The following is a 144179-nucleotide window of genomic DNA, read 5'->3' on the forward strand; positions in this document are numbered from 1 at the left end:
AGAATCAAGCACGTACTAACATTATTTACGATTTGAATTTCAATATATATTCATTTATCTAATTTTTAGCTCCTGGATACCCACACTATATTTTATGGTGTACCATTTTTATGTTTTATATGTTTTGGTGAACTCTCCCCCCCCCCCCCCCCCCCGTTTTAGAGCTTACTCATTTACTTATTTATTTTATCTATTGATTTATTGATTGATTGTATTTATTCTTTCTTATTCCCTCTCTCTGTAATATTCATTCTTGTGAATATCAGAACTGTGCAGCCTATATCAGATTGGCTGAGATCATCAAAACGGATTTCCGTAAACTCTCACTGCGACTAAATTGCTTTCTGCAACAATTTAAATATTTGTATAGCAAATCATACCTTTTATCCTGTGAATATCCCCCATAAAACTGCAGACATTCTAATTCCACTTAAATGATGTTTTAGGAAGGACTTTAGTTCTTTATTGTTTCATAATCACAATGGGCAGAGTGAAATCCCACTGCTACTAAAAGATACGATGCACCCCAATTCAATATACTCAGCACTGTGGGTATCTGCGAGAATTATTTGAGTGGGGAGCAGTTGTGTGTGCAGCTCCATTTTGTAGACTTTTACTTATATGCCAGTGGCACAGGATGCAAATCTCAAAACAGAGAGAGAGGGAAAAAAACTCATTGGATATACATTTTACTTTATGTCTCAAATAAAGCGATTTTTACTGCACATTTTAATCTATGGGTTTCCCAGCAGACAAAAACCATCGCTTTGAAAAAAAATAATATATATCACACCTCACATGAATGACAGTGCTTTGAGGGAGTATACAAAAATAGTTTGCACGTTTTTCCCAGGGCAAGCAAAATGTGAACACAATTATAGGCCAACACCTTCAAATTACAGTTTATAAAACCTTTACACCTGTAATTTCCCTTTGAAGGCACATGTAGGATACAGACTTTTGGAGAAGGGTTACGATTGGTTTTCCAAATTGAGCACTTTGTTTACAAACATTCGGATTTATTTTTTAATCAAGGACTTGGACTACAATTCCCATCATTCATCTTGCATAGACACCTGCAGGCTGCCTGCATATTTCTGAGTGCACTTAAAACACAAACTGTCAAATTAAAGCATATTTCTTACATTTTGTCCAATTGAGAGACATCCATTTGAATAAAATCCGGTAATGACTGGGGGTCAAGCAAAATTAGTAGCAGTAAACTACTTTGGTGAATTTATTATGGTGAAAAAGATTGACACTAAAGAGATAAAAAAAATTCCAGTCCCCATATTCTCTGGCCAAGGATCCTTTAAAAAAAAAAATTAAAATCAGTGAGACATGGAACGCTGAATAGTTTTAGATAAAGCACACATTTAAATAGTGCGTTGTAAGCCCAGTAATCACTACAGTGTGCTGCAGTAGTTATGGTGCCAGGAGTCCGTAGGTGCAGTCGGACTGTAATCCAACAAACTGTTTATGAACTTTGTCAGGCGCCTGTGATCCCTCTAGTCGCCACTATCAACTGATGAATACTATGATTTGGCATGATAAGGTTAGTATAAACTGATTTATGACAGCAACGATCACTGGCAGGGCGTTGGGCGCCTGACACAGCAAGGTGAGTTTCGAACCATTTCTAAATGATAAGAGAGAGTCCAGGGAATCACAGCACCATAACCACTACAGTGTGCTTAAAGCGCCCTTTTACTTTATTGCAAGCAAATAAATCCTTTGTGTTTTTTGTTTTTTTTTAACACACAAAAGTTTTTCGACCTTGGACTTTTCCCGTTTCCTGCTGTAATAATCGCGTCTCGCAGAACACGGGCTGGAAACCCCGGCTATTTACTTTTTCTATAGCTGGACTCTGGTCAAAAGGAAACTGTACAATGCCTTCCGACCCCATAACCCGTCAACGCCCTCCACAGGTTCTACGTTACTCGAGTGTTGGAAGGAATTTCGCCTTCTTAAAAATCCCCCAAACCCATCACGTTTCATGTTAACCCTTGGTAGGGTATGATTCAAAATTGGGTCAAAAAAATGTGAAAACAAGGTGAACGTAACTGTATTAACGAGGTGCGCATCAATTAGTTACAGAATTTGGTAGATTATAATTGAAAATCAAGCAAAGAACGTTCTTCGGCACAACAGCAAATACAAGAATCTGATTTATTTTCGTTCACAGAATGTCGAGTAGTTGTTACAGTAAACAGATTCAAGACCAAGGGTTTTTTTTTTTTTTTTATAAACATATTAAAAAATGACTTCAATAGAGATTTTACTGCAGGTCAGATTAGGGGCTGTCAATGTGCAGATCTAAAACTAATTACAAACTCTAAGTCTCACTATCCTGGATTGCTGGTGTTGTAGTCGATATGTGCGTATTCACTTTACAGAATGGACAGTTTGAGAGTATGTAGGTATAAAACTGTATAATACAAGTAAAATATTATAAAATAGAGGCAGCACTAAAATTAAAAGGAGCAGATTATGAATGCTGCATTTAATATATTATTTTTTATCACAGCAGAACACTTGTCTTTTGATTACACTCTCAGGGTGTAAGAGGCGTAAAACACTATCTTATTAGCATAATGCTCGTTAAATCACTAGAACCACTTACTAACAAAGTGCAACTTAAACAACTTGTGATTTTAGGGAAGGGAAGTCTAGTTTTGTCCTGACACGAGGAATAGGATGTGGGTACGAAGACTACTTACAGGAAGGCAGAGACACCTAGAGGCAGTAAATGGTAATACATATTGGCAAACCGTGATAGCACTAGTGGGAGCATCGCATATTACACAGAACAAGACCGAGTAGTTTTTTTTTACTACATAGCGAATTCTCAGGAATGCAAAGTGAGTTTCAGATTTTAGTTATAACAGTGCAAGAGAAAACATAGCTGAAATCCCCGATAAATTCTTCACAATTTCTGCCCTAGTGAATACACTCCTTCAGTCTGCGGCCGTGGACTGGTCTGTGGAGCTAACCAGAGAGACCCTCTCCCCCCAGATCACTGTAAGACTACTGTAAGCGGTCAGATTACACCGACACGCAGCTCAGTGGATGAAAACATGTGCAGTGCAGGTGTTAAAACAGCTGCTCTCATCATTTTCTGTCCACAGTTTATGTACACGCAATCTTACATTGATTAACCCCTTAAGGACCAAACTTCTGGAATAAAATGGAATCATGACATGTCACACATGTCATGTGTCCTTAAGGGGTTAAAGGGAGTTAGCACAGGGACTGTTTCAGCCTCGGGACCCTGTACTTGTAATGGTTATAATCTCAAAACCTAGCATTAAAAGGACACACCAAACACATCATGATTATTATTATTATTATTATTGCCATTTATATAGCGCCAACAGATTCCGTAGCGCTTTACAATATTATATGATTACAGATTATTTTAGCAGTTCTGATGCTAGGAGGCTGTGGATGCGGTCCCGCTGGCTTTTGTCAAACAGTTTTTAAAGATTTTGGGAAAGAAAAACAAAAAAATTGAGGATTCCCTGCCCTCTTGTCCTATTGAGGAAATCTTGCATCTCCATTAACAAAATGTTTGCACAACCCCTAGCACAGTATGTGCTTACACCAAGCAACGAGTCTTAGACCTCACAGCAGCGCAAGATTTGGGTGAAAACCAGGATTCTTTAAAAATCAAAACTGAATTGGTTTGATGTACTGTATTCTGTACAATAAGCTGTAGCAGTTATTGGCCTTGTAACGTTACTTTAAATAGATTTGCTATAAATAAAGCTACAAACTGCGGTCGCCCTCTGCTGGCTACTTATGTAAACAGTTGGTCCCAGCTAACAAGGCACAGGGATAAGGTGAATAAACCGAAACAAAAAGATTATAAAGCACGTTTTCGATTCTGTGTATAAACACTGTATTTACATTATATTCCAATTAAAACATTCTTCTGAATGTTAACTTCCAGAGAGTCCCACTGATGTTAGTTCATAAAATATTAAACAATACTAAAATAGGAAGATGTCATCACGTTTCCCGTTATGTAATATGACAAATATGTTATTTAAAATAGTCCACGATAAAAGTTATTGTAAAAGCTAATAGAACAGTCCAGCGTAATTCAGTGTCAACCGATTCACAGTCGCCGCTGGCTGTGGTTTCAAGTCTAAGAAGATGGCGTGCAATCAGACGCTCAGAGAATTCTGGGAATCAGTATGTGGCCTCATCCATATTGTCATCGCTGTCACCGCCAAACTCCTCGCCATTGTCGAAGTAAGACATGATGTAATCGGTCTCCTGGGAACAAACAGACATTTTAGATGATTATTTCTCTTCAGTATATATAAAGGAGGAACCTATGACAAGAGATATGAAAATTGTTGCTGCAAAACACTTGCAGAAACATTGTAACAAGATGACTTAAGACAAGGTGCAGCAACAACTAAAGAAAGTTAATATAAACAGAGCCCCAGGGCCTGATGGTATACACAATTCAGGTGACTTGTAGAGATTGGAGGTCCACTTTCCTTTGACATTTTTTTCACCAATTTGCCATTTGTGATTTGACATTAGTGGTGGCAGCTTAGCCCTACCAGTGGCTTCCATGATCACAAACTCTAGGAACCTCTGGGACATCTATCTATGGGTGGCCATTTGTACTCCCCAAAAATGGATTTCTCACCTCCTCGTGTTCCTCTTCATCATATTCTTCCTCCTCTTCCTCTTTTTCTTCTTCCTCTTCTTTATTCTCCTCTTCCTCGGAGGAGCTTACCTCTTCTTCTTTCTTTTCAAGATTCTGTGGATTACGCAACAGACAGATTAGCTTTAATGAACGTATTCTACAAGGAATAGAAACAACACAGGAGGTGGAATCCACGTCCTCACGGAGACCGTAAACAGACATACATTCATCAACTGCACACAGACACTACAGTAGTGGTACCATGACCACCTCAAAACACTGATTAGGGGGCTCCCTAGAACACGATACTGGTGGAAGCTGAGGCAGAAAATTATTTCTGAGATCTGCAGGGAGTGAAATAAAGATTGCATGACAGTATACTCAAAAAACACCTGACAACAAGGCGGAGATGTAATATTCCCACAATAGTCCATCACAAAAGTAGTAGCGGCATTGAAAGTCCCACTCCCTTGTAAATGCCAACAGTGACGATGGTGGTGGGAAGAATTCTTAGTGTTTTGTGAAAGACATGTGTTCATCTTTTACCAGAAATACCTATAGAAGATGATGATTAAATGATTTGAGATTATTCACAGGTTCTGAATAATTAGCACACAATGGGAAACGGCTTTAGAATAAACCGAAGGTGTGAGTTTAGAAGTACGCTTATAAGCAGATTTAGGAATTTGTGATTAATCTGCGGGTATATTTGGGAGAATGTAAAGAGGTTTTACTTGCACAGCAGACATTTTTGCAAAAACTAGGCATCTGTACATACCCCAAACAAATCTTACATATGCAGGGCTGGCAAGGAAACATGTTAAACCAACAACACAGTTGTATATTATAATCATAATCGAGAATCTAAAGACGAAATTAGTAGCCAACAGAAGAAAAAAGCCAAGGTGCATTGTGAGAATTAACTTCTAAGCAATGGATACAGTTGTGTAAGGGCAGCAAAATATTGTAGGAAATCTAACAGTGAAACTAAAGACATGTTTAATAGAGTGTATTTTACTTTTATGTTTAGATTATAAATTGATTCTGTTCAAATTTATCGTATTCAATAAACAAGGGGAGCAGGGAAAATACTAAAAATGTAAATAACAATAAAACCCCCAACTCCCAAATAGGTAATGTAAAAGATATTACTATTATTAAGGTAAGACTCGCTGTACCAGCTATATATTCTTGGTCTCGGGTTGTCTGGCAGCTGCTAGTAGGGAATATGATGAGATGTAAAGGTATTGTGTGATGACAAGACGTAACGCCTAATGATATAGTAATCATAGCTGCCAGGAGGAGGTGTGGGGGAAGTGACAGCGAAAGAGAATGCAGAATGTTTATTGTCGGATTACGCTTCTGATGTGCTGCTGGGGTTACAGCGTGCGCACACAGACATTCAGATACTTACACGTGTGAAATGGATACAAACACACTGCAATGGGCACATCTGCATATGGATTATATACAGGATCGAGAAGGGGAATCTGTGCATTATGGGAAAATATTGTCACTGGGGGAGACATTGTGATCAAAGCACAATTGTGTCTCAAGAGATGCTTTACCTTTAAAAAAAACGCATCAATGTTATTTCCTTTATGTTACAATTTTAAAAAGGTTTATGTAATTATTCAAATATAAAAAAACCCAAAAAAAAACCACGTAATTTATTAAATAAATTTTCGGATGGTTTGTGGGCCTTTACGGTACCCATCCCCACTGCATTTTAGCAAATCACATTTTGAACAGGTTAGCATGAATAGGTGATAATGGTCACCTGCAGTCCGGCCCCCACTGGAGGTGTGGCTAAAGCAGAGATTACACACTTCTTTGTAGCCTTACCAACAATGGGAGCTGTGATAGGCTGAAAAAAGTCCACTGACATTCTCAGCCAATCACAGCTGCCCACTGCTGCCTATGCTAATGCTTCCTTTTTTAGCTCAAGCAGCAGAGAGGATGATGGGCTGCTGGGAACTCTCTTTTTACATCCAAACATTAAAACCGCTAAAATAGAAGGTGAGTGCCAGGGGACTCCACACACTCCAACCACTATAATGAGATGTAGTTATGGTGCCTACAATGTACCTTTAAATATTCTTTCACAAAGTCTGTCAGACGTCTTGTGATGAATGGAAATTGTTCTGATATTTAAATCTCCTGGCTGCCATGGCAACAGACTGGGTGCTCTACACCCCCCTCCATGAGATCTAATATCAGAGGAGAGGGGAGCGTAGAGGCAGCTCTGGTAGGTTTGTTTTATTTATCTATTTAAACTCTGGCTGCAGGAGCCGGGTACGTTAAAAGCCCCTACCTGTATCTGTGATTAGTGCGGCACTAGAGCTCTGAGCTATACAGCAGATACTGGTCTCCTGAGTGTGTTTAGAACTCTGGAGGGTAACTCTCGTCAGTATTACCCAGGCGTGACGGTGCATTGCTGCGATGTAGATACACTTGGCTAATAATGATGGGAGTGAAGCACTCATCTCATATAATATCATATAATATCCCCCCTGTAGTGCACAAAGGCAAAGAGGACATTATTTCCCAGAGAGTGACTGGGTGCAGGGTTAGGCCGCCATAAGGAACGTTGCAGGTTGCAGAAATCATGTTTAACCCTGAAATAAGACATTCTCCAGGCACTCAAGGTGTTCAAGCCGCAGGCAGCTTTAATAGGAGCGGCAACGTTTCGACCTGCTAGGAGGTCTTTGTCAAGCTTCAGTACCTTTATTCAGGGGATATATATTTTTTTATTCAAGACCCTCCAAGGAGAACTTATTGCCTTAGAGAGAGCCGATGCTTTGTGGCCCACCTGGAGGTCTAAGACGGCCACTCTCTAGGCCCGACCACCTCTAGAGTCTGAAATATCCCTCCCTTGGGTTTTCTCCAAGGACTGGCAAGGGTTAACCCAGCCCAAGCCAACCTACTCATGGAGACCGTTTCATCGAGATGGAACAGAATCTAAGATGGACCACCCCTTTCCGCATCCTCCACACGGACTAAACCAGACAGACTATTCTAGCTTTCAGTTGTTGTATCGTCATTTCACTCGGATCCTGATGAAGCTGAAAGACGTGTTCATTGTAGTAAGTTAGAATGCTCAATATCTGTCCAGGAACGAAGATACTCACCGCTATGCATGGATGGCTAGGAGAATATAAGCATCCTATAGAAAGCATGCAGGCAGCCCAAAAAGCTACATGGACTACATGGCTAGCAACATAACCAGAATTACAGATTGCAGGAAGGCAGAGCCAATGGTCACCAGGTACCATAACGGAGCAGCATTGCGGTTGTGTAGCCTTGGGTTCCTTGAACCTTTGACCTTTCCTTTATCATTAGTGCCTAGTGGGCAATGTTTTTTTTATTTAGTTTTTTAAGTGAAGAAGGCAGAGTCTGCTAATTGGTGTTTAGGCCCCTGAGTGTGACACTGGCCCTTGAGGGTCCAGACTGGTTTGTAAGTGAGATCCCAACAATACAGAGGAAATCAGAGAAAGAGGAATACCATGGATGGCTACGGTGGCATGCCAGTTAGACTGCGTATCAGCAAGCATGGCTATCAGACAACAGACTCACCTCCAACTTCTTAATAATCTCCTCTTTATCCAAAGGAACTCTCTGCTTGTGTTTAGGGAGAATGACCGAGGCCTCTACAGGACATTAAGGGAAAAGTGAAAGATTACAACACTAGAGCTTCACATTTTAAACCTAAATTTCTCTTACTGAGGTCACAGGTACAGGTTAACATGATGCCTGGAAACTTCTAAGGACCAATGACAAGCCAGGCATGTTCTGATATAATACAGCTATATGGATTACGTCTAGCAATTACATCACATTTCTGCAGGTAGAAACCGCGTGGCACTGCTCCCCAGCAGAGGAGGTACACTCTGAGACCGTAGCAAACAGAGCACAAAAATAGGGATAGATAGTGTAGAAAGAGATTGTAAAATACAAAAATAAAAAGATGGTAGGGAAAAATACACTGCTCTATAGCAGCATTTAATATGTACAGCAAACCTCACCTCCCTTTGTGACATTGAGGGGAGAGAGGGGGAAGCAGGACATTTTGTGAGTCAGCAAGGTCCGCTCATCAGAACTTGCTATCTCCCAGAATCATAAATCCTAATGTTCCATCATTGAAATAGAATTCTGAACACAGAAAGGGATCCTGCTGATTCATGTCTCGGAAGATTTCTTTTGTTAAGGACTGTCAGTAAAAAGATGCATGTATTACGCCAATGTGACAGCTCCTTGATGGGAATTACCAGCACTTATAGAAATCTAGAGCCGTAATCATAAGTTTTTTTTTTGGTGGGGTTATAAATAAGTCCGTATTACCAGTGTGTATTGCCTTCATGGTGCCACTAGGTGGCGATCTAGCCAAGCATTCAAGGTGCTAATGTCCAATACATCCACAAGGTCTTGGGACAGGGCTGCAATACAGTTATCCTGTATCTAGTGTTAAACTACAACTCCCAGTATGCACAAACAGCCAATGGTTTATAGCAAAGAAACAAGAACCCAGGGTCAAAATCAAGCTCAGCAGCTAAACAAACTTCCCAATCATTAGTTACACCCAAGGCTCAGTGAATTATGAGATTAAAGGGACACTATAGTCACCTGAGCAACTTTAGCTTAATGAAGCAGTTTTGGTGTATAGAACATGCCCCTGCAGCCTCACTGCTCAGTCCTCTGCCATTTAGGAGTTAAATCCCTTTGTTTATGAACCCTAGTCACGCCTCCCTGCATGTGACTTGCACAGCCTTCCATAAACACTTCCTGTAAAGAGAGCCCTATTTAGGATTTCTTTATTGCAAGTTCTGTTTAATTAAGATTTTCTTATCCCCTGCTATGTTAATAGCTCTCTAGACCCTGCAAGAGCCTCCTCTATGTGATTAAAGTTCAATTTAGAGATTGAGATACAATTATTTAAGGTAAATTACATCTGTTTGAAAGTGAAACCAGTTTTTTTTTTCATGCAGGCTCTGTCAATCATAGCCAGGGGAGGTGTGGCTAGGGCTGCATAAACAGAAACAAAGTGATTTAACTCCTAAATGACAGGGAATTGAGCAGTGAAATTGGAGGGGAATGATCTATACACTAAAACTGCTTTATTTAGCTAAAGTAATTTAGGGGACTATAGTGTTCCTTTAACCCTTTCTCGCAGGGCGCTTAATGGATTATAAATTTCACTCATTCATGATGACGAGGAGCACATGAAAAGCACTTCCCAGCAAAATGCAGAATTAATGAACTACCAGATATGTCAATGATTAAAGGGACACTCCAGACCCCTATAACACTTTAGCTTGCAGAGATGCTTTATATGTGATGAGTTTGTCTTCCTTTTTTCATTTTACAAAAGGTTCAGCTTTCAATGGAAATTGATACCTTGATAAATTAACCTGGATACACCCCCACAGCTCTCGATAAGCCCGTTATTTACTGCTTTTTTTTTTAACTCAGTGGAGATAAACTCAAGAGACAAACAACCTGCCTTGCCAAGACTTCTCATTGAGATGCATTGGGAAGTCTGTGATTGGACAGTCACAGAAAGTCTGGGCGGGGTTAGAAGGGGAGGGTTTGCAAAGGCTGCAGACAAAAAAAACTGCAGCTTTTGCAAGCTATTTTTAGATATAACTTCAATGAAAAAAAAAATGCTTAATTAAATTAATGGGAGTGTCATTTTTGATAATTAGAATTCTATTTGACAGCATGTAAATGCTACATACTGCACGGCAGCAATGTGTGATGTCCATCAATATATATGAGTGAAATGTGTCCAGGGTTTGTTATGTCATCTACATCACCAAATCTAACATTGTATAATGCAATCATTTCCCAGAATTCTTACTATTAAACTCCGTGCTTCCACAAAAACAGCGAGCCTGCACCCAATGATAGACTATTTACTCAGCTGTAACCCCAACTCCTGGACCCCTTTATTAAAGGGTTATAGCAAAAAGTCTGTCAGTAAATGACAGCTGCGTGAGCCAATCAGAAGGCTTCATTTTTGAATATTTTAAGACTCCTGTTAACATGGACGGCGCACATTGGAAAGGCTCATTCTGATTGGTCAGGTCCATGTCAGGGAGGAGCAGGGCAGACCTAGATCTCAATGGTGTCAGAAAATAGTAAGACACGAGGAACATGTCAGGTTCACCCTTCCCAATATGGAGAATAGTCACCGGGCCAGACACTTACTCTCTTTCTTGATCTTCCTTACTTTGATCTTCAATTCACGAGGAAGGAGTTTCCAGTCTGGAAGAGAAATATTAATGTGAAGTAGTGTCTTTAGGTAGGATGAAAAGCAGGGCTCCTCATTGTAGTGGGTCTCTCTCCTTCCAATACCTTCCGTTAATCCATTTAACTATGTATCTATCCATTACAAAAGGGATTACTCCCAAGCTTCCGGACACTTTATAGATACAAGTGACCTTTCTAGACCTCACGAGATAACGAACGCGGCGTTATACAATACATGTTTTCTGAGACGCCGCCTAAATGTTTCTATTGCTTCCCTGGTAAGACAGGTATCTTCTTAAAGCACAGCTGTCAAACTTGTCAATAATTGTTTTATGTGAAACGCGTCAGGTATGGTCTAATATTCTCCTGTCTGCTTAGCAAAAATTTATTTTTTTATTAAATTTCCTGGTAATTGTAAATTTTGTACACTTTACTAAAAAAAAAAAAAAATATGTAAAAAATGTGCAATCTGGAAAAAAGTATCGAGAAACCTTTTTCTTCAATATAAAGAAATGGCAAATTAATGACTTATTTTCCTAGCAATAAGGTGATGGCATGTCAAAGTAATTCCTTTCAAATTCTGGTGCTAGGACGTAAGGATGAGTTACGCTTGACTCTTCAATCATCCCTTCAGGAAAACTCAGCAGGACTTGCTGTTAATTTGCATGAGATAACATTGCTGGTTTGATCTACATAACCCGAGACATTTATTGTGTTCTGGTGAATAGAGGGGGCCTTAGAACAGAACGGAGTCTTTGAAAGACGCACAGAGTGCTCAGATCTGTATAGCACAAAAAAAATAAAAAAAATGGGCCTAGATGCAAGACAGCTTACCGGGATGCCAGTCGATTGCGTTGTCCACAGGTCCAGACGTCTGATATTTATCAGAGTACCGCTCCACATCTGAGTGAAAAAGAGGATAAAAATAGAAGTTGCTGCGTGCGTCACCAAGAGGCGAGATCAATATAGCACGGAGAGCGAAGGTAGCAGCTAGCAAGCAGGGAACAGTCAACACTTATAGCAACAGTCACTGGTGAAATGTGTCACAGATTGAGTGCGTAAGGAAATTTTCACAGCTCGGCAAAAACACACACACACACCTTCATACCCCCAGCTGATTTCATCATAAAATAAAACGCTATCTCTAGGGATTAAAGGGATGGAAAGCAGCTTTGCAAAGATAACGATTTATTCACATGAATTCAGAGTAATCTGATACAGACAAGAACAGTCTGGGTTGTTTTTTTAAGTGTGCAAATAGACAAACATTTTTAATTTGGATGCACTTTTTTGATCAGTTGAAGAGCACGTTATAGCTAATGACACAGCCCTTTTTAAAGCAACAGAATCAAAGACTGACTTCCAAGTTCCCATGGTGCACGCATGGTACCCCCATAGCCCCCTCCCCTCGCCAGCAAAACGAAAATATCTTTATGAAAAATTCATATTGATTGTGTTGGAATTTCAGATTAGAGGGGTGGGCCCTATAAAAGTGTGAAATAAATCTGAGGGACAGATGAGGGGATAACCCTAAGTAAATGAGTACAGAGAAATAGGAGAGCAGTTCTGTCCCTATATAATATCGGAGAAAATCTCAGAAATTGGTAAATAAAATTGATCCTTTATTAGTTAAATACTAAACACACGCACTGAAAATAACACAATCAGTGGTCATCGCTGCCTCAGTGCTGGATAACTGAGGTAGAAACAAATGACTCAAACTTCACAGTACTAAGTGAGGAATATGTACAAACGGGGAGTGAGGGAGACAAAGGGTATATATACATAAGACAAAAAACTAGGGCACAAGTCACCAAAAATGGCGAAGTGGAGGGGTCCCTAAACCAGTTTACAAAGTGTACTGGACTGGTAAGTCTAAACCTGAAAGTAATAGAGTAGCTAGTGGTCAGTCACTCATATTGCTTATAGTCTAAACCTCTTGGTCTAAATACATTTAGTACACCTTGTGATGCCGAAAGCTCAAATACTAGCTAGAGTGGCTAATATGTATACATAGTATCTACGCCTTCTGGTTTAGTCAGTGGCACACCCGAGCGTCAGGACAATGATTTGCACTGTATAGATTGCTCTGATCGCAAAAGTCTGCAGGATGTTGATACTGTTTAAGGTATCAAGGTACGTCCCTAAGCAAGGGTGCTGTGTACACTGTATGCTGTGTGTGAACCAGAAAGTGACACAGTAACTTAACGTCAGAGCAATCTATACAGTGCAAATCATTGTCCTGACGCTCGGGTGTGCCACTGACTAAACCAGAAGGCGTAGATACTATGTATACATATTAGCCACTCTAGCTAGTATTTGAGCTTTCGGCATCACAAGGTGTACTAAATGTATTTAGACCAAGAGGTTTAGACTATAAGAAATATGAGTGACTGACCACTAGCTACTCTATTACTTTCAGGTTTAGACTTACCAGTCCAGTACACTTTGTAAACTGGTTTAGGGACCCCTCCACTTCGCCATTTTTGGTGACTTGTGCCCTAGTTTTTTGTCTTATGTATATATACCCTTTGTCTCCCTCACTCCCCGTTTGTACATATTCCTCACTTAGTACTGTGAAGTTTGAGTCATTTGTTTCTACCTCAGTTATCCAGCACTGAGGCAGCGATGACCACTGATTGTGTTATTTTCAGTGCGTGTGTTTAGTATTTAACTAATAAAGGATCAATTTTATTTACCAATTTCTGAGATTTTCTCCGATATTATATAGGGACAGAACTGCTCTCCTATTTCTGTGTTGGAATTTCAGTCAAAAGATTTACTGAGACAAAGCAGGGACTATTTTGTTGCAGTATTTTTCTTACGCCTGACAATTTTAGATACTGGGCGGAGCTATCCATCTAGAAGTGTCAATCTCCCAGTGACAGCTGCAGAGATATTAGATGTATCTATGGATGATCCCACGGTCTTTAGAGATCCTCTATAGCAGGGTGGGCAAACTGCGGCCCTCCAGATGTTTTGGACTACATCTCCCATAATGCTCTTAGGGCCATAATGCTAGCAAAGCATCAAGGGAGATGCATCTGGAGGGCCGCAGATTGCCCACCCCTGCTCTATAGAGAGAGTACAGCAGTGATGTTGGCTCCTGGTGCTGAAGGACCAGGAGCTGAAGAGGACTGGCTTAAAGAAAATGGCTGCACCAGCAAGGAGCATGTTCAGGTAAGTAAATCTCACCTTTGCCTTCTCCTCCCCCCGGCCACTGGACCACCCGTGGTGATGTCACCATCGGGGGTCTTGGCAAATTATGCAAAGACCCCACATGGTGACAGTGATGCTTTAAAGAGAGATTGGAGATTTTAATATTGATTGGCTGAATCCTAAAAATAATAGTTCTTGCACGCTGTTTAAGACTTTGCAGCTAACGCAATGAATCTCCTCCCCAACTCGCATAAACATTAAAAGCCATAACCATACCCTGCTCGATTGGATTCTCTCCACTTCTCCCGATAGAATCCAGGAGGTGTTCTCCCAAACAGTTTCAGTGATTACTGCTTAGTGTACTGCGTGCACAAAATAAAGGCTACTAAATCCTCTCCCAAGGTTAAAATCACCAGGTCCTTCAAAAAATGTAATCCTGAATCCTTTCTAAATGACATCAAGAACCTCCCATGGCACAGATTAAACATCATCCCAGATCTAGAATGTGCTGTTCAATTCTGTTCAATTCTTTCAGTCTGAACTCCTTTGCATGCCCCGCTGGGTAAGAGGAGAGTAAAAGGGGCACATATGAACTGGATCACAGCTGGCCTCATCCAAATGTACCAGTTTAGGGATTCATTGTGGTCAAAGTTTAAGCGTACTGGCTCTATGAATAATCACTGTGCGCATAGACAATGGCGAAATATATGGACAAAACAAACAAAATTGGCCAAGGCCCAATATTTCTGTGAAAATCTGAATAACATATCAAACCCTAGAAACTTTTGGAAAGTCATAAATAAATTACAAACTCCCCCAATCCACTCCCAGCCCTCCACTGTCAAAGTGGATAACCAAACCCTGCAACTCCACTTAGATGTAGAAAATGCCTTTAACAATTATTTTGTCGGATGCTCTACTGCCCTCATTGCCAAGCTAATAAATGACACGCATCCTGAAACAACAAATGTAAATCAGGCCCCACTACATTTGCAGAGACCCAATATAGACAAGTTAAATTTTAGACCTGTACCTATTAGTGGCATTAAGTAACACCTTAATAATCTAAAAATGAAAAAACAGTCTGGACCTGACCAAATCCCAGCAATGCTGTTGAAGCTTAGTGCGCTGGCAATTGCTAAACCTGTCACAACCCTAATTAACGAATCCTCGGTGTCTGGATACATACCCAAACTTTGGAAGACTGCAAGAGTAGTGCTTATCCATAAAAGTAGTGACACTACTTTGGTTTCTAACTATCGCCCAATATCATTGCTCCCGGTATTGTAAAAAAATCTTAGAAAAATGTGTCCATACGCAACTATGTGAGTATTACCAACAATCAAACTATCTGACCCCTGATCAATCGGGCTTTCGCCAGAATCACTCCACTACAACTGCCCTCTTAAAAGTTTGCAATGACATCCAAACTGGCATGGAACAAGGAGACCTAACTGGAGCTATTTTCCTTGATTTTGCTAAGGCCTTTGACACAGTAGACGACAACATTCTACTGCACAAACTCAAAAACGTAGGTATTGGTGATTATCTGCTAACCTGGTTTCGATCATATGTATCGGATCGCTCGCAATATGTGTCCATTTCTGACAGCGACTCCCTCCCTCTTCCAGTGATATGTGTTCCCCATTCTCGGCCCACTACTATTCACATTTTTTATAAATTATCTGCCTAATGTCTGCAAATCCTCAAATGTACACAAGACCAGTTTACAGAGGTAGAAAAGTGGATCGCCAAAAACAAACTCTTCCTAAACACTGACAAAACTGTCACAATGATCTTTGGAACAGTACCTAAAGTACCTAAAGTACACAAATTACACAATTCCCACCTATCAATCAAAACAAAATCAAATGGCACACTGACCGCAGTCCACTCTTTCAAATACCTGGGTATGATGTTAGACCCCAATCTATCTTTTGGCCTCCACATAGAAAAGCTTGCATCTAAACTTTATCCAAAACTAGGTGCCCTGTACAGAAACAAATCCTGCCTAAGCCTAAAGGAAAAGATTGTACAGCAAATTCTGCTGCCAATCATTGATTATGGGGATGTAGTATACGCACCTGCACCGCAAACCCACCTTAATAAACTGAACACATTGTATAACTCATTCTGCCGATTTGTGCTACAATGTAATTACAGGACCCACCATTGTGACATGCTAAAAGAACTAAACTGGCTGTCACTGGAATCCATCATCTTTCCAGCCATGTGTTTAAGAGTTTTTCTGGGAAGGTCCCACCCTACCTGAGCAGAATGCTCTCCTCGGCTGTTCCCACCTCCTATAACCTCCGATCCAGTACCAGCACTTTATTTAGTCTACCTCAATACAAAAAGAAAGCATCTCGATCCTCCTTCTCCTACAGAGCGCCGCAATTATGGAACGACCTCCCGCACAATTTCAAATCTTCACAAGCCTAAAGTTCTTTCAGAGATCCCTCTCTACATACCTCAAAACAGAATGTACCTGTCATGGTTGATTATATATTTCCTACCTGCTCTGTGTTAAATTTGTATATATTGTGTATTAATATTGGTTTTGTATTTTATTGTACCCTAATGTATCAATGCAATGTTTTGTGGACCCAGGACATACTTGAAAACGAGAGAAATCTCAATGTATCCATCCTGGCAAAATATTTTATAAATAAATAAAGGGACACTATGGCCACCGGTAAAACTTTAATGCATTTGAACGTCTTGATTAATGTGCTGTGAATATTTACATTTGATAAGAAAGACTTTCAGGAGTGATGGGGCATGGCTAAGGAGACAGGCTCATGGTGCTGCATTCTACAAATATTTTGTGCTAAAACTATAAAGATTTAAGCAATGCAACAATGACACCATGTTAATGAGGCCAAAATCAAATGCATTCATGTTGTACTGGCGCCCAGTGTCCCCAAGTTAAAAAGATAAAAATGAATAAGAATTACATATATTCAGTCAAAGTGACTCCATTTTCAGTATTTCAAAAAGCAATAATAATCTTTAAGAAATACTGATACTGACTGCATAGGAAATTCATTGAAATCCCAACGCAACCCAAAGATTTCAGAAGACCAGCCCCAGCACTCACAAGTGATGGCTGTGGGATTCAGGCATGATCTCAATCACTGCGAGACGTGATCTGTGGAGGCTCCCGCTGTCTCGCGGGATCCTCCATAACATCGTGTGCATGCGTGAGAATACAGCACTGAGGAGGCACATGACAAATTAACCTCCAGGCGCAAAGTAGAAGGTGGCAGCAACTGAAAGGGGCAGCTTGGGGTTAGTAAATCTACCTTTCACTGCACCCACGGTCTCCAGAACCTAAACAGTCCCAGGACCACCAACCTGAGCGCTATTTGGAGGGTAGATCAAGGAGGTGATGAGGCGACCAGTGACACCAGGGACTTGAAGGAGTGGAGCTCTGAGAAGCCATTAATGGAGACTGGGACTTAGTAACAAACAGTCTGTAACTCTGCGTCGATTTGGAGGATGGTTGCAGCCCGGTTACATTTTAAATCAGTGAATACTCGGGTTAGACACCTCCAATACGAGCGTTTTTTAACAACTTGCTCCCAAGTATGGTAAAACCCACAACATTACACAATCTTACTACAATATTTAGCAGAGATTGGCAGTTAAATGGCTACATAATAAATGTGAAAAAACCCGTAGGTAAATAGCCTGCAATGTCTACTTTATATAAAAATATACTTTTGTGCAGCAATTTTGTTTTCTGTGACGGATATTAAGCTTACAAGACAAACCCCAAATTCTAAATTCGCTCCAAGTTAAAAGTTGATTTTACTGTTTGCATTTAGTGACCTTTGGCTACCAAAAATAAACTGAAATCCGAGACATATGATGCACTCTGTAAATCAGGGCTAATTAATTCATTTATTTTGAATTACTTTTCTTAAGTTGCACTAATTATGAGCACATTCTTATTGCCGAAGCTGTGAAAACATTTCTGGGATTTATTTGTTGCATTTCTGTGCATTTATTTACAATAAATAAGAATTTATATATGTCATATGAAATTGGTACAATAAATAAGAAAAATGTAAATTGCAGTTGAACACACACAGCGCAAACATTGGTTGTGTCCTTACAGGGACACTATGGTCACCAGAACAGCTAAAACGTAATGTAATTGTTCTGGTGTCTATAACCTGTCCCTGCAGGCCTTTTAATGTAAACACTGCCTTGTATTGTACGCTCAATAGCCCCACACTGCTTTCCTATGGGAAAACATTGGATTGGCTGAGACCATTTAATTTGACGATCTCAGCAACGGAGGTGAAGCGGGGCTAGCCACAACAAGAGTGGTGCCGCATGGGGGAAAAAAAAAAAAAAAGGTAAGACACATTTTCAAAAGGAGGCAAGGGGGGCCTAGACAGTTATTTTAACACAATCACGTTAGGAATACATGTTTGTGTTCCTAACACTATAGTGTATTTCTAAGTGAAAAACCAACAAATGATGCTTGGTCCTAGAGGGGTTATTGAGTAATATTAAGAGTAGTTGTCTGTATAAATAAGCAAAGCAAAATACATTGAGTCGAATGTTCTCCTTCCTGCAGTCCTTTTATTTCAGTATAGTTTGTTAGCACATCAGTTCAATGATTGAATTACAATTGAAGGTGTGTAAATAATAAATACATACCTTTCTTTGGCGCAGCCGGTTTGATGAAATAAGGGAGATTTTTCATTGCACCCCGTAGCTCCTGTTTCAGCGCCAGCATATACTCTACTTCTTCTCCTGTCTGTAGCGGGATGGGCTTGTAATCTAAGGACTGGGCAAGAGAACAGAAACAGAGAGATTCCTGATGGACAGGTATTTACATCCGAGGTTTCAAACTGGAAACTTGAGAGAATGTAATCATTTTAATACTATTAAACATGGCGTGGAATAATTTGATCACGTAGGTGTGACTCATTACACCTACACAAAATTATCTGCAACCCTCCTGAAAACCATACAACATTGCGTGCTCCTCACCTGGCATAGACTTCCACTCCTGCTGGCTTTGTCATTGGACGAGAGGTTTTGGGCAGGTGGATACGATCCTTAAGTTATCCTTATGGCCCTACAAGTGGGGAGTTGAAATACCACTGCAAGCCGTTTTACCGAGAGCTGGTTATAGCTCTGAAAAACGTGAGTTGGCAATTTTTAGTTCTATGTTGTCTATAGTCCATAGACTTACAATACTGCACTATTGGTCACCTGTTTTCTCTTTTGCATATGCCACTGAGGTGTGATACCACTCTGGAGACATCTTAATCAACATTTGAATACTTTTAAAACCTCACAAGGACATTTTTAATCTTTTACTTGGTACCACAATATTGCATTTATTTTGGCCCCACCTGTATCCTTTGTTCTGTTTGTTCAATTTATCCTTGAAGGTTTTGAGGGTTACCTTCCTATTCAGGTGTGCAGCCCCCTTCTGATCAGTTATTGTAGCGCTGTTCCACCCTTGCTGTTTTGTGTTCTATACCATAACATTATAGATGCAGTTATAATACACTCTGTGCAGGGAGACAGGAGACCTCCTTACACCATAACCTTATAGCTGCAGTTATAATACACTCTGTGCAGGGAGACAGGGGACCTCCTTACACCATAACTGTGGCAAACCTAGCCACTTCTGGACTATAATGTAGAAAGGTTGTCTGTAGGCTGTATTGTGTGCTGTGTAAATTCTGCTGTGTGTATACTGTACTATGGTGGTTCGCATGCTGGCAGCCGTAAGCTACCAGCATGCAGAACACTTCGTTCGACGGACAGCGGCTATCCGGGCTGTTCGTTAAACGAATCCGGACTCCCCTGATAGACCACACTCTTAGAGGCGTGTGGCGCTTGTTAACCGATTGCAACAATGTTGCAATCGGTAATTAGAGGCCCTCCTAGGTGGCCGTCGTTCGACTACCGACCATGCGGCATTCGGCCATCTTGGATTCGCCATTCTTCAGCGGTGTTTGGTCATCGAGCGCCTGGAACTGAAATCGGCTACTCGACGGCACGAACACCGCTGGCCTTCCAGGCCGTTCGGGAGTCCGGTGTCCAGTAAGAACGTTCCCCTAAGTACAATCGACAGATTGAGGGGAACTTCCATATATAACTTTATTTGGTGCGGCGTTCGGTTATTTCAGCTGGGAGCTGAGCGGTATTCTCTCAAAAGATGCGCTCAGATCCCAGCTATCTACCGATCGTTCGGTCAGGTCAAAATACTGAATAAAACACAAAAACTGTATTTTATTGTAAATTGTCGGTTTTGCTGCACGAGGGGATAACCCACTTAATCGTCCATTTTAGTGGGAGTATCCCTCTCGTGCAGCAAGGCCTGTTGGAAGAATTATATGGCATGCTGGGATAAAACCCCTGGAACCTCTGTAAGAAAACCCCTTGCATGGGGAACTGTATAAATATGCAGCTTGTGAATAAAGCCAGTCAGTTGACTCCCATACTGTGTTTCGTCCGGTTATTGGGAGGATTGGGGATATTGCCGTGCTTCCTGACGCTGACTGTGGATCTACTCTTAATACCAGCGAAGATCGTGGATTTTACTATTGCACTCCGCTACAATAACCTTATAGCTGCAGTTATAATACACTGTGTGCGGGGAGACAGGGGACCTCCTTACACCATATCCTTATAGCTGCAGTTATAATACACTGTGTGCGGGGAGACAGGGGATCTCCTTACACCATAACCTTATAGCTGCAGTTATAATACACTGTGTGCAGGGAGACAGGGGATCTCCTTACACCATAACCTTATAGCTGCAGTTATAATACACTGTGTGCGGGGAGACAGGGGATCTCCTTACACTATATCCTTATGGCTGCAGTTATAATACACTGTGTGTGGGGAGACAGGGGACCTCATTACACCATAACCTTGTAGCAGTTATAAAACAATGTGTGCAGGGAGACAGAATACCTCCTTACACAATAACCGTATAGCTGCAGTTCTAATATGTAGCTGCAGTTATAATACACTGTGTGCGTGGAGACAGGAGACCTCCTTACACCATAACCTTATAGCTGCAGTTATAATACACTGTGTGCGGGGAGACAGGGGACCTCCTTACACCATAACCTTGTAGCAGTTATAAAACAATGTGTGCAGGGAGACAGGATACCTCCTTACACAATAACCGTATAGCTGCAGTTCTAATATGGCATTGGGCTGTGCTAAAAATTGCATTTATTCCTATGTGATCGGTTGAATTTTAACATGTGTATGTGAAGTGTATGCAGCATTCGCCTGATTGTTCGGTAAAATCACTCCATTATGCGATTGAAACTACCGAACAATCAGACCACCCCAGGAGTAAGTGTGCCTCCAATTACCATTCACAACAATGTTGCAAGCGGTTAATTGGCAGTTCGTGTAGTGGATTTTTTGTTCTCTGGGTGGCCGCCATTCGGGAGATGAACACGTGGCGGCGGCCATTTTAAACTCCCGAACAGCAGTGTTTTGCTGTCAAGTGCCTGGAACCCAAATCGGACACTCGGTTAGGCAAACACCGCTGAGACCTCCATACTGCCGCCAATTCGTGTACAAACTAACAAGGGGATTTACCCGAAACCTCCCCAGCACTCCTAACATAAGCCATTCATGTGTTTCATTCCCTTTTCTGTGACCGACCGCAGGGCCAAAATATATGGAACACTTTTCGGCTGTTAAACCCAGCGCGGTCGGTCTTTTTAGTACATAAATTTCCCAAACCCTTGGTCCAATCTGGGTGATTTTTGGATATCTGTCTCACCCAGATCAGGGCTACCAGGCGATGTAACATTTAAAGGGGTACCCCTATACCTGCCTGAAAGCAATTGTCAGGTTTATGCACAATACTCATGGCTGTTTTCTTTGGCTTCTTTTACTTAGAGTAAATAGTACTTGCCATCATATGGACCATATCTTTGACATTAAAAGAGCACTTAAAGCACAATAAACATTACTGCCCACTGTAGTGGTTATGGAGTGGCATGCTTCTGGTGCCATCCCCCAGTCTGTGCCAAACTGTTTTCGAGTGGTATCATGTGGATGTGACATTACTGCGTTAAATGTATCATAACCATCTACCGTATATACTCGAGTACAAGCCGACCCGAATATACCCTAATTTTTATTTATTTTTTTTAAATTCTTTATTTATTATAAGGTTACAATATCACATGCATCAGTAACATTTTCCGACATAAACCATCAGGAGTACATCAAGGCAGGCATAAGAAGGTATAGGTTGCTTATAAGTACAGTAGTAATAAAACACAACCTGTTGCGCTAGGTATGATAGGTTGCGCTACCGCCCCGACGTACCACTCAGGTTCAGGGTGCTCCACCTTAATTTTTTAATAAATGTAAAATAAGAAAAAAGGAAAGAAAGAGACTTGATTGGTCCCATCACTTGATACGAGTTAGCCAGGATAACATGATGACGGCATCTGTTGGGCCTTGTGGTACTCAAATATACTTCCCCACTCCGACCTTGAGTATAAGGCAGCCTCAATAAGGGTGCGGTCTAACCATATTAATCCCCGGCAGTAGTAGCTCTCTGGAGGCAGGGTGAGGAATGTGCCGTCAGATAGTAGGGGGTAGAGGGACCATGCAGAGTCAATAGTGAAAAAATAGTGATAGAAAGTAGAAGAGAAAAAGATTGAGATGGTGAGAGGGCGAATATACCCTAATTTTACCCCAAAAAACTGGGAAAACTTATTGACTCTAGTATAAGACTAGGGTGGGAAATGCAGCAGCTACTGGTACATTTATAAATAAAATTAGATCCTAAAAAAATTACATTAATTGAATATTTATTTACAGTGTGTGTATAATGAATGCAGTGTGTGTATGAATGCAGAGTGTGTGTATGAGTGCAGTGTGTGTATGAGTGCAGTGTGTGTGTATGAATGCAGAGAGTGTGTGTATGAGTGCAGTGTGTGTATGAGTGCAGTGCGTGTGTGTGTATGAATCGTGTGTGTGTGTGTGTGTGTATGAATGCAGTGTGTGTGTGAATGGGATGCAGAGTGTGATGCAGAGCCTTGGTGGGGTGTGGGCATTTTTATTATTATTTTTTAATTATTATAATTGTATTCATTTTTTTTGTTATATTAATATTTTTTTATTTTATTATTTTTTTTTTATTATTATTAATGTTTTATTATTTAAATTTTTTTTTTTTTTGTCCCCCCTCCCTGCTCTCAGGTGGTTTGGTGGTCCAGTGGTGTGCACTGTGTAGGAGGGGGGCTGGCAGGAAGCTGTTACTTACCTTTCCTGCAGCTCCTGTCAGCTCCCTTCTCCTCCGGTCCGGTCTGGTCAGCTCCCCTGTCAGCTCCCAGTGTAAGACTTGCGAGAGCCGCCCTATGACCCCGCGGCTCTCGCGAGACTTACACTGGGAGCTGACCGGACCGGCGCGGAGGAGAAGGGAGCTGACAGGAGCTGCAGGAGAGGTAAGTAAACGCTTCCTGCGAGCCCCCAGTCTGTATTATGGCAATGTAAATTGCCATTATACAGACAGTGACTCGAGTATAAGTCGAGTTGGGGTTTTTCAGCACAAAAAATGTGCTGAAAAACTCGACTTATACTCGAGTATATACGGTATATTTGGGCACAGCTAATGCAGAGGTCGGAGAGTGTGCCCGCTCACACCATAGCGACTACAATGGACCTAATTGGTTATAGTGCTTAATGTTTCCTAAAAACATGAAATGAGAAACAAAGTGTCTACTTACTGGGAATAAAAGAGGAGGCTGCAGGGTTGGTGGAGGCAAGGACTCCCCTCGGGTGATCCCTATGGCCTCCACATTAAATGTCATCTGGCCCCGACCACCACCTCCACCTCTGCCCCTTCCAGACATTTTTTACAGGATCTGGGACACTGCACAAAACCTACTCCCTAGAGGAATAAAAAGAAAGAAAGTTATAGAATTATCAATTCAGAACCAACACAGGCAAAGATGTCTATAAATAGTATAACGTTACCTACCAACTGGACATTCTATTTACTCTATACCTGAGATTACCAATACGGACAATATAAGTGGACATTCTATTTACTCTATACCTGAGATTACCAATACGGACAATATAAGTGGACATTCTATTTACTCTATACCTGAGATTACCAATACGGACAATATAAGTGGACATTCTATTTACTCTATACCTGAGATTACCAATACGGACAATATAACTGGACATTCTATTTACTCTATACCTGAGATTACCAATACGGACAATATAACTGGACATTCTATTTACTCTATACCTGAGATTACCAATATGGACAATATAAGTGGACATTCTATTTACTCTATACCTGAGATTACCAATACGGACAATATAAGTGGACATTCTATTTACTCTATACCTGAGATTACCAATCCGGACAATATAACTGGACATTCTATTTACTCTATACCTGAGATTACCAATACGGACAATATAAGTGGACATTCTATTTACTCTATACCTGAGATTACCAATACGGACAATATAAGTGGACATTCTATTTACTCTATACCTGAGATTACCAATACGGACAATATAAGTGGACATTCTATTTACTCTATACCTGAGATTACCAATACGGACAATATAAGTGGACATTCTATTTACTCTATACCTGAGATTACCAATACGGACAATATAAGTGGACATTCTATTTACTCTATACCTGAGATTACCAATACGGACAATATAAGTGGACATTCTATTTACTCTATACCTGAGATTACCAATACGGACAATATAAGTGGACATTCTATTTACTCTATACCTGAGATTACCAATACGGACAATATAAGTGGACATTCTATTTACTCTATACCTGAGATTACCAATACGGACAATATAAGTGGACATTCTATTTACTCTATACCTGAGATTACCAATACGGACAATATAAGTGGACATTCTATTTACTCTATACCTGAGATTTACCAATACGGACAATATAAGTGGACATTCTATTTACTCTATACCTGAGATTACCAATACGGACAATATAAGTGGACATTCTATTTACTCTATACCTGAGATTACCAATACGGATAATATAAGTGGACATTCTATTTACTCTATACCTGAGATTACCAATACGGACAATATAAGTGGACATTCTATTTACTCTATACCTGAGATTACCAATACGGACAATATAAGTGGACATTCTATTTACTCTATCCCTGAGATTACCAATACGGACAATATAAGTGGACATTCTATTTACTCTATCCCTGAGATTACCAATACGGACAATATAAGTGGACATTCTATTTACTCTATACCTGAGATTACCAATACGGACAATATAAGTGGACATTCTATTTACTCTATACCTGAGATTACCAATACGGACAATATAAGTGGACATTCTATTTACTCTATACCTGAGATTACCAATACGGACAATATAACTGGACATTCTATTTACTCTATACCTGAGATTACCAATACGGACAATATAACTGGACATTCTATTTACTCTATACCTGAGATTACCAATACGGACAATATAAGTGGACATTCTATTTACTCTATACCTGAGATTACCAATACGGACAATATAAGTGGACATTCTATTTACTCTATACCTGAGATTACCAATACGGACAATATAAGTGGACATTCTATTTACTCTATACCTGAGATTACCAATACGGACAATATAAGTGGACATTCTATTTACTCTATACCTGAGATTACCAATCCGGACAATATAACTGGACTTTCTATTTACTCTATACCTGAGATTACCAATACGGACAATATAAGTGGACATTCTATTTACTCTATACCTGAGATTACCAATACGGACAATATAACTGGACATTCTATTTACTCTATACCTGAGATTACCAATACGGACAATATAAGTGGACATTCTATTTACTCTATCCCTGAGATTACCAATACGGACAATATAACTGGACATTCTATTTACTCTATCCCTGAGATTACCAATACGGACAATATAACTGGACATTCTATTTACTCTATACCTGAGATTACCAATACGGATAATATTGATTGCCCAAATGGATAGTAATGATTTCGAAGCCAATAAAAACAATCTAGCATATTGAAAAGGGACAGCGAGACTTGTATTACTGTAAACGTAATTTTATGTTTCCAAAACTTATATGAACATACCTTTATTACACAAATATATCATTTTACTTTATGTAGTGAAAAAATATTCTGCAATGCTAAGCAACAGATATGTGTCCAAGTCTAATAAAATTCTGATATGGCACGTACTCAATGGGAAATCTATATTTAAAGGGACAATATAGCCACCAGAACAACTATTATTATTATTATTACTGGTATTTATATAGCGCCAGCATATTCCGTGGCGCTTTACAATATTATCAAAGGGGGAGATTTAACAATAAATTAGACAATTACAAAAACTTACAGGAACCATAGGTTAAAGAGGACCCTGCTCAAACAAGCTTACAGTCTATATGAGGTGGGGCGTAAAACCCAACAGGACAGGAGATAGCAACCAAACAAGGTAGAGTGAAACAGAGCTGGAGGAGAGAGCAAGAGACAGGTATGTGAGGTAGAGGTTACTCGGGGAGGCCATAAGCTTTCCTAAAGAGATGGGGCTTGAGGCACATTTTAAATGATTGAAGACTAGGGGAGAGTCTGATGGCAGTAGGCAGGCTATTCCATAGGAAACAGTAGTAAAGGGTCAGTGCTGATAGAACAAACTGGGAAAAGTGAAATTAAGGCAGCTTTCCTCCAAAAGGAAGGGAATCCCTTTATCCCTATAGCAGGGAGGCAAGTCCAAAATATAAAAAGTGTAGAGGATTAGCGCCACTCTAAAAAGACACTGGTGAGAATACTATAACCAACATAAGATACCTTAAATAGGTCTACAATAGATAGATACACTTAAAAAATGGCATAGAATAAGAGACCTTAAATACGAATATATATAAAATAAGATAAATAGAAAAATAAAAAATAAAATAGAAAATGAATATATTTCAAAGGAAAGGAGCCACCCGTGAGAAGTCCTGCAAGCGTGAGCTGAATGGGAGGCTCAAATGTGAGGCCAGAATCAAGTATGACGCCAAGACAGTGCGCTTGCAAGGATGGACTGATGTGGGTACCACTAACTTGAAGGGAGAGTGAAGGAGAAGGATCAGTATTAGGAGGAGGAAAGACAAGGAGTTCAGTTTTAGAGAGATTGAGTTTCAAAAAGCAGGAGGACATCCAGTCAGAGATGGAAGAAAGGCAAGCAGTGACACGTTGCAGGGGAGAGGTCCGGGGAGGAGAGGAATATCTGAGTGTCATCAGCGTACAGGTGGTGGGGGAATCCAAATGAGGTAATAAGTTTGCCAAGAGAGGCAGTATAAAGAGAAAATAGAAGGGGACCAAGTACAGAGACTTGGGGGACTTCAACAGAGACAGGACAAAGGGAGGAGGTATCATTAGAAAAGGAGACACTGATTGAGCATTGGGAGAGATAAGAGGAAAACCATGAGAGGTCAGGGTCACAGAGACCGAGCGATTGAAGAGTTTGAAGAAGGAGAACATAGTCAACAGTGTCAAAGGCAGTCAAGAGGTCAAGAAGAATTAGAATAGAGTAGTGCCCTTTGGATTTAGCTGCAATTAGATCGTTAGTGACTTTAATAAGAGCAGTCTCAGTAGAGTGGAGGGGGCGTAAGTCAGACTGAAGAGGGTCAAGGAGAGAGTTGGAATTGAGGAAACAAGTCAGATGGGTAAAGACCAGTCTTTCCAGAAACTTTGAGGAAAAAGGTAGCACGGATATGGGACAAAAGGTAGAAAGGGAGGACGGGTCAAGAGGTGTTTTTTTCAGGATAGGTACTACAGTAGCATGTTTAAGGGCAGCAGTGACAACTAGAGAGAGAGAGCAGTTAAAGATGTGCGTTAAGGAAGGCACAAGACAAGGGGAGAGAGATCTGATAAGGTGAGATGGGACAGGAATGAGCGGGCAAGTGGTGGGTCGAGAGGAAAGGAGAAGCACAGCCACCTCTTGATCAGTAGCTGGGGAGAAAGTCTGAAGGGTAGGAAAGACATGATCTGCGTGTGGTTGAGAAATAGAGGGGCAAGGTGGTGAGAATTCTTTCTTTAGCTGTTCAATCTTGTCGGTAAAGTAGCATGCAAAGCTATCGGCTGTAAGATTAGTTTGGGGGGTGGCAACAGCAGGGCAAAGAAGGGAGTTAAAGGTGTCAAAGAGACGCCTGGGATTGCAGGAGCATGAGCTAATGAGGGAGGAAAAGTATGACTGTTTGGGGAGGGCAAGGGCTGTGCTGTATGAACCCATAAGGAATCTATAATGGAGAAAGTCTGGCTGGGTGCAAGACTTCCTCCAGGAGCGTTCAGCAGAACGGGAGCATCTTTGCAGGTAGCGTGTTTAATAGTATGCCACGGTTGGAGGCATGTCCTCCTCGAGGTGCATGTTTGGAGCAGGGCTGTAGCGTCCAGGGCAGAGGTGAGGGTAGTGTTATTTGTGAGAGACAGGAGAAAGAAGGGATGGATAGAATTTGGGATCAATATTAGCTGCTGGAGGTCAATATAATTCAGATTTCTTCTTAGTTGAGAGGGTTAGGCTGAGGATTATGGGGTAAGGGTCTATTGAGAGCAAATGATAAGAGTTGGTGATCTGAGAGAGGAAATGGAGTGTTGTAGAGATTAGAGATTGTACATTCAACTACAGCTTATTGTATTGGTGAGTTTAATCCTTCCCTTCAGGCATTTTCATGTTAACACTGTCTTTTCAGAGAAAATGCAGAGTTTACATTGCTCCCTAGTGATACCTCCAGTAGTCACCCCTCAGGTGGCTACTGGAGGTGCTTCCTGGGGCAGCGCTCATCATGGAGACGCTGAACTTTACTTATAGAGATGCATTGATTCAATACATATCTATGAGGAGGTGCTGATTCGCCAAGCCGGCGTGTAGCCCAGGCCCTATCCCGCCTCCTTGCCGATTTCAGCCCATCCAATGCTTTCCTTATGGAAAAGCATTTGATTGGTTGAAATCCTAAATTTTGATAATGCATATGGAACATTGTTTTAGACGTTTGTGCATAGTAAATGTGGAACAATTATTTTTTTTAAACCAGCAAGCAAACACTTTTAACCCCTTAAGGACACGTGACATGTGTGACATGTCATGATTCCCTTTTATTCAAGAAGTTTGGTCCTTAAGGGGTTAAACAAATGTGCAAACCAAAATAAAGAAGAAAAGGTATGCAATTAAAGTTTATGAACTTACTGTTAGGTCAAGATGTGGAGTTTTCGCAGGAGAGAGAAACCAGACACCAGAGCCTGCCCTGCATGAATCACACTGATCAAACTCCCTCTGTTCTCATGTCAGTAAATCTGTCAGACATTCCCAATGTACTTTTCCAGCATTCCTGGGGATAGGACACTGATTGGGTGGGTGTGGAAAGCATAAGAAAGAAGAAGCAAGTAAATATGGGGGAAAAATCATATGTACCTGTTCTTTTCAGTCTGCAATAGTGAGATAAAATTTGAATGAGACAATTGTCTGAAAACAAAGCAAGTCCCTTTTAGGAATAGTATCACCAATGAAGAATTATATGTGCGGATTAGTTATTTCCACTAAAAATAACATTATTTAATTTAATTATAAAGACTACTTGGAATTGTATATGTCTGTGGATCTTGTAATATATTTTTCGGCTCTAAACACACTGAGCACCTGGAAAACGAGGAGCTCTCTGTCTTAGAAAATATCTCGAACGTATAACATTCAAAATATCAAAATCCAGAGAACAATGTGTCATGTCCACCCTCTGGCAGTGCTGAACAGATAGGCAGATGAGGCAGTGTGCCAGAATTACGTGTTTATCTAATAAAGTGTTTTACTGTTTTATGAAGCGGACTGTGCTTTCATAGTCATATAATTCGTAGTTATACCCAGCCCTTTCTGATCAGCCTGCAGCCATGTTAAAAAGTGTGTACCCAGTGCCTATAAAAAAAAAAATTAAAAAAGTGTTCATTTTACCCCCATCTGCCCCTCACTCAGTGTGTACCAGCTTGTAACGAACCCTGAAGTGGTAGCTATGGGTACGTATGATTTGAGCCGAACGGCTGAGAGGCAGGGTGATTATAGCTCACCGTTCGGTACTTCTGGTCAGTAGTTAAATTCCCAAGAAACGAAATCCTCTAGTACAGTTTTCCCCAAGTAGCAATCAGGTACCCAAACATCAGCCGAAACATGATGAAGGGTGTAACAAGACTGAAGTTTAATGAGACCACACAAGCTTTTATGGAGGTCCCCTTGCAGGAGGACCTCCCACAGTACACACACTGTGAGATAATAAGATAAGTTAAGGAATAACCTAATTTCCCCAAAACTCAGAACACCCCTTTATGCTTAAGGTATCCCCACAAATGTTACATCCCCTGATAGCCCCGATCTGGGGAAGCAACATATTAAAATTTCACCCAGATCGGTTCAGTGTGTACCAGCTGTTATATGAAGCAGTGTTCATTGTACCCCATCTCCCCCTCACTCAGTGTGTACCAGCTGTTATATGAAGCAGTGTTCATTGTACCCCATCTCCCCCTCACTCAGTGTGTACCAGCTGTTATATGAAGCAGTGTTCATTGTACCCCATCTCCCCCTCACTCAGTGTGTGCCAGCTGTTATATGAAGCAGTGTTCATTGTACCCCATCTCCCCCTCACTCAGTGTGTACCAGCTGTTATATGAAGCAGTGTTCATTGTACCCCATCTCCCCCTCACTCAGTATGTGCCAGCTGTTATATGAAGCAGTGTTCATTGTACCCCATCTCCCCCTCACTCAGTGTGTACCAGCTGTTATATGAAGCAGTGTTCATTGTACCCCATCTCCCCCTCACTCAGTGTGTGCCAGCTGTTATATGAAGCAGTGTTCATTGTACCCCATCTCCCCCTCACTCAGTGTGTGCCAGCTGTTATATGAAGCAGGGTTCATTGTACCCCATCTCCCCTTCACTCAGTGTGTACCAGCTGTTATATGAAGCAGTGTTCATTGTACCCCATCTCCCCTCACTCAGTGTGTGCCAGCTGTTATATGAAGCAGGGTTCATTGTACCCCATCTCCCCTTCACTCAGTGTGTACCAGATGTTATATGAAGCAGTGTTCACTGTACCCCATCTCCCCCTCACTCAGTGTGTGCCAGCTGTTATATGAAGCAGTGTTCATTGTACCCCATCTCCCCCTCACTCAGTGTGTACCAGCTGTTATATGAAGCAGGGTTCATTGTACCCCATCTCCCCCTCACTCAGTGTGTACCAGCTGTTATATGAAGCAGGGTTCATTGTACCCCATCTCCCCCTCACTCAGTGTGTACCAGCTGTTATATGAAGCAGTGTTCATTGTACCCCATCTCCCCCTCACTCAGTGTGTACCAGCTGTTATATGAAGCAGGGTTCACTGTACCCCCATCTCCCCCTCACTCAGTGTGTACCAGCTGTTATATGAAGCAGGGTTCATTGTACCCCATCTCCCCCTCACTCAGTGTGTACCAGCTGTTATATGAAGCAGTGTTCATTGTACCCCATCTCCCCCTCACTCAGTATGTGCCAGCTGTTATATGAAGCAGTGTTCATTGTACCCCATCTCCCCCTCACTCAGTATGTGCCAGCTGTTATATGAAGCAGGGTTCATTGTACCCCATCTCCCCCTCACTCAGTGTGTGCCAGCTGTTATATGAAGCAGGGTTCATTGTACCCCATCTCCCCCTCACTCAGTATGTGCCAGCTGTTATATGAAGCAGGGTTCATTGTACCCCATCTCCCCTCACTCAGTGTGTACCAGCTGTTATATGAAGCAGTGTTCACTGTACCCCATCTCCCCCTCACTCAGTGTGTGCCAGCTGTTATATGAAGCAGTGTTCATTGTACCCCATCTCCCCCTCACTCAGTGTGTACCAGCTGTTATATGAAGCAGGGTTCATTGTACCCCATCTCACCCTCACTCAGTGTGTACCAGCTGTTATATGAAGCAGTGTTCATTGTACCCCATCTCCCCCTCACTCAGTGTGTACCAGCTGTTATATGAAGCAGTGTTCATTGTACCCCATCTCCCCCTCACTCAGTGTGTACCAGCTGTTATATGAAGCAGTGTTCATTGTACCCCATCTCCCCCTCACTCAGTGTGTGCCAGCTGTTATATGAAGCAGTGTTCATTGTACCCCATCTCCCCCTCACTCAGTGTGTACCAGCTGTTATATGAAGCAGTGTTCATTGTACCCCATCTCCCCCTCACTCAGTATGTGCCAGCTGTTATATGAAGCAGTGTTCATTGTACCCCATCTCCCCCTCACTCAGTGTGTACCAGCTGTTATATGAAGCAGTGTTCATTGTACCCCATCTCCCCCTCACTCAGTGTGTGCCAGCTGTTATATGAAGCAGTGTTCATTGTACCCCATCTCCCCCTCACTCAGTGTGTGCCAGCTGTTATATGAAGCAGGGTTCATTGTACCCCATCTCCCCTTCACTCAGTGTGTACCAGCTGTTATATGAAGCAGTGTTCATTGTACCCCATCTCCCCTCACTCAGTGTGTGCCAGCTGTTATATGAAGCAGGGTTCATTGTACCCCATCTCCCCTTCACTCAGTGTGTACCAGATGTTATATGAAGCAGTGTTCACTGTACCCCATCTCCCCCTCACTCAGTGTGTGCCAGCTGTTATATGAAGCAGTGTTCATTGTACCCCATCTCCCCCTCACTCAGTGTGTACCAGCTGTTATATGAAGCAGGGTTCATTGTACCCCATCTCCCCCTCACTCAGTGTGTACCAGCTGTTATATGAAGCAGGGTTCATTGTACCCCATCTCCCCCTCACTCAGTGTGTACCAGCTGTTATATGAAGCAGTGTTCATTGTACCCCATCTCCCCCTCACTCAGTGTGTACCAGCTGTTATATGAAGCAGGGTTCACTGTACCCCCATCTCCCCCTCACTCAGTGTGTACCAGCTGTTATATGAAGCAGGGTTCATTGTACCCCATCTCCCCCTCACTCAGTGTGTACCAGCTGTTATATGAAGCAGTGTTCATTGTACCCCATCTCCCCCTCACTCAGTATGTGCCAGCTGTTATATGAAGCAGTGTTCATTGTACCCCATCTCCCCCTCACTCAGTATGTGCCAGCTGTTATATGAAGCAGGGTTCATTGTACCCCATCTCCCCCTCACTCAGTGTGTGCCAGCTGTTATATGAAGCAGGGTTCATTGTACCCCATCTCCCCCTCACTCAGTATGTGCCAGCTGTTATATGAAGCAGGGTTCATTGTACCCCATCTCCCCTCACTCAGTGTGTACCAGCTGTTATATGAAGCAGGGTTCATTGTACCCCATCTCCCCCTCACTCAGTATGTGCCAGCTGTTATATGAAGCAGTGTTCATTGTACCCCATCTCCCCCTCACTCAGTATGTGCCAGCTGTTATATGAAGCAGTGTTCATTGTACCCCATCTCCCCCTCACTCAGTGTGTACCAGCTGTTATATGAAGCAGTGTTCATTGTACCCCATCTCCCCCTCACTCAGTGTGTACCAGCTGTTATATGAAGCAGGGTTCATTGTACCCCATCTCCCCCTCACTCAGTATGTGCCAGCTGTTATATGAAGCAGTGTTCATTGTACCCCATCTCCCCCTCACTCAGTATGTGCCAGCTGTTATATGAAGCAGTGTTCATTGTACCCCATCTCCCCCTCACTCAGTGTGTGCCAGCTGTTATATGAAGCAGTGTTCATTGTACCCCATCTCCCCCTCACTCAGTGTGTACCAACTGTTATATGAAGCAGGGTTCATTGTACCCGATCTCCCCCTCACTCAGTATGTGCCAGCTGTTATATGAAGCAGTGTTCATTGTACCCCATCTCCCCCTCACTCAGTGTGTACCAGCTGTTATATGAAGCAGGGTTCATTGTACCCCCATCTCCCCCTCACTCAGTGTGTACCAGCTGTTATATGAAGCAGTGTTCATTGTACCCCATCTCCCCCTCACTCAGTATGTGCCAGCTGTTATATGAAGCAGTGTTCATTGTACCCCATCTCCCCCTCACTCAGTGTGTACCAGCTGTTATATGAAGCAGTGTTCATTGTACCCCATCTCCCCCTCACTCAGTATGTGCCAGCTGTTATATGAAGCAGTGTTCATTGTACCCCATCTCCCCCTCACTCAGTGTGTACCAACTGTTATATGAAGCAGGGTTCATTGTACCCCATCTCCCCCTCACTCAGTGTGTACCAGATGCTATATGAAGCAGTGTTCATTGTACCCCATCTCCCCCTCACTCAGTATGTGCCAGCTGTTATATGAAGCAGTGTTCATTGTACCCCATCTCCCCCTCACTCAGTATGTGCCAGCTGTTATATGAAGCAGGGTTCATTGTACCCCATCTCCCCCTCACTCAGTGTGTGCCAGCTGTTATATGAAGCAGTGTTCATTGTACCCCATCTCCCCTCACTCAGTGTGTGCCAGCTGTTATATGAAGCAGGGTTCATTGTACCCCATCTCCCCTCACTCAGTGTGTGCCAGCTGTTATATGAAGCAGGGTTCATTGTACCCCATCTCCCCCTCACTCAGTGTATGCCAGCTGTTATATGAAGCAGGGTTCATTGTACCCCATCTCCCCCTCACTCAGTATGTGCCAGCTGTTATATGAAGCAGTGTTCATTGTACCCCATCTCCCCCTCACTCAGTATGTGCCAGCTGTTATATGAAGCAGTGTTCATTGTACCCCATCTCCCCCTCACTCAGTGTGTACCAGCTGTTATATGAAGCAGTGTTCATTGTACCCCATCTCCCCCTCACTCAGTATGTGCCAGCTGTTATATGAAGCAGTGTTCATTGTACCCCATCCCCCCCTCACTCAGTATGTGCCAGCTGTTATATGAAGCAGTGTTCATTGTACCCCATCTCCCCCTCACTCAGTATGTACCAGCTGTTATATGAAGCAGTGTTCATTGTACCCCATCTCCCCCTCACTCAGTATGTGCCAGCTGTTATATGAAGCAGTGTTCATTGTACCCCATCTCCCCCTCACTCAGTATGTGCCAGCTGTTATATGAAGCAGTGTTCATTGTACCCCATCTCCCCCTCACTCAGTGTGTGCCAGCTGTTATATGAAGCAGTGTTCATTGTACCCCATCTCCCCCTCACTCAGTGTGTACCAGCTGTTATATGAAAAAGGGTTCATTGTACCCCATCTCCCCTTCACTCAGTGTGTACCAGCTGTTATATGAAGCAGTGTTCATTGTACCCCATCTCCCCCTCACTCAGTATGTGCCAGCTGTTATATGAAGCAGTGTTCATTGTACCCCATCTCCCCCTCACTCAGTATGTGCCAGCTGTTATATGAAGCAGGGTTCATTGTACCCCATCTCCCCCTCACTCAGTGTGTACCAGCTGTTATATGAAGCAGTGTTCATTGTACCCCATCTCCCCCTCACTCAGTGTGTGCCAGCTGTTATATGAAGCAGTGTTCATTGTACCCCATCTCCCCCTCACTCAGTGTGTGCCAGCTGTTATATGAAGCAGTGTTCATTGTACCCCATCTCCCCCTCACTCAGTGTGTGCCAGCTGTTATATGAAGCAGTGTTCATTGTACCCCATCTCCCCCTCACTCAGTGTGTACCAGCTGTTATATGAAGCAGTGTTCATTGTACCCCATCTCCCCCTCACTCAGTGTGTGCCAGCTGTTATATGAAGCAGTGTTCATTGTACCCCATCTCCCCCTCACTCAGTGTGTGCCAGCTGTTATATGAAGCAGTGTTCATTGTACCCCATCTCCCCCTCACTCAGTGTGTGCCAGCTGTTATATGAAGCAGGGTTCATTGTACCCCATCTCCCCCTCACTCAGTGTGTGCCAGCTGTTATATGAAGCAGTGTTCATTGTACCCCATCTCCCCCTCACTCAGTGTGTACCAGCTGTTATATGAAGCAGTGTTCATTGTACCCCATCTCCCCCTCACTCAGTATGTGCCAGCTGTTATATGAAGCAGTGTTCATTGTACCCCATCTCCCCCTCACTCAGTATGTGCCAGCTGTTATATGAAGCAGTGTTCATTGTACCCCATCTCCCCCTCACTCAGTGTGTGCCAGCTGTTATATGAAGCAGGGTTCATTGTACCCCATCTCCCCCTCACTCAGTGTGTACCAGCTGTTATATGAAGCAGGGTTCATTGTACCCCATCTCCCCCTCACTCAGTGTGTGCCAGCTGTTATATGAAGCAGGGTTCATTGTACCCCATCTCCCCTCACTCAGTGTGTACCAGCTGTTATATGAAGCAGTGTTCATTGTACCCCATCTCCCCCTCACTCAGTGTGTTCCAGCTGTTATATGAAGCAGGGTTCATTGTACCCCATCTCCCCCTCACTCAGTGTGTTCCAGCTGTTATATGAAGCAGGGTTCATTGTACCCCATCTCCCCCTCACTCAGTGTGTGCCAGCTGTTATATGAAGCAGGGTTCATTGTACCCCATCTCCCCCTCACTCAGTGTGTACCAGCTGTTATATGAAGCAGGGTTCATTGTACCCCATCTCCCCCTCACTCAGTGTGTACCAGCTGTTATATGAAGCAGGGTTCATTGTACCCCATCTCCCCCTCACTCAGTGTGTGCCAGCTGTTATATGAAGCAGGGTTCATTGTACCCCATCTCCCCTCACTCAGTGTGTACCAGCTGTTATATGAAGCAGGGTTCATTGTACCCCATCTCCCCCTCACTCAGTGTGTGCCAGCTGTTATATGAAGCAGTGTTCATTGTACCCCATCTCCCCCTCACTCAGTGTGTGCCAGCTGTTATATGAAGCAGGGTTCATTGTACCCCATCTCCCCCTCACTCAGTGTGTACCAGCTGTTATATGAAGCAGTGTTCATTGTACCCCATCTCCCCCTCACTCAGTGTGTGCCAGCTGTTATATGAAGCAGTGTTCATTGTACCCCATCTCCCCCTCACTCAGTGTGTGCCAGCTGTTATATGAAGCAGGGTTCATTGTACCCCATCTCCCCCTCACTCAGTGTGTACCAGCTGTTATATGAAGCAGTGTTCATTGTACCCCATTGTAGCGGAGAGCCGATCTTGCACAGCTATTCTCCACTAGAGATTCCAGTGAGGCTCAGGAACAAGGTGATGTTAAGTCCATAGGCAAGGTTTCCAGCAGGTAAAGTAATACAGCAGTATCCCCATCGCAATCCCAATAACTGGACGACACACAGTTTCAGGAGTAGACTGACAAGCTTTATTCCACAGTTCCTTATAAAGCCCTCTCCCATGCAAGGGAGGAGGTTCTAACACTTAAGACATTATCCAATCTCTAAGTAGTAACTTCCCACAGATCTCCTCCCCTCCTCTAGCATCATAATCCCCTTATTGTGTACACAGTTTTCCCCGAGTTTTGGATGTACCCTAAATACTTGGGGTACATCCACAAATCCAACATCCCCAGATAGCTCTATTCTGGGGGACCAACATACTTAAAAATTAGCCCATTCGGATGAATGGTTCGTGAGATATGGGGTTCCAAAGATTTGACCGACCGCATGGGTAAAGTATCCGAAAACAGTTCCATGCATTTTGGCCCTGCGGTCGGTCACAAACAAGGGAATGAAAACAGGCGAATTGCCTGTGTTATAGAGCCTGGAGAGGGTTTGAATGAATTCCCTTGTTTATGGGGCTCTTTCTACCGAACGGCGGGTCATTCGGTAGTTTCCATACGAATTTCTGGAAGTATGGAGGTCTCAGCGGTGTTTGCCTAGTCAAGTGTCCGATTTTAGTTCCAGACACTCGACGGCAAAACACCGCTGTTCGGTAGTTTAAGATGGCCGCCGCCACGTGTTTGTTTCCCGAATGGCGGCCACCCAGAGGACAAAGACCACACTGCACTGATTGCCAATTACCTGTTTGCAACATTGTTGCAAACGGTAATTGGAGGCACACTCATTCCTGGGTGGTCTGGTTGTTCGGTAGTTTCATTCCCTTGTTTTATTTGAATGATTCTACCGAACAACTAGAGGAATACAATTCTTTACATACATTTAACTGTCATTATACCCGGATACCATGCTTTCTATACATGTACATACACATTAAACCAGCCATATGACCAAATACACTTATTCTCATACATGTCGTGGGACAGCCCGGTACCAATCCGCTACACTGCTCCCCCTTGCCCACAAGCCGGCATACACAGTCTGATCCAACACGGATCGGCTTGGGGATGTCCGGGGGCTCACGGATCATTTCTCTAAGTCAGTTTGTCTTGACAACCCGTCAGCATTTCCATTCTGCTTACCCGGCCGGTACTGGATATTAAAGTCAAAAGGCTGTAGCGCCAAACTCCAGCGCAGCAGCCTGGCGTTGTCTCCAGCCACCCGGTTCAGCCAGACTAACGGGTTGTGATCCGTGAGCAAGGAAAAGGGCTGTCCATATAAATAGGGTTGTAGCTTCTTTAGGGCCCACACCACAGCCAGGCATTCCTTTTCGATGGCGGCGTAGCTTACTTCTCGAGGTAACAGTTTGCGACTGATGTAAGCCACTGGATGTTCCCCGCCATCGGCCCCGACTTGACTCAGTACTGCCCCCAATCCAAACATAGAAGCGTCTGTGTGAACAAGAAAACGTTTAGTTGGATTGGGAGCTGCCAAGACAGGGGCATTTATCAGTGCATTTTTCAATTGTTGGAATGCCTGCTCACACTCCGGGGTCCAGTTTACTTGGCGGGGAAGGTTCTTACGGGTCAGGTCAGTGAGGGGTTTGGCCAGGGCGCTATAATTGGGAACAAACTTCCGGTAATACCCTGCTGTCCCTAGAAACGCTAAAACCTGGGTCTTAGTCCTAGGGGTGGGCCACTGGGCTACAGCCTCTACTTTGGCGGGTTCGGGTTTTTGTTTACCGCACCCTACTCTATGTCCCAGGTATTGTACCTCAGCCATGCCGATACTACACTTGGCCGGCTTCAAGGTCAGACCTGCTTCCCTTATCCTATCTAGTACAGCTCCGATGTGAGCTAAGTGTTCCTGCCACGTATTGCTAAAAATAGCAATATCGTCCAGGTAGGCACATGTATAGTCCTGGAATCCATCTAGGAGTCGATCCACCATCCTTTGGAAGGTGGCTGGGGCGTTTTTCATCCCAAATGGCATGACCTTAAACTGGTACAAGCCAAATGGGGTGACAAAGGCCGACTTCGGGATGGCGTCTGGGGCCAGGGGGATTTGCCAATACCCTTTACACAAGTCAATAGTGGTGAGGTATTGGCCCCTGGCCATTCTGTCCAGTAACTCGTCTATCCGGGGCATCGGATAGGCGTCAGATACAGTCTTCTCGTTCAATCTCCTATAGTCCACGCAGAAGCGGGTCGTACCGTCTCGCTTTGGTACGAGGACTACAGGAGATGCCCAAGGACTGTCTGAGGGTTCAATCACCCCCAGTTGGAGCATTTCGTCGATCTCCTTACGCATGTTTGCCCGTACCGCTTCTGGAATGCGGTATGGCGTCTGGCGCATGGGTAGTTGCCCTGGGGTCTCGACCCGGTGAGTTGCCAGAGGCGTGTATCCAGGTACATTAGAGAACGTGTCGCGTTTCTCTTCCAATAGTTGCTGTACCTCGATCCGCTCCTGTGGGCTCAGCCGATCTCCCAGCGTAACCTCCCCTAAATCTCCCGACAGCTGCCCATCCCCCAGCAAATCGGGGAGGGGTAAGCTGTCAAACTCTTCCGTGTTAGGGGCACAGATGGCGGTTACCTCCTCAGTACGCTCGTGGTAGGGCTTCAGCATGTTCACATGGAGCATGCGTCGCCCCCCAGTCCCTGTGCAGGGGCCGATAATATAGGTGGTATCGCATCTTTGCTCCACCACCTTATATGGGCCCTGCCAGGCGGCCTGTAACTTATCATGTCGGACAGGTTTTAAAATTAGTACCTTCTGCCCGACCTGAAAGCTACGGTCCCTGGCTCCCCGATCATACCATGTACGCTGGCGGGTCTGGGCCTCCTGAAGGTTTTCCCGTACCGTCTTGGTCAACGCTTCTAGGCGGTCCCGAAAGGCCAACACATATGGTAGGATGGGAGTGCCATCTGTGCTCCGGTCTCCCTCCCAATGCTCTCTAATAAGATCCAATGGGCCTCGGACCCTCCTTCCAAACAATAATTCAAATGGGGAGAACCCTGTGGATTCCTGCGGCACCTCCCGGTATGCAAATAGGAGGTGCGGCAGGAATCGTTCCCAGTCCTTGTGGGTCTCTGCGAAGGTTCGGAGCATCTGCTTCAAGGTACCATTGAATCGTTCGCAGAGCCCGTTCGTCTGGGGGTGGTAAGGGGCGCTGATAATAGGCTTAATGCCACAGATCTTCCAGAGGTGTTGGGTGAATTCTGCGGTAAACTGGGTACCCTGATCCGAGATAATCTCCCTGGGTAATCCCATCCTGGAGAATATCCGCATGAGGGCATCCGCGACCGTCTCAGCGTGGATGTTGGTCAGAGCCACTGCTTCGGGATACCTGGTGGCATAATCTACGACCGTTAAAATATACCGTTTTCCTGACGGGCTAACTTTATTGAGGGGGCCTATCAGATCCACCGCTATTCGGCTAAAAGGTTCCTCTATTATGGGTAAGGGGTGAAGTTTAGCCTTCCTGCGATCCCCCCTTTTTCCCACTCTCTGGCAGGTATCGCAAGTCGTGCAATATCTGCGTACTTCCTGGCTAATCCCTGGCCAGAAGAAACTCTGGGTTAGTCTGTACCTGGTGCGACTAACCCCTAGATGTCCGGATAGCGGAATATCATGCGCTATCCGGAGTAATTCAGCCCGGTACCGCTGTGGTACCACTAATTGTCTCCTCGCTATCGGGTCTAACCCCGTAATCTGTTTGGTTGTTTCCCTGTATAAAAGTTGTTTATCCCAGATAAACTTCTCTCCCTCCGCCCCGGGGGAACCCGTGCCAACCTTGTCCCTATACACCTGAAGCGTGGGGTCTGTTGCGACTTCAGCTACAAATTCATTAGGTGGAGCCCAGGGGACACATTCTAGAGGGGGGGTAGGGTTGCTTACCTGGACCTCCGGCAGTGTGTTGTGGTCCTGGGTGCGGGCCTGTTGTCGGGTGACTACAGGGTTGACCTCTCCTGTGGTGGGTGACTGGGGCTCAAAAGCAGAAGTGAGCCTCCCCAGATCGTTCCCCAATAAAACCTCCGCCGGTAAATGTGGCATCAACCCCACCTCCACTTCCCCTGCCCCCGCTCCCCAATGTAAATGTACCCTTGCTGTAGGTAGCCGGTACACTGCTCCTCCAGCTACCCGGACGGCAACAGTTTTGTTCAGTTTTGCCTGATCTGAAATCAGGTGGCTCTGTACCAAAGTGATGGTGGCTCCCGAATCTCGTAATCCCCGGACTGCTGTACCATTCAGATATACCGTCTGTCGATGGTGCCGTAGATTATCCACATTGGCCTGGACCGGATCTGCCTCGTGCAGTACCTCCCATTGTTCCACAGTAGTAATGGGGACTGCGGAACCATATGGGGTGGTGACTAGGTCCTGGTAGTGGTGGGCTGCGGCCGCCCTGGGTGGAGGTGGGCCTGGACGAATCCAGGTGGAACGGTCCCGTAGCTGTGGGCATTCCCTTTTATAATGTCCCCACTTCTGGCAGTGATGACAGGGGCCAGCGGTGGGTTGTCGGAACCGGGGCTGTGCAGCGGGTGGTGGAGGTGGTGGTAGCGGTCTCGGTGGAGCTGGGGTGTAGTTGTTTCCCCCGAATGTTTTAAAGGTTGCTTTTGGAGCTGCAGGTTTTTGTGACCTGCGTGCATCCAGGTAGTCATCCGCTTTCCTAGCCGCCTCGGTAAGGGAAGTAGGGTTTCTGTCCCTTACCCATTCCTGGACCTCATTGGTTACTCCCTCATAGAACTGCTCCATCAGCAACATTTGTATTACATCCTCCATAGAACGTGCCTTGCTAGCTTGCACCCACCCGAGCGCTGCCCCCTGTAATCGGCATGCCCACTCTGCGTGCGAGTCCTTCTCTGTTTTCTTTAGATCCCGGAACCTCCGCCGGTATGCCTCGGGTGTTATAGCATACCTGGCGAGTATAATTTCTTTCACTTTACTGTAATTCCTTATTTCGTCATTAGGTACAGTCCGATATGCCTCTGCTGCCCTCCCGGTTAACCTTCCGGCCAAAATAGGTACCCAGTCCTCTGCGTTAATTTTATGCAGTGCACACAGTCTTTCAAAGTCTTGCAGGAAAGCGTCTAAATCTTCCTCTGCCTCCACATATGTTTTAAAAGCCTGGTATGGTATTTTAGGCTTACCTTCCTGTGGCACATTAATTGCAGAGCTTTGTTCTGGTGCCTGTGTCCTTAGGATGAATTCTTGTACCTCGGCCATTGTCCTGGTAACAATTTCTGTTGGGGGGTTTTCCCCATAAAAGGATAGCCTGAACTGAACCTGCCTCTGGAATTCCGATCCTTGTGGTGTTCCTCCCGGCTCCCTCTGTGCCGGAACTGAATCGCCCTCCATTCTGTACTCTGCCATGAGTTCTGTAACAAGTACTGCTTTCTTCTTATTGCTGGCTTGTATACCCCTTGCCTCTAGGAGGTCCTTTAGCGTGGAGCGTTTTAGCGCAGAAAAATCAATCTCCATCCGTACTCCATTTACGCTTGTTCCTCTGTGAGTTTGGATCCCACCGCTGCCAACCAATGTAGCGGAGAGCCGATCTTGCACAGCTATTCTCCACTAGAGATTCCAGTGAGGCTCAGGAACAAGGTGATGTTAAGTCCATAGGCAAGGTTTCCAGCAGGTAAAGTAATACAGCAGTATCCCCATCGCAATCCCAATAACTGGACGACACACAGTTTCAGGAGTAGACTGACAAGCTTTATTCCACAGTTCCTTATAAAGCCCTCTCCCATGCAAGGGAGGAGGTTCTAACACTTAAGACATTATCCAATCTCTAAGTAGTAACTTCCCACAGATCTCCTCCCCTCCTCTAGCATCATAATCCCCTTATTGTGTACACAGTTTTCCCCGAGTTTTGGATGTACCCTAAATACTTGGGGTACATCCACAAATCCAACATCCCCAGATAGCTCTATTCTGGGGGACCAACATACTTAAAAATTAGCCCATTCGGATGAATGGTTCGTGAGATATGGGGTTCCAAAGATTTGACCGACCGCATGGGTAAAGTATCCGAAAACAGTTCCATGCATTTTGGCCCTGCGGTCGGTCACAAACAAGGGAATGAAAACAGGCGAATTGCCTGTGTTATAGAGCCTGGAGAGGGTTTGAATGAATTCCCTTGTTTATGGGGCTCTTTCTACCGAACGGCGGGTCATTCGGTAGTTTCCATACGAATTTCTGGAAGTATGGAGGTCTCAGCGGTGTTTGCCTAGTCAAGTGTCCGATTTTAGTTCCAGACACTCGACGGCAAAACACCGCTGTTCGGTAGTTTAAGATGGCCGCCGCCACGTGTTTGTTTCCCGAATGGCGGCCACCCAGAGGACAAAGACCACACTGCACTGATTGCCAATTACCTGTTTGCAACATTGTTGCAAACGGTAATTGGAGGCACACTCATTCCTGGGTGGTCTGGTTGTTCGGTAGTTTCATTCCCTTGTTTTATTTGAATGATTCTACCGAACAACTAGAGGAATACAATTCTTTACATACATTTAACTGTCATTATACCCGGATACCATGCTTTCTATACATGTACATACACATTAAACCAGCCATATGACCAAATACACTTATTCTCATACATGTCGTGGGACAGCCCGGTACCAATCCGCTACACCCATCTCCCCCTCACTCAGTGTGTACCAGCTGTTATATGAAGCAGTGTTCATTGTACCCCATCTCCCCCTCACTCAGTGTGTACCAGCTGTTATATGAAGCAGTGTTCATTGTACCCCATCTCCCCCTCACTCAGTATGTGCCAGCTGTTATATGAAGCAGGGTTCATTGTACCCCCATCTCCCCCTCACTCAGTGTGTACCAGCTGTTATATGAAGCAGTGTTCATTGTACCCCATCTCCCCCTCACTCAGTATGTGCCAGCTGTTATATGAAGCAGTGTTCATTGTACCCCATCTCCCCCTCACTCAGTGTGTACCAGCTGTTATATGAAGCAGTGTTCATTGTACCCCATCTCCCCCTCACTCAGTGTGTGCCAGCTGTTATATGAAGCAGTGTTCATTGTACCCCATCTCCCCCTCACTCAGTGTGTGCCAGCTGTTATATGAAGCAGGGTTCATTGTACCCCATCTCCCCCTCACTCAGTGTGTGCCAGCTGTTATATGAAGCAGTGTTCATTGTACCCCATCTCCCCCTCACTCAGTATGTGCCAGCTGTTATATGAAGCAGTGTTCATTGTACCCCATCTCCCCCTCACTCAGTATGTGCCAGCTGTTATATGAAGCAGTGTTCATTGTACCCCATCTCCCCCTCACTCAGTGTGTGCCAGCTGTTATATGAAGCAGGGTTCATTGTACCCCATCTCCCCCTCACTCAGTGTGTGCCAGCTGTTATATGAAGCAGTGTTCATTGTACCCCATCTCCCCCTCACTCAGTGTGTGCCAGCTGTTATATGAAGCAGTGTTCATTGTACCCCATCTCCCCCTCACTCAGTGTGTGCCAGCTGTTATATGAAGCAGGGTTCATTGTACCCCATCTCCCCCTCACTCAGTATGTGCCAGCTGTTATATGAAGCAGTGTTCATTGTACCCCATCTCCCCCTCACTCAGTGTGTGCCAGCTGTTATATGAAGCAGTGTTCATTGTACCCCATCTCCCCCTCACTCAGTGTGTACCAGCTGTTATATGAAAAAGGGTTCATTGTACCCCATCTCCCCTTCACTCAGTGTGTACCAGCTGTTATATGAAGCAGTGTTCATTGTACCCCATCTCCCCCTCACTCAGTATGTGCCAGCTGTTATATGAAGCAGTGTTCATTGTACCCCATCTCCCCCTCACTCAGTATGTGCCAGCTGTTATATGAAGCAGGGTTCATTGTACCCCATCTCCCCCTCACTCAGTGTGTACCAGCTGTTATATGAAGCAGTGTTCATTGTACCCCATCTCCCCCTCACTCAGTGTGTGCCAGCTGTTATATGAAGCAGTGTTCATTGTACCCCATCTCCCCCTCACTCAGTGTGTGCCAGCTGTTATATGAAGCAGTGTTCATTGTACCCCATCTCCCCCTCACTCAGTGTGTGCCAGCTGTTATATGAAGCAGTGTTCATTGTACCCCATCTCCCCCTCACTCAGTATGTGCCAGCTGTTATATGAAGCAGTGTTCATTGTACCCCATCTCCCCCTCACTCAGTGTGTGCCAGCTGTTATATGAAGCAGTGTTCATTGTACCCCATCTCCCCCTCACTCAGTGTGTACCAGCTGTTATATGAAAAAGGGTTCATTGTACCCCATCTCCCCTTCACTCAGTGTGTACCAGCTGTTATATGAAGCAGTGTTCATTGTACCCCATCTCCCCCTCACTCAGTATGTGCCAGCTGTTATATGAAGCAGTGTTCATTGTACCCCATCTCCCCCTCACTCAGTATGTGCCAGCTGTTATATGAAGCAGGGTTCATTGTACCCCATCTCCCCCTCACTCAGTGTGTACCAGCTGTTATATGAAGCAGTGTTCATTGTACCCCATCTCCCCCTCACTCAGTGTGTGCCAGCTGTTATATGAAGCAGTGTTCATTGTACCCCATCTCCCCCTCACTCAGTGTGTGCCAGCTGTTATATGAAGCAGTGTTCATTGTACCCCATCTCCCCCTCACTCAGTGTGTGCCAGCTGTTATATGAAGCAGTGTTCATTGTACCCCATCTCCCCCTCACTCAGTGTGTACCAGCTGTTATATGAAGCAGTGTTCATTGTACCCCATCTCCCCCTCACTCAGTGTGTGCCAGCTGTTATATGAAGCAGTGTTCATTGTACCCCATCTCCCCCTCACTCAGTGTGTGCCAGCTGTTATATGAAGCAGTGTTCATTGTACCCCATCTCCCCCTCACTCAGTGTGTGCCAGCTGTTATATGAAGCAGGGTTCATTGTACCCCATCTCCCCCTCACTCAGTGTGTGCCAGCTGTTATATGAAGCAGTGTTCATTGTACCCCATCTCCCCCTCACTCAGTGTGTACCAGCTGTTATATGAAGCAGTGTTCATTGTACCCCATCTCCCCCTCACTCAGTATGTGCCAGCTGTTATATGAAGCAGTGTTCATTGTACCCCATCTCCCCCTCACTCAGTATGTGCCAGCTGTTATATGAAGCAGTGTTCATTGTACCCCATCTCCCCCTCACTCAGTGTGTGCCAGCTGTTATATGAAGCAGTGTTCATTGTACCCCATCTCCCCCTCACTCAGTATGTGCCAGCTGTTATATGAAGCAGGGTTCATTGTACCCCATCTCCCCCTCACTCAGTGTGTACCAGCTGTTATATGAAGCAGTGTTCATTGTACCCCATCTCCCCCTCACTCAGTGTGTGCCAGCTGTTATATGAAGCAGTGTTCATTGTACCCCATCTCCCCCTCACTCAGTGTGTGCCAGCTGTTATATGAAGCAGTGTTCATTGTACCCCATCTCCCCCTCACTCAGTGTGTGCCAGCTGTTATATGAAGCAGTGTTCATTGTACCCCATCTCCCCCTCACTCAGTGTGTACCAGCTGTTATATGAAGCAGTGTTCATTGTACCCCATCTCCCCCTCACTCAGTGTGTGCCAGCTGTTATATGAAGCAGTGTTCATTGTACCCCATCTCCCCCTCACTCAGTGTGTGCCAGCTGTTATATGAAGCAGTGTTCATTGTACCCCATCTCCCCTTCACTCAGTGTGTACCAGCTGTTATATGAAGCAGTGTTCATTGTACCCCATCTCCCCTTCACTCAGTGTGTACCAGATGTTATATGAAGCAGTGTTCACTGTACCCCATCTCCCCCTCACTCAGTGTGTGCCAGCTGTTATATGAAGCAGTGTTCATTGTACCCCATCTCCCCCTCACTCAGTGTGTACCAGCTGTTATATGAAGCAGGGTTCATTGTACCCCATCTCCCCCTCACTCAGTGTGTACCAGCTGTTATATGAAGCAGGGTTCATTGTACCCCATCTCCCCCTCACTCAGTGTGTACCAGCTGTTATATGAAGCAGTGTTCATTGTACCCCATCTCCCCCTCACTCAGTGTGTACCAGCTGTTATATGAAGCAGGGTTCACTGTACCCCCATCTCCCCCTCACTCAGTGTGTACCAGCTGTTATATGAAGCAGGGTTCATTGTACCCCATCTCCCCCTCACTCAGTGTGTACCAGCTGTTATATGAAGCAGTGTTCATTGTACCCCATCTCCCCCTCACTCAGTATGTGCCAGCTGTTATATGAAGCAGTGTTCATTGTACCCCATCTCCCCCTCACTCAGTATGTGCCAGCTGTTATATGAAGCAGGGTTCATTGTACCCCATCTCCCCCTCACTCAGTGTGTGCCAGCTGTTATATGAAGCAGGGTTCATTGTACCCCATCTCCCCCTCACTCAGTATGTGCCAGCTGTTATATGAAGCAGGGTTCATTGTACCCCATCTCCCCTCACTCAGTGTGTACCAGCTGTTATATGAAGCAGGGTTCATTGTACCCCATCTCCCCCTCACTCAGTATGTGCCAGCTGTTATATGAAGCAGTGTTCATTGTACCCCATCTCCCCCTCACTCAGTATGTGCCAGCTGTTATATGAAGCAGTGTTCATTGTACCCCATCTCCCCCTCACTCAGTGTGTACCAGCTGTTATATGAAGCAGTGTTCATTGTACCCCATCTCCCCCTCACTCAGTGTGTACCAGCTGTTATATGAAGCAGGGTTCATTGTACCCCATCTCCCCCTCACTCAGTATGTGCCAGCTGTTATATGAAGCAGTGTTTGTGGCAGAAGCAGCCACAAGAGACTTTTGCATTGATTATTGCCTGTATTTGAACTGTATGTTATTTGAGCATAGTGGATTTTATTAGACTGGTTCTGGCCCTTTAAATGCTCTGACCAAGGATCTGCAGTTTTGCTATGCACTTCGGATGCAGAGTGTGAAGAGAAACCCTGTTTTGTGGACTTAGTTTGACTGTTTTATTCCCCTCCCTCCTAGAACACCAGTTTAAAACCCTTAATAACTGTCATATTTTCAAACACTGTCTGTCTTTAACTGTCGTTTTGTTTTCCTCTGAGGAGGAGTTGTTTTGCTGCTTGTGTGCTGATTGATAAAGGAGTTGCTGTTTAACCTTCATCCTGTGTCGCCTGAAGTGTTTCAGGGTCCCTGATAGTTACAAGGAAGCAGACTTGGCGGAGGTACTCGGTCGGAGTACTGGAGCTCCGTTACAATTGGTGGCAAGCGGCGGGATCCAACCGTACAGCAGGAAAAACGCTGTTTATACAATTGGAATTGACATACTGGAAAGCAGAAGGCAATTGATACAGATGCAGAAGTGAATGGGGACGGACTACACCATATTGAAACGGCAAACATTAAAGGAGCTGTTGGAAGCCAGGGGTAAGATAGCCAGCAATAAGCCTAAAGCAAGACTTATTGCCGAGCTAATGGAAGGAGACCGAGCTCGTAGTGCTACACCCCCAGCAAACATGGAGGAGACCCCATTTGAACGAGAAATGAGGACAAGATTGGCATTTTGGCCCGCTCCTGTATCTCCAGAAATTATGACCATAATTTCGGCGGATGCACAGGAGTACGTGATGGCGCAAAGGAATCAAGCCTTCTCACCTCAAGCAGAAACCGCTGCTGTTTCAACTGTGGGCCAGGGAAGGCCAAAAATACCACATCATGCATTTAAAACTTTTTGCGAGGATAAAGACGAAATAGATGGATTCTTGCAAGATTTTGAAAGATTGTGTGACTTGCATGATGTAGAGCAAGCTATGTGGGTACCCTTGTTGGCAGGCAATCTGTCTGGGCGTGCAGCAGACGCCTACCGGGCTGTACCCAGAGAGGACAGCAAGAATTATGACAAGGTAAAGCAGGCGCTATTAGAAAGGTATGCCATTACCCCAGAGGCATACCGGCGCAAGTTCCGAGAATTGAAAAAAGGGGACAAAGACTCACATGCGGAGTGGGCACACAAGCTTGACCAAGCCTCACAAGGCTGGATACAAGCCAGCAGAGCTACCACCATGGAGGAGTTACGCCAGATGTTGCTACTGGAGCAGTTTTGTAATGGCCTGGCGCCAGAGGCTCAAGAATGGGTGAATGACCGAAATCCTCACACCCTAACCGAAGCGGCACGATTGGCCGACCAACATTATGATGCTAGGAGGCATCATAAAAATAATAACCGAGGGTATGCAAAACCCAACCCGCAACCGTTTCCAGTTATTGCTCCTGCCCCAGCGACAGCACCATCCAGACCAGCACTTGTGGGACAACCTCCCCACTCCCGTTATAATGGCAGGGCCAACATCCAGTGCCATGCCTGTAAGCAATGGGGGCACATGGCCCGGGAGTGCACCCAAAACCGGAGCCGCCAGAGCTGGAATCAGCTCCGGCAGAATATGGCCCCGTGGGCAGCTGCCCATTATTATCATACAGAGCCAACTTTGCTAGGAGTGCCGCTTGAGTCGGCTGATGAACCCCTGGGCGTTTTGCACGATGTAATGTTCATCCATGCTACTGACAACCGACAGGGACACCGCCAAGGGGTACACGTAGAGGGAAAACGCCTTCAGGGTCTGCGCGATTCTGGGGCCACCATAACCCTGGTTCGCAATCACCTAGTCCCCAAGCACCAGCTCACTGGAGAATATGTGGCAGTCCGGGTGGCAGGGGGAGCGATTTACAAAATTCCCACTGCTAAAGTACATTTGGATTGGGGAGCGGGGTCGGGGCAAGTGGAAGTGGGGATGATGCAGGACTTGCCTGCGGATGTTATTCTGGGGAATGACTTGGGGGAGCTAACCTCCGCTTTTGTTACACGACCAACCCCACAGGAGGCTTACCCAGTCGTCACCCGTCAACAGGCTCGCACCACGGCACCACCCACCGACTCTGAGGCTCAGGCTCATCCAAAAGGTGAAGGACTAACCCCATACCAAGGAAAGAAGCGATGCTTCGGGGAATACAAGTGCCCAACGTGCAAAAGAAAATGGATGAGTGGAAATTCTTGGGCTAATATGGGTCAAGAATGCATAAAGTGTCACATCAACGTATACCCTCACAAACAGAGACCTTTAGAAAAACCAGATGGCCTTGATGTGTCTGATCAGAGTAAAGAGCATCCACAGCATCTTTGTGAGAAGTGTAAGGTCTTGCGATACTACTGCCGTCGCGTCCAGTAAACCAGCCAAGCATCACCAGCAATCTAACAGGTGCAAAAGAGACATAAAAAGAAACATGTTGACTTGCGTATAAAATAATATGCCTTTTTGAATATTAGAATGTAATATTCTTCCTGTGTAAGTGTATAAAATGTATTTATGGAAAGTATTAGAGATTGTCTTTAAACAGAGTTAGCATGGTTGCTATCTAACTCCAGATTTTTCATGTTTGGGATTGTAAAAGTAGGGCCCTTGCAGGAGAATTACTTCTGATGCAGAAAAAGCATAGAAACAGCTTTTTGTGAGCCCTCCTCCGGACATCCCCAAGCAGATCCGTTGGGATCAGACTGTGTATGCCGGCTTGGTTCTGGGGGAGCATTGTGGCAGAAGCAGCCACAAGAGACTTTTGCATTGATTATTGCCTGTATTTGAACTGTATGTTATTTGAGCATAGTGGATTTTATTAGACTGGTTCTGGCCCTTTAAATGCTCTGACCAAGGATCTGCAGTTTTGCTATGCACTTCGGATGCAGAGTGTGAAGAGAAACCCTGTTTTGTGGACTTAGTTTGACTGTTTTATTCCCCTCCCTCCTAGAACACCAGTTTAAAACCCTTAATAACTGTCATATTTTCAAACACTGTCTGTCTTTAACTGTCGTTTTGTTTTCCTCTGAGGAGGAGTTGTTTTGCTGCTTGTGTGCTGATTGATAAAGGAGTTGCTGTTTAACCTTCATCCTGTGTCGCCTGAAGTGTTTCAGGGTCCCTGATAGTTACAAGGAAGCAGACTTGGCGGAGGTACTCGGTCGGAGTACTGGAGCTCCGTTACAATGAAGCAGTGTTCATTGTACCCCATCTCCCCCTCACTCAGTATGTGCCAGCTGTTATATGAAGCAGTGTTCATTGTACCCCATCTCCCCCTCACTCAGTGTGTGCCAGCTGTTATATGAAGCAGTGTTCATTGTACCCCATCTCCCCCTCACTCAGTGTGTACCAACTGTTATATGAAGCAGGGTTCATTGTACCCGATCTCCCCCTCACTCAGTATGTGCCAGCTGTTATATGAAGCAGGGTTCATTGTACCCCATCTCCCCCTCACTCAGTGTATACCAGCTGTTATATGAAGCAGTGTTCATTGTACCCCATCTCCCCCTCACTCAGTGTGTACCAGCTGTTATATGAAGCAGGGTTCATTGTACCCCCATCTCCCCCTCACTCAGTGTGTACCAGCTGTTATATGAAGCAGTGTTCATTGTACCCCATCTCCCCCTCACTCAGTATGTGCCAGCTGTTATATGAAGCAGTGTTCATTGTACCCCATCTCCCCCTCACTCAGTGTGTACCAGCTGTTATATGAAGCAGTGTTCATTGTACCCCATCTCCCCCTCACTCAGTGTGTACCAGCTGTTATATGAAGCAGTGTTCATTGTACCCCATCTCCCCCTCACTCAGTGTGTACCAACTGTTATATGAAGCAGTGTTCATTGTACCCCATCTCCCCCTCACTCAGTATGTGCCAGCTGTTATATGAAGCAGTGTTCATTGTACCCCATCTCCCCCTCACTCAGTGTGTACCAACTGTTATATGAAGCAGGGTTCATTGTACCCCATCTCCCCCTCACTCAGTGTGTACCAGCTGCTAAATGAAGCAGTGTTCATTGTACCCCATCTCCCCCTCACTCAGTATGTGCCAGCTGTTATATGAAGCAGTGTTCATTGTACCCCATCTCCCCCTCACTCAGTGTGTGCCAGCTGTTATATGAAGCAGGGTTCATTGTACCCCATCTCCCCCTCACTCAGTGTGTGCCAGCTGTTATATGAAGCAGTGTTCATTGTACCCCATCTCCCCTCACTCAGTGTGTGCCAGCTGTTATATGAAGCAGGGTTCATTGTACCCCATCTCCCCTCACTCAGTGTGTGCCAGCTGTTATATGAAGCAGGGTTCATTGTACCCCATCTCCCCCTCACTCAGTGTATGCCAGCTGTTATATGAAGCAGGGTTCATTGTACCCCATCTCCCCCTCACTCAGTATGTGCCAGCTGTTATATGAAGCAGTGTTCATTGTACCCCATCTCCCCCTCACTCAGTATGTGCCAGCTGTTATATGAAGCAGTGTTCATTGTACCCCATCTCCCCCTCACTCAGTGTGTACCAGCTGTTATATGAAGCAGTGTTCATTGTACCCCATCTCCCCCTCACTCAGTATGTGCCAGCTGTTATATGAAGCAGTGTTCATTGTACCCCATCCCCCCCTCACTCAGTATGTGCCAGCTGTTATATGAAGCAGTGTTCATTGTACCCCATCTCCCCCTCACTCAGTATGTACCAGCTGTTATATGAAGCAGTGTTCATTGTACCCCATCTCCCCCTCACTCAGTATGTGCCAGCTGTTATATGAAGCAGTGTTCATTGTACCCCATCTCCCCCTCACTCAGTATGTGCCAGCTGTTATATGAAGCAGTGTTCATTGTACCCCATCTCCCCCTCACTCAGTGTGTGCCAGCTGTTATATGAAGCAGTGTTCATTGTACCCCATCTCCCCCTCACTCAGTGTGTACCAGCTGTTATATGAAAAAGGGTTCATTGTACCCCATCTCCCCTTCACTCAGTGTGTACCAGCTGTTATATGAAGCAGTGTTCATTGTACCCCATCTCCCCCTCACTCAGTATGTGCCAGCTGTTATATGAAGCAGTGTTCATTGTACCCCATCTCCCCCTCACTCAGTATGTGCCAGCTGTTATATGAAGCAGGGTTCATTGTACCCCATCTCCCCCTCACTCAGTGTGTACCAGCTGTTATATGAAGCAGTGTTCATTGTACCCCATCTCCCCCTCACTCAGTGTGTGCCAGCTGTTATATGAAGCAGTGTTCATTGTACCCCATCTCCCCCTCACTCAGTGTGTGCCAGCTGTTATATGAAGCAGTGTTCATTGTACCCCATCTCCCCCTCACTCAGTGTGTGCCAGCTGTTATATGAAGCAGTGTTCATTGTACCCCATCTCCCCCTCACTCAGTGTGTACCAGCTGTTATATGAAGCAGTGTTCATTGTACCCCATCTCCCCCTCACTCAGTGTGTGCCAGCTGTTATATGAAGCAGTGTTCATTGTACCCCATCTCCCCCTCACTCAGTGTGTGCCAGCTGTTATATGAAGCAGTGTTCATTGTACCCCATCTCCCCCTCACTCAGTGTGTGCCAGCTGTTATATGAAGCAGGGTTCATTGTACCCCATCTCCCCCTCACTCAGTGTGTGCCAGCTGTTATATGAAGCAGTGTTCATTGTACCCCATCTCCCCCTCACTCAGTGTGTACCAGCTGTTATATGAAGCAGTGTTCATTGTACCCCATCTCCCCCTCACTCAGTATGTGCCAGCTGTTATATGAAGCAGTGTTCATTGTACCCCATCTCCCCCTCACTCAGTATGTGCCAGCTGTTATATGAAGCAGTGTTCATTGTACCCCATCTCCCCCTCACTCAGTGTGTGCCAGCTGTTATATGAAGCAGGGTTCATTGTACCCCATCTCCCCCTCACTCAGTGTGTACCAGCTGTTATATGAAGCAGGGTTCATTGTACCCCATCTCCCCCTCACTCAGTGTGTGCCAGCTGTTATATGAAGCAGGGTTCATTGTACCCCATCTCCCCTCACTCAGTGTGTACCAGCTGTTATATGAAGCAGTGTTCATTGTACCCCATCTCCCCCTCACTCAGTGTGTTCCAGCTGTTATATGAAGCAGGGTTCATTGTACCCCATCTCCCCCTCACTCAGTGTGTTCCAGCTGTTATATGAAGCAGGGTTCATTGTACCCCATCTCCCCCTCACTCAGTGTGTGCCAGCTGTTATATGAAGCAGGGTTCATTGTACCCCATCTCCCCCTCACTCAGTGTGTACCAGCTGTTATATGAAGCAGGGTTCATTGTACCCCATCTCCCCCTCACTCAGTGTGTACCAGCTGTTATATGAAGCAGGGTTCATTGTACCCCATCTCCCCCTCACTCAGTGTGTGCCAGCTGTTATATGAAGCAGGGTTCATTGTACCCCATCTCCCCTCACTCAGTGTGTACCAGCTGTTATATGAAGCAGGGTTCATTGTACCCCATCTCCCCCTCACTCAGTGTGTGCCAGCTGTTATATGAAGCAGTGTTCATTGTACCCCATCTCCCCCTCACTCAGTGTGTGCCAGCTGTTATATGAAGCAGGGTTCATTGTACCCCATCTCCCCCTCACTCAGTGTGTACCAGCTGTTATATGAAGCAGTGTTCATTGTACCCCATCTCCCCCTCACTCAGTGTGTGCCAGCTGTTATATGAAGCAGTGTTCATTGTACCCCATCTCCCCCTCACTCAGTGTGTGCCAGCTGTTATATGAAGCAGGGTTCATTGTACCCCATCTCCCCCTCACTCAGTGTGTACCAGCTGTTATATGAAGCAGTGTTCATTGTACCCCATCTCCCCCTCACTCAGTGTGTACCAGCTGTTATATGAAGCAGTGTTCATTGTACCCCATCTCCCCCTCACGCAGTGTGTACCAGCTGTTATATGAAGCAGTGTTCATTGTACCCCATCTCCCCCTCACTCAGTATGTGCCAGCTGTTATATGAAGCAGGGTTCATTGTACCCCCATCTCCCCCTCACTCAGTGTGTACCAGCTGTTATATGAAGCAGTGTTCATTGTACCCCATCTCCCCCTCACTCAGTATGTGCCAGCTGTTATATGAAGCAGTGTTCATTGTACCCCATCTCCCCCTCACTCAGTGTGTACCAGCTGTTATATGAAGCAGTGTTCATTGTACCCCATCTCCCCCTCACTCAGTGTGTGCCAGCTGTTATATGAAGCAGTGTTCATTGTACCCCATCTCCCCCTCACTCAGTGTGTGCCAGCTGTTATATGAAGCAGGGTTCATTGTACCCCATCTCCCCCTCACTCAGTGTGTGCCAGCTGTTATATGAAGCAGTGTTCATTGTACCCCATCTCCCCCTCACTCAGTATGTGCCAGCTGTTATATGAAGCAGTGTTCATTGTACCCCATCTCCCCCTCACTCAGTATGTGCCAGCTGTTATATGAAGCAGTGTTCATTGTACCCCATCTCCCCCTCACTCAGTGTGTGCCAGCTGTTATATGAAGCAGGGTTCATTGTACCCCATCTCCCCCTCACTCAGTGTGTGCCAGCTGTTATATGAAGCAGTGTTCATTGTACCCCATCTCCCCCTCACTCAGTGTGTGCCAGCTGTTATATGAAGCAGTGTTCATTGTACCCCATCTCCCCCTCACTCAGTGTGTGCCAGCTGTTATATGAAGCAGGGTTCATTGTACCCCATCTCCCCCTCACTCAGTATGTGCCAGCTGTTATATGAAGCAGTGTTCATTGTACCCCATCTCCCCCTCACTCAGTGTGTGCCAGCTGTTATATGAAGCAGTGTTCATTGTACCCCATCTCCCCCTCACTCAGTGTGTACCAGCTGTTATATGAAAAAGGGTTCATTGTACCCCATCTCCCCTTCACTCAGTGTGTACCAGCTGTTATATGAAGCAGTGTTCATTGTACCCCATCTCCCCCTCACTCAGTATGTGCCAGCTGTTATATGAAGCAGTGTTCATTGTACCCCATCTCCCCCTCACTCAGTATGTGCCAGCTGTTATATGAAGCAGGGTTCATTGTACCCCATCTCCCCCTCACTCAGTGTGTACCAGCTGTTATATGAAGCAGTGTTCATTGTACCCCATCTCCCCCTCACTCAGTGTGTGCCAGCTGTTATATGAAGCAGTGTTCATTGTACCCCATCTCCCCCTCACTCAGTGTGTGCCAGCTGTTATATGAAGCAGTGTTCATTGTACCCCATCTCCCCCTCACTCAGTGTGTGCCAGCTGTTATATGAAGCAGTGTTCATTGTACCCCATCTCCCCCTCACTCAGTATGTGCCAGCTGTTATATGAAGCAGTGTTCATTGTACCCCATCTCCCCCTCACTCAGTGTGTGCCAGCTGTTATATGAAGCAGTGTTCATTGTACCCCATCTCCCCCTCACTCAGTGTGTACCAGCTGTTATATGAAAAAGGGTTCATTGTACCCCATCTCCCCTTCACTCAGTGTGTACCAGCTGTTATATGAAGCAGTGTTCATTGTACCCCATCTCCCCCTCACTCAGTATGTGCCAGCTGTTATATGAAGCAGTGTTCATTGTACCCCATCTCCCCCTCACTCAGTATGTGCCAGCTGTTATATGAAGCAGGGTTCATTGTACCCCATCTCCCCCTCACTCAGTGTGTACCAGCTGTTATATGAAGCAGTGTTCATTGTACCCCATCTCCCCCTCACTCAGTGTGTGCCAGCTGTTATATGAAGCAGTGTTCATTGTACCCCATCTCCCCCTCACTCAGTGTGTGCCAGCTGTTATATGAAGCAGTGTTCATTGTACCCCATCTCCCCCTCACTCAGTGTGTGCCAGCTGTTATATGAAGCAGTGTTCATTGTACCCCATCTCCCCCTCACTCAGTGTGTACCAGCTGTTATATGAAGCAGTGTTCATTGTACCCCATCTCCCCCTCACTCAGTGTGTGCCAGCTGTTATATGAAGCAGTGTTCATTGTACCCCATCTCCCCCTCACTCAGTGTGTGCCAGCTGTTATATGAAGCAGTGTTCATTGTACCCCATCTCCCCCTCACTCAGTGTGTGCCAGCTGTTATATGAAGCAGGGTTCATTGTACCCCATCTCCCCCTCACTCAGTGTGTGCCAGCTGTTATATGAAGCAGTGTTCATTGTACCCCATCTCCCCCTCACTCAGTGTGTACCAGCTGTTATATGAAGCAGTGTTCATTGTACCCCATCTCCCCCTCACTCAGTATGTGCCAGCTGTTATATGAAGCAGTGTTCATTGTACCCCATCTCCCCCTCACTCAGTATGTGCCAGCTGTTACATGAAGCAGTGTTCATTGTACCCCATCTCCCCCTCACTCAGTGTGTGCCAGCTGTTATATGAAGCAGGGTTCATTGTACCCCATCTCCCCCTCACTCAGTGTGTACCAGCTGTTATATGAAGCAGGGTTCATTGTACCCCATCTCCCCCTCACTCAGTGTGTGCCAGCTGTTATATGAAGCAGGGTTCATTGTACCCCATCTCCCCTCACTCAGTGTGTACCAGCTGTTATATGAAGCAGTGTTCATTGTACCCCATCTCCCCCTCACTCAGTGTGTTCCAGCTGTTATATGAAGCAGGGTTCATTGTACCCCATCTCCCCCTCACTCAGTGTGTTCCAGCTGTTATATGAAGCAGGGTTCATTGTACCCCATCTCCCCCTCACTCAGTGTGTGCCAGCTGTTATATGAAGCAGGGTTCATTGTACCCCATCTCCCCCTCACTCAGTGTGTACCAGCTGTTATATGAAGCAGGGTTCATTGTACCCCATCTCCCCCTCACTCAGTGTGTACCAGCTGTTATATGAAGCAGGGTTCATTGTACCCCATCTCCCCCTCACTCAGTGTGTGCCAGCTGTTATATGAAGCAGGGTTCATTGTACCCCATCTCCCCTCACTCAGTGTGTACCAGCTGTTATATGAAGCAGGGTTCATTGTACCCCATCTCCCCCTCACTCAGTGTGTGCCAGCTGTTATATGAAGCAGTGTTCATTGTACCCCATCTCCCCCTCACTCAGTGTGTGCCAGCTGTTATATGAAGCAGGGTTCATTGTACCCCATCTCCCCCTCACTCAGTGTGTACCAGCTGTTATATGAAGCAGTGTTCATTGTACCCCATCTCCCCCTCACTCAGTGTGTGCCAGCTGTTATATGAAGCAGTGTTCATTGTACCCCATCTCCCCCTCACTCAGTGTGTGCCAGCTGTTATATGAAGCAGGGTTCATTGTACCCCATCTCCCCCTCACTCAGTGTGTACCAGCTGTTATATGAAGCAGTGTTCATTGTACCCCATCTCCCCCTCACTCAGTGTGTACCAGCTGTTATATGAAGCAGTGTTCATTGTACCCCATCTCCCCCTCACTCAGTGTGTACCAGCTGTTATATGAAGCAGTGTTCATTGTACCCCATCTCCCCCTCACTCAGTATGTGCCAGCTGTTATATGAAGCAGGGTTCATTGTACCCCCATCTCCCCCTCACTCAGTGTGTACCAGCTGTTATATGAAGCAGTGTTCATTGTACCCCATCTCCCCCTCACTCAGTATGTGCCAGCTGTTATATGAAGCAGTGTTCATTGTACCCCATCTCCCCCTCACTCAGTGTGTACCAGCTGTTATATGAAGCAGTGTTCATTGTACCCCATCTCCCCCTCACTCAGTGTGTGCCAGCTGTTATATGAAGCAGTGTTCATTGTACCCCATCTCCCCCTCACTCAGTGTGTGCCAGCTGTTATATGAAGCAGGGTTCATTGTACCCCATCTCCCCCTCACTCAGTGTGTGCCAGCTGTTATATGAAGCAGTGTTCATTGTACCCCATCTCCCCCTCACTCAGTATGTGCCAGCTGTTATATGAAGCAGTGTTCATTGTACCCCATCTCCCCCTCACTCAGTATGTGCCAGCTGTTATATGAAGCAGTGTTCATTGTACCCCATCTCCCCCTCACTCAGTGTGTGCCAGCTGTTATATGAAGCAGGGTTCATTGTACCCCATCTCCCCCTCACTCAGTGTGTGCCAGCTGTTATATGAAGCAGTGTTCATTGTACCCCATCTCCCCCTCACTCAGTATGTGCCAGCTGTTATATGAAGCAGTGTTCATTGTACCCCATCTCCCCCTCACTCAGTGTGTACCAGCTGTTATATGAAGCAGGGTTCATTGTACCCCATCTCCCCCTCACTCAGTGTGTGCCAGCTGTTATATGAAGCAGTGTTCATTGTACCCCATCTCCCCCTCACTCAGTGTGTGCCAGCTGTTATATGAAGCAGGGTTCATTGTACCCCATCTCCCCCTCACTCAGTGTGTACCAGCTGTTATATGAAGCAGGGTTCATTGTACCCCATCTCCCCCTCACTCAGTGTGTGCCAGCTGTTATATGAAGCAGTGTTCATTGTACCCCATCTCCCCTCACTCAGTGTGTGCCAGCTGTTATATGAAGCAGGGTTCATTGTACCCCATCTCCCCCTCACTCAGTGTGTGCCAGCTGTTATATGAAGCAGTGTTCATTGTACCCCATCTCCCCCTCACTCAGTGTGTGCCAGCTGTTATATGAAGCAGTGTTCATTGTACCCCATCTCCCCCTCACTCAGTGTGTACCAGCTGTTATATGAAGCAGTGTTCATTGTACCCCATCTCCCCCTCACTCAGTATGTGCCAGCTGTTATATGAAGCAGTGTTCATTGTACCCCATCTCCCCCTCACTCAGTGTGTTCCAGCTGTTATATGAAGCAGGGTTCATTGTACCCCATCTCCCCCTCACTCAGTGTGTGCCAGCTGTTATATGAAGTAGGGTTCATTGTACCCCATCTCCCCCTCACTCAGTGTGTGCCAGCTGTTATATGAAGTAGGGTTCATTGTACCCCATCTCCCCCTCACTCAGTGTGTACCAGCTGTTATATGAAGCAGGGTTCATTGTACCCCATCTCCCCCTCACTCAGTGTGTGCCAGCTGTTATATGAAGCAGTGTTCATTGTACCCCATCTCCCCCTCACTCAGTGTGTACCAGCTGTTATATGAAGCAGGGTTCATTGTACCCCATCTCCCCCTCACTCAGTGTGTGCCAGCTGTTTTATGAAGCAGGGTTCATTGTACCCCATCTCCCCCTCACTCAGTGTGTGCCAGCTGTTATATGAAGTAGGGTTCATTGTACCCCATCTCCCCCAGCTGTTATATGAAGCAGGGTTCATTGTACCCCATCTCCCCCCAGCTGTTATATGAAGCAGGGTTCACTGTACCCCTTTATACAATGCACCTTGTATCACTGATTACCTCACTGCATGCTCCCCACGCGTGGAACGCACAGCTCCCGGCGCAGGATGATGACGCATGGAGACACGCCCACTCTGACTGCATTGCTTGTCTGTCAAAGTGGCAGCAGCCTATCAGAAGGAAGCGGGTAGGCGGGGCAATGCCTGACAGCAGAGAGTGTGGGCTCCATTGTTACAGTGAGAGCTGTTTGTCTGCCAAAAGAGATGTTCTATTAATATGGGAGGAGTTAGGAGACCCAGGGGGAGTGTGTTAGTGTGTCAAAGGTAGTGTTAGTGTGTCAGAGATTGTGTAAGTGTGTCAGCATTAGTGTGTCAGTAGTGTGTCAGGGATAGTGTTAGTGTGTCAGGGATAGTGTTAGTGTGTCAGATATAGTGTTAGTGTGTCAGGGATAGTGTTAGTGTGTCAGGGATAGTGTTAGTGTGTCAGATATAGTGTTAGTGTGTCAGGGATAGTGTTAGTGTGTCAGGGATAGTGTTAGTGTGTCAGGGATAGTGTTAGTGTGTCAGATATAGTGTTAGTGTGTCAGGGATAGTGTTAGTGTGTCAGGGATAGTGTTAGTGTGTCAGGGATAGTGTTAGTGTGTCAGATATAGTGTTAGTGTGTCAGGGATAGTGTTAGTGTGTCAGGGATAGTGTTAGTTTGTCAGGGATAGTGTTAGTGTGTCAGGGATAGTGTTAGTGTGTCAGAGATAGTGGTAGTGTGTCAGATAGTGTTAGTGTGTCAGTGTTAGTGTGTCAGGGACAGTGTTAGTGTGTCAGATAGTGTTAGCGTGTCAGTGTTAGTGTGTCAGGGATAGTGTTAGTGTGTCAGTGTTAGTGTGTCAGGGATAGTGTTAGTGTTAGTGTGTCAGAGATAGTGTTAGTGTGTCAGGGATAGTGTTTGTGTTTCAGTATTAGTGTGTCAGGGATAGTGTTTGTGTTTCAGTATTAGTGTGTCAGGGATAGTGTTTGTGTTTCAGTATTAGTGTGTCACGGATAGTGTTTGTGTTTCAGTATTAGTGTGTCAGGGATAGTGTTAGTGTGTCAGTGTTAGTGTGTAAGGTATAGTGTTAGTGTGTTAGTGTGTCAGTATTAGTGTGTCAGGGATAGTGTTAGTGTGTCAGGTATAGTGTTAGTGTGTCAGGGTTAGTGTTAGTGTGTCAGGGATAGAGTTAGTGTGTCAGATATAGTGTTAGTGTGTCAGGGATAGTGTTAGTGTGTCAGTATTAGTGTGTCAGATATAGTGTTAGTGTGTGAGGGATAGTGTTAGTGTGTCAGGGATGATGTTAGTGTGTCAGGGTTAGTGTTAGTGTGTCAGTATTAGTTTGTCAGGGATAGTGTTAGTGTGTCAGTATTAGTGTGTCAGGGATAGTGTTAGTGTTAGTGTGTCATTATTAGTGTGTCAGGGTTAGTGTTAATGTGTCAGTGTTAGTGTGTCAGGGATAGTGTTAGTGTGTCAGGGATAGTGTTAGTGTGTCAGGGATAGAGTTAGTGTGTCAGTATTAGTGTGTCAGAGATAGTGTTAGTGTTTCAGGGATAGTGTTAGTGTGTCAGTATTAGTGTGTCAGATATAGTGTTAGTGTGTCAGGGTTAGTGTTAGTGTGTCAATATTAGTGTGTCAGGGATGATGTTAGTGTGTCAGGGTTAGTGTTAGTGTGTCAGGGATAGTGTTAGTGTGTCAGTATTAGTGGGTCAGGGATAGTGTTAGTGTGTCATTATTAGTGTGTCAGGGTTAGTGTTAATGTGTCAGTGTTAGTTTGTCAGGGTCAGTGTTAGTGTGTCAGGGATAGTGTTAGTGTGTCAGTATTAGTGTGCCAGGGATAGTGTTAGTGTGTCAGGGATAGTGTTATTGTGTCAGAGATAGTGTTAGTGTGTCAGGGATAGTGTTAGTGTGTCAGAGATATTGTTAGTTTGTCAGAGATATTGTTAGTTTGTCAGGGATAGTGTTAGTGTGTCAGGGATAGTGTTAGTTTGTCAGGGATAGTGTTAGTGTGTCAGGGATAGTGTTTGTGTGTCAGAGATATTGTTAGTGTGTCAGTATTAGTGTGTCAGGGATAGTGTTAGTGTGTCACAGATATTGTTAGTGTGTCAGAGATAGTGTTAGTTTGTCAGGGATAGTGTGTCAGGGATAGTGTGTCAGGGATAGTGTTAGTGTAAAGGTAAAAAGGTAATTGGGGGCATACATGAAACATGCATTTTAGACGAATGGTACTTACCAAAATTCATACATAATACTGATTAAGATACAGCACACACATAAAAATACATTTTTACATGTTATAAGGCTACTTGAAATAACCAATCTCAGCAAACATGGGGAACGTTAGGTTTCAGTTCCATCGTGTGACCATATTGTGTGAAGCCCAAAGTAGCCGACAGTCACAGTACCCCAATGTTGGTGGGTCCTACACGAATTCAAACGTGGGAGACCAACTAAATAGTGCTAAATAAGCTAAAGTTTATTTAAGTAATCGGTTGTAAGAGCATTGAGAATAAACATAATTCAAAATTAATGTGATAAACTCAATTTAAAAAAAATGCCTTGTCTATATATATATACTAACAATGCAATTCATATATCTGCTGTATGAAAATTCTAATTAAAGAGACATTACTATCCAAACCCTCCTGGTTAGTGTTAAGTATGTTAGAGAAACACCTCTAGTGGCAGTCACTCAGACGGACCCTGGAGGTGCCTCCTGGGGCAGTGCTGCACAGTGTGACTGACATTCAGCGTCTCCACCCTCTGCATGCAGACACTGATTGTTCCTCATAGAGATACGTTGATGCTGTTTGGTACATGCCCAATCTATATTGTAAGATTTATTCTTCAACAGCAAAAATTTATATTGTTCCAAGAAAACATGGCTTTTGGATTTGAAATTTACTTGAATTTCTGACGATTCTCACTTTAGTGACTAACCCTGTGTATTTTTCAGGATCAGCATTGCTGGATGGACAGAGGCCGCCTGGTAGCTGAAGCACGGTCGTCTGCATGTACACTAGTCTAGGATGGAGCCACATATGAATACATTGGATGTTTAACCCATCATGGTAACATTTCATAATGAAGTTAAAAAGATTTACTTGTAAAAAAAAATTATTTTATTTTCTAAATTCAAAATTTGCTTTCATTTCTTGTCAACTGGCAATCTATGGAATAGCCCTGAAGAATTTCGCAAAACACTGAATTGTAGCCAACAAAAAAATTAAATATCAATATTGAGGCCAACATAGCTGATTTGGAGACATTCACAGTTTGACTCTTTTAGTCTGAACTCTGCCATTTGATTTCCAGTTTCACGAAAGAAACTCATCGTTATTCAATAAGCTGTTGTGGGAAGTTCATAGCACAGTTCAAATGTTAGACCAGACTAGCCGAGCTAAAAAGATAGCCGACTTGGAGGGTTTATTTAATTTGGTTATTTTGGTCTATGACATTCACTTCGGATTACCAACAGTTTGCAGTTTATTGAATCACCCTGTTTGAGTGTTTACCAGTGTGTGTGTGTATCCCTGCTGTCTAGCACTGAACGCTGATGTGGTTTTTAAAGAGCAGTAAATGCATGGGAAAAAAAGAAGGATCATATCAAATGTAGATCAGCCATACTCTATATAAACATTAAAGAGACGCTAAAAGCACCATAACCACTGAAGCGTAGGCTGGTGCTCGGAAGCTGTCCCTGGACCGGAGCCTCCTGTGCACTCAGCAGCTAGTGGCTATCTCAGCATGCAGTGTCTGTGTATGGATATCCTTGTGTAGCTGAACAGCTATGCATAGTAGTGCATAAACATCATGCTTTGTAACCGTTTATATTTGTTATGTGCATATCAACTTTAAAGTGTCTGTTTTGCAGTGATGTGAGCCCTGTCTTTGCACACACAGGCAGAATTTGAGACATTTAAAGCATATTTGTATCTCTTTTACAGTATTTTTTTTTTTTATACTCCTGTTTTATGGGATATAATTTTAATGTGTTCTGTGTTCAAGTTATTGCTCTGAAAATGTAAGGTCCGTTTAACAGTATGGGCTTCTCTTCTTGAAGGCTGTCCAAGGTACAATTAGTATGCTGATAACGTACAGTGCTCTTCAATTGATCACAGTTCAATACCCGTAACTTGATTGTTGACTGACTTCAGCCATCAAGCTAGTTACACAGCAGAATCAGCCAATTGTCACTGCAATATTTAGATCGGAAAGTGAAGCCTACAATTTTAAACAATCTCTACATTTACAACAATTAACACACAGACAGCATATAGGCAAAGTTAGAAGAGTCCGAATTTAAGTTGAGTCCCTCAGTTCTGTCCTGGATCCACTTCTCATGAACCTGTTTATTAATGATATTGTAATAGATAGTCATTGTAAGTCATGTGTCGGTGTTTACTGATGACAAAGTCTAGGTAAGCTCATACAGTGGGAGCAGGATAATGTCAGACAAGATTTAATGTAGATAAATGCAAAGTTGTGCATTTTAGGGTGAGGAATGCACAAGCAATGTATACTCTAAATGTTACTGCGTTCGGAAAACAATAAATGAGAAAAACATGGGAATAGTTATAAACAGACTAGTCGACAATGTGCAAATTCTGAAAGCAGTTGCTATGGTCTGTAAGGTGTTGGCATGGAAAAAGGTTTAATTAAAAGGAGGTTTAATTAATCGGACAAAAATGCAATCTCGCCTCTTTATAAATCCATGCCAAGACCCCACCTTGAATATGCAGAGCCCTTTTGGGCACCTTGTTTAGAGAAGGATGCTATGGAACTTGAAAAGGTGTAGAGGTGGACTACAAAATGAATTAGTGGACTGGAAGATTTTAGTTATAAAGAAACAATCGAAAACTTGAATTTGTATACTTTAGAAAATAGCGAAGGTAAAATGATAACATTATGTAAATGTATACAGAGCCTGTACAAACCGCTCTCTAGTAATCTGTTCTATGCACTATAACCATATCATCATATTGTATTGGTTATTCCTCTGGCATTGTCCCTCCATTCAGTTTTAAACCATTTTTGTACAGTTTAACACTGAATGAGGATACCTGGCTTCCCAAAGCCCCACCCCCAAGGAGGGATAGCTAAGGCAGTGTTTACACACTTCCTTGTAGCCATACTGATTCATATTTGCAATGACACCGTGATAGGCTGAATGCAGTCAGTTGACACTGTCAGCCAATTACTGCCACTTTTTGCTCCTTTGGCCAATCATTAGCCCAAGCAACACAGATGGAGTGGGCTGCTGTGGACTCTCGTTTAATGCTGAATGGTCGTGCTTTTCTGCACCATTTCGTTCATTTTGGATTTATTGGTTCGGCAGTTTAAAACTACCGAACACCGACCACCCTCCTGGCTCATTAACTTCAAAAGAACCATCTATTATGCACTCTCTGGGTGGCCGCTGTTCGTATAGCCGAATGCCACGTGGAACAGAAAATGGCGGCCATCTTGTTTGCACGAAAGGAGGCAGCGGGACTTGGTCGTCGAGTGTCTGAAACTAAAATTGGACACTCAACCTCCCGAACCACCGCTGAAACTACCGAACGCCTTCTTCCTTTAGTTGCCGAACAGCCAGGAGAGCGCCATTCGGTAGTTTGGTTCATATGAACAAGCGGAGCAATCGCTCCTATGAGCCAGTAGGATCCATTGGGACTTTATAAGTTTTTATGCCATTTACTGAATTGACCGACCGCACACGCTGAATTCGTGGAACTGTTTTGGGCAGGAGCCTCGTGTGTGGTCGGTAACTTATGACTTCCATACTTTTTGAGAACCCCTGAACCGATCTGGGTGAAATTTGGATATGTTGGTCCCCTAGATCAGGGCTATCAGGGGATACCTTGTGGGATACCTTGTGTGGAAAGGGGTGTTCTAATTTTTGGGGAAATTGTGTGCCCTCTGCCTGGAGATAATTGAGTTATTCCTAACTTATCTCAATATTTCCCAGGCAGAGAGAGGGCGGGTGTTACTGTAAATCTGTATGTTGATTGGTTAATGTCTTTGTTTACTGTGGGAGGTACTCTTGCAGGAGGATTCTCACAAAAGCCAGTGTGGCCTCAATAAAAATCATTCCTGTTACACCCTTCATGAAGTCTAGGATCATGCTTGGGGAATATTCTACTTGCTGGGGAGAATCGTCTTGGAAGCTGCATTCATCTACACTATTCCTCTATCTCCTAACTGCAGTTATAATCCCTTATGCTCAGCTATTGGGAAAGGAATAGAAGACAGCAGTACCATAACCACTGCAGGTCTTAACAGTTCTGTACAAAGGAAAACGGTTACCCATTCAGACTTGAAGAGAGGAAATTTCACCTATGACAGTGAAAAGGGTTCTTTGCAGTAAGTATATAGATTGTATTGTCTGTTGTATTATCTGTACAGATTTTATTTATTTTTTTTAAACCCTTGATGCTTTTTTAGAAACCCAGAATATTCAAGGATATATTAGTTAATATGTGGAGTAACAACTGAAGTAAAAAAAGGAATAGTTTTACAATTTTGCCAAAATGTTAAATCTCTTCAAACCCGTTTTTCTCCTTACAGATACAGATGCGTAAAGGCTGAACTTGATGGATGTTTTTTCCCCCTGCCTATATTACTATGCTACTGTAGCAGATGTGCTTTAAGTTAAATGGTAGCCCATGACATCATGTATATGCAACACACCATAGCATACGATGTCACTGGTTCCACACACTTTGGAAGAGGTAGGTACCTCTATGTAGAGGCTACAGATGGTGGTAAATATGTAATTGTGATCTATAGAATGCCCAGCTTAACATATTCCTTATTTATGTAATAATGAAACAGCAAATGTATTTCATATGTATTAAGCAACTCTAACATGTGTCTTAGAAGTTAAGTGGAAATGACAAGATGAGCTTCCGCGTGGATATTAAAAAATGCCATCTCAAGGCTTCATTTGAAGCAGAGCGCAAATTCTCAACAGCAAATTGCTTTTATAGTGCCTTGCGATAGCAGCCGTGGCAGGGAGCTTCAAAACAGTCATTACATGTTTAACTCGATTGCCCGAGAAGTGCATCTGCTAATAAAAGTGTGCAGTTTACATCACCTAAACAAGATCTAATGAAATCATCAGGCTCTTCATGTTTTAACCCTATTTACTAACAGAAGAGACCAATTGTAGAGTGGATCAGAGAAATACACCAAATCAGGCGATCGACACATTTATTTGGCCACAAAATTAATTTATTTCCCAAGTCTTAAAGGGAATTCATACTGTAAACATTTTTTTTATTTTTTATTTAAACGGGCCCCCTGCCCCTGTTCCTTTTACGATTAAGAATTGCATCTAAGTAACCATTTACTTACGTTTTTCCAGTGTCAAGACTCAGTCCGCTCTGCCTCCTTTCCTCAGTAACCATTCTGATATCTTCCGACTTCTTGGACGTCTTGTGCAATCCACTCTTTCTCATGGAGAAGCATTATGAGCTAGCATTGTGCTCCTCCAATCTAATGCTTCCTGAGAAGCATCAGAAGACTCTCGATGTCCTCATGCAATCTATGAGGATGTCGTTTATCGAGAACCAGAGTCTGATTTGGTTCTCACTCCGAAAGCACCACCTAGTGGTTGTCAGTGTATTAGCCACTAAAGGTGTGCTTAGCCCAGCAATGAAAACATTGCCGTTTCTCTAAACCAGCAATGTTTTACACTGCAGGAGCAAACGCCAGAGGCACTGCACACAGATCACTTCATCTCTATGACATGGTCTGGGTGCCTACAGTATCCCTTTAAATGCAGAGTCCTGTAATGTCACTATGGCAACAGAAACTGTTGCCAAATGTATGCAATCTGTGTACATTTTCTTAGTGCGTTGAGCTGCAGCATGTCATTCAGTGATTTGTACTTGCCAATAGTTGCTACGTTTTCGGTTTAAGCATTTTGGACTAATATTTGAAAATCACTTAGAGTGGTCTACCCATACCACCATGAGCACATTCATGTCAAACGATAGGCAACACTGATCCTTAAATTCGCCACAAACTTGTTCCTGAACTATATTTCCCATAATGCATTGATGGAATCTCCTCAATGGCTTACAATTAAACAGTTCTGGCTTAATCTTTATCATTATCCAAATTGGCATGTTTGGTCCAAACTGTTAAACTCAGATCTCAGCCTGTTATTAGAAGGATACTATAGAGTCAGTCACACAAACATTGCTGACACTATAGTGGTAAAATAACGGTTTAGGTAACTGGCCCCCCTCTCTTTACTTTAAAAATGTATTTTTATTCACCCTTTTCCTGTGCCACGCCAGTCTGGCCCGTGCCTTTTTCTACTGCCTCCATAGCTGAGATCATCCTCTTAAACTTCCTATTTGTTATGTTTTGAACAAGATAACCCATTGTCCAAGAGTTATGAGAATGGGAGTCACTCAACAAAACCATTAGGCACACAAATCCTGCAAGCGTCATGAAAGGAGTATTAAAACGCAACATATTTCCCTGCAATCTATTGCGTGTATAAAATGGCCTTGATTGAAAACCGAGAAGAAAAACAGCTTTGAAAAAAATTGTTTCCTGAGCCTTGGGTCCTTTGTGAAGCTGTGTGATACACAGATGACTAAACACTAATGTTCCCAACACAATATTGTGTGTCCTTCTGAACGGCATAACAGTGTGACTCACTCATAGGCTGTTTTATTGGCTGGTGAAAGTTATAGGACACAGATTTAGAACATTCCACATCAGCCCTGTTGCTTAACCAATCATGTTCATACACGTGTATTGGGACTTTGAGCAAACCGTGCACCAGCCTAGATCTCTTCCCCACTGTGGCAAAATTAACCTCGCCACTTGTGCCTGGAGAGGACTACTTGCCAGCCTCTTGCCATGTGATTATGGTCCATGGGAGGTTTGGCCCTTTAAATACAAGATGTGGGCATAATGGATTTGTGTTGTGCTGCTGCTGGCCCTTTAAGAACCATCTGGGGACATACTGTGACTTTTGGGAACAATGCCCCTTTAAGACTATGGCCCCTGGAAGATATTGCCTGTTAAAGACTAGTTTAGCAGATTGGATTTTAAAAGACTTGCTGCCCTTTAAATTGTATTAGAGCAGTTCTGCAGCTTTAACCCCTTAAGGACCAAACTTCTGGAATAAAAGGGAATTATGACATGTCACACATGTCATGTGTCCTTAAGGGGTTAAATTGGCACTTCGGATGCAGCCGAAGTAGTCGAAGTGGCGCCGTTCGACAAACGAACACGTGGCGGCGGCCATCTTTGTTCATTCGAACGAGGTCAGCGGTATGTGTAGCCAAATCCATGGAACTGAAATCGGCTACACATTTCAACGAACACCGCTGACCCTTACCTTCTACACTCCGTTTTCAGCTGTAGAGACTAAGTCCCGTTCGGCAGTTTGAACTCACTGCTATACTAAGCTAAATGCACGAACGGGTCATTTTTCTGTGTAAATCTATGGAACTGTTTTGGGCAGGAAAATGTGCTTGCGGTCGGTCATAAAGGACTCCCAGCTTTTTGATCTACTGGGGGGATTTGTATGATTTTTGGTTAGGTTTATATTTAAAGTATGCTGATTCTGAATATGTTTTATGTGAATATGATGCATATAAGTTACAGTATATATATAAAAAGTGTATTTTTCCTGCCTGTGATAAATTACATTAACCCATTGTGTTCAGTAATTATATCACAGGCAGAGGGGAGGGATTGTATGTTGGTGCTGGGTGTGTTTTACGGTTTGCCTGTAAATGATTGGTTGTACTGTGTCCCACCCTGTGGGATGTCCCCTTGCATGGGGACTTGCATAAAAGCCAGTGTGTGGTCATTAAAATCAGATCATCTTGAACCTTTCTTGAAGCCTTGGCTCATGTTTGGGGTTTGGAGAACTACACTCTGGGGATTGCTATAATCACTATACTCCCCAGGGTATGATCACTAAGCTCTGCTAAGAGCTCGTTCCTGTTCCTGCTCTCTGGGGAAAGAGAGGTTCACCCACTGGAAGCTGGATCCTGGCCTTGGGTCCAGGGTGGGTGGAGACGGCGAGACCCCGGCGCAGCTGCATCGCTGGAAGTGGGGTCTGCAGTGCTAATGGTGTCGGTTGGAGTGCTTGGAGTCCTCAGCGAGCACTAGGCGCATCGATTGGCGGAGGTACTCAGTCGGAGTGCCAGCGGTCCGTCACACCCACCTACATGTCTTTTTACATGTATTTTGGTATCTCAGGTGAGTCTGTTGATCCTAAGGAACCAAGGGTCTTGTGGAGTTCTAACTCAAGAAGAACCTGTGATTTTACTGTTCTTTAGGTTGGGGGGGGGGGGGGGGGTTGACTCTAGTACCCTGTATTTGCTCAATACCCTTATAGATTCCAGCCCAGATCACTGAAAAATCCAGCAATGATCTGAGGCCAAGATATAAGTATGCAGAAAGAAGAGATAGACCCCGATGATTAGGGATGTGCATGGGCAAAAAAATTGTCAGGGAATTCGGCACTTCGGTTCAGTTTGGGAGTTCGGCACTTTGGTTCGGCAATCCGAAGTTTGGGACTTCGGGACTTCGGCAATTCCCTAAACCTAACCCTCCCCCTAACCTAACCCCAACCCTACCCTTAACCCTAGTAGGGTTGGGGTAGGGTTAGGGTTGGGGTTATGGTTAGTTTCCTGTCATCATTCCCCTAATTTTCCCTCCCTCTCCTGTTTTGCCACTTTTCAGAAATCCAAAGCACTTCAGCAATTCAGTTCGGCACTTCGGAATTTACATTTGGACCGAAACGAATTGCACATGTCTACCGATGATGTCTCAAAGTTCTGGAGAAGATCAGCACTGCTTCACTCATGCTTACTTTGTCTGCTGTCAGAAATACTGTTTGTTTTTTGTTGTGCAAAAAAAATCTCATTGCAATATGTGGTCTTCAAATAGGTAGTATAGAAATGTATATTCTACCTCCAAATATACACTGGTTATATGATACAGCAAACCTTATTGTGCTATTCTTACTAACATAGTAATTTATATCCCTGCTTGAAAACAGTTAAACCTTTTGTCTTTAAGGAATTTCCCAAGACTGGTATGGCGAAAGTGACCTCGCCACTGGTTCTTGGAGGGGCCTCTTTTCCAGCCTCCTGCCCTATGACTATGGCCCCTGTGATAAACCTTGTTTAAAAATACTGTTTGTGCCCTTTTGGACTGGTACAGTAGCACTTCAACTCTCGAAGTGGTTCGAAGTGGCACTTTGAACTCCGGAACAATTGAAGGGAGTCGAAGTGGCCGCCATTTGACATTTGAACACGTGGCTGTGGCCATCTTGTTTAGTCGAACGCGTTCAGCTGTGTTTTGTCGTTGAGTTCATGGAACTCAAATCGGACACACGACGGTACGAACACCGCTGAACAGTTACCTTCCATGGAACTTCGGCTATTCACGGGAGTCGAACTGCGTTCGACTGGCAGAAGCTCACGAACAAGGGACACACACTGACTATGTTCACCAACCGTTACGTTTGGTAATTCAAACGGTACTTCTACTATTTGAAATAGACTGGCCGCACAGTCTGATTCTCTGGAACTGTTTTGGGCATGAAACTATGCGTGTGGTCGGTCAAAAAGAGACTTCCAGGAATTTCCTGAACCCCTGCTTTGATCTCGGTGATTTTTGGATATGTTGTTCACCCAGACCATGGCTATCAGGGGATATCTACCCTGGGGATTGCTTTATTACTATACTCCCCTGGGATTATAATCACTAGCTCTTTTAAGAGCTGTTCCTGCTACGCTCTCTGTAGTAGGAAAGGTTCACCCACGGGAAGCTGGATCCTGGTCTTGGGTTCAGGGTGGGTGGAGGACGGCAAGTTCCCAGCCAAGCTGTAACACTGGACGTGGGGACTACAGTGCTAATGGTGTCTGGTAGAGTGCTTGGAGCCCTCAGTAAGCACTAGGAGCATCGACTGACGGAGGCACCCATCGGGGTGCCAGGCGGTCCGTCACAACTGGTCTGGTTCCATCTAGCTTGTAGAGTAATTCTAGAATTTCAGGTGCATTTGGATATATGCAAACTTGGGAAGTCACCAATTACCTTTTTTTGCTCCAGAGATACAAGTTATGGAAGGTGATTGCTGGACTTACTATGCTGTATTCTGTTTTTTGGGATGGAGGAGTTACATTATTCATTACCTAACTGGCTCTGCCTTATTTGACTCTCTGACTACATTTCCTAATGGTCCTTTTCACATTTCTACGTGGGCACGACTTCTGTTTGACCCACATGAATGGGACAATATCTGGTTATCTGGCCCACTATTATTCTTTGCTGTGATCTTACAATATTACACGTGCTACTTTGAAGTCTTAGTTGAACTGAATTTAAATATCTGTAGAGCCCCATTTTCATGCTACAAACTAAAACATTTGGACAGCTTGAGAATCATAGTGATTTTTTTCTACATAGTATCTTTGTTGTTTCTTTGATAACCCGCTTCTCTGGGGGAAAAAGGAAAAATATACTAAAGTTGTATACTGAGTGCATCTTTGAATTCACACATGCCTGTACTTTACTGCTGGGAGGCATATGCCTATGTCTTCCTCAGCCCTTTTTCCTACTTTTGAAGGTTCAATCAGAATATGAGGTCAATGTTTTCAAAACCCTGATCTGAGAGCTGCAAAGATTTAGGTGGACCTTTACCGCTATTGAGTTCTTTATGCTGGGTTCTGGTGCATCTCCATCTGGTCATCTTTAGCCAAGGTGACGCAAGTGAGCGAAAGGTTAATTTCATTAAAAAAAAAAAAGTCACGCACTGATTTTTATTCAAACTGGCTTCTATGTGAAACAGACTGTTACACCCCTAACTGCTGCATTTAAATAGAAATATGATTTTATACAAATGTTCACGCTAGATTTAAATAGGGATCCGACCCCCTGATGTTACAAATGCTGTGTTCTGCTGCTTAGCATTGGGTACAGGCGATAGATACATATTTACAGGAATTTGTTCCTGAGCAGCTATTTATATCTTGGCTAAAAATACACCGTATGCCTCAATTTGTGTTACAGGGATGAGTTATATCAGCTTATTGCAAGTCTCAGATCTGTTTCTATTTTAACGAGTCCAAACACGCCAGTTCTGTTCTGCAAAGAGGATGATTCAGGCTGTTTTTTCTTGAGATTTTCAATCTTGTTATATAAAGTTGTTGACACGTAATCAATTCACTGTACTTAACATGTACCATTTCTTTGTGTCATGCTTGTGGACCAGCAATTGTTCAGATAGCGCCACGTCCTTTCTCTCAATAAAGGTCATTCATGGTACCATAGGTTTAGTAGAAGGTTTATGTACAGGCAGAGTACCTACCTCTCTGCACTGACAAAGGATAAATTTACCCTGTTCAATTACTAGGTTGTCCATCCAAGCCACTGGTTTCTTTGCAGTGCTGAGGATCTGCCAGTGCATGTGGCACCAAAAACACTGATATCTTACCATGTCATGGGACTCAAAGATGGAAAGAAGGTAAGAGGTTTTGACCACGGTTTTCAAACACTGTACATATATCGTATTTATGACCTTGTCCGCTGCCTTCATGTGCCACCTCATGACTAAATAATGTTATACAAGAATACATGGCTGGCATTTATGTTGAAAGTCATGTTTGGCCCTTAAAGGCTAGTTATGCAGACCAGACATAACTGAAGAAAAAGCATTGTTCAAGAGACCTAGAAATCAGTTTGAAAACAGTGAGCCCCAGTGGTAAAAAAAAGAAAAAGGCCACAAGTGTATTTTTTACAAGTTTGGTCAGTAGGGTTCCACCAGTGTAATGTCTAACGAATGTCACAACCATCTATGTTATAAAATATAAATGTGCATCTAGGCAGTTCTGGGGGTATTTCAGAGGTTTGATAGGTTTGAACATCTCAATGCCACATAGCAAGGAAAGTTACAGTAACTATATATATATATATATATATATATATATATATACATACATATATATATAAAAAAAATATATCCAAGATAGCACTCCTGGAGTGCTATCTTGGATATATTTTTTGAATTTTAGCTGACAAGAACCGGGCACCTACTATTTACACAGGAGGAGTGCAAGATTATCTTTTGTTTTGTGTACATATATATATATATATATATTATATTTATATTGTGGCAGCACAACAAAGGGTGTTCAGCCTCTCTTCATTGGGAAGCTTCAGTATACGGCCATGTGCAAAGGTGTCCCCCTGAAGATACCACTTCAGTGACCACAGGTTTTCTTGTTGTGACCCTAGGGGTAGCAAGATTATGCCCTCACCCTTTTTCCTGCAGTGACCCAAGGGGTAGCAGGCTGGGCATGCGCATACAGAACATATGTCTTTTAAGGATTAGTGTGACATTGACTAACATTCCAGCCCTGAAAAAGTTAATGTGAGGCTGACCAGCATTCCATCACTGAAAGGGTTAATGTACCACTCTGCTATATTTTACTTTCCCATGGATTTACTTGCATTGACTCAAAGGGTACCAGGCTGGGCATGCACATACTGAGCATATGTATGGCAATAACTCCTTCTACCCTTCATTGGAAGGGTAAGCGTTTCTTTCTGATTTTAAAATTGGATAATGTCTGTAGATTTGCAGGATGCCTCTTTCCATGTACCCATTGCCCCACATCACCAGATGTTTCTCAGATTGCAATGGAAGGACACTTTAATTTTTACATCTTCATGGTGAAAGATAGATGTCTGCTCCCTTCAGGGTAAAGCTGGGAACACGGTTCACCACAGCCCAAGGCACGGTACAGCTCTCTGCAGAAGGTGCAGTAAGACTTATCAAGTAAGTAAAGGACGTTGGCTGTCATATTACCTCAGCAGAGAGAGCTTTGATCCAGGTCATCCACCATAGTTCGAATAAGATGGGCACAAGGGAAAAGGTTAACTTTTATATAGAAATTGCTTGGACAGTGCTAACTATGAATACCCTCTACTGGGGTTGAGGAACTTTTGTCCTAAATCGACCGCGTTCATAAAAGGAACATCTTTAACATCCAACACCTCTCTTCTGCGTAGGTTGCAAGAGCCAATATCAATTATCCTGAAAGTTCCATATTGGTACCCAGTTCATGGCTTCCACTTCTGCTTATCTTCTTCAGTACCTCCATGGGATCTCCCAAAAGAGTTTTCCCCTCCTCATCAGGTCCAGAGCTGCTTTCCTCATTCTGAAGTTTTAGAAATTGAAAAGAAAGGCTTAAATATAAGGGTATCTTGGCTGCAGTTATTAATACTATTCTGAAGGCCAGGGAAAAGTATATCCTCAACTTCCTTTACAGAGTTGGGATGCCTTTTTTCCTGGTCTATTTCTAATTAGGTGATCATTAAAATTCCTTCTACCAAGGAGGTTCTAGAGTTCTTCAATCCAGGACTCATCTAGAACATCAAAGAGGTACGTGTCTCAGCACTCTCTGAGCTCTCTTTTCATAAAGGATCTTTGATATGGAGGTATCTAAATATCTAAATATCGGTTGTATTTATATGATCCCTCAGTTAACCATTTTTTACCCGTTGGATTCTTCCCTGGTTCTGAAATCTTCACCCCTTTTAACCATGAGGTTCTATCTCGCCACAATTGCTTAATATTAAGTTAGCTCTATCGGTGACATTAGAAACAGGCAGAAGGATATCAGATCTTCAAGCACTATTTTCACAATAAAGAATAATCCTCAAATCTGTTCTTGAATTTAGGCAATTTTAGTCATAAAGTGACCTTTTCTCTCCGTATTAATAAACAAATAATTATTTCAGCTCTAAAAGCCTATTGATTGGAATGAATACTCAGAAATGAAACTTTCTCCTCCTGTCCTAGATAGGTGTCTTAGGATCTAATTCTATAGATCCGCTATCTAGCATTCTTCTGATAGTCTCATTATCTTTCTTAATAGACCAGGAGAGGTCTTCAAGCCTCTATACAAGCCATCAGCAGATGGATAGTCTTGGCTATTTTGAGGCTACTATGCCCTAGGGGTTACTTTTTCATATCTTTATGAGGTGTGTGTCATCACTTTGCATTCATATTTTGGAAGTCTTGTGTACTTCTTTACCTCCCTTGGTTATTTCTTGGGTATTACCCATTGTTGTGCTGCCATGGATATGGCCAGGAAAAAGGAAAATGTATTGCTACTTCCTAGTATTTTCTTTTCCTGGTTATAGGCCACGGCAGCACAAATATCCCGCCCTGAGATATTGCTGGAAACAAGACCGAGGGTAGGAGGGGTTACTTAAACTTTTTGTTTTAATTATGTTCCCTGTTTAATTAGGGATAGGGAGTAGCTACCCATTGTTCTGCCATGACCTATGACCAGGAAAAGACAATTACGGTAAGTATCAATACATTTTCTTTTATTTTGTTATTCTAATGGTCACATTCTATCGTCTGTGGTGGCTTTTGCATTTTGATACATTTTTTAATTTAAAAAGCCTTTAAAAAAAAATAAAAAAAAATATGTAACAATTTCTAACCATTTGAGGATCAGCATCTCTCAACAAGACTAACGACCAAACGCTGCAAAGGAATGATTTCTAAAAAGATTTAAAAAAAAAAAAAAAAAGTCTCATATTCTGTAAAAAGAGAACGAACGTACAGCATGAACAGTTGGTTGAGAGAAAAAAAAAATGTCCCCTCTGACAGTGACATTCCGTGTCTGACAGCAATTTAGTCAATGACTCTCAATGATGTCACTGGCAGTAATACGCATTTCAAGAGCCATTGAAAGATCATCATAGGAATGGGATAAGTAGGAAGCATCTCTTCATTATTATGACTAGCAGATCAATTCCACCCCCCCCCCCGCCCCCCAACAGCCAGCCAAGGTGCAACAGAAATAGCTTAAGGAGCTTGTGTTTTACTGTCAAATTCAGATTTAGAAATAAAAAACATTCTTTACTGAAGAATTTTAGACAATTTACACATTTTAAAAATAGCCGTGAAACACAAGGAATGGGGATGTAGCAGAGGTAGCCACCGCACGTTTACAAAAGTAGGGTTTGTAACAGAATTTAACAGGGATAGGTACACAAACACTGTTTTAAATGAATAGGAGAGATGGCTATGTGGGGAATAACAATGGGTGTTGAATGATCCAAATTCTCAAAGTCTAAAAAAATTATCTTGAAATGTGTCTGATTACTCCCGAACCTTGTCAGGTACAATCAAATGAAACTCTCCTTGGTGGGATATTCTTCAAATGTTGATTTTTATAACGCTGCAAAATAGGGTAAACCAAGCCATATCTAGAATGTGACAAATAATTATTAACATGCAAAGATATCTAGATCATTTTACTTTTGCGTGTTACTATGTTGTTTATTCAGTAACCCTGAATTCTTGAGAATTGACAGGGCAATTGTTAATTTAAAGGGTTACTTCAACCATTGTAACCACTACACCCCGCTATAGTGGTTATGATTGTAGGAGAACCCTGGCACAGTTCCCCAGTAATCGAACAACGCATTTTACAATGGTTTGTCCTCTTATATGGCACTGCCGGGCACCGAAAGCCCCATAATGGTGACTGAACCTCATTCTGGCTTCTGCATTCATTAGCTGAGAGTACCAGCTGGTTGCTAACAGCCGATAATTAGATTGGACATCTGTGTGTAGAAATATGCACAGAATTGACATTAGCCAGCCTGGAACTTTGACTATTGACGCCCCAATGACGTTGCTGGAGTTACAGCAAAGGGGTTAAATTCTGTACGTGTAGAATTTCACGCGAAACATTGCACAGTCTCCAGTCTGACCACTTCAAATCTCTGAACTGGTGTTGGTGCTTGAAACAACCATTTAAGGCCAAACATAATTTTTTTTCTGTTAAAGACCAAAATGTGCAATTCTCCCAATTCCAGCTAAATCAATAAAAACATAAAATTGTTGCAAACTAAAAATCAAATTGCTAAATTTTCAGTTCAGTTGGATTTTTTTTTTCCAAGTCCAATGTTTGTAAAATTTTGCAATCTGGTTGTCAATTCATTACAATTCACCGTTTTAGTAAATAAGGCCTACTGCATTTTCATTAAGAGGCAAATTGTAGTAGAGAAAGACGAGATAAATGAATTTGAGATTGCGTGAAGTTTGCTGCAGACTCAATTTAACAAATAATTTCTTTAACAAAACCCTGTATTTTTTTTCCCCCACAAAAATCTGATTAATTAATTATGCTATACAATAACAAAATTCTATTTTCTATAAATATCTGATTTAATTTTGGAACAGCAAACGGATTGGATTGGAGAAATCCAAACAGGTTATATTTTAACGTATCAATCGTATCATATTTACAGATTAATATGCAATAATTTTTATTTTTTTTTGGGGGGGGGGGGGGGGGGGGGGGGCTTTTTATTTTTCTGGAGACAAGCAGCTTTATTCTTCCTAATTCTCAGGTCTGTATATCAATAGCTTGTTCTCAGATGCTGGCTCTTTATACCTGATTTAGCTACACCAATTGACGCAATGCCGAAATGCCACTTAGAACTAGAAAGTACAAGAGATAGGGGAGCAGGAATTATACAATGCAGAAAAAAACAATATATATATATTTCTTCATTATTTTAAGCCCGACACATCAGCAGGACCATCAAGGATACAGAAAGGTCTATGGATTGTAGAAATGTAGAAAACAGGTGCAGAAATACAATTAGCCAGCCCGTTACCATGGCAACGACAGAGTGAAGGTACAGCGGATAGCTAGGGGTTGAGAGCAGGCACTGAGCGTATGTGTGAAGACGATGATGCTTATAAAAAAACACCTTACTGCTTGGGAGTGCAGGCAACTCACATTTTAATGTCTCCTTCAAAAATGTTGAGAATAGGATAAAAGGTCATGCCTTCCTTTATACTTATGTATTTGTGTAACATATTTGTAGGTAAAAGGTGGTACATTTGAATTGTTAAATCAATTAATAAGTATAGAGTGCAAGCTTCTCAGTCTAGTCAGGTCACTTTTTTTTTAGACCGATTACTTACAATTTTGGCATTCTGTTTTCATAGTTTTTTTACATTTGGTCATTTTTGTCAAATCTGTATTAAAGAAACAGACCATGCACTGTGACGAAACCAACCTCGCCACTGTGAACTGAATAAGCCTGGTTGCTCGCCTGCTCCCTTTGGACTATGGACCAGACTTTAAAAAGGTTTATTTTCCCTGCAGAAAGGCTTATTCGTGCCTTTCTGCCAGGGTTTTCGGTAGATTTTATCTACCGAACAAACTACCGTACGAGGGACCACCGAGGAGATGGAGTGTGCCGTCAATTGACTGCCCAGAAGCTGCGGTTAACCGCAGCTTAATTGACAAACGCTGGGTGGCCTTTGTTCGTCAAACGAACACGTGGCGGCGGCCATCTTAACTCCCGAACAGCGGTGTTTTGCCGTCGAGTGTCTGGAACTAAAATCGGACACTCGACTAAGCAAACACCGCTGAGACCTCCAGACTTCCGTGGGTGCGTGCCGCAACTACCGAACAAGCCACCGTTCGGTAGAAAGACTATTGTTCACATGGAAACCCACGGATGGCAAGCCGTTCAGGGCTTTTTAATACGGTAACAGAGACCGACCGCAAGGCCAAACCTCATGGAACTATTTTCGGTCACTTTGCCTTTGCGGTCGGTCAAAACTTTAAACCTCCATAACTCCCGAACCCCTAGTCTGATCTGGGTGATTTTTGAGTATGTTGCTCACCCAGATCAGGGCCATCAGGGGATCCTTGGAGTGTACTTAGGAGTGTACACTAAGTATTTGGGGTACATCCAGAAAGTGGGGAAGTAATGGACATGGCTAAGGGGATTATGTGTCATGCTGAGGGGAGGAGATGTGTGGGAGGTAACGCATGTGTGATTGGTGTACTGTAAATCCCTCCCTTGCATGGGAGAATCCTTTATAAGCCACTTGTGTTAATAAACGGTTGTTGTTGCTGCTTAACCATGAAAGTGAAGTGTCGTCTCATTCTTGGGGGGAATTGGACTGTATGCCGATTGCCAGGAGTGTAAGTTGTTCGTAGGGCTTTTCCTGTTCGGCTGCTTCCAGGGTTTGTGTGTTTCCCATTGTAAGCTAAAAGAAACTCTAGCAGTAGCTTACTTCTCTCAATACAGGAAGTGGAAAGTCAGAGGCCTCCATAGAGGCTGTAGACCAGAAGAATGGATTTGGTTCTGTGGCCAAGTGGTGTAAATGACTTTCACCATGTACTGTGATTCTAAGCCAAGAACTAATTATTTTTAATGTTGTTGTTATTATTATTAGCTTTTATAGAGTGCCAACATATTTCACAGCGCTTTACTGTGCGATATAAAAAGGCAAGTGGTTGAGAGACAAATTAATGTTGACAGATAAAAGAGGAGAAGGGAGCCATGTTTAAACAAGCTTAATATCTAGGTATGTATGTGTATATATATATATATATATACATTTCAAATTAAAATCAGTGTAGCCTGCTGTAGTGGTTATGGTGCCAGGAGTACCTGGGTGCCCTCCCAAGGTAAGTAGTCAAATCATATGACCGCTTACCTGAGGTCCTTTGGGTGATGGTCGCAGCCTCCGGTGGAGTTTTTAGCTCCTGCTGAGATAAAGCATTGGCTGAGATCCATCAACTGCAGCTCTCATCTACTGAGCTAAGCCTTGCAGTGGGCTACAGTGCTTGAAGTGTTCCCTTAAAGGGAAACCAGGACATCCAGGGATTTTTAGTACTTCTCTTCGTTATTTAGCAAATCTAGGTTTGTGAAGTCTAAAAACTGTAATAAAATGTAAAAATCCACACAACTGTGTTCAATTCCGTCCTAGAATGGAGTTCCTCCATCTTGGCTTCCTTTCATTCATTGTTATAGCTCTACCTGGCAGTCAACAAAGAGAGCGTTTAAAGGAGAAGTAGAAACAATGTATCCACTTATTCCCCTTGATTGCATTGTGTGCCATGGTTGTGCCAAGATTAAACGCTCTGCAATTTATGTTAACCATCTTCAGTATCATGGATCCCAATGCAATTTTATCTAACTGGTCCACACGATCATTTCCAATTCGTCTTAATCCTCCCACCCCTCTCCATTTCATCCCCCCTTCTATATTGATTTCCTTTTAACCTTTCCGCTTAACCCTTCCACTTCTTCTAGTGGTCCATGTGACTCCTCCCATCCTCGATTTCCTTGGCTTTATATTGAACTATAGAGGAATCAGAATAATATTAATATGTACCATTTCTGCAAAAAATAAAGACAAATCTTCACTTATACATGACTAACAAGTGTTCAAAATAATATTTTAATCATTAATTATTATTTTTTTACCTTTATGTTTTATTGTATAGAACACTATACAGTAATATATTAAGTTACTGAACTCTAGTGCAAAAGTTACTAAGATTCAAATGTTACATTTTTGGCCGAAAATGTGAAATTGACTTTAAATTCCTGACAGTTCACACCTTAGTGAATAACCCGGCTGGCTAATGTTTGGCTTCCATGCATATTTATAGGCTTTTGCTAAATAATCAGGAGCTAAATTTTAGAATTACTTGCACCCCCACCCCCCCCCCCCCCACACACTTAAGGATTCTAAAACCATAAAGTCAGCCTTGGTCCGTAAAATATCAGTATCCATAACCATCCCCCCCCCCCCCCCCTTCCATTATACCAGGCCTATATTGCTATCTTGGCACATGTCAGCTGAAGACTAGGTTGGAAGCTGATGGAAATGGGATCATTCGAAACCAAGCTGACAGCATGCCTGTTTCTTGTTTCTCTGATCACCGGTCCGCTAGTGCCCTCCATCTCATCCCATTTATTTTCCTTTTTTTTTAAATGAAATTATCACAGAAATCAGCTTTGTGTCTTAATCATATAACAAGCAGGACTCGAAAAGGCACGCAGGTAATTAATATACCAGTTTACAGAATATAATGTCTGTGCTATACCTTCAAGACACATCCAAGATAAATCAGACGTTCTTAAAAATGCAAAATTCTTCAAAAGCGAACACAAGATACCATCACTGGGGAAAAAAAACCAAACAAACAAAGGGCTTATTTACTAAACCGTAAAGTCCATAGAATCGCTCAGGGAATTGCAAGTTTATGGTCAAAATAAATAAATTGGGGGAGGAGAATAAATCTAATTCCTTTATTTTTTCCAGCGTGCTTTTTTTTTTTTGACCGACAAATTTGCAATTCCCTCGATGATTCTCATCTGTTCCGGATTTAGCCAATTACCCTTTAAATATATTTTAAAACCTCTTGGCTGAACAAGAGAGAGAATTCAATCTGCTGTCTTTATTCTTTCTCTGGTGGTAGGAAAGCTAAGGGTTAACATGCAGATGGAGGCCAGCAATGAGCATGCCGTATAGCAAGCGCAGTAGGGTTGGTGGAAAAGCAGCCCTGGACTGTGTGTATTGCTGCAGTCTTATGTCTCAGTGTATTTTAATGGAATATCTTTTGCTCTATGGGAAAGGAGCTAAAAATAGCCCATGTGAGTCTCTCAGGGGCTTTTCATTCTGTGACAGTGAATTGCTGGATCCACACTGTATGCAGAGAGCTTCAACAGGGGGGAATAAAAGCATATATTCCCAATGACACCTTCATTTATTCCTGCATTATTTCAGATTATATTTAAAATGACATTTCCCCCAAATTAAAAAAAAAGAAAAAAAAAAAAAGCAAGCTTTTTTTATCTTTTCGTTTTTTTTTTTACATTTTATTTTATATTTATTATTATATATTTTTTTTGTTATTTCTGATAATCATCCCCCTTCGGCTCTACAAAGAAATATATTTTTTCTTTCTTCTTTTTGCTTCCCCCCACCCCCCCCCACGTTTTTTTTCTAGACATGAATTTACAGTGGGGATGTTCGGGGATCTGTGGAGGTAGAGGAGTCGGTGTGTTAAATGAAGAGGCATCTTCACCAAGATTACAGCGAGACGCCTTCCAGGTGAGACCAACAGCCCCATCACCCTGTAACATAACCAGGGGGGTCCCAGCATGGATGTCTGTGCCAGGAGCGGGGAGGGGGAATAACGAGCTGCTGATATATAGTGCTTGCAAAAATATTGATTAAATATATTTATGAATATTTGTGTGTGTATATGCATGTGTGTGTGTGTTTTGTAAAATATTTATATATTGCATGACAATTCATGACACCAATCACACGAAAGTGCTTCACATTACAACACAACCCACTGTAGTCAATTATATTGTATTGTGTTTTTTATTTTTTTATTTTTGCTCTTTATGGTAATGGTTTAATATAATGGCTATTTTTACACTGCTTGATATAATTAGCTTTTTTCCCCTGCACTTTCAAAATATGCAATGGAAATATATATATATCCATATTTGTATTTATAGGTTATATATATATATATATATATATATTGATGATTTTATTTATAACGCTCCAACATATAGTTATAATGTATTTCTCTGTTTATATCTGAGCTTTATCTTTCCTATCATATGTGTTTTCTGTCTCTGATGACCTAAGAAGTGATTTAGTAAATTCTACCAAAAACGCGGTTGTTTTGGCCAGCAGTCGTTCTGTAGGGATTAGAATAGAAATGGGTAGGAGACAAATATGGAATCGTATGGGGGTTGGGGGGGACAGAGCGACCATAAGAAATGGCTCCACCCCTTTTATTTTTAGAATCAGAAAAAAAGGGTGTTTCATAATTTGCACAAAATGGGTTAATACGTGGGTCTGTGTCAGCCTCATGCTAAGCAATAATGCACATACAAGTTTACTACAATGCAAACGAGCACTGGCGCTATAGATCCCTGTCTGTAATAAACTATTTCACTCTGCGCTTCTAAAGCTAAAAATATCGTTTGATATGATCCTGCTGTCACAAGATCCATGCTTTTTTGGGGGGAGTATTGTAGGTCATATTAGAACATATAGAATGATAACTGATTTGAAACGTACACAATCAAACCAATTTAAAGGACTTAGCCAATCTTCACTGTGAATCCCATCAATCTATAAGGTGCTAGTGCTATAGTTCAAGGGACGTTGGGAGATTTGCAGATCGAGAAACCAGGTAACTCCCATCAGGCTTATCCATTTTGGGAGGAGCAGTCCACATTGCTGTTGAGGGGCATCCTACCCCATCAACCAAACCTTGCCATATAAAGTAGATAAGGATAGTCATTATAAATATTAAATGTATCCAATAAACAGCCGAAATGCTCCGATGGGGCTTTGGTATGAAAATAGCGGGATGTCAAAGCACTGATTGCGGTATAGACACGCCTTCTCGAGACTCCTAATTACACACACAAGCTAATTAATCCTGTGCCTGAACACCTTTTTATATCCATCTCATTGGAGACGAAAGATGCAAAACATATTGTGGCGAAAGAGAGAGCTGGTCCTTCGGGATTAAAAGAGCGAACGATAAAAAAAAAAACCCCGGTAGAGAAATTAAAACCCCCTTGAGAATGCAAGCCCAGGTAGCAAAATTTTCAATTACACATTTGTGTTTTTCTTTTAATATACAGAATGTCTAATAAGACTTGTTTTTTTTCCAGTCTCGTTAGCTGTAGATTCGGTCCTTGCTTCTCACTGTTCTGTTGCTTGCAATATGTGTAAGTAAGGGGGGAAATAGCATTTGTATAGCATAGTGGCAATAAGAAATCATTTGAATTGGTAATATGATGGTGTCTTTGAACCAATACTCCTATTCTATGTAAGTAGTCACAATATCAAACCACCACTTTGCTTAGTGAGAAGCAGCCCTCAATTGAGCGCGATAAGCATTTAATCATAGAAGCGGATATACATCAAACGTGATAACTAGTTAATCAGAGGAAAGGCACTCAGTTGAACATTATGACTAGTTAATCAGAGAGATGGCCCTTGGTTGAATATAATAACTAGTTAATAAAACAAGCAGCTCTTAATTGAACATAACTCGCTAATAAATGAAGTGGCTCTCAACTGAATGTGATAACTAGTTGTTCATCGAAGAGGCTCTAAATTGAATGAGTTAACTAGTTCATTCGAGAAGTGATTCTTGTTTGAACATGTCAACTATTTAATCAAAGAAACATCTCATAATTAAGCATGACAACTAGTTAATTCAATAAACATGATAACTAGTTAAAGAGTTACTCAGAGCACGCTATAAGTGGTTTTTATGGCATGAGAGCTCTGGCGCCGTTCCTCAATAAGGGGACAAACCATTTTGCCTCTTACCTGGGTCCCATTGAGCACCAAATCTTCTCTAATGCTGGTTGAACCAGCAGACAACTATTCAATAACTGAGGCGGGTGTTAGCTGACTGCTCTCGTCCAATGAATGAATCTCTCTCCAAGGAATATGCACAGAATTAATATTAGCTTGCCTGCAGCTCTCGTTGTGGCGTGATTCATTATGCTGCCGAAGGCAAAGGTTCCATTTGATATAAAATGTCTAAGTATGTGCAGCAGTTCATACCAAAACGTACATACATGATTCTTGCACAATGACACTTCAAAACACTGAAGTGGTTATAGTGCTGGGAGTAAATAGTTAATCTTAGCTGAATGTGATAACTAGTTAATTATCTTAGCTGCTCTGTATTGAAAGTGATAACTAGTTAATCTGAGAAGTGGCTCTAGACTGAATGTGATTAGAGAATTGGCTCTCGGTTGAACATGATAATTAGTTAATGAGAAAAGAGGCTCTTGAATGAACGCAGTGCCTAGTTATTCAGGGAAGAGGCTGTAACATTTCAAGCTTCCCCATTTTGGTAGAAAGTTTTAATTTGGATTTTGATCCAACGATAATTCACTGTTTAGTAAATATACATCTCGCGACTCTTTGTTGCACAGGTGGTGAATGTCTAAGATCACCTGTCTTTGGTGGAAGTGACGTAACAGCCCTGTAAGTTCTCAGACATCACTTTCTTAATTTAAGCTCTCCCTTCCCTTTATTATTTGACCAATTATCTTATTTGTTCCCTTATCCACAATTTTCTTCCCCTCCATTAATTCCTGCATCTCAGTCCCGCAATCCATTTTACATAACTCACAACATTGTATATGGACAGAGAGGGACACTTCCATTTTAGTGGGTGGCGTCCAGGGGCAGTGCTGTTCTGAGAGGTTATAGGTGACTCACTAATAATCTATTTAACTAAAATGTAATTTATAACAAGAACAATGTACAGGCTGATTTCTAGACACCTTTATTGTAGTTTAAAGGATCACTATATAACCCTTAGGTTCCCCCCCCCCCCCCCCCATCCTCAGCCCCCCTCCTCCCCCCCCCCCCCCCCTCGGTGCTGGTGACCTCGCCTCCCCGCTAACGTCAGCTCCCGAGTAGAGCGGAATGCGCATGTGCGGCAAGAGCCCCGCGTGCATTCAAATAGTCCATAGGAAAGCATTACCCATCCAGTGTCGCAGAAGCGCCTCTAGCAGCTGTCAGGAAGACGGCCACGAGAGGCTGGATTAACCCGGCAATGTAAACATAGCCGTTTCTCTGAAACGGCTATGTTTACATCTGAAGGGTTAAAACCTGGGGGACCTGGCACCCAGACCACTTCATTGAGCTAAAGTGGTCTGGGTGACTATAGTGTCCCTTTAAAGACACATTACTGGTAGTATTATTGCTGGGGAGCTCTGGTATTCACTCAGACACATTACTAGTATTATTATTGCTGTGGAGCTCTGTTATACACCGAGACACATTCCTGGGAGTATTATAGCTGTGGAGCTCTGTTATACACCGAGACACATTCCTGGGAGTATTATAGCTGTGGAGCTCTGTTATACACTGATACACATTCCTGGGAGTATTATTGCTGTGGAGCTCTGTTATACACTGATACACATTCCTGGGAGTATTATAGCTGTGGAGCTCTGTTATACACTGATACACATTCCTGGGAGTATTATTGCTGTGGAGCTCTGTTATACACTCAGACACATTACTGGGAGTATTATTGCTGTGGGGCTCTGTTATACACTCAGACACATTACTGGGAGTATTATTGCTGTGGAGCTCTGTTATACACTCAGACACATTACTGGGAGTGTTATTGCTGTGGAGCTCTGTTATACACTCAGATACATTCCTGGGAGTATTATTGCTGTGGAGCTCTGTTATACACTCAGATACAACAACAATCTAGAGCTCCTAAAAAAGAGGGACAGAGGGATTTGGGCCCAAAATTGTGACTGTCCCTCCTAAAAAGGGACACTTTGGAGGTATAATATTCACCACTTGACCACTTGACCCTTGGTGTTGTTGGTTAGTGGGTAGTTTCCCCACATGTGGCCATCCATGGGATTGCAGAGCCCTTTATTTGTGCTGTGTGCTTCTAGGTAGCAAACTACGCATGTACTTGTGATTACAGGAGGCCATGAAGAGCCTCTCGCAACATGTTCCTTACATTGATCCTGTGAATAGAGGCTATAGAGAAAAATTTACTTGTGACAAGCAGAGTATTGAGTAGCTGTAATGTAAAGCCTTCTCTATATTTATTTTTGTGTTCACGGCATGGAAAAGCATTAATATATCATTGAGTCTGGTGCTGATGAAAGCTGTATAGAGCTGGTTTTATATAATTATAATGACCTGGCATATTGCTGTACCAAGGTAGCAGGTACCTGTAGGATACATTCCTTCTCTCCTACAATATGTACACCCTTCTCCTCCACAATATCAGCCTCTTTCTCCCCTAAAATATCAGCCCTGTACATTATCAGCCCCACGTCCCCCATACAATATTATCTTCCGTCTCCCCTACACTATCAGCCCCCATCTCCTGTACATTATCAGTTTCATGTTTCCTGTACAAAATCAGCCTCCTTGTCCCGTACATTAGGAACGACATGTCCCCCGTACAATCAACCTCCATCTCCCCTTCAGTATCAGCCTCCGTCTCCCGTACATTATCAGCCCCAGGTCTTCTATGCATTATCAGCCCGACTCCCGTACAATATCAGCCCTGTCTTCCGTACAATATCAGCCCTGTTTCCTGTACAATATCAGCCCTATCTCCTGTACAATATCAGCTCTGTCTCCTGTACAATATCAGCCCCGTCTCCCGTACAATATCAGCTCCGTCTCCCGCACAATATCAGCTCCGTCTCCCGTACAATATCAGCTCTGTCTCCCGTACAATATCAGCTCTGTCTCCCGTACAATGTCAACCCGTCTCCCGTACAATATCAGCTCCGTCTCCCATACAAAATCAGCTCAGTCTCCCGTACAATATCAGCCCTGTCTCCCGTACAATATCAGCCCTGTCTCCCGTACAATATCAGCCCTGTCTCCTGTACAATATAAACTCCGTCTCCCGTACAATATAAGCTCCGTCTCCCGTACAATATAAGCTCCGTCTCCCGTACAATGTCAACCTGTCATCCGTACAGTATTAGCCCTGTCTCCAGTACAAAATCAGCCCTGTCTTCCGTACAGTATTAGCCCCCATCTCCTGTACATTATCATCCCCCGTCTCCCGTACAATATCATCCCCCATCTCTGTCTCCCCTACAGAATCAGCCCCCATCTCCCCTACAGCATCAGCCCCGTCTCTTGTACAGTATTCACCCCCGTCTCTTGTACAGTATTCACCCCCGTCTCCTGTACAGTATCTGCCCCTGTCTCCCCTACAGTATCATCCCCCATCTCCTGTACAGTATCAGCCCCCGTCTCCCGCACAATATCAGCCCCCGTCTCCCCTACAGTATCAGCCCCCATCTCTTGTACAGTACATTTAGTTGTTCTGCCATAATGCAGAGGCCCTGGTCTCCTGTGCACACTTTGCATTTAGGGCATCACTCCAGATGCAGAACGCAACTGTACTGCCTCCATTATATGACATGACCAAAGCTCGCGTCACATGCGGCTCTAATGTGATGACGCAATTATTTGTACTCATCCTGGACAAATACTGTCACTTACCCATATGATATAAGTGTGGCATAAAGCGTAGTCTGGGTGCTGGAAAGAGAGAGGCTAAAAAAAAACTGCATTTGTTTTCTTTAGAATAAATGTGTCTCAGAGGGGATATGATAGCTCTATACAAATATATACAGGGTCGGTACAAAGCTCTATGTGCTAACCTGATCATTAACTGGAAACTGCAACAGGCAAGAGGTCACCCATTTAGACTAGAAGAAAGGCGTTTTCACTTACAGCAGAGGAAAGCGTCTTTACAGTAAGAACAATAATTTTTTCCCTTTTTGTGCTATTATTGGCTGTTGCTTTAAATGGACTGGAGTCTTTTTTTCAACCTAGGTTACTATGTATCTATGTCGGGAAGCTGAAGTGGTCCTAGTAATCGGCGTGTCCATTTAAAAATGGCCGTGGGTTACAGGATATAACAGACACCAAATATGGGATTTTAGGAGATTTTTATTAAGGTAACCCTGCATCACAGAATATTTATTTTGTTACTTGTGGCTGAACATTTTCCTGTGATCTATAGAGTTAGTTCTGCAAGGAAGGAAATGGGAATTTGTATTTGAGATGATGTTAACTAGATTCCCACAAGATATTCCGATGCATGGCACAGCAGGAATTACCATCAATTCTTCTGCTGAATCTTTTTCTATTGGTCATAAGTTTATACCCAAGGTGGTCACTCCTGTGGTCTATTAGTTTGTGGTACAAAAGGGGCAATTCCACCTTCAGTAAATATGCTGAGATTCTCACTGTGGTTGAGGTTGTCTCAAAAGGATGGATGTATTCATGGCCAGCAGTCCAAATGTTTACCAATGACGGGCACTTTGCTTTGGCAAATCAACCAGCATCAAGGCTGTTCTGTAGGACATCTCTCTGGCACCCTCTGGAATGAGTCACAGTGTGACATAATTGGCCAAAAATGTTTTGGTAGTTCTTAGCATGGCAGGATACCTGTTAGATAAACTAAAAATACCTCATAAAACTAAAAATAGACGTTTGATCTTACGTGGAATCCAGCACTGGGCGAAGCTCCCAGCACTCCCTTTCATGCCCTGTCTGACATCAGCAGTGCGCTCTTGTGGTCCAACGAAATGCATTTGATTGGACTGGTTGCCCGGCTCGTAGTGCATGTGCGGAAGGGACTGCTTAGAGGGAGAGCAAAATTCCCTTTGCGGGAGTGCTGCCTGCAAGGGAGAAGACAACGGTGTTAGTCACCAGCACGCTGACGACACACGTACATTTTGTGCAGAATTCACGTTAGGCAGCCTGGAACAGAGTTGGGGCTATAACTAACCTCAGCACAAACGTGCAGATAGCTCAGTGTGTGCAGCATTTCTGCATGAAAAGACTCTTACCACCATGGCCGCTTCTAAAAGCAGAACGGGTCATGGTAGTTGAAGTAACAGTTGAAGTCTATGTAAACTTGGTTGTCAATAAAAACAAACAATAAACAGAGTACATGTATGCGTTCAATATCATATTTTGTTGTATGAAGTCAGGCTTTCTATTGATCAAAGATAAATTAATAATTTCCCATTAGAAATGTTAAATTTCGATTCTTGTTTTCAGATATATGTCTAGCTAAAATGACTCGTACAATAATTGCTAATTTAAGGAATGAATGGCTGTAGATAAGGGCAACGTTACCAACTCTCTTTCTTGGCTTTAGAGTCCTATAACTGTTTTATAGAATATATTATTGAGTTGCGGACAGGTTGGGTACTGTGATTGCTATGGAAACAGTTTGACTTTTATGAACAATACGTCATGCAAACACTTTAACTAATCCTTCCTGACCTACCACAAGAAGCGTTTGGAAATATCCGATCTACGCATCCAAATAGACCAATGTCTTGTATTGCACTATGTGAGAACAAACAACAGTTATAATGGCATGTTACCTAAAATATCTTTATATCATACAGTCTGACAATAGTAAAAACATATTCATTGTTGTAAATTTAACTTTAACATTTGCCTCCTAACTCTGACTGCACCACTCATGGCTGAATGTTGGGATAAATTAATTGATGTGGAACTCACGGGGGAGTGGGTGAGAAAAGGGGGCATAACAGTCCTAAATGCATACGTTGCGGGCATCTGACAAGCAGGTCGCCAAACAGCCAACCAGAACTTCACATATACAGGACACTATAGGAGTAGTATAGTAATCTGCCGAATTCATAGGATCATTCATTGATGTGTTTATATTGCCCATGAGAAGAGGGGTCACCAGAGATCTATCTCAAGACAGCAGGGCACGATTCTTGAATCATTACTGTCCTACTATCAGATTCTGAAGCATCCTGTAGTCTTCTTAGTTTGTATAGCTGCCTTCCTGTGGGGAATAGCTCCTGCCTCCGTTCTCAAAACCCACCTTACTCTGTAAAGGTATGGGAAACTTCTATATGCATTTGTGAATTTTTATTTCTGGAAATATTAGTTAATAAGATATATTTCGACTCTCTACCACGAAAAAGTAGACTAGAACTTGGTTGTTAAAGTTCCATTCTGCCCTGATCTTATACATTTGGCAAGTAGAGTTAAGTTTACTATACTGCAAAATCGTAGATCTAATGGAGGAGTGGGAATTCCCGACTTTAAGAAATATTACTATGCCTCCAATGCGGCCTCTGGGCTTAAGTTTAATTTAGAAACGCAATGTCCTAGTTGGTTGGAAACTGAGGCGGACAAGTTGCACGGTCAGGTCATCCTCCAGCCTATCTAGAGCTATGCCTTTATCAGCTCTACAACACTGTTTACCACAAATTGACCTAAATTATTAGCATATGCCTTTGATTCGTAATTTGACAGATTTTATTTCGGGAAACTCTATAATGTCTTTTGAGAAATTACAATCCAAATTTAACTGAGACAATTTTATTAATTAGGAATATAATATGATTATTGACATACTGAAAGAAGGTATGGCTATTTCTGCCCTTGACCAAAGATTTGATACTTTGGAAATCTCTAATTTAGAAACGATTTATCTCTTTGATCTGGGCAGAAGACTTACCATATCCTTTAGCTACTCATGTGTCATGCCTAATCTCTAACCTCATAACAAAACCAGAATACATGCTGGCATGGGAAAAGGATTTGGGGTTTCAATATAAACTGGAGGACTGGCTTGGTTTCACCACCTCTCTCAAAGGAATAACACAATGTTCTGGTCACTTAGAGAATCAATTAAAGATTGTTTATCACTGCTTTTTGCCCCCTTCTACGCTACACAGAATGGATCCTGTGATCTCGAATAAATGTTGGCGTGATTGTGTTATGATTGTCTCTTTGTCACGTGTTTTGTGGTATTGCCCTAAGCTTAAAGAGTTTTGGAAAAATATTCACTCACTAATTAAGCAAGTAGACCTGTCTAATTCCATATTTACTCTAGAATTGGCATTATTCAAGAGGTTCCCTGATAACATGAGTAAGGTTGATAGAATCATTATAGGACATATATCGATTGCTGCCACTTCTATTATTCCAATTCAATGGAAATATTCAACTATCCCTTCAATACCATAAACATTATATACCATCTTAGAGATTAAACAATACTATTAGACAACTGTCTACATTTACAGATAGCCTAAAATATTATTGGGATATATGGGAGGAAGAGATTATTATAAGATTTTCTGTAAAACCCTGAAAAGAAGTAATTACTAATTCTATAGCCATTTCGGAGATATGATACCACTACACCTTGGTTTTTCCATTTGGTATTACCTGTATCAAATGCATTATTGTTGTGCATTAATGCTTACTAGACAATTCAAATATGACTATATTAATCTGGATGCATATTTTTTCTTTTTCCACCCTTTTCCTTCCATTTTTACATTTAATTTTAATTGTTTTAACATTTTGTTTTATTATCGTTATTGTTATTTTAAACAAATTAAAAATGTTTCGATGAAATTATTTGAAAAAAATAAATAAAAGAAAAGTATTATGATATAGCGGGAGTAACCGATCCCCAGGTGGGTCTAGACAGGTGACTTGGCGATTCTATTCTAGAAAATAGGCCGTCAAACAAGTCAAGGTCAGGGCAGGCAGCAAGCAGGGGAGGTCAATTAACAAGCCAGGCGAATACATATGGATCCTAGCTGGCGTAAGGCAATGTTTGTTATTAATTCCCAGAGAATAGGATTTTGCAGTAGATTTTAGCGTTGAATCTTTTTTTCAATTCATGCGTTTTCCAGTTGTCCAGGCAATGTGTACGGCTTGCTTGTGATTTCTGTACAAATAAAAGCAGGATGTGAGGTAACAATGAGTACGAACAAAAAGCTAAGGTTCCAAATAAGATTTAGATGACTTGTGCCAATACAGAGTCACAAGAGACTGATCCCACCATGATGGGAATCTGGAAACGAGAACCAGGCTGGTCCTTTCTGCATGACAGGTACATGGATTCCAACACAATTGTTTTGGCGTTTGTTAGGCCTCATCAGTAATTTGCAGTTGCTACCCATCTTGGCACAGTGAGCGCGAGGTCTAGTCTGGATTACCCTTGATTTAAGGGAATCTCTTGCAATGCAAATAAGCCAAAAGGGGTGTATGAGGTATAATCTCATAGACTGAACCTGTTTGCAGATACACCAAACTGTGCGAGCGCATTAAAATCAATAAGCTCTTGCAGTGAGAAGAATCCTTTTCAGGAGCAGCCCTTCTGCCTCTGTCAATCCCACGCCAAAACATGCTGAACTAAAGCAGCTCGTGACTCTAACACTTGGCACTAGTAAGGTATGCATCCCAGAACACGACTCTTCAGTGTATCTCGATTTTTGTAAAATCTTTGTATCTAGCCGTGACACCGTGTCTGCACAGTTTTAAAGTAGTGACACGCTTGTTTAATTAGGTTAACTCTTGGGTCATGTAAGAAGATGTTGCCACAGACTGGCCTGCTCTGTCTTGTAGATCTTTTGGGGTTTAAATGTAGATAACAGGATCGTCGGCGACCATGGTGTGAGGAATTAGGTGTCAGGTACTGGTAAGTAGAAGATCCTCAGCTGCAGATTAGGGCAAAGGATAGAAAGAAGTTTTGCCAGATTAGCGGCCTGGCTTAACTTGGAAGAAAGACACCAATACGATGTAAACAGGCCGAGTTTAGGATTCTAGAAAATAGGCCGTCAAACAAGTCAAGGTGAGGGCAGGCAGCAAGCAGGGGAGGTCAATTAACAAGTCAGGCGAATACAGGAATACACGATATGCAAAACTCAGACCCAAATAATTAGCATAGTAACGATATCGAGCTGGCAATGAGCTAGAGGAGAGTCGGTCCTGTTATGTCAGAAGGACACGCCGCTGCGTGAAATTCCGTACAGAATGTGTCATCAATTGATGCAGCCATACAGTGTCTGGTATTAAACTTCTAAATTGCTAGGCAAGCTTCAATTAAGTATCCGAGGTCATTTAAAAAATGTGTGCAGGCCGGCTTAACCCCTTAAGGACACATGACATGTGTGACATGTCATGATTCCCTTTTATTCCAGAAGTTTGGTCCTTAAGTGGTTAAAGAAACCTCTACTGACTGCTGGTATATTAGGTTCACTGTGCTAACATGGTATTAGTGCACTAACTCACAATAGATTGATGCCTAAATAGATACATTGACTTCCACTACATCAATCTCCTCAATAAGGTACTGGCTGTAGACAAGTAGAAGAGAGCCCCCTAGTGGACTTGGTTAATATTACATTCCTTCCATTGTTTATTGTGAATATTATCCGTTTATTGTGAATCTGTAAAGAACATACATTCCTTCATCCTGTTCCCATTGGTTTGTGTTTTTACCTATATTAGATATGTGTCACACACTTTCACTTTAAGTAAATCACTCTTTCACCTTAATAGAAATAACATGACGCACTAATTTGGCTTCATTTGTTTTATTTCATTTTGAACAAAGGTTAACTTTCACTTCCAAGTCCTCATTAGACCATATTGTGCATCTAACTCACATTATCCATCACACACAGTCTGAGTTATAAACTGATGTGAAAATTCGAAGTGAATGTCAAATTTTAGGTCAAACAAGCCAAACTGGAAAAATTCTCTATGCCAACTGTGCTCTCAGTTCATCTACTCTGGCCTTAAATTTGACATTTTCTTTGAATTCACTTTGAATTCTCACTTTAGTAAATAGCTCTTATAGTGTTTTGCAATGTGTGTGTGTGTGTATATATATATTTATATATTTTATTTATTTTTTTCTCTATGCTATTACCTTTCATTAATTTAATTGCAAGAAATATGCATTAATTACAGCTTGACTCTGCGGTTTTCCATATATGCAAATTCACATGGAGTTGACTCTGAAGCAGAAAGGTATTCAGCCATATCAGCCTGGAATGTAGATTAACCATTTAGCAAATAAGCCACTTTATAATTGTCAGATTCCCTTTATATGCAAAACCTCCCACCGGGGAGGATAAAGAGAGAGATGATCACAGAATACTTACACAATCAGGTTGAAAATCGAATCGTATAGTTTTGTGTTAACATCTGTAACTTGTCAGAAATGTATTTTCTAGTTATCCACGAAATAAATGATCAGATACCCAGGCTAAACAGTATACCATCACAATTTTCTAAAAATGATGTAAAACTTGTAGAATATTTAACTTTCTAAAATAAAGGCAGATTTTCAAAATTAATGTTTTATTATTCTATATCTTTTTTATAGGAGGAATACTTGATTGTGATATGTGTTGTCCAAGAATACATCGATTTCCGTACCCAACCTTAGCTTAACAGATATTTGATCTGTTGCCACTTGACGTTACCAATGAGAGATTCCACTATGTTGCACGCAGAGGGCAGTGCCTTACTGAAGGCCGTGTGGCAGGGCAAATTCAGACTCACGCGCCTCCTGCTGGAAGGTGGCGCCTATATTAATGAAGGGAATGCCCAAGGGGAAACACCACTGATGGCTGCTTGCTTAGCCAAATATGACGACCCTCAGAATAAATCTCGGATGGTGAAATACCTTTTGGAAAATGGAGCAGACCCCAATATGCCAGACAAGATGGGTAAAACAGCTCTTATGCATGCCTGTTGCAATCTGACTGGGGTGGGCATTGTGTCTGTGTTGCTGGAGCATGGGTCAGATCCTAGTTTGAAGGACTATTCTGGTACATCTGCACTCATGTATGCCATTAACAAGGGGGACCGTGAAACCTTGAGAGTCCTTTTAGATGCATGCAAAGCTAGAGGTAAGGAAGTTATCATCATAACTACCGATACTTCTCCTTCTGGGACCAAAAAGACAAAGCAGTATCTCAACTCCCCTCCATCACCAGGCATTGATGAAAAGCAATCCCCTGCGGTATGTATGTCGCCATCAGATATAGACTTAAAGACTTCCCTCTCCCCTGCAAGTGAGAAAGAAGAAGCTAGGGATGTCTTTAACTTCAACATGGGAACTAGACTTACATGTCCTTCATCCTGCAAACTCGAGGTTAAACCACCAGACCACATACCGATTAAAGGTAGGATGATTAACAAGAAACAGCTAAAGAGACTGAATTCTGAACCATGGGGGCTAGTTGCCCCATCAGTGCTGGCTGCTTCTCATCTTGCTGTGCCCACTGAAAAGACCACAGTTGAAGAGGCTGAAGAGAAGGTCATATCTGAAGTAAACAATTTATCTATTACCAAGAGACCTGTACTTTCCAGACGTCATAGCATAGAGGGACAAGACCCATCATGCTTTAAGATGGGTGAGGAGTCTCCTGGGGAGGATCCATCAGCTCAAGACTCTTCATGGGCTGACAAAGTCCAATTAAGTCACCTTCATCAGCCACTGTCAAGGCGCAATACAGCACCTGAGGCTCAGGAAACATCTAATGCCACACTGGCTCCAACAGTTGGAACTGCCTTACGTGGAGTTGCTCATCATAAGTTGACACGCATGGACCACTATGAATCAGATTCACATCTTTGTCCTGATTCTATTCCAGGTTCCCCAGACTCTGGACGTGTGTCTTTGGAAAGGCGGAAATACAATGCTTCTCCATTGACGCTCTTCACTAGTTCTTCACGGGAGTCCTTAGAGAGTATTCCTAGTGCTGTCTCACCAATGACCGTCCGCCGCAGGACCCCTGGCCTCTTAGAAAGACGGGGATCAGGGACACTTCTTTTGGATCATATATCTCATACTCGACCAGGCTTCTTGCCTCCTCTAAACATCAATCTAAACCCTCCGATTCCAGACATCCGTTCTAATGGCAAAGCACCATCACCCGTCCATGGAAGCCAGAAGACACTTATTCCAGTAGCACCCACCTCTCCAAAACACTTTGATGCCAAAGCCAAGAAAAAATTGATTAGAAGGCATTCTATGCAAACCGAACAAATCAAGCAGCTTGCTAGTTTTCAAAATCTATTTGCCCCAAATGAGTCTACAAATTAGATCACAAAAACCGCAAATCGGAAGTTTGTTACTCAAGCATACTTGATCACCCAGCTCACAAGACATATTGGTTGCTTCATGTTTTTAGCACCAGTCAACAAAATAAAATATGGACATAAAAAAATAAGATGGAAAAGAAAAAATAGCTGACTAAGTATTTTTTACATAGTGATCACATAGGTGACTTCTGAAGACTTAGAAGAGATGAGGAATTAAATACTTGTGTAAATGGAAATCCATACAAATGTAAATTTAAAAGCCAAAATGTAATTCCAGATACTTATATTTAAATGAAGAACCAGACAAATGCATACGTAATTATATATTATTTAGATAACTGTGTAACCATAACAATACAAACTCCATTGGATAATGATCTGGCGTCATCGTCTGAGCAACTCACAAACAAAAGGATTTTGCAATTTTTTGCGTGGGATCAAATTTGTATTTATTTTTTAATTCATTTTATGAAATTTCCTTTGTAACGTAGAGCACTTAGTACATGGGGATCCCTGTTAATAAGTTTGATTATGCATTTCCCCACTCTGTGACAAATTTACATTTAACAAATGTAGAACGTAGCAATTGTGACAACAAATTTAACATTAAGAAGAACAAAAACATAGCTTTAGATGAATTACATAAAATCCAGGAAAACAAATGCTTCGGTAACAAAATGGAACAGCATATATATATATATATATATATATATATATATATATATATATATATATATATATATATATATAATGTATAAATATAATAATGAATGTCACTGGATACATACTTTTTTGTTGAAACTAGGCAATATTTTTAATTTATAGAAACTTTTTAGACGAGCCGACTATATTTTGAAATTCCGTACTGCGCAGTGGGTGACGTCACAGCGTGCATTTAATAATTCCAGGCGTGGTGTGACTGATACTGAGCAGTGAATTCACAGAGAAGCCTGAGATTTGTGGGAGTTGTTCTGCACGGTAGCAGGTACGTTGTTGCCTGCTGTCATGCTTTCAGCCTTCTTTTGTTAGTGATGTGTTGGGAGATGGGCTGGTTACACAGATATAGTGCAATTTTCTCTCCCCCAGCTGCTCTCCCAGCATATCATTGAAGGGAGAGAGAGAGTGAATTAAAGATGCCAGCTGCTGCAAGATATTCTAACTCCCACCAATCTTGGGCAGACCAGGATGTCAATGTGCTGGCTTGAGATTAAAGGAACCTTTGCACTTGCCTAACCCTTATGCTAAGCACTAATTTAAAAGATCATGTAATGTGAAAGATATATAATGCTAAATAAAGCAAGTATTAGGGAAAAATCCTGGGATACCAGGGGTTCTGGAGACATTAATGTACCACTAAATCGAAAGTTACGATGTCTTCAGAACCCCGAGATGGGATTTTTTTTTACCTGTAATACATGATTCATTGTTATATATGTGTCTGAAATGGTGTGTAGGTATAGATTTATATGTATAATTTAGAACACATGTTTATATATAAATATACAATTTAAATGTATATATTAGATATGTATATACACCTCACAGACATCTTGCACTCAACATTGCTTATTAAAAGGTCCAGGTTCTTCAGCTGATTGTTTTCACCATGAAATTGAGAGTTATCAAGATTCTATTTAGAAGGAGACTTCAGTAAAGTAAGTCAATATAAGACTGAAATATTAAACAGTCATATTAAACCTCAGTCAGACTTTAAAAGGTTCCACTTTATGTATAGACTCTTTAGATGATTTAGAGATTGTCTGCTCACAGAACTTGTGAAATGATGATCTCCGGTGATCTCAAGCTTGGAAGCCGTGTCATCAAGACAAGCCGTGTCGATAACCTCTTCTACTGGTAAACCAGCTGTCTCCTCGTTGTCTACAGGAATTTGCTGGTCCTATGTGTACGCCATTTTTAATATCCCAAATTTCAGATTTCCCTCACTCAATATTTCATCTTAAGGAGTTAATCTATTCTACGTTCTGTAGGCCATCAGATCACCATGTTCCTTAGAAATAGAATGTCCAGCTCATGGGGCAATCACCGTGGAAACCATTGGAATGTTCCTACAGATAGTTAACCGGGTTATTCCCTGAAGTGAGAATTCAACATGAATTTCAAATTTAGGGTCAAAATATCCGAACCGCAAAATTTCTCTAAGTCAGATATGCTTCTAGTTTATCTAATCTGGCCTTAAATTTTAAATTCAGTTGGAAATCTTACTCCAGTAAATAACGTTGTCCCAGAATTGATCTGTTTTCGCATAACTCTGGCTGCATTAGAAAATGAATGGTGACTGTTACTCGGATCAGAGTTTATTGGTGCCTAATATTCCAACTTTGCTTTTGGTCTACAACTACGCTCACCTGGAGTCACCTTAACACCAAAACATGGAAAAAGGTATAACGATTCATCAGAGGGTGATGGGGTCACCAGATATTTGATGTAGTTCAATGACTGGTGTGATAATCACTTATTTTATTCGGCACAGAACATTTTCAATTGAAGCCAATACTTTATAGTTCTCAAAGATTCTTCTTGCTAAATTTTCCTTTGGTGGATGGCAGCAGCAATTATACATCGGGGTAGTTTGTGATGTGTGATTTTACTGTAGGCATAGAGAATGAAATATTTTTATATTCAGATGATAAGAAACATGTAGGCGAACAAATATGTTTGGTCACTGTAGTCTACAATAAAACATACTGAGCATTTGTAGCCTACATTTAAGCATGTCTTGGGATCATTTCCTATTCTTAAAAACATGGGGTCAACATACGCTACACTCAAACATGTTAGGCCATCGTTCCCAGTTGGACCACTGATAAATACTCTCCAATATGTAGGACCAACGTAGTCTTCATTGTTTGAAAGTCGTAATATAAGCTTAGACGTGCTGAACCAACATCTCACTCAGATCATCAGAACTAGATGAAATATTAATTTCAACTCTAAGTACTGTTTTCTTAGCACATTGTATCACCCGAAAAAGTTTTGCACCTTATTATAATCTTACATGTGGAGTACAGAGTTCCTGGCAGGTAACGCAGATTTAGTCATTGTTGAAATCTTAACAGAATAAATCTGTGATTTGAATAATTTGGGGCTTTTTTTGTTAAGCTTGCTTGTTTTTTATTTTAAGACCTTATGGAGTGTTTGAGATTAAATTGAATGGTTAAATGCCCTGTTTGCTTTTAGCTCTCTTGGTTAATGGTGGCGTTAATAAGATGATCAGCCTATATTTTAAAATAGTTGGTATGTTTCAGATCCCATGGTCCTGACTCAAAATCTTTCAGTTTAAAGTACATTGTTGGTGGGGCAAGTGTTGGTCCAAGTTAGGGCATTTAGCCAAACTCATACAAATATCATCACAGTCTTATATAATGTGCTCTGGGTTTGTGCCTGGTTTGCCTCTAGGTTAAGCTCCGCAGACAAACTGTGTTCATTCTGCCCCTCCTACAAGGTTAAATATTAGCTGGAATACCCCTCTTACAAGATTACAGTTGGACTGGTCTACCCAGTCCCTGCCTACAAGGTTTCTTATTGGCTGATGTCTGCTCCTCCTACAAGGTTCCATAATGGTTGATATCTGCTCATTTTATGAGATTTCTTATTGGCTGACCAATACTAACAACTATATGGGCTGTCCCAAACACATACACACCTCTTCATTTAACTCTTTAAATCTATGATATGGATTTATGTATTTTTCAATGCACAATTCCCGTTATAATATTACCATTTGGTTTGACTAGGCCTTATCAGGCTGAATGAAGACCGGGGTAACGGACTCAGTGTTTATAATATTATACATAAATAGAATAAAGATTAAATACAGATTGTTGTGAGGCACATGAGTTGTGTTATTTTTTAATACAGTGCTTAGGAATGATATAACTTATATTTGAATATAAATATAGAGAAACAGACCGAGGAATAGATTTAATTAATAACTAAGTATACACAAGTACGTGTATGTGTACAGGTCTATATATAGCTATAGATATGTGTTAATAGAAATATACCGTGTGCTACCTAGATATGTATGGTGCGCGTAGAGACTGCGGGAACCAGACAAATAATTGTCTAGATCTATGCTTGCAGTTATGTCTTGTGAACACAAGATGGCAGTGTTGCCGCATATATATTTAGGATTATTTCTGCATATCCTAAAAAAACAATGTGTAGGGATTTTTAAGAATGTGATAAACTTCCATAAGATTATTATAAAATAATTTTAATGTCGTCACATTGGAAATGGAATAATACCGAATTATTCACTAAAGTCTGACAGGTCCAGAAATCAAAGTGAATTCCAAATAAGTTTCATATTTTAGACCAAAACAGATGGATTGAAAAAAAAATCTCAAGATAGAATATGTTTTAATTTTGTCTTTTAAGACGTAAAACTTCTCTTTGGATTTATTGTTATTTTTATAAACATATTGCATGTAATATCTGTTTTTGCTGCTGATCCAAAAGAAGGCGAATACTGATTTAACCCCAAAGTGCTCTTGATGGCGCCTGTCCGCTCGGCCCCTCTGCCCTGGGTCCGGCCCCATTGATAGTCTGAGAGCACTAACTGATGTACACAACCAGGAGCCAGTATCTGTATTCACAATGCTGCTAACTGCTTTTATATATAATGCAAACTAGTGCGGGTTTTGGATTCAATAATGAAGAAATCCACCAAATCCTGGGATCTGTTATTAGTAATAACTTGTACTGCTACATAGGTCAGTTACAATCCTTACAATCAATAAGAATTAGAGCAATACCAGATGGATAATAAGACCCCTGCCTTAATATCTTCCCATTTCATACCCGACGCGTTTTACTGCAGTTCTTTAACCCTGCCTGACAGCTGTTTCAATCATTGCTTTGCTGTTTGTAGTTTACTTTGTCTTGTTATTTTGTATTAAGATCAGATTTGTTTACTGTCAGACGCAATGTAAGTTTCCTTGAACACGAAAAGTTAAGTACCATCAGATTATCCATCTTGTAGTTTCACAATATCAGAAATCTAGTATTTTTTAATATAATATTGGGTACATTTACCAAGATATTGGGTGGATTGAAAAGAATAAACATATAAAGCGTATTGTCAGGATCAGTCCATTTTAATTTGATAAATCTATCGTATTCCCAAACTGAGATATAAAATTCTCCTGTCCTGGATGTAGTTATTTCATGGTGTCTGTCTGTGCTGACAAATGTCATTTAGTTTTTCAGGCAGCTGAAGGTGATGAGGTGCAGATACAGTGTTTGTTCACCTCTAACTCTCCTAAAACTGCTACGTTGCCATGGAAACGTTTCCAATGATCCTAATATGTCAGATTAACAAATTTGTTGTTATTTAGAAATATGTATTTTCTTTCCTAAAATATAACGCATTTTCGAACGTTATCTGATTTCATGAGATTTCTTTAGTGATCTTAGAATAACATTTTAAAATTCTAAACTTCTATAAATGTTTCCCTTTCTGAAACTGGAAAAGACTGTCATAATGTATGACTTACTGACATGATAAACGCACTATTATTATATAATGATTAATGCACTATTATTATATAATGATAAACGCACTATTATTATATAATGATAAATGCACTATTATTATATAATGATTAATGCACTATTATTATATAATGATTAATGCACTATTATTATATAATGATAAATGCACTATTATTATATCATGATAAATGCACTATTATTATATAATGATTAATGCACTATTATATAATGATAAATGCACTATTATATAATGATAAATGCACTATTATTATATAATGATTAGTGCACTATTATTATATCATGATTAGTGCACTATTATTATATCATGATTAGTGCACTATTATTATATCATGATAAATGCACTATTATTATATAATGATAAATGCACTGTTATTATATAATGATAAATGCACTATTATTATATCATGATAAATGCACTATTATTATATAATGATAAATGCACTATTATTATATCATGATTAATGCACTATTATTATATCATGATAAATGCACTATTATTATATAATGATAAATGCACTATTATATAATGATAAATGCACTATTATTATATAATGATTAGTGCACTATTATTATATCATGATTAGTGCACTATTATTATATCATGATTAGTGCACTATTATTATATCATGATAAATGCACTATTATTATATAATGATAAATGCACTATTATTATATAATGATAAATGCACTATTATTATATAATGATAAATGCACTATTATTATATCATGATTAATGCACTATTATTATATCATGATTAATGCACTATTATTATATAATGATAAATGCACTATTATTATATAATGATAAATGCACTATTATTATATAATGATAAATGCACAAATGTTTTGTTGTTTTCACTTTTCTTCATATTGGCCGCTGGTCGTGTTTAACCCCTTAAGTATGATCTGTGCCATCATACAATATGTTCTCTAATAGTAAAGCTCTGTAGAGATGCCATTATTATATTAGCGGGATATCCTATGATGGTATAAGGTCTCCATGTACCCGGTTATACTGATGGCAAAGAGTAACATTTGGTCCTTAAGGGGTTAATACTATAAACAGCCAACTTTTATCAGAAAATGCCTCATTGTAAGACATGGCAAATGTCACCATTACCTCTATGTATGTGTCGTTTTATTATATTGTAAAACATGAAGGCCGAATTCAGTTGGGTTCTTTTTAATGCAGATGTTTCTTAGAGTTTGATTATGGCTGGGAATAAAAAGTATTAGATTATTTATTTGACAATAAATTGTGAAAAAATAAAACTATTAGCACAAGATGCGAAACTTCGTTATTCTTAAGACTTTACTGAATAATGTTAAAATAATCCTCAAGTCCCAACGTTCCTTATTAACCTTATATATATATGGATTGTTATATGTCTCTATCAACTGAACCTCTCTTTATGTAAATCAGTTTAATAGAACTCTTCCAAACAGATTAATATTATTTGTCTCTAACCAAGTTATTAAACAATGAATTCTAGTTACATTTTAATGAACCGACTCGTTTTACTTTGACCGCAATAAATCCTGGTTTATTAAACAGAAACGGTATAAATGATCAGAACTCCTGGTAGAACCCATGTAAACGTTGGACTGAGTAGGAAGATTTTAGTGGAGAATCCAGTCACTGGGATCTGTTTATCGGTAAAGATACCAAGATATTTACTGACGGGAGGAATCTGCACTTTTATTATCAGAGAACGAGTGTTTCTTATCAACCATATTACTTAACTCTTTCACTGCCAATAGAAGTCTTACTGAAAAGCAAACCAACCCAAGTCCTATCTTCTTGCAGTAAATCAAGAGTTAAAGTGTTTTTAAATAAAAAGGAACTATGTGTTAACCCCATCACTGCTAAAAGCCTCACTGATCAATGGGAATTTATTAACCTCTTACATGCTGGAGAAAGCTGCTATATGTATTTGTCCCACCCCCGCGGAATGCCGGGTTCTGAAGCGATTGGCTGAATATCTTGTCGATGATCCCTAACAATGTGACGGACTCTCGCGCTTTTTTGGGAAAACAATGACTCCAAAGGGGAAGTAGGCGCCATCTACGCAATATCAGAAACCGTAAAAACGTGTTTGTTAAACTAGCTCAGAGGATTAGACAATCAGGAACAAAAAATAAAATCTATCAGATCCATGAAATAAAATTATCTGGGAAAATATCTGGACTATTGTGTTTTCTTTTTAACACGGATAAAGTATAACGTGGATACAATAAATATACGATTGTTAGTATATAATGTGCGAGGATCACATATCTTCTTGGTGTATTCAATATACTATGTGCGTCTTATCATTTCTGGTTTTACTATTAGTTTAATACAAATTGCTTGAAACAGATCTGTATAATATTATTTATAGAAATCAGGACATTTGTTTTATTTTATCTTATAAAAACACGTCATGGTTTAATGTATTGCTATCCTTTTTTTTTTTAATTCTTTTTTTTTCATTGTGCAGGTAGGTACAAAATTTCACCAGTGTGCCACAACCGCGTTTACAAATGCAAATACATATTAGCTTGATTTTTCGCAGATTTTAGTTATTACCTTGTTAACAAGCAGCTAGACTCCAGCCTGTGGTAACAGTACTTAAATAACACAAGATAAATGTCTGGCTGGCGTGCTGCGGTGTCTATAGGTGTAGTAACCGTGAATATCTCATCTGGGTGTTCCAACGTGTGTGTGGCCCTTGACCTGTGTGTGCGAGGTGTGTGTCCCTGGTAGTGAGGTTCAACTTTGTCTACGCTCCGGTTCGTGGATTTGGGGGCCCCGCCCTAAGGCCATAAGACCAGTGAAAATGTGTTAAGTGATGTGAGAGATGTAAACTAGTAGTGCCGCTCCGAGATGTAAGTGTGGCGTTGTATGGACTATTCGCTCGGACTGGGCGCCTATGCCCTAACTAGTGTTTTATTCTCCTGAGCTACGCGGTTTCGTGTGGTAACAGGCACCCAGCCTTAGTAAAGTATGCCTCTGCCGTTTCAGCTGTTGTCGTGGTGCAGAGGTGGGGGGTTAGGAGCAGCTGTGAGTTCGTAATGACAAACGAAAAAAAAGCAAAACTAAGTAACAACATAAACATTTAACCCGGCAATAGGGTGCCAGGCACCATGGGGTCGGCTGCCATTAGGGGATTGTGCCGGCTCTGTGCTTCATGTGGGGGCTAATGCTGGGGTAGTGGCGTGTGCCTTGGAAGTTGTAACTTGTGTAGCCCGTGTCAGGTTCCGTGGGTGCTGTGTCGTGGACCTCCCCCTCGATGCGGGTAATGTGAGAGAGTCTCTTGGGAGTCCCAGAGTGTCCAGCAGGTCAGCTGCTTGTTGCAAGGTTTGCACTGAATAGGTCACATCTCCCCGCTGTATTTGAAGTATCCGCGGTGACCTCCATCGGTAGCAGATGTCTAGTGCTCTAAGTTGGCTTGTGAAGGGCTGCAGGGACTTTCTCCACAGCATGGTGTCCCCAGTAAGGTCTGCATAAGATGTGAGCTTCATGTTCTCGAAGACGTGGGGTGAGGTTCCCCTCAGTGCATTTTGTACCAGCATTTTGTCTCTGAGGGTGTGGAAGCGTACCACCACATCCCTGGAGGCTAGTTCCCGGGCTCCTCTCGGCTTCGGTATTCAAAATATCCCCTCGAAGGTTATGCTTTTTGCTTGCTTGGGTTGCAGGAGGGACTCTACCAGTCTTCTCATGAGGTGTGGAAGCTCCGCGGTAGGTATGTCTTCTGAGAGCCTGCGCACTTTAATGTTTGAGCGTCGCCTGGCATCCTCTGTTTGCGCAAAGCGTTGCTCCAGAGTGGCTTGCTGCTTCTTTAGGGCTTGTATCTCTGTTTCTAGGGTCTTTAGTGCCTTCGTGTGGCTTTCTGACACCGTCTCCACGGTTGTCAGCCGTCCAACAATGCCTGAAAGGTCAGTCCGGATGGTGGCCATATCGGCTTGCAGCGTTTTTTGGAGGTTTGTCAGCATTTCTTTAAGTGTGGCCGCTGTCACTGGCCCCGGCAGTATGCTCTGTGGGACCTGCATGGGCTGCGATGGATATATTAGATCCGCCGTACTTCTGCTCTGTAGTATTTCCTCAGAGGAATCAGAGTACTCATCTATGTCGGCGGCCATCTTGGGCCCACAGACTCCCTGCGCCCGTCGGAGGTATTCTTCGATGTTCCTGCCTTCCGCGGGTTTATCTGCCCTGGATTTCTTGGATCTTCGACCCATCGTGAGTATAGACGTTACTCAGCGTGTTTTGCCAGAGATTTCCGTTATTTTTCGCTGTTTTATATTATTTTCGTCCCGGAGCTCAGCAAGCGAGCGCCTGATCGAGTCGGCTGCTTGTCTCCCAATGTATTGCTATCTTATAAGTGAATAAATGTAACCTCACTCTGGGCTGATCTCAGGTATTGATGAAGTTACACAGAGGGGACAGACAGGTAACAATTTGTGCAAATATTAGGAGATATCTATAAACTAGTAAAGATAAATAGCTCCTACATTTATATAACAATTATTATCTGTCAGATTCCACGGTTTAAGAGGACACCATCTTTTTTTTTTTTATTCTTTATTTTATTTGTGCATAGGTTAAGCTTTAGACATATTATAACAGTAGTGCAAGATAATGCATCGTGGACGTAAAAACCCAAGGGCAGAGTACAGAATATTTTATAGAGTCCTAACCTCAACATCTGAGGAAAGGGATTTAGGGGTGATTATTTCTGATGACTTAAAGGTAGGCAGACAATGTAGTAGAGCAGCAGGAAATGCTAGCAGAATGCTTGGTTGTATAGGGAGAGGTATTAGCAGTAGAAAGAGGGAAGTGCTCATCAGGGCCGGATTAACATAGAGGCTGATGGAGCTGCAGCTACAGGCCCAGGCCCATTGATTTAAAAAACGATTTTATTTTTTTCACACACTACTCTTAGGGATTCCACCTGGCTTTTATTCTATTTGCACAGCCAGTATTTGAGGCTGCCTGGCTGGTGCCAATATTGCAGTGATACTGGCAATGCAAATGCTGGTATTTTTCTCAGTATAAACAGGAGATTACTATGCAGTCACTGGTCGCTGTGTGTGGAGACAGGCAGGGATAGGAAGATCCAGCATATCCCTCCCTGCCTATCTATACTCACTAGTCTCCCAGTGCCCCCATTCTGCCAGTGTCTCACTGTCCCCATGTCTCCTAGTGCCTTCATGTCTCCCAGGGCCTGAAAAGTCTCAATGTCCCCATGTCTCCAAGCTAGTGCCCCTAGTGTCTCTGGCCCTGGTGTCTGTGTCCCCATGTCTCCCAGTGCCCTCATGTCTCGATGTCCCCATGTCCCCCAGCCAGTGTCTCTAGTGTCTGTGTCCCCATGTCTTCAAGTGTCCCCTATTTTCCCAGTGTTCCCATGTGTCACAGCCAGTGTCCCCTAGTCTCCCAATGTCACTGGTGTCTCCGTGTCCCTAGGTCCCCCGTGTCTCCAGGTCTCCCTGTCTTCCTAGTCTCCTAGTGACATGGGGACCCTGGGATACATGGGGACATAGACACATGGGAATACTGAAGGACACAGGGAGACATGGGGTATTGAGACACTGATACATAGGAACACTGAGACCTGGAGTAATCGACACATGGGGGCGCTGGGAGGGCGCACGAGTGCACTGGGAGACATGGGGGCACTGGGAGAAATCCATCTATACAGCAGAATCAAACTAAGTAGTTTTTTGGTGATTTTACATCATTGTCTCTTATGTCACTCCTTGTGATTTACATCATGTGATGTCACCCATACATATTTAATTATGCAAATTAGTAAGGTCGGTAGAGTTGAGCGAACCCGAACTGAAAAGTTCGGGTTTGTACCGAACATTACGTTTTTTGGACCCCTGGCCCAAACACGGACAAATCACTGTATGTTCGGGTTGGAGTTCGGTGTTCGGCGATTTAATGCAGGGCAGCCAATCAACAAGCATTTGACTCGTGTGCCCTTAGAAGCCATCACAGACATGCCTACTAATGGCATGGCTGTGATTGGCCAGTGCAGCATGTAACCCAGCTAGTAGGGGTATGTCTATTAAACAGTGAGCATGCTGCTCACTGATGGAATTTTTTTTTTTATTTAGGGCCTCCACCCGCCCCACAGGGGTGGGGGCCGGGGGGGGAGGACAGTAGTTTCCCCCCCTTATTGATATTTAGGGCCCCCACCCACCGCTCAGGGGGGAGGACAGTAGGTCCCCCCTTATTGTTATTTATGGCCCCCATTCGCCGTGCAGGGGTGGGGGCCGGGGGGAGGGCAGTAGGTCCCCCCCCCCAAATTCTTATTTATGGCCCCCACCCACCACTCAGTGGTGGGGGCTGGGGGGGAGAACAGTAGGTCTCCCCCTTATTGTTATTTAGGGCCCCCATCTGCTGCTCAGGGGTGGGGGCCGGGGGGGATGACAGTAGGTCCCCCCCTCCACATTCTTATTTAGGGCCCCCACCCGTCGCACAGAGGTGGGTGCAATAGGTTTTTTTTTTGTTTGTTTTTTTTTACACAGTGAGCAGCCACTGGCTGCTCACTGTTTACTAGACACACCCATACTCGCGGTATAGCGAGTAGGGGCTGAATTTACTAATACTAAGTAATCATTACTTAGTATTAGTAAATTTGGCTGAAAGACCAATTCAGGTCTTTCAGCCTTTTGGTAGATAGCTCCCTGATACCGTGGGAATTAGGGAGTTATCTACTAAGCGGCTGCTTATTTTATGTATTTTATGTTATTTTAAGTGATTTCCCTATCCACATTTGTTTGCAGGGCACTTGTCCTACTCTTATCCCCATTTTACATTACTTTTGCAGCCCTCTAGCCCTTCCCAGGAGTTTTTTAGAGCCATTTTTGTGCCCAAAAGTTCAATGGGGTTCGGGGTCAAGTTCGGGCCCGAACCCGGACTTTTTTTTCAAAGTTCGCCCGAACCCGCCGGACTCGAACATCCAGGTGTCCGCTCAACTTTAAAGGCCGGTATGTTTTTCCAAGAAAGATGACAACCCTAACTACTTTTCACATACTCTTACTTAATTATGGAAACTTAAGAGGGATGTATGGGAACAAAACTTGTGTGGACTGGCTGACAATGAATATGGTTAAAGGGACACTATAGTCACCAGACCAACTACAGCTTATTGAATTTGTCCTGGTGAGTAGAATCATTCCCTTCAGGCTTTTTGCTGTAAACACGGTCTTTTCAGAGAAAATGCAGTGTTTACATCACAGCCTAGTGATAACTTCACTGGCCACTCCTCAGATGGCTGTTAGAGATCCTTCCTGGGTCATGGCTGCCTAAAATGCATCCAAACATTCAGTGTCTCCTCCCTCTGCATGCAGACACTGAACTTTCCTCATAGAGATTCATTGATTCAATTCATCTCTATGAGGAGATGCTGATTGGCCAGGGCTGTGTTTGAATCATGCTGGCTCTGCCCCTGATCTGCCTCTTTGTCAGTCTCAGCCAATCCTATGGGGAAGCACTGTGATTGGATCAGGCCACCACTTCTAATGATGTCAGCAGACTGCTTGTTTTTCTGAGTCTAACAGCATGCAGAGTTACAGCTTTAGGCTTGAATATAGTAAGATTTTGGCATGAGGGGCCCAGGGGGGCTAGATGGTTGTGTTAACACTATAGGGTCAGGAATTCATGTTTGTGTTCCTGACCCTATAGTGATCCTTTAAGGTAATGCAGACTTTGGTCTCTCTAACACTGTGGCATATTTCCTTTCTTCTACACTCACTACATACAGCTTTTCTCTGTCCCAGACTATATACCAGGAGCTTCTGCCTGCTAGCAAGAAGGTAAGGAGACAAGTGGACCAGCGAGTGCTAGGGGACAGTCCTTAGAAAGCAAGGAGTGAGCGCATCATTAGACACATTTATGTCAAGCTCAGGGTGCTGTCTGCATAGTATGCCCTTAGTTTGCCAGCTGCATGATTGGCAGGCAGCCTGACATGCATTCATGCCAGGCTGGCCTTCCAATTCTTTGGGCAGACATGTCCTCTTGATACCGGAGAAACTGACAGAAGCCAAGCACAGAGAGATGGACACAGGTTTCTTCAGGAAGGAAGAGATTCTTTATTCGGTTCACCGATCGGGACTCAGAGGGACTAATGTCACCAAAATACAACAAGTTCTGAGCCCCGGACAAAAGTGCAGGCTCCTTATATAGGCACATAACTCCTCCCATATTAAACTCCACCCGCACATTCTCTTGACCAATCAATACAAATAAGAATTAAATTCCTGCTTGACCGCATGGCCTGTCCAGCACAATGGAGGAGGGGAATACTACATCCTGTATTCTTGCACATGCTCCGTACGCAACTGATCGTATCTTGCCTCGTGCAACCAACTGATCGATACGTCAGCATATGCATGTACACATGCCACGTGGTAATCTCGGCCTACTAAATTTATTTTTACCGAGATTCCACCACACTCTTTTTGGTCATGTTCGCCCCTTTTGGCAGGTTACATGATGTGTGTCAGTGGCCTGCCCTTTTACCCCGCCCATTGACTTCCTGCTTGACTAGCCACTGCTGGTAGGGGTTATGGATTTACTTGAAAGATTAAAACATAAATTAGAGAGAGATTAGCATAGAGTATGTGTTTTCTTATAGCTGCTGTTTTCTTTCTCTCCAGCACCATCTCCATCAGATACATGACGCTTGGGAGGTATGACTGCTTTAGTGTTTTTGGTCGATATGATTCTGTAATTAGGCCCGTCATAATTGTCAGCACCAGGCCCAGTGTGCTTTTAATCTGGCCCTGGTGCTCATGCCATTGTACAGAACACTGGTGAGACCTCACTTGGAGTATTGTACACAGTACTGGAGACCGTATCTTCAGAAGAATATTGATACCTTAAAGAGAGAGTTCAGAGAAGGGCTACTAAACTGGTTCATGGATTGCAGGATAAAACTTACCAGGAAAGGTTAAAGGATCTTAACATGTATAGCTTGGAGGAAAGACGAGACAGGGGGGATATGATAGAAACATTTAAATACATAAAGGGAATCAACACAGTAAAGGAGGAGACTATATTTAAAAGAAGAAAAACTACCACAACAAGAGGACAGTCTTAAATTAGAGGGGAAAAGGTTAAAAAATAATATCCGGAAGTATTACTTTACTGAGAGGGTAGTAGATGCATGGAATAGCCTTCCATCTGAAGTGGTAGAGGTTAACACAGTAAAGGAGTTTAAGCATGCGTGGGATGGGCATAAGGCTATCCTAACTGTAACGGACCGTTTCACTTACAAGAGGATAAAACCCAGTTTAGGCGATAATCCCCTTTCCAGATGCACAGGCAGCTACTGCAAACACCATTCTCCCGACTGGAACCACACGAACACTGGAACAGCTGAACAAGAAAAGCAGACATCGGCTTACACTCTTGGCAGTCAGCATACAATCCCATTCCCCCAAAGACCGAGACGACACATCGCTTTGAGGGTTAAGCAAGAACTCTAGACTGGGACACCCAGTCTGGCTTTTATTTCCAACTCACACATACAGGCCACACCCAGGGGGAGGCATAAAAGAACCAATGACATAGATGTTACCTCCCACACATCCCCTCCCCTTAGTGTGACACATAATCCCATTATGCATACAGAGTAAAATATACTTTTACACAACTTTCATAACTTTAAAACCATACATCACATTCACATAAAAATCCATATCCACAATCAATCCATTCAGGGGAACAACATATTAAAAAATGGCATGAATCCGACCAGGGGTTTAAAAGTTACTAAAAGTATCTTTTATTCCCCCTGGCTCAAACAGTAAAAGTAAAACATCCCCACAATGCATCCTGGCTTCCTCCCTTCTGCCCTGGAGATAATTGGAGAAGAAATCTAATTATCCAGGCCTAGAGGCAGACTCCATTAACCACATGGTTGCAAAAAGACAGTAAAAGACATAAACTTACATACTGATACATTTAACACATAAAACACACATTTCTACATATCCCCAGTTTAACTGAACACATAAATACCTACATAATATTTAAGACAGTATTACTGTGATATGTTACAAAGTCTTAAAGGGACATTAGTCCCAAAAGTCCCAATATGTCCATTGCTGATTTTAAAGGGCCAGTAGCAGCAATATAAATTATTACATGCCCAAATATAGTGTTTATAGAGCAATATGTCCATGGGCCGTAGTCGCAGGGCAGGAGGCTAGCAGCCAGGCCTCTCCAGTTCCCAGTGGCGAAGCTGGTTTCGCCACACTAACTATAAGATAAGGCCAGGGACTAATGAAAGTATTTAGAAAACTGGGCAGACTAGATGGGCCGAATGGTTCTTATCTGCTGTCACATTCTATGTTTCTATGTGTGGCATCTAAAAATCACTGCACATTTTTTGTTAATGTAAATAAGCAAGATTAAACCTAATGTCTACATGTCATAGCAGTGAAGAAGAAGTATTAAGGTATGTCATGGGTAAGTTAGACATAAGGGTGTCTAAACATCTCGTATCTTAAGCCGGGAACATACAAGGTAGTCGATTAGGATAACGTGTGAGTGAGTCCACTGGGGTGCGATTCAAAAGGGTGAAGGTATCTCTCACTAAATGCAATGACAAATAAAACAAAAAATGTATATAAATATAAAATACAGGAGTCCACCACTTGGTGAGCAAACCAGGCTTATGCCAGCTGGATTGCCTCTTTGAATTTCATGCCCCATCATCCGATTCCCGATTTGCAAGGAAGCTGGGTAGTCAGCTCTATATCCCCCTCAGTCAGGCAGGTAATGTGTGAGTGTCCCGATGGGGGGTTTGTGCACTTGTGTCTCCACCTCATAGGGGTACTCCACCAACCCCAGACGCCGATGCTCTCTTGTTGCATGCCTCTGTGGGACCGGCAGCGTCCAACTTCAAGAGTGGATTCCAGGCTCGGCTCGTTGAACACCATATGACTCGCCGAGTGGGAGTCCTCGGAGTGTACCTATGGTGCTTGCCGGCTTTGCCATCCCTGGTATCGCGGCTTTGTGGACGGTTTTCTGCAGGATTGCGGGAGTTGTGGCCTCCGCCTTCTTGTCGTGTCCTGAGGAGTCGATGTGCAAACTTCGCCGGGACAGCAGAAGCTGCTTTACAGGCTGTCTTCGGCTCAGGTTGGGTAAGTGGGTCTTCGCTCGGCGTGACGGTCCCAGAAGACCTGGCAGATTGCCTCGAAATTGGCTTCAAATGCTTCTCTCCAATTCAGGCTTGTTTGGCTGCTCTGTGATGTTAATGCGGCGGCCATTTCAGATGGGCCGTGTGACTGGCGAGTTTCTTTCAGCCCTTCTGGGTATGTCGCTTGGTTTGATGCTTGCCAATGAAAGCATGTGCTGTGGCGACCGGCTTGTCCAGTCAGGAATGGGATATTCCCCACCGGTCCGAAGGGGGAGTTTGGAGTACTGCCGGACCTCTCTGCGAGTTGTAGAACGAGGAGATCGGCCGCCTTCCACACCCTGCTATTTGACTCAGAGGGCTCTGATAGGAAAATAGTGAGCCTTACCTGATTGGCTCACTATTTACCCATCAGAGCACTCTTATTGGTTGGCCTGGGTTTTTTAATGAGACTGCTGTGGGCAGCCATCTTGCTTTTTCTAAGCACTGCCAGAATCCACAGAATATTAACGCAGTCTAATACTACAAACATCATTCCATCACCTACTCTGCCTTAAATCTGAAATTCACTCTGAGTTCTCCTTTAGTAAATTGCCCTGTATATATTCTGTGTGTGTGTAAAATGTAGCAGCACTCTAATCCCCATACGTTCAGTAAGGAGAAAGTGGTGTTTATCTGCGTGGCGGTGATTCTCTGTGTGACGCGGCTGGAAGGAGAAATCTGGGAATAAAACCAAATGGTGAAACCCCCAAAAATATAGGGGAGTCTGTCAGCGCTTGTATAGAAAGAGACCCAATAACCAGAATGAATATAACCAATAGAAATACCAGATAGAACCACTAGGGGGAGTGTCGAGCTTTATAAAATAGAGAGAGGTGTTATTGTAATTTAAACCTTTTTATAGATATATTGAAGACTTCCCAATAATAATTATAAAGTGTGTGTTCAGCAATGTCCAGCAGGTGTCGCTCTAACACACTGAAACATAATCCTAAATAAATCAGTGTCTGTAGGAGTTTATTCCGATTATCACACAGCCGGCCATTAGCAGTAGGAATAAATAAATACACATTAAATATCAAACTCTTTATTATTACACTGAAAGTAAATTATAACATTTACACTGTGCACATTCATTATATAATAAAGTAACAATAAATCTCAGCTATTAAACCAGGCAGTATTCACTTATCTTACTGGGTTACTCCAATCACGATCACCACTGTTTTTGAAGTGGTTATGGTTGTAGGTATCTGGCTGCGCAGTGTTTCAGTTTGAAACCCTGAACACCCAGAGGTATCTGCACTTTGTGCTGGGGGCTAGTTTCACCCTATTCCTGGAATGTCGAATGTCAGTTCTGGGCATATTTTAGTTCTGCCGTCAGTGCGCACTGCGTGCAGGTAATAGACGTAGTCTGATTCTCCATCTCCCCTTCAATACATTACAGACAGAATCTCCACGTGAGAATATTTTATAACTAAATATCTGAATGCGACTATCTGCTTTAATAGTTATTTTTTTAATATCCTATTTGTATTGCATTTTACATTTAAAAAAAAAAAATATATATAAAATCCTTTGGCGGCACCTGGTGGCCAAACTCTGTATTATACTTTTAGTTTGCGTTAATCTCAAAATAGCCGGTTTATTTTACTCATTAATAGGAATATGTCTGTATGGTTTATTCTCTATATATGGGATTGTGGACATATTTGGAGGTAGCAGAGCTATATAGAGATATCCCTATTTATGATAACAATATTTAGTGACAGATTTAAATAAATAACCCTGAGAATGGATTATTTTGTATTTTACTGTTAATGCCATTTTCACGCCCAATCTTTGTTTTCTCACATTTATATAATACTTCGTGCAGGATTAGACGGATTCTCGGAGTTCCACGCGCTCTGTACGATGAGCTGTAACAATATCCTCATACTGGGGTTTAATATCTGGATTCAGCATCTTCCGTTTAATAAAGACCTGGAAATGGAAAATAAATATTAAACACACATTATATCCATATATCACAATGTAATATCAATAGGGAACATGGGGATTAATAATTCCCTCTTATATTATAAAGATCTTATTACACAGTTATTTATTGGAATCCTCACTAAAGGAACTCATTGTATTTAGTAATAAAGTATCTCCTGATAAACTGATCCCAGCAGATTGGATTCTGGAAGCTCAGAATTCCCACTTTGATAAATATCCTGGAGTCACCTCCTCCCTCCATGGGTGACCTACCGCCCCCCTAACTCAATACACAGGGGTCAGAGGTCATCCTGCCATTTACATGGGACCCCAATCACCCCACTTTTACCACTCAGGACACAATAGGGCAGGAAATGGAAAGTGTACCCCAAACCCCAGTCCTCAGGGAGCAGGAATGGCAAGGATTCTGTGTATTAGCACAGGGATCCAATACTGAGCAGCCCACCTGTGGCCATGCAGGGAGATCCTTAAACCTGCATTGTATGGAGACTGAATATCAGAGTATTAGAAGGTACGTACCCCCAGGAGCACAGCACAGATAGCAGCAGCCATGATACTGACAGCTATCCAGGAGACTCTGAATCTTCCTGAGACAGGAGCTGGTTCAGCTGTAACAGACTCTACATACAATAAATCCATTTAGATTATTTAATATCTGGTTATTTACCAACAATCACTAAATAAGAACCTGTCTCACACAGCGAGCAATTCTCAACACTAATCTATACTAGACCATGGATGGAAACCTGCAGTAAGGATGTACCATAGCGCCACCATCAGGAAGGTATGGTTAGTGATCTGTATGTTTCCACTAATGTCCACATACATGGAACAGGTTAAACAGGTAACATATCAAACCCCACATTACACACACACGTGTTCCCCGGAGCAGAGAAGCCGTGTAACATGCATCATTCCATGGATGTGTATAAAGCACAGACTGGGGCTCCGTGGAAGATGAAAAGAATAGAGTGAAAGGAAAGAGATTTCACACACACGCTCTGTTAGTTCCACGCAGACGCTCACATGTTCTGGAAATGTCAGCCCAGCTGGCGAGGAGAGAAGAGGAAATGAACAGGAGAACAAGGAGATCTCATAGAAAGGATTACAGCCACGGGTTCTAGATTCAACCACAAACTGCTCGTCATAGGGTTCTCATCCCAAGGACTTGGACCCATAAAGATTACTGAGGATCTGAGGGAATGTATCCACATATAGGGCCATTTCTGTACATTAGAATGGTGTATTAAACACAGATATGATACAGCCAAGACTAATTCTAGTAATATCCTTTATATAGAGGCAGAACATGTAGCTAATACCCAGCTGGAGGCATCTTGGGATTGGACAGATTATGGAGAATGTCTAGTGATATTTACTAAGCTGTGTGAAGCTTCACTTTATGGCTGTGATGTTACTCAGTAAGGGCGAGGGAAGAAATGTTAAGATCCAAAATCCCACAACAGCCCCATTACCTGTGAGTGTGAGTGTGAGCTGAGCGTGGTCCTCACTCACTGAGTTAGAAACAGTCACTCTGTATGTCCCGTAGTCCGTGCTCCGTATAGTGAGGGTGTCATTAAATTTACTCAGCTGGTGGCCCTCAGGCAGGTCTCCTCCATCTCGGGTCCAGGTGACTCTTTGTTCCATCTCCCCAGTAAACTGAACTCGCAGAGATGTGGTCAGCCCCGAATTACTGAGACTGGAGCTAAGGCTGGTGATGGAGACTTTATCTGGGAGATAAGAGGTGGAGATCAGAGGCAGTGAATGTGCATGTCTGCTGGGTGGGATTTACTAAACCCAGTAACTGAGGATGATTGAACCGTCATTGTGATTTCTCCATTAACTCTCAATAGCAAAACCGGTATTTACCATCCTTTCTCCATTATACAGGGTAAGAAGCAGATTAATAATAATCACACTGTACCGGTTACATTTATTTTCCATAGATTTCATAAATCCTGTACAGCCGCTCACATATTAGTACATGGGGTGATATTTAGTTATCATGTTTATATCGGTCTTTAATTTCTTTATGTTGCCAAGATCTTAACAAATCCTGGTTTATTAATCAATGAACTGAGCTGTGTGTGAAATAATAGCAGCCGCGATATGGCAGTGATCAATTTACCGAGCGTTTCCAAACATCAGAACTGATTATTGTGACTTCTTATCTGGGGATAAACTACCTATTCCATTAACTCCTTGTGACGAAACCAATCTCGCCACATTGCATTGGAGGAGCCTGGTTGCCCGCCTGCTGCCTTTGGATTATAGACCGGCAGCTAAAGGGTTAATTTTACTGTGCAGAAGGATTTATTTCTCTCTTTCTGCACAGCCGTTCGATAGATGCTATCTACCGAACAAACAGCCGTTTTTCAACCTCCCCAGAGCCGTGGGAAGCCGGCCGGCGTTGTTAATTGGCCACCCAGAAGCTGGAGTGTGCCTTCCATTTACCTCCCTGAAGCTGCGGTTAACCGCAGCTTAATTGATTACTGGGTGGCCGCGGTTACACTTAGCAGCCGCTAGATGGCGGTGTTCTGGAGCTCCCCGGGCAGCCAGCGCTTTTCTGCCCGGCTTTCATGCACCAAACCCGGACACTATTACGTGCAGGCACCGCTGAACCTCCAGCCCCTGGTTCTTATTCGTGTAGATTTAACCGAATACATGTAAATGCGGTAGTTTGTATATGTGAATGTTAACCCAGATAGCTATGCCATGGAGCCTATTCGTGTGATTAAAGACTTTGGCTCCATGGCAATTAAACTGTATTCGTGTGGTCTGAGTGCCATTCACCTAATAATGTGCACTCAGACCTGAGCTATCTGGGGATATGTGACATGTCTGTGTTTTATGTATTAAATGTGTCTTTATTTATTTTAAAGTGATAGTCTGTTTTGTGTCCCCACGTGTGTAATGGAGGTTTGCCTTTGTCCTGGGAGATAATTGAATTACTTCTCCAATTATCTCCAGGGCAGAGGGGAGGAAGCCAGGATGCATTGTGGGGATGTTTTACTGCTGTATGTCTGTAATTGGTACTTGTCTGTCCGTTGTTACAGTCTTCCATCTGGTCCCCTAGGGGAGTGTCCACCAGGTGGGAGACCTGCATAAATACAGGGGCAGGTAGCCCTCAATAAACAGACCACTGCTTGACCCTCAACACGGAGCCTTGTCTCATTCTTGGGGGGATTCACTGTATGCTGATAGGGACTGATTGCCAGGAGTGTAAGCCGCTTGGGAGCTTTTCCTGTTCGTCTGCTAGCAGCTATTCGTGAGGTTCCAGTTCGGGAGTTTGGAGTGCTTCCCTTGTATGCAGTTCGGGAGTTTGGTGCATTCACTTATATCCAATTCATGAGTTTTGGTGATCCTACAGTAGCTGTGCCTGTCTGTGAAAAGGGGATTATCGCCTAAACGATTTTAACCCCTTGTCTGCTGAAACGGTCCGTTACACTCCTGCTGTGCTTATTCTTTAGGTGGGAGGGGTCTCGCAGCTATATTTAAAAAAAAAAAAAACATTTACTTAATAGATGTGCGGCTTTCATGTGAGCTTTCGGGGGAATTTACATTAAAATCAACGTGTCCCATCCCTAACTCTCTGTACAGCTCACAGACTACTTACCCATAATGCTGATTCTTGTATACTGCTTCACGCTTTCTGTACGGTTTTTATCAATCAGTAACCAAAAATAACGACCTGCGTCACTTTTCTGAATATTTCTGATTGTTGCACATCCGCTGGATACATCGAGATCAACCCTGTGCCGGTAATTACTGAATGGCTTCCAATAACGGAGATCACAGTTGTATTCCAGGATCGGTTCTGGTTTAGTGGTGCAATCAAGGATAGCGTATCCCCCCGTGACGCACATCATCCCGCACAGAGATAGGTCTGAACCCACCGCAACCAGTACATGGTCTATACCAGAGGAGAGACCCAGCGGGAGGAGCAGGAGAGCTGGAAGACAGACACAGATCAGGATACATAGTATAAACACACAATTATTATTATTATTATTATGTTATTATTTAGATAGTGCCAACAAATTCCGCAGCGCTTAACAGTGGGTGAACGAACAGACATGTAGTTGTAACCAGACAAGTTGGACACACAGGAACAGAGTGGTTAAGGGTCCTGCTCAATGAGCTTACATGCTAGAGGGAGTGGTGTAAAATTACACAAAAAGGTTAGGATAGTATTAGACTAGTGACAGTTGCAAGAGAGGAATCAGTCGGGAGCTATTACCAGTTTAATTGATACGCTTTTATGAAGAAGTGGGTTTTTAATGATTTTTTGAAGTAGTGGAGACTGGGTGAGCATCTAACTGATGATGTTCCACAAGAACGGTGCAGCCCTCAAGAAGTCTTCAGGGCATCAGAGGTAGGAGTACGGACAGAAGATAGACGTAAGTCTTCAGCAGATCGTAAGGGACTAGACGAGACATACTTGTGTATTAGGGAGGATAGATAGGTGAGAGCAGCATTATGTAGAGATTTGAAAGCAAGAACCAGAATTTGAAATTGAGCCCTATATCTCACACAAAGCCGATGTAGGGACTGACAGAAGGGTGAGGCGTAGGACGTGCAGGCGGACAGGAAGGTGAGCTTTGCCGCTGCATTCATTATGGACTGTAACGCCGCAAGCTGGGACTACGTAAGACCACTGAGAAGTGAATTACAGTAGTCAAGGCGAGAAAGGACAATAGAATTGATCAGCACCTTAGTCGCATCTGGCGTTAAGTAGGGGCGGATGCGCGCAATGTTTTTGAGATGGAAACGACAGGATATGGCGATAGACTGAACATGAGGCTTGAAGGAGAGGTCGGAGTCAAAGAGAACACCTAGGCAGCGAGCCTGCATGGTGGAGCTGATGGTAGCACCATTGACTTGGAGGGAGAGAGACACAGGAGTAACAACACTTGAGGGAGGAAAGACTAGAATTTCAGTTTTGGCAGTATAGATAGAAAACAGTAGGGGACCAAGGACTGAACCTTGGGGGACACCAATAGAGAGGAGTTGGGGAGAAGAAGCAGAGCCAGAGAAAGAAATACTGAAAGAGCGCTGGGAGAGGTAGGAGGAGCACCAGGAGAGAGCAATATCTTGTAGACCGATATTGCGGAGGATGAGAAGAAGTGTCAACAGTGTCGAAAGCCGCAGACAGGTCAAGGAGAATTAGGATAGAGTAGTGACCACGAGATTTTGCAGCGAGTAGATCATTGGATACTTTGGTCAGTGCCGTTTCCACAGAGTGCTTAGTGTGGAAACCAGACTGAAGCGGGTCTGGCAGAGAGTTGGACTCGAGGAAGTCTCACAATCTTGCATACACAACTTATTTAAAAGGAACACTATAGTCACCTAAATTAATTTAGCTAAATAAAGCAGTTTTAGTGTATAGATCATTCCCCTGCAATTTCACTGCTCAATTCACTGTCATTTAGGAGTTAAATCACTTTGTTTCTGTTTATGCAGCCCTAGCCACACCTCCCCTGGCTATGATTGACAGAGCCTGCATGGGAAAAAAAACTGGTTTCACTTTCAAACAGATGTAATTTACCTTAAATAATTGTATCTCAATCTCTAAATTGAACTTTAATCGCATACAGGAGGCTCTTGCAGGGTCTAGCAAGCTATTAACATAGCTGGGGATAAGAAAATCTTAATTAAACAGAACTTGCAATAAAGAAAGCCTAAATAGGGCTCTCTTTACAGGAAGTGTTTATGGAAGGCTGTGCAAGTCACATGCAGGGAGGTGTGACTAGGGTTCATAAACAAAGGGATTTAACTCCTAAATGGCAGAGGATTGAGCAGTGAGGCTGCAGGGGCATGTTCTATACACCAAAACTGCTTCATTAAGCTAAAGTTGTTCAGGTAACTATAGTGTCCCTTAAAGTATCTTGGATGCAAAAGGCAGTAGCGAGATATGACGGTAGTTGAATGGGGAGTTAGGGTCAAGGTTGGGCTTCACTAGAATTGGTGTTATAGTTGCATGTTTGAAGGGCGATGGAAATATGCCAGAGGAGAAAGAGAGAGATTGAGAATATTAGGGAGAGGTAGAGAAAGAAGTACGGATGAGATGCGAGGGAATTGGACTTGGGAATTGGAATTGGGAAAAGGAGCAGGTGGTGGGGCGGGAGGACTGGGGCAGAGCAGAAATCTTTTCCACTGTAGTGGGTGCGAATGAACATAGAACAGCAGAGGGAGTGAGGTTAGGCGAAGAAGAAAGATGAGAGATCTCTTCCATGATTGTAGAAATCTTGCCAGTGAAGTGAGTTGCAAAGTCTGAGGCGGTCAAGTTAGTAGGTGGAGGAGGAACAATAGGGCGAAGAAGAGAGTTAAATATGTGAAATAGTCATTTGGGTTTGCAGTAGAGTGTGGTTATGAGGGTATTGAAGTAATTTACTTTTGCAGAGGAAAGAGCCAAGCTGTATGTGCGCAGCATAAATTTATAGTGGAGAAAGTCAGATGCACAGTTTGACTTTCTCAAACAGCGTTCAGCAATTTTAGAGCATTTTTGGAGGTATCGAGTCAGCTTGGTGTGCCAAGGTTGTGTGTTGGGGGTGCCTGCTGCATTTAAATGTAGGAGGTGCCATGATGTCTAGTTGAGAGGAGAGGGTGGAATTGTAGAAGGAGGTTGCAGAACTAGGACAGGTGAGGTTTGAGATAGGTCAAAGGAGAGTTTAGAGATTAGTGGAGAAATGCTCTAGGTCAAGACATTGGAGGTTTCTGTGAGAGTGATGTCCAGATGGTGGTGTAAATTGGGTCTTAGGTATGCCGATGTCAAAAGTCAGCAGATGGTGGTCAGATAGAGGAAATGGAATCTTGTAGAGATTAGAGGCAGTACAGAGATTGGTGAAGGCAAGATTGGGAGTGTTTCCCATTGTATGGGTTGCTAAATTGGAGCATTGTGTAAGGCCAAAGGAGGAGGTTACAGAGAGCAGACAAGAGGCATCAGTGCAGTTGGGGTTGTTGATTGGGATATTGAAATCCCCAAGTATAAGGGAAGGAGTGCTAGATGAGAGGAAGTGGGGAAGCCAGGAAGAAAAGTGCTCAATGAATAGCCTAGGATAACCGGGGGGGCGGTAGATGATAGCAATTCTTAAAGGAGTGGGTTTACATAGGCGGACAGTGGGAACTTCAAAGGAAGAAAAGGATAGGGCAGAGGGAGTTATGATTGGTTGAAAGGTACATTGAGGGGAGAGAAGGATGACTACACCACCTCCTTTACAGATAAGTCTGGGAGTGTGAGAGAATTGTAGCCCACTAAAACATAAAGAATGATTGCAGTTATCTGTTGGGCTGTGGAAACAATATCCTAATACTGAGATTTGTCATTTGGGCTGTTTTTAGGTGTTAAGGGTTTATAGAAAAGTTCATTAAGGAAGTGGTTAATTATTATCCCCTGTATGGCTTTTGTGCACCCGTATAACCCACAGTAGCGACTCACAGAGACTCTGGTTGGATTTCAAATTGATAGCAATATAATAGTGCCCCCCATAACCCAGTACGAGAACCCCAATATAATAGTGTCCCCCCATTACCCAGTATGAGAACCCCAATATAATAGTGTCCCCCCATTACCCAGTATGAGAACCCCAATATAATAGTGTCCCCCAATTACCCAGTATGAGAACCCCAATATAATAGTGTCCCCCATTACCCAGTATGAAAACCCCAATATAATAGTGTCCCCCAATTACCCAGTATGAGAACCCCAATATAATAGTGTCCCCCATTACCCAGTATGAAAACCCCAATATAATAGTGTCCCCCCATTACCCAGTATGAGAACCCCAATATAATAGTGCCCCCCATTACCCAGTATGAGAACCCCAATATAATAGTGTCCCCCCATTACGAGAACCCCAATATAATAGTGTCCCCCCATTACCCAATATGAGAACCCCAATATAATAGTGTCCCCCCATTACCCAGTATGAGAACCCCAATATAATAGTGTCCCTCCATTACCCAGTATGAGATCCCCAATATAATAGTGTCCCCCCATTACCCAGTATGAGAACCCCAATATAATAGTGTCCCCCCATTACCCAGTATGAGAACCCCAATATAATAGTGTCCCTCCATTACCCAGTATGAGATCCCCAATATAATAGTGTCCCCCCCATTACCCAGTATGAGAACCCCAATATAATAGTGCCCCCCCCATTACCCAGTATGAGAACCCAATATAATAGTGTCCCTCATTACCCAGTATGAGAACCCCAATATAATAGTGTCCCTCATTACCCAGTATGAGAACCCCAATATAATAGTGTCCCCCCATTACGAGAACCCCAATATAATAGTGTCCCCCCATTACCCAGTATGAGAACCCCAATATAATAGTGTCCCCCCATTACCCAGTATGAGAACCCCAATATAATAGTGTCCCCCCATTACCCAGTATGAGAACCCAATATAATAGTGTCCCCCCCATTACCCAGTATGAGAACCCCAATATAATAGTGTCCCCCCATTACCCAGTATGAGAACCCCAATATAATAGTGCCCCCCATTACCCAGTATGAGAACCCCAATATAATAGTGCCCCCCATTACCCAGTATGAGAACCCCAATATAATAGTGTCTCCCATTACCCAGTATGAGAACCCAATATAATAGTGCCCCCATTACCCAGTATGAGAACCCCAATATAATAGTGCCCCCCCCATTACCCAGTATGAGAACCCAATATAATAGTGTCCCTCATTACCCAGTATGAGAACCCCAATATAATAGTGTCCCTCATTACCCAGTATGAGAACCCCAATATAATAGTGTCCCCCCATTACGAGAACCCCAATATAATAGTGTCCCCCCATTACCCAGTATGAGAACCCCAATATAATAGTGTCCCCCCATTACCCAGTATGAGAACCCAATATAATAGTGTCCCCCCCATTACCCAGTATGAGAACCCCAATATAATAGTGTCCCCCCATTACCCAGTATGAGAACCCCAATATAATAGTGCCCCCCATTACCCAGTATGAGAACCCCAATATAATAGTGCCCCCCATTACCCAGTATGAGAACCCCAATATAATAGTGTCTCCTATTACCCAGTATGAGAACCCAATATAATAGTGCCCCCATTACCCAGTATGAGAACCCCAATATAATAGTGCCCCCCATTACCCAGTATGAGAACCCAATATAATAGTGCCCCCATTACCCAGTATGAGAACCCCAATATAATAGTGCCCCCCATTACCCAGTATGAGAACCCCAATATAATAGTGTCTCCCATTACCCAGTATGAGAACCCCAATATAATAGTGTCCCCCCCATTACCCAGTATGAGAACCCCAATATAATAGTGTCCCCCCATTACCCAGTATGAGAACCCCAATATAATAGTGCCCCCCATTACCCAGTATGAGAACCCCAATATAATAGTGCCCCCCATTACCCAGTATGAGAACCCCAATATAATAGTGTCTCCCATTACCCAGTATGAGAACCCAATATAATAGTGCCCCCATTACCCAGTATGAGAACCCCAATATAATAGTGCCCCCCATTACCCAGTATGAGAACCCAATATAATAGTGCCCCCATTACCCAGTATGAGAACCCCAATATAATAGTGCCCCCCATTACCCAGTATGAGAACCCCAATATAATAGTGTCTCCCATTACCCAGTATGAGAACCCCAATATAATAGTGTCCCCCCCATTACCCAGTATGAGAACCCCAATATAATAGTGTCCCCCCATTACCCAGTATGAGAACCCCAATATAATAGTGCCCCCCATTACCCAGTATGAGAACCCCAATATAATAGTGCCCCCCATTACCCAGTATGAGAACCCCAATATAATAGTGTCTCCCATTACCCAGTATGAGAACCCAATATAATAGTGCCCCCATTACCCAGTATGAGAACCCCAATATAATAGTGCCCCCCATTACCCAGTATGAGAACCCCAATATAATAGTGTCCCCCCATTACCCAGTATGAGAACCCAATATGATAGTGCCCCCATTACCCAGTATGAGAACCCCAATATAATAGTGCCCCCCATTACCCAGTATGAGAACCCCAATATAATAGTGTCTCCCATTACCCAGTATGAGAACCCCAATATAATAGTGCCCCCATTACCCAGTATGAGAACCCCAATATAATAGTGCCCCCCATTACCCAGTATGAGAACCCCAATATAATAGTGTCCCCCCATTACCCAGTATGAGAACCCAATATAATAGTGCCCCCATTACCCAGTATGAGAACCCCAATATAATAGTGCCCCCCATTACCCAGTATGAGAACCCCAATATAATAGTGTCTCCCATTACCCAGTATGAGAACCCAATATAATAGTGCCCCCATTACCCAGTATGAGAACCCCAATATAATAGTGCCCCCCATTACCCAGTATGAGAACCCAATATAATAGTGCCCCCCATTACCCAGTATGAGAACCCCAATATAATAGTGTCTCCCATTACCCAGTATGAGAACCCAATATAATAGTGCCCCCATTACCCAGTATGAGAACCCCAATATAATAGTGCCCCCCATTACCCAGTATGAGAACCCCAATATAATAGTGCCCCCATTACCCAGTATGAGAACCCCAATATAATAGTGCCCCCCATTACCCAGTATGAGAACCCCAATATAATAGTGTCTCCCATTACCCAGTATGAGAACCCCAATATAATAGTGCCCCCATTACCCAGTATGAGAACCCCAATATAATAGTGCCCCCCATTACCCAGTATGAGAACCCCAATATAATAGTGTCTCCCATTACCCAGTATGAGAACCCAATATAATAGTGCCCCCATTACCCAGTATGAGAACCCCAATATAATAGTGCCCCCCATTACCCAGTATGAGAACCCAATATAATAGTGCCCCCCATTACCCAGTATGAGAACCCCAATATAATAGTGTCCCCCCATTACCCAGTATGAGAATCCCAATATAATAGTGTCTCCCATTACCCAGTATGAGAACCCAATATAATAGTGCCCCCATTACCCAGTATGAGAACCCCAATATAATAGTGCCCCCCCATTACCCAGTATGAGAAGCCCAATATAATAGTGCCCCCATTACCCAGTATGAGAACCCCAATATAATAGTGTCCCCCATTACCCAGTATGATAACCCCAATATAATAGTGCCCCCCCATTACCCAGTATGAGAACCCAATATAATAGTGCCCCCCATTACCCAGTATGAGAACCCCAATATAATAGTGTCCCCCCATTACCCAGTATGAGAATCCCAATATAATAGTGTCTCCCATTACCCAGTATGAGAACCCAATATAATAGTGCCCCCATTACCCAGTATGAGAACCCCAATATAATAGTGCCCCCCCATTACCCAGTATGAGAAGCCCAATATAATAGTGCCCCCATTACCCAGTATGAGAACCCCAATATAATAGTGTCCCCCCATTACCCAGTATGAGAACCCAATATAATAGTGCCCCCATTACCCAGTATGAGAACCCCAATATAATAGTGCCCCCCATTACCCAGTATGAGAACCCCAATATAATAGTGTCTCCCATTACCCAGTATGAGAACCCCAATATAATAGTGCCCCCATTACCCAGTATGAGAACCCCAATATAATAGTGCCCCCCATTACCCAGTATGAGAACCCCAATATAATAGTGTCTCCCATTACCCAGTATGAGAACCCCAATATAATAGTGCCCCCATTACCCAGTATGAGAACCCCAATATAATAGTGCCCCCCATTACCCAGTATGAGAACCCCAATATAATAGTGTCCCCCCATTACCCAGTATGAGAACCCAATATAATAGTGCCCCCATTACCCAGTATGAGAACCCCAATATAATAGTGCCCCCCATTACCCAGTATGAGAACCCCAATATAATAGTGTCTCCCATTACCCAGTATGAGAACCCAATATAATAGTGCCCCCATTACCCAGTATGAGAACCCCAATATAATAGTGCCCCCCATTACCCAGTATGAGAACCCAATATAATAGTGCCCCCCATTACCCAGTATGAGAACCCCAATATAATAGTGTCCCCCATTACCCAGTATGAGAACCCCAATATAATAGTGCCCCCCATTACCCAGTATGAGAACCCCAATATAATAGTGTCCCCCCATTACCCAGTATGAGAACCCCAATATAATAGTGTCCCCCCATTACCCAGTATGAGAACCCAATATAATAGTGCCCCCCATTACCCAGTATGAGAACCCCAATATAATAGTGTCCCCCCATTACCCAGTATGAGAACCCCAATATAATAGTGTCCCCCCATTACCCAGTATGAGAATCCCAATATAATAGTGTCCCCCATTACCCAGTATGAGAACCCAATATAATAGTGCCCCCCATTACCCAGTATGAGAACCCCAATATAATAGTGTCCCCCCATTACCCAGTATGAGAACCCCAATATAATAGTGTCCCCCCATTACCCAGTATGAGAATCCCAATATAATAGTGTCTCCCATTACCCAGTATGAGAACCCAATATAATAGTGCCCCCATTACCCAGTATGAGAACCCCAATATAATAGTGCCCCCCCATTAGCCAGTATGAGAAGCCCAATATAATAGTGCCCCCATTACCCAGTATGAGAACCCCAATATAATAGTGCCCCCCCATTACCCAGTATGAGAAGCCCAATATAATAGTGTCCCCCATTACCCAGTATGAGAACCCCAATATAATAGTGTCCCCCATTACCCAGTATGAGAACCCCAATATAATAGTGTCCCCCATTACCCAGTATGATAACCCCAATATAATAGTGTCTCCCATTACCCAGTATGAGAACCCAATATAATAGTGCCCCCATTACCCAGTATGAGAACCCCAATATAATAGTGTCCCCCATTACCCAGTATGAGAACCCCAATATAATAGTGTCCCCCATTACCCAGTATGAGAACCCCAATATAATAGTGTCCCCATTACCCAGTATGAGAACCCCAATATAATAGTGTCCCCATTACCCAGTATGAGAACCCCAATATAATAGTGTCCCCCCCATTACCCAGTATGAGAACCCCAATATAATAGTGTCCCCATTACCCAATATATACTGATGTCATTATTTGGTAACTCTGATCTTTTAATAACTACATTTGATATGAGGAGGGGTATTTAAATAATATTACCCCTGATCTAGTCTCCCTCACTGGGTCCTTCCATCACCCCATCACACAATCAGTTTATTATTCACTAAACGCTGAATTTTAGGGAAATTGCAGAGAGAGAGCTGGAGAATTGATTTCCCGATTTCATTCAATAAAACCCATTTATTTAGTAAATCTCGCCCTGGATGATAAGAGGAAGTTTCTTACCCAGTGTATACGGTGTGAGTGCGATCACCCGGCGGCTCATGGCGGCTCTCACTCCGGGCTCCGGGGGCCGAGCACTCGCTGATACTTTCTGGAAAAACTTCGCCAAAGGACTGCTACAGTACATGTTAACCTGCACCCGGTGCTGAATGATTGACAGCGGAGGGGGCGGGGTCTTTGGTGTCAGTGCGGTGTAATACTGTAAAGGTAATACTTGTGTTTGTTACTGAGATGATCTGTCAGGATTGATTGACAGCCAGCCTGGGTGATGTGTGAGGTCTCCATAAATTGTAATACTGTAAAGGTAATACTTGTGTTTGTTACTGAGATGATCTCTCAGGATTGATTGACAGCCAGCCTGGGTGATGTGTGAGGTCTCCATAAATTGTAATACTGTAAAGGTAATACTTGTGTTTGTTACTGAGATGATCTCTCAGGATTGATTGACAGCCAGCCTGGGTGATGTGTGAGGTCTCCATAAATTGTAATACTGTAAAGGTAATACTTGTGTCTGTTACTGAGATGATCTCTCAGGATTGATTGACAGCCAGCCTGGGTGATGTGTGAGGTCTCCATACATTGTAATACTGTAAAGGTAATACTTGTGTTTGTTACTGAGATGATCTCTCAGGATTGATTGACAGCCAGCCTGGGTGATGTGTGAGGTCTCCATAAATTGTAATACTGTAAAGGTAATACTTGTGTTTGTTACTGAGATGATCTCTCAGGATTGATTGACAGCCTGGGTGATGTGTGAGGTCTCCATAAATTGTAATCCTGTAAAGGTAATACTTGTGTTTGTTACTGAGATGATCTCTCAGGATTGATTGACAGCCAGCCTGGGTGATGTGTGAGGTCTCCATAAATTGTAATACTGTAAAGGTAATACTTGTGTTTGTTACTGAGATGATCTCTCAGGATTGATTGACAGCCAGCCTGGGTGATGTGTGAGGTCTCCATAAATTGTAATACTGTAAAGGTAATACTTGTGTTTGTTACTGAGATGATCTCTCAGGATTGATTGACAGCCAGCCTGGGTGATGTGTGAGGTCTCCATAAATTGTAATACTGTAAAGGTAATACTTGTGTCTGTTACTGAGATGATCTCTCAGGATTGATTGACAGCCTGGGTGATGTGTGAGGAGGAGTATTTAAATGATATTAACCCTGATCTAGTCTCCCTCACTGGGTCCTTCCCATCACCCCATCACACAATCAGTTTATTATTCACTAAACGCTGAATTTTAGGGAAATTGCAGAGAGAGAGCTGGAGAATTGATTTTCCCGATTTCATTCAATAAAACCCATTTATTTAGTAAATCTCGCCCTGGATGATAAGATGAAGTTTCTTACCCAGTGTATACGGTGTGAGTGCGATCACCCGGCGGCTCATGGCGGCTCTCACTCCGGGCTCCGGGGGCCGAGCACTCGCTGATACTTTCTGGATAAACTTTGAGGCTGTGAGCGGATAGAGATTAGAGATTAGAGATTAGAGATTAGAGATTAGAGATAGAGATAGAGATAGAGATAGAGATAGAGATAGAGAGGTAACAATACATAAAATAAACAGTATAAAATAAAAGTCCACAGGGATTTTATTTTATACTGTTTATTTTATGTATTGTTACCACTGTATAACTGCTCCAAGACTCCTACTAGGGAACTCTGGATTTCCAAACACCAGGAGGTCCATAATTATTTGGAGATATGCCTCTTTTTTACTACTGAAGTGTAAGTGCGACCAATAAATTTGTTATACTTTTTTACATACGTGCTTCACTATATTCTTATTCTTTATTCACATACCTGGTTGGAAGACTACCGCTCATTTTCGTCAGAGTACCCCTGAGTGGGTGAAAGGCTCGTTTTTCTCATTCGTTTGTGAGTGTACCTATATCACATATATTGAGATCTAATATTTAATATATTTTTTACGCTATGTTAGCTTTTTGATTTATTTATACAGAAACACATACCGGAATATCTACCTAAACAGGTTATTCTGTTTTATATTTCACGTATTCTGGGTGGGTCACATAGGAAAGCATTCATAATGCTTTCCTATGGACGCTGGCGTGCTCTCACTGTGAAAATCACAGTGAGAAGCACGCAAGCGCCTCTAGCGGCTGTCAATGAGACAGCCACTAGAGGACATAGGGGGAAGGCTTAACCCATTCACAAACATAGCAGTTTCTCTGAAACTGCTATGTTTATGAAAAAATGGGTTAACCCTAGAAGGACCTGGCACCCAGACCACCTCATTAAGCTGAAGTGGTCTGGGTGCCTAGAGTGGTCCTTTAAGATAAATTGACAGTAGAAAAACCGTTACTATAACGGAAAGATAGTAGGTAAGATAGTATGTTGTGGTTTTAATATTATTTAATAAAATTTATTTGTTTTTCTTCGTTTATCTACTGAGCTTCTGATTCTACCAGTGGTAGACTTTGCCTTACAGTAAAATACTCTGTTGAGTTTATCATACTTTTCTCTGAATCTACACATATCTGAGTAATAACTCACTACATGCAGGTACACTTTCTGTCCTTTATTTTTAATAGTATTTATTTTTTCCCATCGCTCAATTACCAATTTTAGTGACGCTTTACATAAATAGTTTTGAGTCCACATGAGGAAATGTTGCAGCTGTGGAGTATTCTTTTCAAATAATTTTTATTAAAGTTTTACATATTTGTATAACAACAAAAATATAAACATTGTATTGGGGGTAGGAAGGGAAGGGGAACTTGGAAATGGAAGAGAATAACCATCCAATATTAAAATAGGCATAACAGCCTTGCCTTGTATTCTAGAATCAAATTAAAAACTTCCCTGAGAGATGGCACATCTTGGGACTTCCAATGTCTAGGTAAACAGGATGTAGCAGCGATCAAAATGTGACCTATGATTATTTTGTCTGTTCTATTAATGGACTCCGGGAGTTTTTTAAATAAGGCTAGTTCCGAGGTTAAAATGCTAATGGTCCTGTCCACTTTAATAATTAGGTCGTGAATCAATTTCCAATATTTAGTTAATTTAGGACAGAACCACCAAATATGGGCCATATTGCCCACACCCCCACAATCCCTCCAACACCGGTCAGAATACATATTGTTCATGTTGTGCAATCTAGACGGGGCCAGGTACCAACGATATAAAATTTTATAATGATTTTCAAAGTGGTCGGTGCAATACGAAATACCTTTTAAAGCTTTAAAAAAAACGAACCATTCTTCTAGATCGTACTGGGCACCCAACTCCGTCTCCCATGACAACATATGTTTTAATTTAACTAGGGGCTTGGCGTTATAAAACGAGTAGCATAAGGATATCATGCCTTTACTAGTGGGGCTGCATAAAAAAGCTTTCTCTAATGGAGACATCTCAAGCGTTTTATAGTTTTTATCCGTTTCAGGTACCTTATATAGTTCTTTCAATTTGTCAATGATTACCTTACAATCCAACTCACATACATTCGTTAATCCATACTTAAGTTTCAATTTTTCCAAAGAGAGAATAGCATTGCCGTGAAAAAAATTGTCAAGATTAGTTATAGAGCATTCCTTCAACAGTTCTATTTTTAAGGATGGGATATAATCTTTCAATAACTCAATAGGCATTGCTCTATATAAGCTGGGAGAATGATCATTTTTAAAAACAATATCCCAGGCCTTAAGTGTAGTCTTTGTAGATAAAAATAACTTTGTAATTCCAGGTCTTTTCTTCGAATTTAACCAGGGTGAGTATTCTAAATGGAACAGAATGCCAGGAGGGAGGGAGAGATCAGAACTTTCAGTTTCATGTTGCTGAGCTGCCGATACGAGGTGTGAAACACTATGTGAGGGGATTGCTCCTTAAATTGCAATACTGTACAGAGAGCTTGTCTGCTGGCAGATCTCTCAGGATTCACAGCCTGCGGCCTGCCTGTGGCTCTCACTCTGGGCTCCGGTAGCGGAGGACTCGCTGTTACTTTCAGTAATGGCTTCACGGCTGCAAAACCAGCGCTAACTTTTATTTAACTTAACTGGTACCAAGTGCTCAAGCCATAATTCTGACTACAGGCATTTCCCGCTTTATGTATGTGTGTCTGACATAGCTGTCTGTGTGTGTGTGTCTGACATAGCTGTCTGTGTGTGTGTGTCTGACATAGCTGTCTGTGTATGTGTGTCTGACATAGCTGTCTGTGTGTGTGTGTGTGTCTGACATAGCTGTCTGTGTGTGTGTGTGTCTGACATAGCTGTCTGTGTGTGTGTGTGTGTGTGTCTGACATAGCTGTCTGTGTGTATGTGTGTTTGCCATCGTGCCATGTTTTGGCAGGCAGCCATAGTAAGGAGCAGGAGGAGAGCTGAAAAAGGGGAGAAGGAAGAAAGTTTGAGAGCTGTAAAAATAAAAGGAGTAACAGAAAAGTGCTAAAAAAGAGAGGAGAAGGAGGAGAGTTTGAGAAAGGTGTAAATATAAAAGGAGTAAAAGAAAAGTGATAAAGGGGGGGGGGGGAGGGAACTGATAATGAAGAAAGTGAATAAGTAGGAGGGCTTAAAGAATGTGCCCCGTAATACTGAAACTGAAAGTATTTACCGATGGAATAACTCATCCCATTCATAGACTGAGATTACAGACAGTATTTATAAACTGCCGCTGGGGAGGAAGGACGGTACCTTTGGCTCTCTGTAACTCACTCTGCTGCTGGGGATCTGGGCCTGCTGCCCACCATCCCGTTGGGCCCGGTGGAGAGACCTCGGTCCCATCTCCACCTGCCTGTTGTGGTTCCTCACAGGACCAATCTATGAGGACCCCTACTTCGGGTTCTTCCTGCCGCCTCAGGGGGAGACGGCTAACCTCCTCGGATGCAGCCTCTACTCTGCTGCTGTAACACTCTTTCCGCTGAGCATACTCTCCGTCCATCCTTGAGTTTCGCTCAGCCATGACCTGGTTCCAGATCACCTGGAATATCTCCATGGATACATAACCCCCATACTGGGCCACTCGCTGCCTCACCTCGGCCAGCCCATCATCTTCAGCGTCAGAGCCTGCCATACTTCTCTGCTCCAAGTCGCTGGATACCTCTGCTGCCAGGGGCGCTGCACGAGTGCTAACGTTGCCCTCAATTTGTAACTCCAAGGAATTGGTGTTCTGTAGCTGTCCTTCTGGCTGTAGAAACGATCCCGCCGCTTGCCACCAATTGTAACGGACCGTTTTGCTCAAAAGGGGATAAAAATAGTTTAGGCGATAATCCCCTTTTTCCTAGACTAGCAGCTACTGCAAGCACCAATCTCCCGAACTGCAAACTGTACGAATTCTGGAAACTCCCGAACTGGAAACACACGAACCCTGGAATCAGCCGAACAGGAAAAGCATACAATCCGCTTACACTCCTGGCAGTCAGCATACAATCCAATTCCCCCAAAAATGAGACGACACATCGGTTTGAGGGTCAAGCAGAATCTGTTTTACTGAGGGCTACCTGCCCAGTATTTATGCAGGTCTCCCACTTGGTGGACACTCCCCTAAGGGACCAAATGGGAGACTGAAACAGAAGACAGACGTATCACTTTAGTACACACAGCCACAATACTTTCCCACAATGCATCCTGGCTTCCTCCCCTCTGTCCTGGAGATAATTGGAGAAGTAATTCAATTATCTCCCAGGACAAAGGCAAAACTCCATTACACACGTGGGGACACAAAACAGACTATCACTTTAAAATACATAAAGACACATTTTATACATAAAACACAGACATGTAACATATCCCCAGTTAGCTCAGGTCTGAGTGCACATTATTAGGTGAATGGCACTCAGACCACCCGAATACAGTTTAATTGCCATGGAGCTAAAGTCTTTAATTATACGAACAGGCTCCATGGCTGTGCTATCTGGGTTAAAACATTCACATAAAACAAACTACCGAATTTACATGCATTCACCAAATCCATACGAATTAGAACCAGGGGCTGGAGGTTTAGCGGTGCCTGCACGTAACAGAGTCCTGGTTTGGTGCATGAAAGCCGGGCAGACAAGCGCTGGCTGCCCGGGGAGCTCCAGAACAGCGCCATCATGTGGCGGCTAAGTGTAACCGCGACCACCCAGTAACAATCAATTAAGTTGCGGTTAACCGCAGCTTCAGGGAGGTAAATGGAGGGCACACTCCAGCTTCTGGGTGGCCAATTAACAACGCCGACCGGCTTCCCACGGCTCTGGGGAAGCTGATAAACGGCTGTTTGTTCAGTAGATAGAATCTACCGAACTGCTGTGCAGAAAGGGAGAAATAAATCCTCCTGCACAGCAAAATTAACCCTTTAGCTGCCGGTCCATAATCTAAAGGCAGCAGGCGGGCAACCAGGCTCCTCCAGTTCACAGTGGCGAGGTTGGCTTCGCCACAGTTCTATACTTCCTGTATTATAAGTAAAGTATTATAAACTCCCATCGTCACCGTGTCTACCAGGGAACTTTCTTAATCCCTAACGAGTTAAAGCACTTTATTAGCCCAGTGATAGGAATACAACTTCATCTCAGATAAAGAAAGTCTCTATTTTACCCTTATCATCCGCCATCCGTATTATCTGTTCTGCTACTGCTGCCCTCGACTCAGGCTCTCTAGCGCCACTCGCTGGTGGGGACGGTCACTTTGAGATGCAGGTAGGTGTCTGTACCTACAGTGTGATATTATGTGAAGGTGATAAGTGACTTTAACTCTCATTCCTTTATTTCTATATATTAATCCATTTGAATCGTATCAGTAAACATCGCCCAATGCAGCATTTTAGGCAAAAAGAGACTTTTATTAGAAATTAATTTCCTTTTTGTATAAAATGATTTCTCCAAGGGAATGATGGGTAAATAAATTCCGTCATGGCGTCAGTGATTGTTTTCTGGCGGCTGGCGGTGACACAGTAACTGTATTAATGTCTTGCTGTCTGCTCTCGGAAGCCCCATTACCTGCGGGTGCCAACATCATAATCATCCCCTCCCCCCCCCCCCCCCCAATCGGGGCTATTCACTAACCTGAGAACTCAAAGTGAATTCAAAATTAACGTCAAAATAGCCGAACCGGAAAAATTCTCTGAGTCAGCGATGCTTTCAGTGCAGCTACTCTGGCCTTAAATCTGAAATTCACTCTGAGTTCTCCTTTAGTAAATAGCCCTGTATATATTCTGTGTGTGTAAAATGTAGCAGCACTCTAATCCCTATACGTTCAGCAAGGAGAAAGTGGCGTTTATCTGTGTGGCGGTGATTCTCTGTGTGACGCGGCTGGAAGGAGAAATCGGGGAATAAAACCAAATTGTGAAACCCCAGAAAATATAGGGGAGTCTGTCAGCGCTTGTATAGAAAGAGACCCAATAACCAGAATGAATATAACCAATAGAAATACCAGATAGAACCACTAGGGGGAGTGTCGAGCTTTATAAAATAGAGAGAGGTGTTATTGTAATTTAAACCTTTTTATAGATATATTGAAGACTTCCCAATAATAATTATAAAGTGTGTGTTCAGCAATGTCCACCAGGTGTCGCTCTAACACACTGAAACATAATCCTAAGTAAATCAGTGTCTGTAGGAGTTTATTCCGATTATCACACAGCCGGCCATTAGCAGTAGGAATAAATAAATACACATTAAATATCAAACTCTTTATTATTACACTGAAAGTAAATTATAACATTTACACTATGCACATTCATTATATAATAAAGTAACAATTAATAATTAAAATATCAGATACAAATGTTTCACTCACAGACTTATAACAATATGACAATAATAGCAGTATTAAATAATTTTAATAACATGTAAAAAGACCGATTATCGAATGGCATCAAATATCTGTTCATAAAGTGCACCTTTAACTTGTGTTGCAATGGCTTTAAAAAAGTAAAAATCTAAATCCTGTTTGTCTTGTTATGAAAAGTTCTCCCCACTGGTAGTTTCTGAAATTTAACTCGCAAACATCCACTTGTTAGCAATAGGTATATAAAATACATACACACACACACACACACACACACATACATACACACACACACACACAGAGGTTTTTAAGTGCAGGATATAATGTATAATACAGGTTGTACATACAGCATGGTCGCCCTCTACTGGACAATGCTGGTTAGTTATTTCCCGGTTTGATCATTTATTTCATCCACAACATTTAGTTCTACATCAGACAGACAGAGCTATTTACTAAACCAAAGCAAATTAATTCTGAATTCCAAATATAAAGTCAGACTAGCTGAACTGGAAGCAGATTTTTCAGATTTTGACCTTAACTTTTCTTTTTTTTAAAAACTTTAGGAACAACCAAGGGAACGGGACAAAATAAAACGGGAAAAGGGGGGAAACATTTACCCGTCCGCTACAATAATACACATGGAAGTGGGACATTGTGCAGCATAAATATAAAGTATAAACACAGAATGTTATAAGACATAATGTAAACAAACAACCTATAAACTGTAAAACATTCTCCATTTTAGTAAATATCCCTGAGAATGGATTATTTTGTATTTTACTGTTAATGCCATTTTCACGCCCAATCTTTATGTTTTCTCACATTTATATAATACTTTGTGCAGGATTGGACGGATTCTCTGAGTTCCACGCGCTCTGTACGATGAGCTGTAACAATATCCTCACACTGGGGTTTAATATCTGGATTCAGCATCTTCCGTTTAATAATTACCTGGAAATGGAAAATCCATATTAAACACACATTATATCCATATATCACAATGTAATATCAACAGGGAACATGGGGATTAATAATTTCCTCTTATATTATTAAGATCTTATTACACAGTTATTTATTGGAATCCTCACTAAAGGAACTCATTGTATTTAGTAATAAAGTATCTCCTGATAAACTGATCCAGCAGATTGGATTCTGGAAGCTCAGAATTCCCACTTTGATAAATATCCTGGAGTCACCTCCTCTCTCCATGGGTGACCTACCACACCCCTAACTCAATACACAGGGGGCAGAGGTCATCCTGCCATTTACATGGGACCCCAATCACCCCACTTTTACCACTCGGGACACAATGGGGCAGGAAATGGAAAGTGTACCCCAAACCCCAGTCCTCAGGGAGCAGGAATGGCAGGGATTCTGTGTATTAGCACAGGTATCTAATACGGAGCAGCCCACCTGTGGCCATGCAGGGAGATCCTTAAACCTGCATTGTATGGAGGCTGAATATCAGAGTATTAGAAGGTACGTACCCCCAGGAGCACAGCACAGATACTGACAGCGATCCAGGAGACTCTGAATCTTCCTGAGACAGGAGCTGGTTCAGCTACAAGAGACTCTACACACAATAAATCCATTTAGATTATTTAATATCTGGTTATTTACTAACAATCACTAAATACGAACCTGTCTCATACAGCGAGCAATTCTCAACACTAATCTATACTAGATCAAATAGTTTTTGGAGCGCTCTTTCAAAAAGGAAAACTGAAATAGCTATTTAGAGTTGGTATGATTTTTTGTATTGCAGCAAGCACACTCTAAATGGGATGCCCTCAAACACATATAATATACATGAAAGAAAAGAATAAATGAGAGTGGAACAGTGTGTGAAAATATGGTGACTATTTAGGTGATAAGCCCTAGATATGTAAAAAATGTGAGGGAATTGAGGTAATTAAGGAGAATACTTAGTATTCATTAGATGACCTCCATGTGGTAGTTCCTCAGCACATATAGAAAAAGATACTGTAACGGAGCTCCGTGTACTCCGACCGAGTACCCTCCGTTGATGGATGCTCCTAGCGCTCTCAGAGGACTCCAAGCACTGCAGACGACACCACAACCACCGCAGACTCCACAACCGCCGTAGCTTAACTGGAGCCGCGCCGTCTTCCTTCCACCCTGGATCGGCTTCTGTCCTCCAGGACCGTGTGGGGAAGACCTCTCCTCCAGGAGAGCGTAACAGGAACAAGCTCTTAAAAGAGCTAAGTGATTGAGAGCTCAGGGGAATATGCAGAGCATAGCAATCCCCAGTGTGATATAGCAGTTCCCTCCAATAACGAGACAAGGCTACGTATTGAGGGTCAGAAGAGGTCTCAGGACTGGAACACCCAGCCTGCTTTTTATTAGGATCAGGTACATACAGGACACTCCCAGGGGGAGGATGAAATTGACCAATCACATGCATGGTAACACCCCCACGTCTCCTCCCCTCAGATAAGCACATAACCCAATTAAAACATACATTATTTTACCCAGTTTCTGGATGTACCCCAAAAACAGGGGGTACAGCTTTAAATCTGGTATCCCCAAATAGCCCTTGTTCAGGGGAACAGTCTGTCCAAAAATCAGCCCATTCGGATGGATGGTTCGGGAGATACAGGGCTCCAAAGTTTTGACCGACCGCACAGACCAACTAGCCGAAAATAGTTCCATGAGTTTTGGCCTTGCGGTCGGTCTCCGTTCGCACGGTAAAATAGACGAAATTCTTGCCATCCATTCGCATCTTTGTGTTCGCTAGAATCCCCATACTAAGTTAAGTATAACTACCGAACGGCCGGTCGTTCGGTAGTTTCCGTGCGAAGTTCTGGATGTCTGGAGGTCTTAGCGGTATTCGCCTGTTTGCGCTGCCGATTTCAGTTCCATGCGTTCACAGGCAAACACCGCTGTTCGCACGCAAGATGGCCGCGAACACGTGGAAAAGTCCCGAAATGGCGGCCACCTATTCAGAGCACAGGGAATTCGCATGAAATCATGCGAACGGCTGTATTCTCCAGTAATGTGGTTCTTATGCAATATATTCGCCTAAATCTCCTGGCTGTTAGGTTATTTTAGTAGTCCAAACCTACAGCATAGATAAAGGGAAAAAGACAGTCTAATACAAGTCTATATGCCTGAATTCAGGGTTTACAGTGCAATATAGTCCAGGACCATAGTCGCAGGGGAGGAGGCAGGCAAGCAGGCCTCTCCAGGACAAAGTGGCGAAGGGCACTTCGTCACACATCTCCCCTTTGGGGGGAAGACTAACCAGGCACCTGACCTTCTGTCGGTCAGTGCCTCCGTTAGTCGATCCACCAACCCACAATAAACAAATGCCAGAGTAGCCCACCCACAACAAACAGGTACAAGGGTGACCCACCCACAAGACACAATTACTGCACCTGGGTATTTTGCTGTGGTAATGAGGCCACATGCCGAGGGTACTTGAAGGGCAGAGGCCAACTGCACTCTGCCCAGATGCCAGCTCTTCTGCTGGGGTAGCCTGCAGGACATCAGGCTCTGGATCAGGGACAAAGGTAGGGCAGAGGCCGACTGCGCTCTGTCCAGCTGCCAGCTCTTCCGCTGGGGTAGCCTGCAGGACATCAGGCTCTGGACCAGGGACAAAGGTAGGGCAGAGGCCGACTGCGCTCTGTCCAGCTGCCAGCTCTTCCGCTGGGGTACTGAGACCATAGTCCGGCTCAGTAGTCAAGGGAACATGGACGTCAGGAGGGGTTAGCATCGCCTCCGTTAACCCTGGTGCCACGCTAGGAGTTAGCTGGGGAGGGGAATTTGTACTTACCCCCTCCTCTGGGTGTCCCGGTGAGGGTAGTTGGGGATCTGGAAGGGCTGTCCAGCATCCCTGTAGGTCAGGCACAGAGACCACGGTCCCATCTGCGCCGTCTGGAGGATTGGTGTCTCCCCTTGTTGGGGGAAGCTGCCGCTGGGGAGAGGGGGTGCTGTGCTCCTCTCCTGGAAACACAGGCTGCCGCTGGAGAGGGAGACCGCCTGTCTCCACTCCCTTACCATGGTCCTGTTGCTGTAGAGAGGGACCAACTGTCTCTGCTCTCTGTAGGACACACGGCTGCTGGGGGGGAAGGACGGCCCCTTCGGCCCCCTGTAACTCACGCTGTTGTTGGGGCGCAGGGACGGAATACTTTGCCCTCACTGCCCGATATTCGGCTTCCATCTGCAGATACTCCGCCAGTTCTCTCCTTATTCTTGGTACCATTTCCTCGGTTAGAAGGGACCCGTAGATATCCAACCGCCGCTTCAGCATAGCGTCAAACTGTACGTGACTATACCAATAGTCCAGTTTTGCTGGGTGTTCCCAGGATGCTGTTCCTCGCCCTAGGGAAGCCATCCTGTTGTAGCCAGGGGCGCTGCCCAATGGCTAGCGTTGCCCTCAATTGTAACTCCAAACGTTACCCGTGTCTCTGAGCTGCTTCTCCTCGCACTAGGACGCCATCCCACCGTTGCCACCAATGTAACGGAGCTCCGTGTACTCCGACCGAGTACCCTCCGTTGATGGATGCTCCTAGCGCTCTCAGAGGACTCCAAGCACTGCAGACGACACCACAACCACCGCAGACTCCACAACCGCCGTAGCTTAACTGGAGCCGCGCCGTCTTCCTTCCACCCTGGATCGGCTTCTGTCCTCCAGGACCGTGTGGGGAAGACCTCTCCTCCAGGAGAGCGTAACAGGAACAAGCTCTTAAAAGAGCTAAGTGATTGAGAGCTCAGGGGAATATGCAGAGCATAGCAATCCCCAGTGTGATATAGCAGTTCCCTCCAATAACGAGACAAGGCTACGTATTGAGGGTCAGAAGAGGTCTCAGGACTGGAACACCCAGCCTGCTTTTTATTAGGATCAGGTACATACAGGACACTCCCAGGGGGAGGATGAAATTGACCAATCACATGCATGGTAACACCCCCACGTCTCCTCCCCTCAGATAAGCACATAACCCAATTAAAACATACATTATTTTACCCAGTTTCTGGATGTACCCCAAAAACAGGGGGTACAGCTTTAAATCTGGTATCCCCAAATAGCCCTTGTTCAGGGGAACAGTCTGTCCAAAAATCAGCCCATTCGGATGGATGGTTCGGGAGATACAGGGCTCCAAAGTTTTGACCGACCGCACAGACCAACTAGCCGAAAATAGTTCCATGAGTTTTGGCCTTGCGGTCGGTCTCCGTTCGCACGGTAAAATAGACGAAATTCTTGCCATCCATTCGCATCTTTGTGTTCGCTAGAATCCCCATACTAAGTTAAGTATAACTACCGAACGGCCGGTCGTTCGGTAGTTTCCGTGCGAAGTTCTGGATGTCTGGAGGTCTTAGCGGTATTCGCCTGTTTGCGCTGCCGATTTCAGTTCCATGCGTTCACAGGCAAACACCGCTGTTCGCACGCAAGATGGCCGCGAACACGTGGAAAAGTCCCGAAATGGCGGCCACCTATTCAGAGCACAGGGAATTCGCATGAAATCATGCGAACGGCTGTATTCTCCAGTAATGTGGTTCTTATGCAATATATTCGCCTAAATCTCCTGGCTGTTAGGTTATTTTAGTAGTCCAAACCTACAGCATAGATAAAGGGAAAAAGACAGTCTAATACAAGTCTATATGCCTGAATTCAGGGTTTACAGTGCAATATAGTCCAGGACCATAGTCGCAGGGGAGGAGGCAGGCAAGCAGGCCTCTCCAGGACAAAGTGGCGAAGGGCACTTCGTCACAGATACATAAAAAGCACATGATGGTGTAGGTTGTAAAGAATTTACAGTAGTAATAGTATTCCCACAGAGTATACCCAAATAGAGGGCTAAGGAAATACAATGACAGAGTGAGTTAGCTCAAATGGTTAAAAATTACAAAAAGGTTTATTACAGTGACAAAAGGTATTTCAAAGTTTAAAACACGCTGTGCACTAGAATAACTGACTCTTACAAGAAAGAATAGTGAATTAGGCACGGTATACGCCGCTACTCACTGCCCGGCTTATTCAGATATGGTAGCAGGAGACTGGCTTCGGTGGATTGCATGCGTGTGTCCATTTGCTTCAAATTTAATGTAGCACTTTTTCTTGCCCCCAGTTTTTATACAGGTATTGCAATTCCGCATTTGAAAAAAACCGTGATACAGTAAATTTGAAGCAAATGGACACACGCATGTCATTAGAGATGGTATGACCTGTAGCTCTCGGATTGTTGTATACATGCTTACCTGTCCTTGTGGACTCAAGTACATAGGACGCACAACTGGGCTGTTGCGGACCAGAATATGTGAGCATGTATACAACATAAAGAGAAAATTTGCACTCCATCAGGTATCTGATATTTTAGGATTCCCAAATCCCATAACAGCCCCATTACCTGTGAGTGTGAGCTGAGCGTGGTCCTCACTCACTGAGTTAGTAACAGTCACTCTGTATGGCCCGTAGTCCGTGCTCCGTACAGTGAGGGTGTCATTAAATTCACTCAGCTGGTGGCCCTCGGGCAGGTCTCCTCCATCTCGGGTCCAGGTGACTCTTTGTTCCATCTCCCCAGTAAACTGAACTCGCAGAGATGTGGTCAGCCCCGAATTACTGAGACTGGAGCTAAGGCTGGTGATGGAGACTTTATCTGGGAGATAAGAGGCAGTGTATGTGCAGGTCTGCTGGGTGGGATTTACTAAACCCAGTAACTGAGGATCATTGAACCGTGATTTCTCCATTAACTCTCAATAGTAAAAACGGTATTTACCATCCCTTTTCCATGATACAGGGTAAGAAGCAGATTAATAATAATGACACTACCGGTTACATTTATTTTCCATATATTTAATAAATCCTGTACAGCCGCTCACATATTAGTACATGGGGTGATATGTAGTGATCATGTTTATATCTGTCTTTAATTT

General features: G+C 43.1%; 2 protein-coding genes across 4 annotated transcripts; one reads left to right on the forward strand and one right to left on the reverse strand.

Moving 5' to 3' along the window:
* Positions 1–3408: 3408 nt before the first annotated feature.
* Positions 3409–60345, reverse strand: POLR3GL (RNA polymerase III subunit GL). 2 transcript variants are annotated; one of them, XM_063440229.1, is made up of 9 exons: positions 60278–60345; positions 29346–29501; positions 23824–23987; positions 18749–18878; positions 11750–11818; positions 10874–10930; positions 8243–8316; positions 4667–4780; positions 3409–4281 (listed from the first exon to the last, which is right to left on the reverse strand). In XM_063440229.1, the coding sequence occupies exons 3-9, from the start codon at positions 23947–23949 to the stop codon at positions 4195–4197; spliced, it is 657 nt and encodes a 218-aa protein (XP_063296299.1). In that variant the 5' UTR covers positions 23950–23987; positions 29346–29501; positions 60278–60345; the 3' UTR covers positions 3409–4194. The 2 variants fall into 2 exon arrangements, with proteins under 2 accessions (XP_063296299.1, XP_063296300.1); XM_063440230.1 differs by having other exon boundaries at positions 29346–29487; positions 60278–60330.
* Positions 60346–63273: 2928 nt separating this feature from the next.
* Positions 63274–98108, forward strand: ANKRD34A (ankyrin repeat domain 34A). Of its 2 annotated transcripts, XM_063440297.1 has the most exons (3): positions 66903–66966; positions 83083–83186; positions 95845–98108. In XM_063440297.1, the coding sequence occupies exon 3, from the start codon at positions 95947–95949 to the stop codon at positions 97570–97572; it is 1626 nt and encodes a 541-aa protein (XP_063296367.1). In that variant the 5' UTR covers positions 66903–66966; positions 83083–83186; positions 95845–95946; the 3' UTR covers positions 97573–98108. The 2 variants fall into 2 exon arrangements, with proteins under 2 accessions (XP_063296368.1, XP_063296367.1); XM_063440298.1 differs by lacking the exons at positions 66903–66966; positions 83083–83186 and adding an exon at positions 63274–63309.
* The last annotated feature ends 46071 nt before the right edge of the window (positions 98109–144179 follow it).

Source organism: Pelobates fuscus, chromosome 13 (assembly GCF_036172605.1).
Source record: "Pelobates fuscus isolate aPelFus1 chromosome 13, aPelFus1.pri, whole genome shotgun sequence".
Classification (NCBI taxonomy): domain Eukaryota; kingdom Metazoa; phylum Chordata; class Amphibia; order Anura; family Pelobatidae; genus Pelobates; species Pelobates fuscus.

Excerpts from the sequence above, each read along its gene's own strand:
- POLR3GL (XM_063440229.1), bottom strand. The coding sequence starts at position 23,949 with ATGTCTGGAAGGGGCAGAGGTGGAGGTGGTGGTCGGGGCCAGATGACA. Across the intron at positions 11,819-18,748 it reads ACCGGCTGCGCCAAAGAAAG|ATGTGGAGCGGTACTCTGAT; the intron begins GTATGTATTTAT and ends TTTTTCACTCAG. Across the intron at positions 4,781-8,242 it reads AGATTATTAAGAAGTTGGAG|AATCTTGAAAAGAAAGAAGA; the intron begins GTGAGTCTGTTG and ends CGTAATCCACAG.
- ANKRD34A (XM_063440298.1), top strand. The coding sequence starts at position 95,947 with ATGAGAGATTCCACTATGTTGCACGCAGAGGGCAGTGCCTTACTGAAG.